Raw genomic sequence first — 144179 nt, forward strand, 5'->3', positions numbered from 1 at the left:
ATTCTAAACTGTAAAAGGATTCCAAATTCCTAAAATAAGTCTGTGTGTATTCACCACACTTTGCTATGAAAGTGATACACTTCAGATTTGACTTGAGAAGAGTTCACTTTAAAAAAAGCAAATGTAAATAAGCAGGGTAATTTTATATTAATGTGATAAGCTGAAAAGAAATGTTCATGTTGTGTAAAATTCAGATCATGGATTTCTAGCGTTCATGAGCTCTGGTTCTGAGGACATACCAGTCATTGGAACCATTTTAAGACTGGAATTGGACTAACAAGGTTAAATCTGAATTTTTTTAAAAATGTGTTATTACTTTGTATTATGATAGCATTTATAGACCCCCAACTAAGATTAGTGATCCATTATACAAACAAACACATAGTAACAGGCAGTTCATGCCCCAAAGATTTTAATATTTAAATAAGACAGAAGGTAAGAGAAAGGAGGTATTACTATTCTCATTTTACAGATAGGGAATGGAGGGGGAAAAAAGTTTAAGTGACTTGCCCAAGGTGACACAAAAATTTGTGGCAGATCCCAGAGTCCCAATCCAGTGTCTTAGTCACAAGATCACCCTTCTGATTATAAAATTTTTATATTCCATAGGATTTAAAAAAATCTTTAGAAAACCACAAAGTTTGATTAAGAAAATCTCCAGTGGATTTCCATAGTGATTGTAACACAGATAAGCATCTGAATTTTTGGGAGTTCAGAGAAACATCACCTTTGGAAGTTCATCCATCAGTTGTAAATATGAGATTTTTTTAAAAAAAATGACGATTATAAATAATAATTTGTCCTGCATTTGGAAGGAGAAAGGTTAACCTGTCTGTCATGAAGGTCATCTGCAGAGACTGGTGTGAAGCAACAAGCCATGTTTCATCTAACTTGTCATCCAGAGAATAAATGTAGTTAGGTAAGGAAAACCTGTCTTCCTGATTCGGAGAAAAGCAATCAGGTAACATATAACTGACTCTCTTCAAGAGCCAGAAAAAAATCCAGAGACCTGGAAAGTTTGGACACAGATCCAAGAAATACCCCAAATTCTGGTAAAAGGGAACTGAACTGTTCCTTTTACTCCTGGCCTAGAGGGCACTGAATTGTTAGTGTTTTCCTTGCTAGAGGACTGAGCTGCTTCCATTTCCCTGGATCTGAGACGCATTTTGAGGTCTAAGGTCATGTCTACACTAGCACTTATGTCAGCAAAACTTTTGTCACACAAATAGCATGACAGACAGGAATGGCGGAGCCTTGTTTCTGCCCTAAGTGATATCAGACAATGAGTAAAGGATTCTGAATCACAATTGCACCGAAGGAGCTACTAGTCTCTCTCTTTTCAGGAGCATTTACCCACCGCCCATCTGCAAACACTTGGAAGGTGGTAAGGTGATAGGGAATAGCCAGCATGGATTTGTAAAGAACAAATCGTGTCAAACCAATCTGATAGCTTTCTTTGATAGGATAACGAGTCTTGTGGATAAGGGAGAAGTGGTGGATGTGGTATACCTAGACTTTAGTAAGGCATTTGATACGGTCTCACATGATATTCTTATCTATAAACTAGGCAAATACAATTTAGATGGGGCTACTATAAGGTGGGTGCATAACTAGCTGGATAACCGTACTCAGAGAGTAGTTATTAATGGTTCCCAATCCGGCTGAGAAGGTATAACAAGTGGGGTTCCGCAGGGGTCTGTTTTGGGACCGGCTCTGTTCAATATCTTCATCAATGACTTAGATGTTGGCATAGAAAGTATGATTATTAAGTTTGCAGATGATACCAAACTGGGAGGGATTGCAACTGCTTTGGAGGACAAGGTCATAATTCAAAATGATCTGGACAAATTGGAGAAATGGTCTGAGGTAAACTGGATGAAGTTTAACAAAGATAAATGCAAAGTGCTCCACTTAGGAAGGAACAATCAGTTTCACACATACAGAATGGGAAGAGACTGTCTAGGAAGGAGTAGGGCAGAAAGGGATTTAGGGGTTATAGTGGACCACAAGCTAAATATGAGTCAACAGTGTGATGCTGTTGCAAAAAAAAGCAAACGTGATTCTGGGATGCATTAACAGGTGTGTTGTGAGCAAGACACGAGAAGTCATTCTTCCGCTCTACTCTGCGCTGGTTAGGCCTCAACTGGAGTATTGTGTCCAGTTCTGGGCACCGCATTTCAAGAAAGATGTGGAGAAATTGGAGATGGTCCAGAGAAGAGCAACAAGGATGATTAAAGGTCTTGAGAACATGACCTATGAAGGAAGGCTGAAAGAATTGGGTTTGTTTAGTTTGGAAAAGAGAAGACTGAGAGGGGACATGATAGCAGTTTTCAGGTATCTAAAAGGGTGTCATCTGGAGGAGGGAGAAAACTTGTTCACCTTAGCCTCTAAGGATAGAGCAAGAAGCAATGGGCTTAAACTGCAGCAAGGGAGATTTAGGTTGGACATTAGGAAAAAGTTCTTAACTGTCAGGGTGGTTAAACACTGGAATAAATTGCCTAGGGAGGTTGTGGAATCTCCATCTCTGGAGATATTTAAGAGTAGGTTAGATAAATGTCTATCAGGGATGGTCTAGACAGTATTTGGTCCTGCCATGAGGGCAGGGGACTGGACTTGATGACCTCTCGAGTTCCCTTCCAGTCCTAGAGTCTATAAAACTTTTGAGGGAGCGAAAATATGTATATATTCAGGAAGGCAAACCCAGTCTTCAATGTAATTTTTAATATCAATTACAACAGATGCAACACAGACGAAAAATGTCAGCAAAATCAAGAGTGTGACTTGTACTGTATTCAGTCTTTAACTTCTGTGTGAGATGTACCTTAGTACTCCCTACCCATTTACACTCTTCCTCCCAGCAACAGTATTAGGCCCCAATTCTGCAAAGACTTATGCATGTTCCATTGACTCCTCATGGTAGTAAAGCAAAGCACATGTGTAAGTGTTTGCAGGGTCAGGAACTAATACTGAAGTGCAAAGCTTACATCTTAATTTCGTAGTTTCCATCAGTTTGTTTATCATTTATTTTTTCAGTAAAATATTCCAGAAACATTACTGGAATTAAAATTATGATTAAAAATATGCAAATAACTGAATAACTGAGGGAAAAACACATTGAAATATAGGTTTGTCTACATGATGTTATAATGTACTCCAGCTGGGATGTAAATTCTAGCGCCCATCAGTATGTCACACACTAACTGACCGATATGGATCCTGCTAGCATGCACTAAAGGTTCCCTACTTCCTGTAAACGTAGTACTGTTTGAAATGGGGACTAGGGAACTTTTAGTGTGCACCAGCCGGGACCCACATGGACCAGTTAGTGCTGGTGCACACTATCACACCATGTAGACCAGCCCACATTAAAACAAGCAGAGAAGGGGAACTAATTCCACAGCATGGCATAGACCAGGGGTCGGCAACCTTTCAGAAGTGGTGTGCCGAGTCTTCATTTATTCACTCTAATTTAAGGTTTTCCGTGCCAGTAATACCTTCTAAAAATGTTAAAATGTCTCTTTCTACAAGTCTAAACTATTGTTGTATGTAAAGTAAATAAGATTTTTAAAATGTTTAAGAAGTTTCATTTAAAATTAAATTAAAATGCAGAGCCCCGCAGACCAGTGGCCAGGACCCGGGCAGTGTGAGTGCCACTGAAAATCAGCTCATGTGCCGCCTTTAGCACACGTGCCATAGGTTGCCTACCCCTGGTATAGACATTTTTACTCAAAGCTGTAGAATATTTTACGTACCTAATCAAAAGACTTCATTTGTTTATGGGAACAAAACAGTCAAATTAAGGGGTAAGTATAAATGACTCATTCAAAACATATTACAATTTCAAAATGTTTTATTAGAATTGTCAGATAAAATATTTAACAAGATTATTTCTTAATGTGTGAGAGATTTACAGCTAATGGTACTTTTTCAGTGATACTTTCTGTAAGGAAGATGATAAGACAAGAGTATTTTAAGAACCTTTTGTTTTCCTGATTAATGCTTCCATCATATCCCACTGCTCATTGGTAACCTACATAATATAAGAAGAAATAGCATTTCACTTGGGTCTATATACAATTTTATATAAAATTTAAAGTATGTTTGTATGTAAATAGTATGCATGTAACTTACTACCTTTTTCAGGTCATTGAACTGTCCAGCCATAGAAACATATTCTCCACCATCCATTCTAATAACCTAGGGGAAAAGGAAGCAATGCACTTAAGGTTGGTGCTTTTTTTTAAATTAAGCTCGTGTATCATTAGCATTCTTATATCAGGGTTCGGAAACACCAACCTCAACCTTGTACAAATTCAGATTTAAAAAATACACTCAAAATAAATGAATGCAACACTTCTTATAAGAGGCTCTGTGCTTTAAAACCATGCAGGGGTCTCAAACACGCAGTGTGCGGGCCAAGTTATTTCCTGCGGCCCGCCATAGCTCCCCTCACCTCCAGTTCCCCCCCCACCCCCTTGCCTCGGCCCCCCTGAGCATGCCGCATCCCTGCTCCCCCTCCCGCCCCCCGGAAAGTCCTAAGCGCCACCAAACAGCTGGAGTTTCCAGGAGGGAGGGGGTGCGGAGCGGGGATGTGGCGCACTCATGGGAGGAGGCGGAGAAGAGGTGGGGCCGGGGCGGGGATTGGGGAAGGGGTTGGAATAGAGACAGGGAGGGGGCAGAGTTGGGGCAAGGACTTTGGGGAAGGGGTTGGAATTGGGGTGGGGCAGGGGCAGAGCCTCATGGAAGGGGTGGAGTGGGGTGGGGCCGGAGGCGGGCTTTTGTATCTTTGTATGAAAAGGTGTCAGTGATGCGGCCCCCCGGCCAATGTACTAGTCCTCATGGTGATTTGAGTTTGAGATCCCTCAGCTAGAGTGAAGAATAATTAAGGCTAAGAGTTTGTCATGGATATTTTTAGTAAAAGTCATGGAGACGTCATGAGCAATAAAGAAAAATTCACGTAAGCTGTGACTTTTACTAAAAATATCTCTGACAAAATGGGGATCTGTGGGTCCCCACACCACTTGCAACGGGGCAGCTGTGCAGCAGCTAGGAGCTCTGGGAGCCCCTACCGCAGGTTGGGTGTTAGAGCTCCAGGATCCCCCACACCCCATGGCTGGGAGCTGCGGGGGCCGAGCTGCCTGCAGCTTCGGGGGTCCCCACCGCCTGCTGTGGGCCAGGAGCTGCAGGATGCTCCCACTGCCAGCAGCTCCAGGGGCCTCTACCACCCACGGCGGCCGGCAACTCGGGGGCTCCCCTGACACCCGCCATGGTCTGGAGCTCGGGGGTTTCCCTGCTGTCAGGGGCGACTGGGAGCTGCAGGGTACCCCCGCCACATGGGGCAGCTTGGAGCTCCGGGGACCCTGCAGCTCCCGAGTGCCACAGGCTGAAGTCACAGAGGTCACTGGAAGTTACGGATTCTGTGACATCACTGGACATCACAGTCACTGATGACTTCACAACCTCCATTACTAAATCGTAGCCTTAAATATAATCGACTAGGTTAAAAATGAACCTAAGGTTTTCAAATTAGCAATTTCTTTTGCTTAAGCTCTCAAATACTCTACAGCACTTAAAGCTTCTTTAAAAATTCTCAACATCACTAAGAACATCATCTATAAGCTTAATACTGCTGACAGCATGAACTAGAATAATGAAAACTTACTGCTCCAGTAACCCAACTAGCATATTCACTACAGAGGTATGTGGCAAGATTTGCAATTTCTTCTACAGTTCCCAGACGGCCACAGGGAATCCTTCCAATCATTCCTTTCTCAAATTCACCTGTTGGGTCAAGACGGGTAAAAGCACCCTACAGAATTTAAAAACAAACAAACAAAAAAACCATTCAGCAAAATGTTATGAGTAACTAGAAAATAAATTCAAACTAAGATTTGATTCCTGGTTTCAGACTTAATACATAATCTAACAGTTAGCAGGAGTGTTGTGACAATCACATGCTTATTAGTGGGGTGGGTTAAGAGAGAACAGGAGACAAAGGTCAAATTCTGGTGCAAATTCAGTCAACCAAGTTATACCAGAATTTAACAAAGCAGTTCATGGTGTTCAGCAGTGACCCTTCTAAACTATTATTTCGCAGTAAAGAAAGGCTTCTAGTGAGCGTTTTTTTACACTTTTTCTGAAAACTTGCAGGATAAAGAAAAATGAGAATGCCTCAGGGCTACTATAGAAATGTAGAGGAAACTTAAAAATAAACCAAAATCATACGTAGCACAGAATAACCAAACTGAAAAGCAAGTATTCTTTAATCTGGCTGAATAGGAACAATGAACAGAATAAATCTAGATAGCTTTGGGCTTTAAAGTGCATTTGAATATCTGGGAACAGTGCAAGACATGGGTGAGCCTGGGGAGAAAAACCTCACTCAAATGGACTCTTTTACTAACAAGAATAAACTTTACTGAGCAAAATCACATATGTTTTCTTAGATTTCTGAAGTTAAGCAAGCATAGTGCTATTTAGTAAAACATATCAATAAAATAGTACTATAACTGCTTAATGATCTTATTTTTTAAAATACTAGGTTGTATATCTAATAACTTTGCACTGATAAAGGGCTTTTCTTTTCCTCCTACAGTTACTTAAAAGAAGTGTTTCCCAAAGTGTGGGGCCTTCCCCCAGGGCAGGTGGGGGGAGAATATAGATAGGCCTCTCAATTGTTCTCCAGCATATCAGCTTTCATTAAAAAAGTAAGTCTCCAGCTATTACAGTTGAAGAGAACCTTGAAAACATGACTCACTAGCACCTCATGCAGCAATGCCTGCCTTCGTTCATAGAGAGCCTGAACAATAGCTCTGAAGCATGAACTGTCCCACTAACTCAGATACAATGACGACAGTTAATGTAAAGTATTTAATTATTCAAGGTTTATTATGAAGATCTCCACAATCTGCTCTAAGTGACGACGGGGTGGGTTTATTCCCCCTCTCCCCTCCACTTCTGCTTGAGAAGCAAAGCCCAAATTGCCCATGAGGGCATCTATGCCCACCTGAGAGGAAGCCAAGGCCAAGAACTGTGATTAACATAGTTAATGAGTGTGAAACTGTTTTAGAGAAAAAAATTAATGTCACCACTTAGCACATGCAATTAGAACTAAAAATCGCTGTGAAGTGATACTGTAAACTTGAAAATAAATGTTTTATTTCAGTTTCAAATAATAAAGTAACTTGTATTCAATCATCTAGCATTCAGTATTGACTAGGGAGTTGCACGCTTTGTTGTATCTGTTGGCCAAGCACACTGTTTCCCCCTGGGGCTCCTTGCATTGCTCTATTACCCCTACAAGCTCCCTGTTTGTCAGCCTCCCGTTCCCCTCTAGTTCAGGGACTCCCTGCAAATCCCCCACTCCATCATTCATGCCAGGGGCTCCCTTCGCCCATACCACTGTCTTTCATGCCAGGGGCTCTATGTCTCCCCTATTCTCTCTCCCTTCTCCCATGCTTTCCCTTTCTCCCTTTTCCATACCAGGGACCCCTTGTTCTCCTCCCTGCCACCCAACCACCAGGACTTCTGTGAACCTCCCCATTTTCCACACCACTCATTTCTTTTCTTTCTGTCTGGGACATAAGTCATTCATGATGTCAACATTTTTAAACTGTCCTGGGAGGATCAGCAGAGCTGAGATGGTGGGTATTATTATACTGGAAGGCATTAAGGTTGTCATCAACCAGTTCTTTGATGTATACACAATTGCAGAGGAGGTTGAAGCTGCTGGTTCTGCTAACCAGATGCCAGAGGCCCAAGTGTCCTCCAGTTTCCTCCTTCCAGTTCTCCTATTTTCACCAAAATCAATAGGGTTCTACTCACTGATGCCTACAACATTCCCTGAAATTTTGGAATTGATTGGATGTGGCACTCAAAAGAATTACAAACAAACAAATGCCACAGAATTTAATGTAAAGCCTTGCTTTCCTCAAACAAATATATGTGTCATTTCTTAAAATAAAAATTGAAAGACCTGTTTAAAAATACAATTTAATTTAATTTAACTTAAATTCTAAAATGAGGGTAAACCTTAAATAACCCTCAGAGGAGCTGAAGGGAGGCATGAAGTTCCATTTTCCTTTATTGGGAGAAGGGAGGCTCAGCTTTTAAAAGTTTGGGAAAATACTATCCTAAAGCATTTTACAATTACTCTCATTTCACAGATGGGGAGAATAAACCACTGTGAGTATAACCGACTTGCTCGATGTTGCACAACACCGTTGGATCACTGGAGAAACCAAGTTTGGTCTTATCTATACTGAAAGGATTATAGTAAGGGTTACACTACCTTAAAGCAAGTTTGCATGGCATAGCATATGTAGACTTGGAATTATTAGATTTTTATTGGTAAATGTCGATATATGTCTGTGATGGGGTGAGACCCCCACACCAGCTCTGCAAGAGTGGAATTGAGCCAGGTAGGCCCAATCAGCTAATTACGCTTCAAACGGGGGAGCTTTTGGCTGCAGGCAGCTAATTAGGAACAGGCTCACCTGTGTAGGAACACTTGGGCCCTATAAAGCCAGGAAGCTGGCAAGAGATAGGGACAGCTGCTGAGAAAGGGTAGTCACTCCCTGGGAAAAGGTTTTTTGGAGCTGGTACACCCAGAGAGAAAAGGGGAACCAGAGAGTAGGAAGCAGTAGGGAAGGAACAGTAAGGGCAGAGAGAGGAAGGCCAGAACTGCCGAGCTAAGGGTCCCTGGACTGAGGAGTAGAGAGCAGGCCTGGTTCCCCTACCAGCTACTGAGGGAGTGGCACCGGGGCAGTGAATGAGAAGACTGTCTAGGACGGTTGATGGTCTGAACCCCAGAATGGGGAACACTGAATGATCTAGCTGGAGGGGTAAGTCACAAAGAGAATGCTGTGGGTCCTAGAATGAGAGGAGCTGCAGGCCAGAGTCAGAGTGATGGCATGCAAACTGTGGACAGGAGCACTAGCCTTCAGAGTTAAGCCCCAGAGTGACCAGGAGGAGGCGCTAGATCAGGGATGAGTGGCACACTCCATGACAACATCAATTTCACTGTACATACACAAACAGAATAAAATATATTTCCATCAATTAACAAAATTTACAGATAGGCAAAGTAAAAAAAATGCTGTTTGAGAACTCTCTGGAGTTTGATTTAAGACTATTTATTTTGTATATTTTGATATGGTGACAACTTGTGTTAACAGTTATAAAACTAACTTTTTAAATCTCAACATCTAATGTAATTAAATAATTATTGTACATCTGCCATAAGTTCCCACAAATTTGAAAATTTAAGAGAAAAAAATAAGAAAAGCTGAAAAAAACAATTTTGTGCAACTGTGAAAATATCAATAAAAATATATAAAATGCTTTAAATAAACATTAATATTTCCATCAAAATTATTACAAAAATAAAAATCAATTTCTACCAGGCCTAAGCACATGTAAGGTCAAGTCTCACTTTTTAATGACAGAAATGTACCTTTGTTCTTATTGGACCTGGTTGGATCACATTGAATCTCATGCCATATCTACCCCATTCAGCTGCAAGAGACCTAAAAATTCATTAATAGAATGAATAAATATTTCAAACAGCATGTTGCCTAATGTTATTCAAGATGTAATTCAGAATCAAAACTGGGAAGTATATGTGTCGAATTTATAAACACTTTAACATTTGAATCCTGACCTACGTACTGGTAGATTTTTTTTTAAATATTTTCCTTTTTTTGTTATTGAATTTTAATCTTCTCACACATGGATCTGATGTTATATGAATTAGCGAACTGACAAATACAGTAACACCCATTTGAAGTATATATTGCATATAAAGCATACGTTCATGACAATCATTGAGAGTTAGGTACCTAGCTCCCTTAGGCACTTTAGAAAATCCCACCAGTATACACTTGTGGCAGATCTTCAATATAATTCTCAAACCAAGTGTTTTCGGAAACATAAGATAACCAAATCCCAACTTCTAAAATGTTTTACAAAGCAGAGTAAGCAGTGCAGTTTTCCTTTTATGAACAATATTATCTTTGCATATGCTGTTTCTTTAAAGGTGCTAAAACATCTGGTGTGGTAAACGAATAAGGTGGCTAGTCTCTGAAATACACACTTAAGTCACACTCAACTTGTATGAAAAAAGTGTACACAGAACAAAGCAGAAGTATCCCTTATTTGCTTTCTGTTTTTCTGGAGAAATAAATCACACCTGACCTACTTATATTTTCAAACATTTCCATTTGATTATCTCTACTGAAGTGTAGCGGCTGCACTGTCTGTTAGTATCATCTCTATTCCCCTATAGCCGCTAATCACAGATGTCTTTGTTTGGGGAATGAATGTGGATATCTGTTTAATGCTATTAAAGGAATTATTGCAGGTAGTCCTGATGAAAATCTAAGCAGCAGAATCCATGGAATTGAGTAAACTATTTATTGATTTCTTTTTGCCCTAGTAAGATGGCAAAAGTAATAAAACTTACATACTTCTTTCCATGAGAAGCTGTGATAGTAGCAACTGCTTTCTTGTTACGTAAAATGGAAGCTAAGGCGTTCATTCATGATCCAGTCAACTAGCTTCATTTTGTCAGACTGACAGGATGTGGATAAAGAACCAATCAGCCCAGCCTGGGAAATGTGAAGATAAAGCATTGGTATGCTCAACTACTCACTTGCACATTGCATCTACCCCAGCTTTGGCAGAGGCACTTGGTGACACAAATCCAGACCCACTCTCTGCATAGGTTGTTGTAATAGCCAAGAATGCTGCCCCTGTAAGATGCAAGAAGATAACATTTTTAAAAACGCAGGATGAGCTACAAATCTTAAAATTAACAACAACAAGTATTAGAACAGTACTGGTGTTTGCATCATCTCTGTTTTCAGAGATTTAACTTTCAGCTGTAAAAAAGAACTCAAACAAGTTTGGCTCCAGCTGTTCTTTTCACGTTTGGTTCCTCCTGTCCCTGAAATGAAAGAGTTATTCCATATATACAAATGCTTTTTCTTGATGGTACTATAAATCCCAGTACTGTATTTGGAATTGTGCAAGTAGGCCCTTGCACCCATAGAGTCCCACTGACACTGAAATTATACCAGTAAACCCCTTGTAGTGTACACAAGGCATGAGCCAGGTTACTATACTCATGATACTTCTTGCTGCCCAGGCCTTTAGGCTATATCCATACTGCAATTTGAGGTGTAATTTCCAGCTTGGGTAGATGTACACATGCTAGCTTTTCTTGTGCTAGTGTTCTACAACCAGTGGCATAGATGCAATGGCACAGGCAACTGCTTGGGCTGGCTGCCTGAGTACAATCCCATCTGAGATCCTAGATATGTACTCTGGCGGATAGCCCGAGCCACTGCTCATGCTGCTGTGGCTGCACTGCTATTTTTAGCTTGATGAAAGCTAGGGAGGGTGTCTTCCTAAGCTGGGAATTACACCTCCATCTGCAGCGCAGGCATACCATCAGTTCTCAGGCAGCTATTTTTGCTACAGCTTCCAACAGTTCCCCACACTTCCTGGCTGAAAGGGCAGGACATAAAACATCAGTGTGAACAATTATTAATTTCAGCACAGTTTTAAATTATTACCAATTACAGTAGGGGGTCTTGAGGCTGAAACTGAAGTTTATTCTAGTGCCCAGAGATCTTTCTTCTTAGCCGATTACAGTAACTCATACTACAGCAGAAAATATACCCAAGTTAATCTTGACAATTGTACTAATCTTGCTATTAGTGCCATAATGAGGTCTCACAACAAAGACTGTTATTTTTATAAAATACATTAACAGACATTCAGGTAGAATAGCAATTATCAACATAAATGAATGATGTAATATATTTTGTTTGTTCATTCATTCATTTCTTTTGTAATATTCAAAAATAGCTTGCCCAAACTTTAGTTGAGAAAGGGAACAAAACATTAGCCATAAGTCCCTGGTAAAGAGACCACTAGTTCCTTATGCTAGTGAATGTAAAACTAAAATATTTTAAAAAATACTATAGGTAGAATAATGATTTTAATTATGATTGTTGCTCAATGGACATCACTAACATTTTACGTCTTGGGGATAGCCCATATACAAAGACAAAGTAAAATAACTCAGTTAAATATTTATGGTGAGAAAAATTCACAGGAGAATTAAAATAAAAACCAACAACATAAGCTAAATGGGCATTAACAGATATGCCTGAGGATATCCTGCAACAATTAGCCTTAGAGAAATGAAATTCTTCATACAGAGACTTTGAACAGAAAAAGAGACAACCTCCCCCCCAATTAACTTTAAAATCTATTTTGATGTGGATATAAATTATGCAGTTAGTAGACTTACAAGGGATAGGTTTATTAAATGCACATTAAGTAAAACCAGGTGCCCCCAGATTAGAAGCCGCAAGACTGATATTTACCGGGTATTGTTAAGGCTCAATGTTTTATTTATATGTATTTCACTTCACTCTTACAAGGTGTGTGTGTAAATGTATCAGTTCAATAAAAGGCCGTTATCTAATTGTTTTTGCTATCTCATGTGTTAAAATTTAAAATAATGTTTAAATAAAGAGGCAATGGACATTTGTATTACAGTAACACTTATATGCCCCAACAGAGATTGGGACCCCACTGTGCGAGATAGCATACAAATGCACAGTAAGACACTTCCTGCAACAAAGAGCTTAAAACTAAATAAAGTGTGTACTATTTACAAAAATAGTTTTAATGTAAATCACATTTTGGACCTAAAATACATGTCAGTGTCCCTATAACAGCTGAGATGTATGCCAGCATACTATTATTAAATATCTGTTTACAGTAGCACTCACAATGTCCTCTGTGCATCCCAAACATTCAAGAAAGAATGGTCCCTGCTCCAAGGAGCTCATAGTGTAAGGACAGGCAAGTAGACACAGGTTAGGGGAAGGGAAACAACAAATAGGGAATTTTTTAAAATATAAAATATGAGATTCACTGAAGGTAGCATGGCAGAAGTGGGTCTCTTAAAAGAGCCTTAAATGCGAACAGGCCTTGCATGCAGGGGCCACGAAGAAGAAAGCAAAACTGTGAAAGACGATGACTAACTGGTGGCCAAGGGTGTGGACACTATTAGAATAGAGAGGGAAGGTAGAAGGATGCCATGAAACTTAATAAGGATATATAGAGATGGAAAGAAGTACATGGAGCTTTGAAGGAGGCAAGAAGCTTAAATTTAATGGGATATGAGATGGGGAGCCAGGGAAGGTAACTGAAGAGGACATTAACAAATTCCTGTTGTGAGACACGGAAGCTGACTTTAATGGCTGCAATGTGTATTGACTAAAGGGAAGCAAGGTATATCTTTGGAAGGCCAGAAAAGAAGCTACTGAAGTAAAATAGGCAGGACATTAAGAAGTCCCAACAGAAATTTGTCTGTGAGAATGGATCTTGGAGATGCTGAGTAGGAAGAAGATATTAGTACCTAAGTGTTACTGGACTAACTGTACACTTCTAGAATGCACTGCATGCAGCACATGAAAATACTATTTGACCAGAGACCGTAACATACTCTAAAGAGCGTATACACAGCTTTGTAACTTAAAACTGTAGTCATCAATATACAGCAATGGCACAGAAAATTCAAGGCACTGTGGATACTTTTTGGAGTAAAGTTGTACTACGCTATCATAAAGACTGTAATCTCAATAAATCTGACCAGATTCGCATTTTTTGTAATTATGATTGTAGTAACGGATTTTTGTTCAGGTAAAATACAGGAACAGGTCTTTATGCATGCTATTAATTTTCATGCTCTAGATGTGGCTTCTTCCAGAATGCTTTTCCTATATCCTTCTGGAATAAATGTATATTTTGGGTAATGGAGGAATAGAAATAGTCAAAAGATGAGGTGGCTCACATATGTAAAGTGAACTACTCAATATTCATGGACAGTGAAGAGACTATGAATTTTATAATTATCACAAAAACAAAGGAAGATGATGTACCTCATTCTTGAATTAAGTCTATATTCTACTGGTAATTTACTATTTTAAATGTTCCCTAGGAAAAATCCGAAAGAAATTAAAATACCTTATTCTCAAGGATTCCCTGAAGCACAAAGAAGAGGCAGTTATAGGCAGATACATTAAAAAGATCATAATGAAGATCATAATGATATACAGCAAAATATATGAAGAGATGATTTTGGCTATTTAAAGACTAATTTTAAAACTACAATCTAATGAGCAGTAAATATGGTTTCAGGTACGAAAGACAGAGCCTGACACAGTGATTGCACAATAATTAAGAATGTATTTTGGAAAGTTTCTTGTTAGAAAGGAAACACTTTTCTTCTGCTTTTACATAATTGCAGACTGTGTTAAAGCAACAAAAATCTGAAATTTTAGAATGAACAAGTCCATCTGATCAGGCAGCTAGAGAAATGCAATACAAATAGGCTTTGCAGAATTCAATTTTTATTGTTTATATTTGACAGATAATATCAATGTTTATTTTTAAGCATTTTTTATTTTTATCAATTGAAATTGTCACCACTGTGTGAAATTATGGGCTTTAAGCAATTTTTTTTTCAATTTTTATTAATTTAAAGTTTCACAGTTGTGGGAAATTATGGGTTGTGGTCAGACGATTTTTTAGTGACAGTAGATAATGAGACTCAAAAAGTTAAAGCTTCATATAACTCTTAAAACACAAATTAGTCACATGTCACATGTCAAAATATACAAAGTAAAAGTAATTAAATCAAACTCTTAAGTTCTCAATCAGCACTCTTCTTACTTTGCTTATATGTACAGTTCTATCATCATTGATGGAAATACTTTTTGTTGGTTTGTGTGCATACAGTGAAATCGACATTTACCAACATTTACCTATAAAAAACTAATTTTTCTAAATTTAAATACAAGTCAGGACAATTCTAGGCTTTTATCTAGTGTGAACTATTGACTCAATGTGTGACCTTGTGCCTTAATACATCTGGAAAAGTGGTAATAAAAATGGGACCATATGGTAAACCATACCCAGGAACTTGCACCACTACTAGCCAAAACACATCACAGCCTGGAACTTGAAAAATGACTGGAAAGTGACTAAAAAGAAGACTGAAACCAATATGTCTACTTTTATTGGTTAAGTAGAGGGAAATCCATAAAGTCTTCAAATATAGTGAAAAGCAAGTTAGATGTTTGCAGTTCTTTTACTTTAAATAAATCTCAGGTGCTTATAGTAACTCTAATGGTATTTTTTTGGGGGTCGGGGGAGAATAACCGACCGCGGCTTTTAACCTAACTGAATCCAGTTAAATGAATGCCACATAGTTCATTGCTTAATTAAAGGAAAATGGAGAAAGGACAGAGGAGATGAGTAATAGCACTATTTGTAATTTAAAAGAAATTAATAATTTACAGATAAGGTCCAAAACCTGCAATCAGATTTGTGTAGGCAGCATCATTCACTTTGGATCTGATTGCAGGATCAGGTCCTAAAATAAAATTATGGATTCCGCAAGGTAGTGCTGTGTTGTATAGATGTTTGCACTATACAAAAGTTTCTTCTTGCAAACCTGTACTGCATTAAAACTCATTTATCAAAATGTTTATTTAAAGCATCAAAACTTGCTATTGTACATAAGTGTTAAAGCAAGGACAGTAAATGGTAATAAGATGTCACAATCCTTAGGCATTGTTTAGCTTTAAGTATAACTTACCTTTTTGTACTTTAATTAGTTCCTTTCCAATTTCTAGAGTTACAAAGGCAGTACCATTAAGAACAATATCAACTATTGTTTTCCATGCATTAGCAGAAAGACGTTCAGTAGGGGAAACAAAGTTTCCAGCTGCATTGTTTATCACAACCTAAAACAAGAGAAGACAAGCCTAAAATGTTACATGGAAATTAGTTCACCATAGCACTTAAGAAGTATAAGAAAACTTTTGGCATTGCTAGAGATAGAAGTAAAAATGTTCCTATCAAATGAAGTACAGTTTAGACAGACACAGGAAATAATATATCATAAACTGAAGAGGAGGGCCACCATATAGATTCATAGAATAGCAAGGTTGGAAGGGATCTCAGGAGGTCATCTAGTCCAACCCCCTGTTCAAAACAGGACCAATCACCAACTAAATCATCCAGGCTAGGGCTTTGTCAAGCTTGACCTTAAAAACCTCTAAGGAAGGAGATTCCACCACCTCCATAGGTGACCCATTTCAGTGCCTCACCACCCTCTTAGTGAAAAAGTTTTTCCTAATATCCAACCTCAATTTCCCCCACTACAACTTGAGACCATTCCTCCTTGTTCTTCCGTCCTAAGCGCAGTACTCTGCACTTGTCCTTGTTGAACCTCATTAGATTTCTTTTGGCCCAATCCTCTAATTTGTCTAGGTCCCCCTATATCCTATCCCTACCCTCCAGCGTATCTACCACTTCTCCCAGTTTAGTGTCATCTGCAAACTTGTTGAGGGTGCAATCCATGCCATCCTCCAGATGATTAATGAACATATTGAACAAAGCCAGCCCCAGGAGTGACCCTTGGGAAACTCCCCTTGATACTGGCTGCCAACTAGATCCATTGATCACTACCCATTGAGCCCAACGATCTAGCCAGCTTTCTATCCACCTTATAGTCCATTCATCCAGCCCATACTACTTTAATTTGCTGGCAAGAATACTGTGGGAGACCATATCAAAAGCTTTGCTAAAGTCAAGGAATAACACATTCACTGCTTTCCCTTCATCCACAGAGCCAGTTATCTCATCGTAGAAGGCAATCAGGTTAGTCAGACATGACTTGCCCTTGGTGAATCCATGCTGACTGTTCCAGATTGCTTTCCTCTCCTTGAAGTGCTTCAAAATTGATTCTTTGAGGACCCGCTCCATGATTTTTCCAGGGACTGAGGTGAGGCTGACCGGCCTGTAGTTCCCTGGATCCTCCTCCTTCACTTTTTTAAAGATGGGCACTACATTAGCCTTTTTCCAGCCATCTGGGACCTCCCACAATCACCATGAGTTTTCAAAGATAATGGCCAATGGCTCTGCAATCACATCAGCCAACTTCCTCAGCACCCTTGGATTCAGTGCATCTGGCCGCATGGACTTGTGCTTGTCCAGATTTTCTAAATAGTACTGAACCACTTTCTTCACAGAGAGTGGGTCACCTCCTCCCCATACTGTGCTGCCCAGTGCAATAGTCTGGGAGCTGAGCTTGTTTGTGAAGATAGAGGCAAAAAAAGCATTGAGTACATTAGCTTTTTCCACATCCTCTGTCACTAGTTTGCTTCCCCCTTCAGTAACGGTCCCACACTTTCCATGACCACCTTCTTGTTGCTAATATACCTGTAGAAACCCTTCTTGTTACTTGTAACATCACTTGCTAGCTGCAACTCCAATTGTGATTTGGCCCTCCTGACTTCACTCCTGCATGCCTGAGCAATATTTTTGTACTCCTCCCTGGTCATTTGTCCAAGCTTCCACTTCTTGTCAGCTTCTTTTTTGTGTTTAAGACAAGCAAGGATTTCACTGTTAAGCCACGCTGGTCGCCTGCCATATTTACTATTCTTTCTACACATCGGGATGAGTTGTTCCTGCAACTTTAATAAGGATTCTTTAAAATACAGCCAGCTCTCTTGGACTCCTTTCCCCCTCATGTTTTTCTCCCGGGGATCCTGCCTATCAGTTCCCTGAGGGAGTCAAAGTCTGCTTTTCTGAAGTCCAGGGCCCATATTTTGCTGCTCTCCTTTCTTCCCTTTGTCAGGATCCTGAACTCTACCATCTCATGGTCACTGCTGTCCAGGTTCCCATCCATTTTTGCTTCCCCTATTAATTCTTCCCTGTTTGTGAGCAGCAGGTCAAGAAGCGCTCTGCCCCTAGTTGGTTCCTTCAATCCTTGCACCAGGAAATTGTCCCCTACATTTTCCAAAAACTTCCTGGATTGTCTGTATACAGCTGTTCTGCTCTCCCAGCAGATATCGGGGTGATGGAAGTCCCCCATGAGAACCAGGGTCTGTGATCTAGTAACTTCTGCTAGTTGCCGGAAGGAAGCCTCATCCACCTCATCCCCCTAGTCTGGTGGTCTATAGCAGACTTCCACCATGACATCACTCTTGTTGCTCACACTGGCCACTAGGCTATGCAGCCCTGACTGAGGAGGCAGCCATATTGACTCTGGCCACTAGGCCCGGCAGAGGAGGGCCAACATATTGACTCTGGCCAGTAGCTCCCGCAGAGGAGGGCTGCCATATTATCACTGGCCATTAGGCTACGCAGCCCTGACTAAGGGGGTAGCCATATTGACCCTGGCCACTAGGCCATGCAGTCCTGCAGAAGAGGGCAACCATTTTGACTCCAGCCATTAGGCCATACTGCCCGAGGCTAGAGTGGTCATTTGAACTCAGGCACAGGGCTATAACACCCTTCTCCACTCCCCAATGGATGACGGGGTGTCCCATCCCCAGGACATTCTCTCATAGTGAATACTGGAATGAAAGCTATTCTGGACTGGTAACTTAGTAGAATTTTAGGTGGTCAAACTCAGAGATCTTTACTAATAGTTCAAACAACCACCCACAGACCTAATATTCCCTAAGTTGCTAATATCAGTGTTCACTGATCCTGACTCTTATAACCCATTGAGGACAAGTGGGTATAAAAGAATAAATGTTGTAAACAGACTCACTGTCAAGTGGTTTTGTAACATACAGTACTGAAGCAGGATACAGAACTCCAAGAAAGTGAAAAAAAGTATCTATTTTCTTTTTCTCATGGGATTTTTTTTACTGACTTCTGACCCATGCTGTCTCCCTCCTCTGCTTTATTTCATTTTTGTCCTGACCACCTCCTTTACATCCCCTACTCTATTCTCTTGCCAAGTTATTTCCTTCTTTCATTTCTTGTGGTTTTAGTATCTCTCTCCTCCAAGTTCTGCCCTCTGATGGCCCTACAACTCCGCATTAAGCTAAAAAGCACAGTTTTGCCAGTTTAAGCTGTGTCCACACTTGGAGTGCTTTGATATGGAATACCACTACAGCTATACTGGCAAAGCCCTTCCAAGTGCCAGCCTGACCCTAAGTTTTTAAAAGATATGCCCTGTCTCCCAAAACTGAACAGGCTAGTTCTCCTACAACTCTAACCAGCTTGGGACCTGTCTACTTGAGACACTGCCTATCTCCCTTTTCCATAATGCAACAGCGGATACTCTGGACTTAACAGAGAGGGACTGGGGATAAAGAAGCCCTTCGCTTTGGAACCAGTCCCTTAGCTTTGGTCCAAGATAGCCTTATTTGTTCATCTTCTGGGCACAGTGAAAGGCTTATCTTTTTTACTCAGGCTTTATGGAAGGTGACATTTTGAGAGTAGAGTTCTGATTTGTTTAGCTGACAGTGAGTTGCTGAGGGCTGTGTGCAGGTTATTGGAGAGCGTTTACCTGCTAGGTTTAGTTGATAATTTCTTTACATGTTCGTTTTCAAAATAGGTACTTTTTTGTATATTTTGTATACACCACAAAAAAAAAAAAGGCAAGGAAAGATGAAAGAGAGACAATGTTACTGTTATTTCTGCTTTTAATTTGGAAGACACTCTGATAGCTGACAGGTGTCATAAGTACTGGGATAAATAAAATCATTCTTGTATGGCTACATTCTGCTCACTTCACTCACACAAGGAATTCCACTTTTATAGCAATGGAACTATATGAATGAGTAAGGGGACAGGATTTGGTCCATTTGGCTACTGAATCATTCAATAGCTACACAAAACCGAGTAGATCCTCTGTGCATAGGCACTGTCAAAAACTAAGATAAACAGATAAAACATTAGTTTTGTGCTGCACTACTGCTGTATTAGTAGCTGTCTTTTTCCTGCTGGGTCTCTGTATGCAGAGCTGCTTTTCTACGATATATCACTTTTGTTCCCACATACTATTCAGGGTATTTTCACCACTGAAGATTGAATCCTTGCATCATAACTATCATACTTACATCAGGATGTCCTGCCACCTTGATTAATTCAGCAACAGCATTCTTAACTGAAGTTGGGTCTCTCACATCACACTGGATTGCATAAACCTATATATTAAATGGAGAAAAAGGCAATTGTAAGACTTTATAAAAATATTACTCATGAGACAAAGAATTTTAAAAAATTCTTTAAAATGCAGTAAAAACTAATAAAAATACAAACTTATCTAAAAATATACCTTGTTTCCTGTTTTAGAAGAAATTTCTTCTGCAGTTTGTTTCAAAACATCGATCTTCCTAAAAATAAATTATAAATTTTAGCATGACTTTTGAGTTTCCACTAAATGCATCTATGTTACAAATCATTACACTTTGAAACATTAAAATCTTTCTATGAATTCCATTTGTGTGTTGGTGATGTTAGTGCAAAATTTACCTTTGAAATAAAAATAATTTAGGGCCTTGGTGTTTCAATTTAGCTTCTGAAAAAACCTCTCTCAAGTAAAATGGAGCTTTAAAGAAATTCCAAGTTATGTCCAACAAAGTAATCTTCTCTCATATTATCAGCTAAAAGCAACTTAGATGGGACTTAAAAAAGAGATACTTTTGATAGTAAAACACAGCAGGTGATGTTTAACAAAAAATGCCTTCATCCTGGGCACAATGAAATTTAGAAAAGACAAATGTAAGGTGCTACCCTTAGGGAAGAAAAACCAAATTCAAAAATACAGAACAGGGGATAATTGGCTTGGTAGCAGCACTGCTGAGAAGGATCTGGGAGTTGTGGTGGATCACAAGCTCAACATGATTCAACAATGCAATGCTGCTGCAAAAAAGCAAATACAGTTTTAGGTTCCATTAACAGAGGCATAGCATGCAAACTTCATTTAGAAATAAGAGTAAATGACAGTAATGCTCTACTCAGCAGTGGTTAGGCCTCAGCTGGAGTACTGTGTCCAATTTTGATCACCAATGGATAGAAAGGATGTAGAAAAACTGTAAAGTAACCAAAGGCAAATGACAAAGATGATTAAAGGGATGGAATGTATATCATATGAGCAAAGGCTGAAAGAACTGGGTATGTTTAGTTTGGAAAAGATGAGATTAAGGGGGGGAAACATGACAGTGGTCTTCAAATACTTGAAAGGCTGCCATAAAAATGATTGGAAAAGTTATTCTCTTGCCACAGAGTGCAGGACTAGAGGAAATAGGTTCAAACTAAAGCATGGAAGATTTAGATTAAATCTCTGGAAAAATTTCCTAACCGTAAGAACAGTAGGACAATGGAACAGACTTCCTAGGGAGGTTGTGGATGCTCCTTCACTAGACTTTTCAAAAGGAGGCTGGATAGCCATCTGTCTTGGACAACACAAATCCTGCATAACACATTTGGCACCTAAACGACATGTTGGCAGGGGGTTAGAGTAGATGGTTCTATGATTCTAAGTATTTTATTTAGGGCTGTCAATTAATCGCGGTTAACGCCTGCGATTAACTGAAGACACGTTAATTGCGTACCTTTAGGCAGGGAGGGAGGCATCATTGGTGACTCCAGCTCAAAGTGTCGGGTGGGCTGGAGGGGAGTGGGTTCCAGCCCGGAGCTCTGGAGGTGGGGAGGCATGGCAGTTGGGCCAGAGCCCCACGCCCTGAGAGCAGCTGAAGCCCGGTGCCCTCATGGGGGCTGGAACCTGGAGCCCCCATGCCTATTTTTGAAAATACAGAAAACCTAAAAAATATTTAAATAAATGGTATTCTATTATTGTTTAGCAGTGCGATTAAAACCGCAAATGCAATTAATTTTTTTAATCTCGCAATTAGTCACGTTTGTGTTAACTTGAAGGATGAGATTATTTGCTCCTATTATGCTAGAAATCTTAGAAAGATCATTTTTAATAATGAGAATTATGCTAGGGCTGCTGTAAAATCCTTATGTTTAAAAGAAATACTAGCTATAGGAAATGATAAAAAAAACTTGATCAGAAAGATAATTCTAATGATGAAAATCACAATGGCCATTGCTGTCCATTTAAAAAGAAATGTGTTGACTTGTTTTGTAAGCATCTAGAGGATCATAGCCAACATGAATTTATCAAGAACAAATCATGCCAAACCAACTTCACTTCCTTTTTTGACAGGGTTATTGGCCTAGTGGATAAGGGGGAAGCTGCAATGTGATATATCGTTATTTTAATAAGGGTTTTGACAGTCCCACATGACATCATCATAAAGAAACTATGGAAATGTAGTCTAAATGAAATAAATATAAGGTGGATGCACAACTGGTTAAAAGACTGTATTCAAAGCAGGGTGGATAAAAATCAATGATTTTTTTTTAAATAAAAAAACCCAGACTTATGATTTAAATCGGATTTTTTGATAAAATGCTTTTTGAGGAAAAAACTGAAGACCGACAAGAACGTACTTTTATGCAGAAATCCATGATTAAATCGAATCTTCCTGACTAATGATTTAAGTCAAATCCACCCTGATTCAAAGAGTAGTAATCAATAGTTCTCTGTCACACTGGAGTGGACATATTGAGTGGAGGTCTGGAAGAGGTCTGTCCTGGGTCTGGTACTAGTCAATGTTTTTATTAAAGACTTGGATAATGGAGTAAAGAGTATGTTTATAAAATATGCAGATGATACCAGGTTGGGAGCATTGCTAGCAGTTTAGAGGACAGGATTAGAATTCAAAATGACCTTGGCAAATTGGAGACCTGGTCTCAAAGCAACAAGAAGAAATTCAATAAAGACAACTGCAAAGTACTACACTTAGGAAAGACAAATCAAGTGCATAACTATAAAATGGGGAATAACTGGCTAGGCAGTAGTATAGATGTAAAAGATCTGGCATTTATAGTAGAACACAAATTTAATGAGAGTCAGTGTGATGCAGTTGCAAATAAGGCCAATATCATCCAAAGGAGAGCAACAAAACTAATAAAGGTTTAGAAAACCTGACCTACGAGAAAAGGTTAAAAAAACTGAGCATGTTTAGTCTAGAGATAAGACGACTGAGTGGGGACCTGATAACAGTTTTCAAGTATGCTAAGGGCTGTTTTAAAGAGGATGATAATCAATTATTCTCCATGCCCACTGAAGGAATGGGCATAATCTGCAGCAAGAGAGATTTATATTAGATATTAGGAAAAACTTTCTAACCATAAGGATACTTAAGCACTGGAGAAGGTTTCCAGGGGAAGATATGGAATCCACGTCATTGGAAATATTTAAGTACAGGCTGGACAAACACCTGTCAGGGATGGTCTAGGTATACTTGGTCCTGCCATAGGGCAGGAGGCTGGACTAGATGACCTCCTGAGGTCCCTTCCTGTCTACATTTCTATTATTCTATTTTTTGTCTCTCTTGGATTTGCAATAGAGGTGAAGTGTACCTGGCTTTTTTTGTTTTATTATACTTTCTGATTGTGGACTATCATTATGACTTTAATTTGTATTTCTTCTCATTGAAGGTTATGCAGCAGTCAAGCACAAGACATTACAGGTCGTACATAAATACTAACAATTTTAAATATAATATTTATACTCTGCATCGTGTTTGTGTATATTTCAGAGCAGCTTTTTAAAATTTAGCACATCAGATTATAATTAAAATGGTACTGCAGGTTAAGAGACAGACCTAAATTACATGTCTGTAGCTATGAATAAAAAAATGTATCTTTACGTATTGTTTATGAAGGAACAGGGAAGCAGATCAATGCAGCTTTCAATACTAAATTTAAAAAGATATTTTAGGTTTGATTATTAGTATTTACCTGCTTGATATAACACATTCAGCACCTAAACTGGACAGAGCTGTTGTCATTCCTTTGCCAAGCCCAGTACCTCCACCAGTAATAAAAGCCACTTTTCCTTGAAAGGCATTTGGTGGTAACATCAGGTTTTGAAGAGGTGGAAAGAAGCTAGCTTGAGGTACATTGCTACTTTGACTTAATACATTTGATCCATGACTGAAAAACTGAAACAAAAAAATAAAATTATTTATTACTGCTTATATACAAAGATTCCCACAACTATCATAAGAAAATTACGTTTTAAATTTTGGAATTATTATAATAAATATTTTCACAATTGACACATTCACTGTGAGCAATAATTTTATATTTATTGCATCACAATACATGTGAATACTTTTAAACAAATATGAATATTAAAGTAATTTTAATTTTTAGGGTAAGTTAATAAACTGCAGTAATTTCCACTACATTTTCAAATTAAATAAATAACACATGTTTTTCAACAGTTAAGTGATTTTTGTTCTTTTGAACATTGTGCCCAGTCCTGCAATGATGACTCACATAGGCCCCAATCCTACACTGGGATTCATCAGCTGTTTGTAGATCCCAAAGCAGGATTGAAGCCTTAGACCCTGATCCTGCAAAGACTTCTGTATGTGCTTAACTATATGCATTGTGAGTAGCTTCAGTAAGCCAGCAGGACTACTCATGGTATGTAAAGATAAGCAGATGTATAAGTCTTTGCAAAATTGGGGCCTGCAGTAGTAGCTACCCAAGGCCTTGATCCTGCACCATTGAAGTAAATGGAATTCTCATTATTGGCTTCAATTAGAACATGATCAAGCCAAGCCCCATACAACTAATCCCATTGGTTAATGGACTACTTGTATGAGTAAGGCTTTTATGACTAGAACCTTTATTATAGGTGGAGCAGGTATCACTGCCTATTATTAAAGTTGTGTTTGATGAAGTGGGTATTCACCCATGAAAGCTTATGCTCCAATACGTCTGTTAGTCTATAAGGTGCCACAGGACTCCTTGTCGCTTTTTAGTCATCATTTATGTAGATTTCCACAGTTTTCTAGCTGAAAATTAAAGAAATTAAATTCTTGTTCTTGTATAAATATCATTTTTCATTAAATTACATTAAAACTGATTAGTTTTAATAAATGCATATTTTAAACCCCTCAAATACTCAGTTTTTTAAAATATGAAAATTAAAACAGTTTAAACTAGAAAATTGATTCTTGTGCTGAATCTCATGTTATCCATGGCAATGCTTAATGTTTCAGTAACCAACACCAATTAAAATGAACTATGATTATAACTGCGCTTCAGTAATATGAATCCACTTTACAGTGCCTCTTAGAAGTCCCAAATCAGGACTGGGGACCCATTATGCTAGACCCTATACTACGCCTAATAATCTCCTAAATCTAAAGTCTCTCTTATCTACTCCAATGCAGAAACATGCCCAGGGTTATGCCAGTTTTATGTAACCCAGATGGCAGGAAGGCTATCAATGAAAGGTTGAAGTGGTGTAAGTTGCCTGTTATCTCCCTATCACAGGCGAGCATGAAGAATGTTAATAGGGGCTCAGGCTAGCCTCAAAATTGGGTGGGGCTGGCCACATTGGCTGCTCCTGAACTTACCAATGGAAACTAAAATTGCCATCCTGACTAGTCCATGTCAGAGATTAGATGACAGCTGTAACCTGCCTCAGCAGCAATGCTTTTAAGACTTTCTGTAAGACTGGTTCTGACCAGGCTGGATAAAAATCAATGACTTAAAACAAAACAATTAAAAATCGGATTTTTTTTTATTTAAATTGGATTTTTTTGATAAAATGCTTTTTGAGGAAAAAAACTATCTAAAGATAGTTTTAATTAAGATACATTATAGCTTAAAGACATCTCATCATGGAATAGGGATTATAAAATCTTATTCTATAGTATGAGACAATATATTCATGTAATGTTTAAGAAAAAAGTTTTGTAAATGAGTTCCAGTAGTTCATGGATTAGGGACCCAATCTTATGGGGTTCCAGGGGCTTCTGTATATATTATTTAGGTTAATCTTTCTATCTACCCAATGGGACTCAGTGCTCAGTCTAGATAAGATACCATCAGAGATGCTTAGTTTTGCAGTTTTCAAACACTGGATTTGTGTCTCCAGAGTTAACATGCTTGTTAACAGCAAAAATGTTTTTAAATAAATAATATATAGAGGTGAGAAATAGACTCGTAGACTTTAAGGTCAGAAGGGACCATTATGATCATCTAGTCTGACCTCCTGCACAATGCAGGCCACAGAATCTCACCCATCCACTTCTATAACAAACCCCTAACCTATGTCTGAGTTATTGAAGTCCTCAAATTGTGGTTTGAAGACCTCAAGCTGCAGAGAATCCTCCAGCAAGTGACCCATGCCCCATGCTGCAGAGGAAGGCAAAAAACCTCCAGGGCCTCTGCCAATCTGCCCTGGAGGAAAATTCCTTCTTGACCCCAAATATGGCGATCAGTTAAACCCTGAGCAGGTGGGCAAGACTCACCAGCCAGCACCCAGGAAAGAATTCTCTATAGTAATTCAGATCCCAACCCATCTAACATCCCATCACAGACCACTGGGCATACTTACCTGCTGATAATCAAAGATCAATTGCTAAATTAAATGCCAAAATTAGGCTATCCCATCATACCATCCCCTCCATAAACTTATCAAGCTTAGTCTTAAAGCCAGATATGTCTTTTGCCCCCACTACTCCCCTTGGAAGGCTGTTCCAGAACTTCACTCCTCTAATGGTTAGAAACCTTCGTCTAATTTCAAGTCTAAACTTCCTAATGTCCAGTTTATATCCATTTGTTCTTGTGTCCACATTGGTACTAAGCTTAAATAATTCCTCTCCCTCCCTGATATTAATCCCTCTGATATATTTATAAAGAGCAATCATATCCCCACCTCAACCTTCTTTTGGTTAGGCTAAACAAGCCAAGCTCTTTGAGTTCCAGTTTGAATTCATCCTTCTTAAACATGGGAGACCAGAACTGCACACAGTATTCCAGATGAGGTCTCACCAGTGCCTTGTACAATGGTACTAATACCTCCTTATCTTTGCTGGAAATACCTCGCCTGATGCATCCTAAAACTGAATTCGCTTTTTTAATGGCCATATCACATTGGCGGCTCATAGTCATCCTGTGATCAACCAATACTCCGAGGTCCTTCTCCTCCTCTGTTACTTCCAACTGATGTGTCCCCAATTTACAACTAAAATTCTTGTTATTAATCCGTAAATGCATGAGCTTGCACTTTTCACTATTAAATTTCATCCTATTACTATTACTCCAGTTTACAAGGTCATCCAGATCTTCCTGTATGATATTCCGGTCCTTCTCTGTGTTAGCAATACCTCCCAGCTTTGTGTCATCCGCAAACTTTATTAGCACATTCCCACTTTTTGTGCCAAGGTCAGTAATAAAAAGGTTAAATAAGATTGGTCCCAAAACTGATCCCTGAGGAACTCCACTAGTAACCTCCTTCCAGCCTGACAGTTCACCTTTCAGTACAACCCATTGTAGTCTCTCCTTTAACCAGTTCCTTATCCACCTTTCAATTTTCATATTGATCCCCATCTTTTCCAATTTAACTAATAATTCCCCATGTGGAACCGTGTCAAATGCCTTACTGAAATCGAGGTAAATTAGATCCACTGAGTTTCCTTTGTCTAAAAAATCTGTTACCTTCTCAAAGAAGGAGATCAGGTTGGTTTGGCACGATCTACCTTTTGTAAAACCATGTTGTATTTTGTCCCAATTACCATTGACCTCAATGTCCTTAACTACTTTCTCCTTCAAAATTTTTTCCAAGACTTTACATACTACAGATGTCAAACTAACAGGCCTATAGTTACTCGGATCACTTTTTTTCCCTTTCTTAAAAATAGGAACTAGGTTAGCAATTCTCCAGTCGTAAGGTACAACCCCTGAGTTTACTGATTCATTAAAAATTCTTGCTAATGGGCTTGCAATTTCATGTGCCAGTTCCTTTAATAGTCTTGGATGAAGATTACCTGGGCCCTCCGATTTTGTCCCATTAAGCTGTTCAAGTTTGGCTACTACCTCGGATGTGGTAATATCTACCTCCATATCCTCATTCCCATTTGTCATCCTTCCATTATCCCTAAACTCCTCATTAGCCTCATTAAAGACTGAGGCAAAGTATTTATTTAGATATTGGGCCATGCGTAGATTATCCTTAACCTCCATTCCATCCTCAGTGTTTAGCAGTCCCACTTCTTCTATATTTGTTTTCTTCTTATTTATATGGCTATAGAACCTTTTACTATTGGTTTTAACTCCCTTTGCAAGGTCCAACTCTACATGGCTTTTAACCTTTCTCACTTCATCCCTACATGTTCTGACCTCAATAAGGTAGCATTCCTTGCTAATCCCACCCATCTTCCACTCCTTGTAGGCTTTCTGCTTTTTCTTAATCACCTCTCTGAGATGCTTGCTCATCCAGCTTGGTCTACAACTCCTGCCTATGATTTTTTCCCCCTTTCTTGGGATGCAGGCTTCTGATAGTTTCTGCAACTTTGACTTGAAGTAATTCCAGGCCTCCTCCGCCTTTAGATCCACAAGTTCTTCAGTCCAATCCACTTCCCTAACTAATTTCCTTAATTCTTTAAAGTTAGCCCTTTTGAAATAAAAAACCGTAGTCCCAGATCTATTTTTGTTTATCCTTCCATCTAGTTTGAACTGAATTAGCTCATGATCACTCGAACCAAGGTTGTCCCCTACAACCATTTCTTCTATGAGGTCCTCACTAGTCACCAAAACCAAATCTAAAATGGCATCTCCTCTTGTTGGTTCTTCAACTACTTGATGAAGAAATCCATCAGCTATCACATCCAGAAAAATCTGAGCCCTATTATTGTTACTAGCACTTGTCCTCCAGTCTATATCTCGGAAGTTAAAGTCTCGCATGATCACACAATTCCCATTAGTATTTACTTCATTAAAAACATTAAAGAGGTCTCTATCCATATCCAATTCAGATCCCGGCGGTCTGTAGCACACCCCAAGCACTATCTCAGGGGAAGCTCTAGTAGCTTTCTTTCCCAATGTGATTTTTGCCCAGACAGACTCTGTCTTATCCATTCCATCACTTCTTATTTCTTTACAGATAACCTCATCATTGATATACAATGCTACTCTACCACCTTTGCCTTTATTTCTGTCTTTCCTAAACAGCACATAGCCTTCAATACCTGTACTCCAGTCATGACAACTATTCCACCATGTTTCTGTTATCCCTATAATATCCGGTTTCACTTCCTGCACCAGTAGCTCTAGTTCCTCCATTTTGTTACCTAGGCTCCTCGCATTAGTGTACAGACATCTTAGTTTTTGCCGTTTGGCTTCACTGACATTCTTTACCTGGTTAGGCACAGACATTCTACTACCAGTATCACCTATTAGACTGGTATCTACACTACCCTTCCTCCTTATGTCCATTCTTCTGCCCATGGCTGTATCCTCTCTTTCTTTGTTTTCTTCCCTCTCAATGTTAAATTCCGGCGTGGAGATTACCTGGACTTCTCCCAACCATCCCCCCAAATTCCTAGTTTAAAGCTCTCCTAATCAGTTGTGCCAGCCTCCATCCTAGAAGTCTATTTCCCTCCTTACTCAGGTGAAGTCCATCCCAAGAGAACAGTCCTCTGTCCATGAATGCTTCCCAGTGGCCGTACATCCCAAAGCCCTCCTTATAGCACCACTGCCTGAGCCATCTGTTGATCGCCATAATCTTGTCACACCTTTGTTGCCCTTCTCTAGGAACAGGCAGAATCCCACTGAAGATCACCTGAGCCTCGATTTCCTTAAGCGTCTTCCCCAGATCTCAACCCTATTGTCCCTCTGCAAATTTGTGTATACAAAGTCAATCCCTTACCTCTCGCTAAAAGTGCAAAGTTTCAAAAAGGTCAATGAATAGAAGATTGTTGGGGGCGGAATAGATCTGGACGAGAAGAAGTCTGGAGATAAATGTGAGAAGGGAGGGACAGGCAGTAGAAACAAAAGTGAAACTTTGAGCAGCATATTCCAGAAGTCTTGAGTTCTTTTTGAGTGTAGCCTTCACTGATTTGAGATCTATCATACCATTCTCTCACTAGAAAGGAAAGCCTATAATGGCAGCAGGCCATAAAAGAGACACAGTTTGGGAATATTTTAATGAAGTTCCTTTACCTGCGGGTCAGACAGGCATGCGTGCAAAATGCAAACAGTGCAACAAAGAAATGCAAGGCCTGGTTGCCCAAATCAAACAACATCATGAGAAGTGTTCCTTCTCAGGAGGAAGCTGCGTTGAAGAAAGGAACATGTGTGAATATGCAGGCTCTTTAGGTTGGTTTACTTTTTCATTTCATATTTCTTTCTTAAGGACTGCTGTCTTCCTTCTGGACTATTCTCGAATTCTCATGTTTGAGCAAAAAATATAATTGTTACTCTATGGTACTATCATTTTAGACGCAGTTGTGATAAAAAATAAATAGGTGAAATAAGCAGATCTTCCTTTTACAATTTCACCTTTAAAGTAGTACTGAATGTCAGTGAATGCAATGAGTAATACTAAATGGACAATATGGTAATAATAATTAAATAACTGCATTGACTTATTTTGTTTAGGAGAATCCACTCTCAACATACAGGATTCTGAAGACTATCCACCTTCAAGATCACCATCATCATTTTCTATAGTTTCAGAGTTATCTGCCAAGTTATCTGTTTCAGTCACATCATGTATATCACATAGCCACAGTATATCACCTGTAGCAAACAGAAAAAAAAATCTCCATCATCCAGAAAGCACCATAGATAAGTGTTTGTTAAGAACCAGCAGATACAGAAAGAGGTAACTGATGAAAAAATTCCCTGGTTTGTTTATGCAACAAACTCTCCTTTCTGTATGACTGAGAACCCACACTTCATTAACATGGTTCAGTCATTAAGATCAGGATACAGTTCACCCAATAGAGCAGATGTCGCGGGCAAATTGCTTGATAAAGTGTATGAAATAGAAATTGAGCAGTGTGCAAAAGGTCTAGAGGGTGAAATTGTTAACCTGAGTCTTGATGGGTGGAGCAATGTCCACAATGATCCTTTTGCATGTGCTTGTGTGACAACAGAAAAAGAGAATGTCTTCCTTTCAGAAACAATTGATACATCAGGAAATGCACACACAGTAGAATACTTACAAGTAGCAGCAGTAAAGGCTATAACAAACGGTGGGAAAAAAATTCAAATGTCTAGTACGTGGTTTGATCACACACAATGCCACAAATGTGTCTGAGATGAGAAGAAATTATTTAGAAGAGAGTCCCAAGTTAAGAACATATGGTTGCAGTGCTCATTTGATGCACCTCCCAGCCAAAGACTTCAGTGTTCCAGAAATAAAGGCTAATGTTGAAATTGCAAAATACTTCTGTAACAACCACTTCACAGCAGCTCCTCTGAAAAAAGTGGGAGGAACCAAGCTAACTCTCCCAGAATATGTGCGATGGAACTCAGTCGTGGACTGTTTTGAGCATTATATCAAGAACTGTCCTAATCTGATGACAGTTTGTGAGCAAAATTGTGAAAAAACAGATGGCACTGTCACAGCCAAAGTTATCAACATTGGGCTTAAGAGAAATGTTAAACACATGCTGAGTATCCTGAAGCCTATTTCTGTAGCCTTGAACAAAATGCAGGGAAATAGCTGTTTTATTGCTGATGCTGTTGAAATTCGGAACGAACTGAGTGAGATCTTAAAAAGAGAAATATATAGACACAGAGTTAAATTATAAGCATTAAAAAAAAAAAGGATGGGACAAGCACTATTGCCAGCTCATCTTCTTGCTAATATTCTCATAACTTAGTACCAGGGCCAAACCTTTAGTGCTGAAGAAGAGGAGTTGGCTATGACATGGACATCCAGCAATCATCCCTCCATTATGCCAGCGATAATAAACTTCAGAGCTAAGGGTGAACCATTCAAGAAATATGTTTGCTGATGATGTTTTAAAGAAAGTCACACCAGTGAATTGGTGGAAGTCACTCAAACACGTGGATTCAGAGACTGCTGAAGTGATAACCTCACTTTTAACAGCAGTTGCTTCTTCTGTCAGTGTAGAAAGAATATTTTCTTCCTTTGAACTAGTTCATTCCAAATTGAGAAATCGTTTGGGACCTGAAAAAGCAGGAAAGCTTGTTTTTCTTTTCCAGATTATGAACAAACAGGAAAATTAAGGTGAAGATGATGGAGTTAGCTGCAGAAGCCAATATTTTAAGTTTCTCATGTTGACCTGGCTGACATGGTCAATTTTTTTTTTAAATATTTCATTTAACTATTTTAGTTAAAAACAATTTTAACAAAAACAAACCTGATTTTAAAAAACCTGAACGTTTAACTAAATTAAAAAAGTAATATCCTTGTTTTGTTAAAATATTGTATGTTTGCTGTTGAAGAAAAATTCCAGAATATATAACGTTGTTTTAGTTAAATAAAACAATTTAAATGTCTGTCTGGTGACGTTCTCCTCCTAATACAGCATGGCAAGAAAATCCTCCAAATATTAACGATTAACCTGTTGAACTGGAGATAGTTCACCTGCCAATTACTTCATAAATATCTGCTTCATTTACCTTTAGTAAATGAAATAACCAAACAATCATTCATTTTTTGATATAAGCTGTAAAACTAATCTGAAAAGTTTTCAAAATAAATCACTTAAAAAATATATAGTGTGTACCCTCTAAAAATGAAACCTACATCTATTTCTGAGTTGTGAAGAATATGTATTAAGGTTATAACAACCAACAAGAATGCACTTTTATGTAGAAATCCATGATTAAATCAAGTCTTCCTGACTAGTAATTTAAATCAATTTCATTTTGATTTAATCAAATCCACCCTGGTTCTGACCAGAAGAAAAAGTGTCTTTACTTGGTTATAAGTTTGTTTTGAAGAAAAAGAAATCTTGTATTCCTGAAGTGAATCTGGTGTTCGAAGTAACAAGTAAAAAAGAACACAGTGAGGCAAAGAAAAGAATTCAATACTATAAAGAAAGTCTGTGGCAGAAAATGTCTGCACACTTATCACCATGAAAATCTAGATTACATAGTAAAGTAAATATTCTGGGGCAGTTTGCAGTCTGCCTGATAAATAATATCAAAGTTTAGAACTCCTCCACAGCAGATCTTGTGGAAATGTTTTTGTAATCATATAAGTTAATGTTTTGCTTTTTCAGTTAGCTATTTACTAGTCATTTCATTTTGGCAAAGTATTTTTCTCTTTTTTTCCCCATACACAATGAATTGACCAAACTACAATAATCTTTTTCCATATCAAAGACAGTTTTACTATCTGACTGCCATCCACATCCAGAACTTTTACATGAAGATAATAAAAGTCGAATGCTTTTGCATAGGATGACATTTACACCACACACTTCTCAATCCTAAGGGTCTGCAACCTGCATCAGAGACAAACACCAAAAAAACTATCATCTTACCTCGTTGGAAAGATCACGCACATTCAGGAAGCCTTCTCAAACAACATGGATCCACTCCACCTATCACCACCAGTCCACCCGCATTCCTAGAGTTCAGTACATTCACTCAGCAAGACATTGTATGAGTGTCAACCTGAAACTTGTGAACCAACCCATGATCTTCCTGGCTTGTGAAAGAGTCAAGAGCAATTTCTCATTCAGAAAAGGAATCTTTCCTTCCTACTTCAAACATGGAACAATCCAACCTACACTGAAGAAACCTACCCTGGACACATCAGTTCTAGCCAACTACTGCCCAGCATTAAATCTCGCATCCCTCCAAGCAAATTCAGAGAAGCTAGCTAAAGGCCAACTACAACCTCATCTAATTGAAGCTAATATTCTAGACACAGCACAGTCTGGATTCAGGCCAGACCATGGAAATGAAATTGTTTTAGTGGCACTGATCTCTTGTCAATGGATAGGACAGACATCTATTCTCATCCTATAGGAACTCTCTGCAGAATTCAACATTGTTGACAGTAAGATGTTCCTGTCCCACCTGAGAGAGGTGACAGAAATCCAGGGTAATGCACTAAAATAGTTTAAATCCTTCTTGGAGGGACACATCCAATGAGTTGGGATAGGAAACTGCAACTCCATCACTCAATCCCCTCACTTGTCAAGTCTCACAAGGATTAATTTTCAGTCTGGTCCTTTTCAGCATCTACCTGCAGCCACTAAGTGAACTATTCAGAAAACACAGACTTAAGTGCCAGCAATATGCTCATGACACACAGATACACATGGTGTCAAGTATCAGAGGGGTAGCCGTGTTAGTCTGGTTCTGTAGAAGCAGCAAAGAATCCTGTGGCACCTTATAGACTAACAGACGTTTTGCAGCATGAGCTTTCGTGGGTGAATACCCACTTCTTCGGATGCAAGTAGTGGAAATTTCCAGGGGCAGGTTTATATATGCAAGCAAGAAGCAAGAAGCAAGAAAACTAGAAACAAATTAGAGTCGAAAGAGTAAAAGACTGAACACAGCAGCAAAAAATATGTATTAGTAAAAGACAAACATACAGCTGATTTCTAGGAGCAGGAGAACAGAACAGTCTTTATAGGACAAGAGCAGCGAAGTTGTTCAGAGGAGTCAGAGTAATGAGAATTATCACAAACCACAATGGTTTTAGGCTGAAAAAAATCTAATACTCAGTTCTATATTGGGACACGGGTGCCAGCCACTAGTGTAGATATCCTGCAATTGTATAAACCATAATTTGCATGCAGATAGCCCAGTTTCAAACTAAGTCACATTTTACACGGGTGAATGCAATGTTGTCTACATTAAGCAATTTCCACCAGTGTGCAACTACATCAGTCAGCTACACCAGTACAAAACAACCTACATGTAAACGTGGGTTAAAAACCAAACTAAACTGAAAACAAGCCCAGGAACAAGCTAGGTAACTGAAGGAGGAGGGCAGAGAAATCATGACATTACCCCCACCTGTAGGAATAACACAGCAAGTCTTTTCTGAACAGTAAGTGCTGTGTCCAGACAAAACTCTTCCAAAATATGGTCTGCAAAGGTACCATAAGTAAACAGACCAATCTATTTTGTTGCTCTGACTGTAAAATGTAAGCTATTTTAGTTAAACTGTATTGAATAGTACTACTCCCAAGACCAAAGGTTGGTAAAAAGCTTGCTGTGCACCAGAAATATTTACCCAGCTAGAGAATGGAAGGTTCCACTGAATGCTTGGGAGGAGGAGGATGAAAATTACACCATGTATGTATGGTGAGGTAAAGGTGACTTGGCCTAACGAAGCTATACTGGGTGGGTAGAGGGGGAGATGGAGAGCTTTCACTATGTTCCTGGAGGAGAGAGGAGAGAAATGGAGTGGGTTTCCAGTATTGTCAACTCTCACAATTTTATCACAAGTCCCATGATATCTGTTGGCATTTTTTCTAAAGCCCTAGCTACTGAAATCAAGACATTACATGAGAATCCCAACTTTAATTAAAAGGCAAATTTCTAGCCCTCAAGGTGGCAGAGAAAAACATGAAACAATTAAGCAAGTGTATCCTAAAGGCTAAGAAACCAAGAGGCAAATAAAAAGAAACCACAACTTATTTTTTTAAATTTCATTATTATAAGCCAATCTCATGATTATTTTAAACACTTGGTGGGACTGGCAATGCTGGATGTCACTGTGTTTTAATGGGGGTGGGGGGAATGGAGCAAGGGTTAGAATTGCATCCAGAGAGAAGGGAGATGAGTTCGGTTATGCTGGTTCCTGGGATACAGTTAACAGTGTGCCCTGTGGGGAAGAAGACAGTGTGCCCTGGGGGGGGGGGGGGAGTGACACGCTGTGCCCTGGCCAGGGGGGCAGCCTGAGGGTGCGGGTCAGGAAGTGACACGCTGTGACCTGGCCGGGGGGCAGCCTGGGGATGCGGGGCTCGTGTGACACGCTATGCCCAGGCCATAGCGGCAGTCTGCGGGTGCGGGGGGGGGGAGTGAAACGCTGTGCCCTGGACACAGGGGCAGCCTGCGGGTGCGGGGCTGGTGTGACACGCTGTGCCCTGGCCGGGGGGGCAGCCTGAGGGTGCGGGGCTGGTGTGACACGCTGTGCCCTGGCCGGGGGGGGCAGCCTGAGGGTGCGGGGCTGGTGTGACACGCTGTGCCCTGGCCGGGGGGGGCAGCCTGAGGGTGCGGGGCTGGTGTGACACGCTGTGCCCTGGCTGGGGGGGGGCAGCCTGAGGGTGCGGGGCTGGTGTGACACGCTATGCCCAGGCCATAGGGGCAGCCTAAGGGTGCAGGGGGGAGTGACACGCTGTGCCCTGGCCGGGGGGGCAGCCTGTGGGTGCAGGGGGCAAGTGACACGCTGTGCCCTGGCCGGGGGGGCAGCCTGTGGGTGCGGGGGGGCTGACACGCGGCGCCCGGGCCGGGGGGGCAGCCTGGGGGGGCGGGGGGGATGACACGCTGCGCCCGGGCCGGGGGGGCAGCCTGTGGGTGCGGGGGGGATGACACGCTGCGCCCGGGCCGGCGGGGCAGCCTGTGGGTGCGGGGGGGATGACACGCTGCGCCCTGGCCAGGGGGGGCAGCCTGAGGGTGCGGGGCTGGTGTGACACGCTATGCCCAGGCCATAGGAGCAGCCTGAGGGTGCAGGGGGGAGTGACACGCTGTGCCCTGGCCGGGGGAGCAGCCTGTGGGTGCGGGGGGGAGTGACACGCTGTGCCCGGGCCCTAGGAGGCAGCCTGAGGGTGCGGGGGAGGGGGGGAGTGACACGCTGTGCCCGGGCCAACGGAGGCAGCCTGAGGGTGCTGGGGGGGAAGTGACACGCTGTGCCTGGGCCATAGGGGGCAGCCTGAGGGTGTGGGTCGGGAAGTGACATGCTGTGCCCTGGCCAGGGGGGCAGCCTGAGTGTGTGGGTCGGGAAGTGACACGCTGTGCCCTGGCCGGGGGGGGCAGCCTGAGGGTGCAGGGCTGGTGTGACACACAGTGCCCGGGCCATAGGGGCAGCCTGAGAGTGCGGGTTGGGAAGTGACACGCTGTGCCCTGGCCAGGGGGGGCAGCCTGAGGGTGCGGGGCTGGTGTGACACGCTGTGCCCAGGCCATAGGGGCAGCCTCGGGGTGCGGGGGGAAGTGACATGCTGTGCCCTGGACATAGGGGCAGCCTGTGGGTGCGGGGAAGGGGGGGGGGAGGGGAAGTGACACACTGTGCTCGGGCCAGGGGGGCAGCCTGAGGGTACGAGTTGGGAACTGACACGATGTGCCCTGGCCAGGGGGGCAGCCTGGGGGTGCGGGGGGGAAGTGACACGCTGTGCCCTGGCCAGGGGGGCAGCCTGGGAGTGCAGGGGGGGAAGTGACACGCTGTGCCCTGGCCGGGGGACAGCCTAAGGGTGCGGGGGGGGGGGGAAGTGATACGATGTGCCCTGGCCAGGGGGGCAGCCTGAGGGTGCGGGTCAGGAAGTGACACGCTGTGACCTGGCCGGGGGGCAGTCTGGGGGTGCGGGGCTCGTGTGACACGCTATGCCCAGGCCATAGCGGCAGCCTGCGGGTGCGGGGGGGGTGTGAAACGCTGTGCCCTGGACATAGGGGCAGCCTGCGGGTGCGGGGCTGATGTGACACGCTGTGCCCTGGCCGGGGGGCAGCCTGTGGGTGCGGGGCTCGTGTGACACGCTATGCCCAGGCCATAGCGGCAGCGTGCGGGGGGGAGTTACATGCTGTGCCCTGGCCAGGGGGGCAGCCTGCGGGTGCGGGGGGGGGGGGGGAACATGGGGGCCCCTGGACATAGGGGCAGCCTGCGGGGGGGGAGTGACATGCTGTGCCCTGGACACAGGGGCAGCCTGCGGGTGCGGGGTGGGGGAGTGACATGCTGTGCCCTGGCCGGGGGGGGCAGCCTGCGGGTGCGGGGCTGGTGTGACACGCTGTGCCCGGGCCATAGGGGCAGCCTGAGGGTGCAGGGGGTAAGTGACACGCTGTGCCCTGGCTGGGGGGGCAGCCTGTGGGTGTGGGGGGGAGTGACATGCTGTGCCCGGGCCATAGGAGGCAGCCTAAGGGTGCGGGGGGAGGGGGAGTGACACGCTGTGCCTGGGCCATAGGGGGCAGCCTGAGGGTGCTGGGGGGGAAGTGACACGCTGTGCCCTGGCCAGGGGCAGCCTGAGGGTGCGGGGCTGGTTTGACACACTGTGCCCAGGCCATAGGGGCAGCCTGTGGGTGCAGGGGGTAAGTGACACGCTGTGCCCTGGCTGGGGGGGCAGCCTGTGGGTGTGGGGGGGAGTGACATGCTGTGCCCGGGCCATAGGAGGCAGCCTAAGGGTGCGGGGGGAGGGGGAGTGACATGCTGTGCCCGGGCCATAGGGGCAGCCTGCGGGGGGGGAGTGACATGCTGTGCCCTGGACACAGGGGCAGCCTGCGGGTGCGGGGTGGGGGAGTGACATGCTGTGCCCTGGCCGGGGGGGGCAGCCTGCGGGTGCGGGGCTGGTGTGACACGCTGTGCCCGGGCCATAGGGGCAGCCTGAGGGTGCAGGGGGTAAGTGACACGCTGTGCCCTGGCTGGGGGGGCAGCCTGTGGGTGTGGGGGGGAGTGACATGCTGTGCCCGGGCCATAGGAGGCAGCCTAAGGGTGCGGGGGGGGGGAGAGACATGCTGTGCCCTGGACATAGGGGCAGCCTGCGGGGGGGGGAGTGACATGCTGTGCCCAGGACACAGGGGCAGCCTGCGGGTGCGGGGTGGGGAGTGACATGCATGCTGTGCCCTGGACGGGGGGGCAGCCTGCGGGTGCGGGGCTGGTGTGACACGCTGTGCCCGGGCCATAGGGGCAGCCTGAGGGTGCAGGGGGTAAGTGACACGCTGTGCCCAGGCTGGGGGGGCAGCCTGTGGGTGGGGGGGGGGGAGTGACATGCTGTGCCCGGGCCATAGGAGGCAGCCTCTGGGTGCGGGGGAGGGGGAGTGACACGCTGTGCCTGGGCCATAGGGGGCAGCCTGAGGGTGCTGGGGGGGAAGTGACACGCTGTGCCCTGGCCAGGGGCAGCCTGAGGGTGCGGGGCTGGTTTGACACACTGTGCCCAGGCCATAGGGGCAGCCTGTGGGTGCAGGGGGTAAGTGACACGCTGTGCCCTGGCTGGGGGGGCAGCCTGTGGGTGTGGGGGGGAGTGACATGCTGTGCCCGGGCCATAGGAGGCAGCCTAAGGGTGCGGGGGGAGGGGGAGTGACATGCTGTGCCCGGGCCATAGGGGGCAGCCTGAGGGTGCGGGGGGGGAGTGACACGCTGTGCCCGGGCCATAGGGGGCAGCCTAAGGGTGCGGGGGGGGAGGGGGGAGTGACACGCTGTGCCTGGGCCATAGGGGGCAGCCTGATGGTGCTGGGGGGGAAGTGACACGCTGTGCCCTGGCCGGGGGCAGCCTGAGGGTGCGGGGCTGGTGTGACACGCTGTGCCCGGCCCAGAGGGGCAGCCGGAGGGTGCGGTGGGGGAAGTGACACGCTGTGGCCGGGCCATAGGGGGCAGCCTGAGGGTGCGGGGGGGAAGTGACGCGCTGTGCCCTGGACATAGGGGGCAGCCTGAGGGTGCGGGGGGGGGGAAGTGACACGCTGTGCCCTGGACATAGGGGGCAGCCTGAGGGTGCCGGGGGGGAAGTGACACGCTGTGGCCGGGCCATAGGGGGCAGCCTGAGGGTGCTGGGGGGGGAAGTGACACGCTGTGCCCTGGCCAGGGGCAGCCTGAGGGTGCGGGGGGGAGTGACACGCTGTGCCTGGGCCATAGGGGGCAGCCTAAGGGTGCGGGGGGGGGGGGAGTGACACGCTGTGCCCTGGCCAGGGGGGCAGTCTGTGGGTGTGGGGGGGGGAGTGACATGCTGTGCCCGGGCCATAGGGGGCAGCCTGAGGGTGCGGGGGGGAGTGACATGCTGTGCCCTGGCCGGGGGCAGCCTGAGGGTGCGGGGCTGGTGTGACACGCTGTGCCCGGGCCACAGGGGAAGCCTGTGGGTGCAGGGGGCAAGTGACACGCTGCGCCCTGGCCATCGGAGGCAGCCTGAGGGTGCGGGGTTGGGGTGACACGCTGCGCCCGGGCCACCGGGGGCAGCCGGGGGGGGCGGGGGGGAAGTGACACGCTGTGCCCTGGCCGGGGGGGCAGCCTGGGGGTGCGGGGGGGAAGTGATACGATGTGCCCTGGCCAGGGGGGCAGCCTGAGGGTGCGGGGGGGGGGAAGTGACACGCTGTGCCCTGGCCGGGGGGGCAGCCTAAGGGTGCGGGGGGGGGGGAGTGATACGATGTGCCCTGGACATAGGGGGCAGCCTGGGGGTGCGGGGGGGAAGTGACACGCTGTGCCCTGGACATAGGGGGCAGCCTGGGGGTGCCGGGGGGAAGTGACACGCTGTGCCCTGGACATAGGGGGCAGCCTGGGGGTGCCGGGGGGAAGTGACACGCTGTGCCCTGGACATAGGGGGCAGCCTGGGGGTGCCGGGGGGGAAGTGACACGCTGTGCCCTGGACATAGGGGCAGCCTGGGGGTGCCGGGGGGGAAGTGACACGCTGTGCCCTGGACATAGGGGCAGCCTGGGGGTGCCGGGGGGGAAGTGACACGCTGTGCTCGGACGGAGACGCGGGGGTAACACGGGACGGCTGCGTCGACGCGGGAGGGAAGCAGCGACTCCTCAGCCGGCCGGGAGCTCCGCAGGGGCGGGGAGGGGGGCGCCTTACCCGCGACGTGGGAGGGAAACGCGCGGCCGCAGCAGCCCACTGGCCGCAGCACCACCCCGCCCGGACCGCCATGGCCACGACCCTGCCGCTCCCTCGGCCTCCGCCGGACTACTGGAGTTCAGCCTCCTCGCCGGGACCTTGGGCGCAGGCGGAAGGGGCGGGGCTTGAGTTCAGTCCTGGCCCCGCCCCCTCCGGTCTCCTGCGCGGGGGCGGGGTGGGGGGAAAGGTAGGAGAGCCGCGAGCTCGCTCCAGGGCGGAGCTTCCCTTCGCTGAGGCTGCGCGTCTCAGTCACCTGCAGCTCCCCCAGCGGCCTAGCGGAGAGGGGTCAGGCTCGGGCCTGTGCGAGGGCGGCAGGGATTGGGGGAGGCACTGGGCCGTGCCCGCCCTTTTTCACCCCTCACCGATCATTATTATTTATTGGTGAAATGTTGTTACCCATTTAAGCACCAGCGGAGCCCAAGTAGCTGGCTGGAGCCTGCCGCAGACTGGCTCAGCCTCGTGTCCGCCTGTCTGGCCACTCCCAACCCCGTCTACACACAGACACAAGTTCTCTGATATAGGCACAGGCTGAGGCTCAGCCTGCGGTGACCTTTTCTCCTTCCACCACCACAGCAGTGGATATTTTGGTGGGGCAGCCAAACAGGCCTCCCATGCCTCCTTTCCCTCTCAGTAGCTGATTTCTAGAGCCCAACACAGATACAAAATCTATATCCGTATCTGATCCAAGATCCGCAAACATGGTACATGGCTATAAAGCAGATATCCGCAGATTTGCAGGGCTCTACTGATTTTACCCAGACAGACTTAGTACAGTCTCTTGCTCCCATCCATTGTAAGGGGAAGAATTTGCTGACAAGAAAGCTAATTGATTGTCCTGCAGGACTCGTGTGCAGTGTTGTAGCAGCCTTGTTGGTTCAAGGATATGAGAGAGAAGATTCATAGACTCTAGGACTGGGAAGGGACCTCGAGAGGTCATCGAGGACCAGATGGGAGAGGTAATATCAAGGCCGCCTGGGGGGGCAAGTGGGGCAATTTGCCCTGGGCCCCACAAGGGCCCCAAGAGCCTTGGCCCAGTGGTGGTCCGGGTCTTCAGCCGGCATTTCGGCGGCAGGGGGCCCTTCAATGCTGCCGAAGACGTGGAGTGACTCAAGGGCCCCCCCGCCGCTGATATACCACCGAAGACCAAGACTGCCACTGGGTGAGCACAAGCACAGCAGCTTCCCTGCTTTGCCCGAGGCCCCCTGAATCCTCTGGGCGACCCTGGGTAATATCTTTTATTGGACCAACTTCTGTTGGTGAGAGAGACAAGCTTTTGAGCTTACACAGAGCTCGTCGTCTTCTAGTAAAAATATATTATCTCATCTATTTTGTATCTCTCATATTAAACTTGAGTAGGCAATAAGAAAACATTGGGTCAGTTCTCATAGGAGACTATCAGTGCTCCCTGAGGGCATGCAAGTTGTCAGGGGTACTCAATCTTGCCAACTTTTTACCTGTGTCACATCAGTTATTGAGAAAGATAACTGGGAATGTTGTGGCAATTAATTTTTTTTAGAATCTGGGATTCTCAAATCTCCTTGACCCTATTCAGTCTGGGTATGTTGAAGAAAGTGCATTTGCTGATCTAATCAGAGAAGAAGATAAGGTATCCACACTTGTTCTTTTAAATATGTCACCTATATTTGATATTGACTACGGGCTGGTCTACACTAGAAAATTAGATCAACCCAACTACATAACTCGGGTGTGAAAAATACACTGCCCTGAACAATGTAGTTAAGCCAGCCTAAATCCCTGTGTAGACAGCACTAGATTGATGGAAAAATTCTTCCATTGACCTGGTTACTGCACCTTAGAGAGATGGATTACCTATGCCGATGGCAGAATGTCAGCATAGGTAGTGTCTAAACTGAAGTGCTACAGTGCCACTGCAGGGTTTCAAGGGTAGACAAGCCCTATATGTTGGAATAAGGGTTAACTGAATCATTCTTCAGTGGCTCTACTTTCTTTCAAGTCAAACACAGTAAATGTACTTGCAAGGATCAAGAAGGAGTCCCACCCTGTTGAAGTATAGGTGAACTAGAATGCATTGCAATGGACAAAGACCTTGATATAATAAGCATTATGGAAACTTGGTGGCAAGACAAAAAATAACAGGATACTGTAATACTTGGTTACAAACTATACATGAATGCCAGGCTAGGCCAAAGATGTTTGGGAGGAGTGTTGTAGCTAAAGGATTCCATAAAATCTAGAGAATTAAAAAGAGAGGGACACTCACTATGTATCCATTCTATAGGGTACAAATCCCGGTATAAACATATTAGTATAACTATACTACCAGCCTCTAGATCAAGAAAAGGAACTTGAACATACCTGTTATGAGAGACCAGATAGGCAACAAAATCAAACAGTGATAATGAGGTATTTCAACTACCCACATATCAACTGGTCAAATGACAGAAGACAAAGCCTAGAGAAACAATTTCTTGACACTTCAGTGATTAGTTTTTGGAGCAGCTAGTTATAGAGTTAATTCAAGAAGTGACAGTAGCTGAGCCACACAATAATTAGATCCAACATCCAAGGCGCAAATAAGGTACCCAAAAGTGACACAGTGACATCAAACTTTAGAAAGGAGATTTCAATAAAATGAAGTCAGTCAAAAAAGACCCTGAAGTTAAAATTAAAGAAAGTAAAATACTTAAAAAACAAACAAACAAAGAAACAAAAATAGAGTCTCAGTAGGCCTGGAGTAAACCAATATTACTAAATGGGAATGTTCAAGAGGCTATTCAAGCCAAACATCCTTCTAAATTTGGAAATCTGAACCCAGTGAAGCCAATAAACAGCAACATAAATCACAGCAAGCCACAAGTAAGAGGACAATAAGAAGGATTTTGAGGAGTAACCAGCAAAAGGTGTAAAAACAAACAACAAAAATTATTTAAGTACTGTATAGCAAAAATAGGAAGCCTGTGAAAGTGGATCACAATGGCTTAAAGCGAGCCATTGAGGAAGATAAGGACACTGCTGAGAAGCTAAATGATTTCTTTGCATCAGTTCACCGAAGAGAATGTTGGAGAGCTTTGAATCCTGAACCTGCTCTTTTCTGGTAAAAGGTGAGTTACTCTCTGAGAATGATGTGTCAGAAGAGGAGGTGCTGAAATAAAAGCATATTTTAAAAATTAATAAATCATCAGGGCCAGATGAGTTACATCCAAGAGTTCTGAAAGAGTTAAATGTGAAGAAAATGAGCTAACACAAATATGCATATTCTCATTTAAAACACCCACTGTTCTAGAGGATTGGAGGGTGGCAAATGCACTAGGGGAATTGTAGACCAGTATGTCCTACATCTGCATCTGAAAAATTGATTGAAATAATAATTAAAAATACCCCCTCCCCCAAAGAGCATGATATGACAGGGTCTAACCAGTATTATTTTTGCAAAGAAAAATTATGTCTCACTAGTCTGTTAGAATTCTTTGACTGAGTCAAAGTGGTGTATAGAGAACCAGTCAACATAATTTATTTACACTTACAAAAGGATTTTGATAAGGTCTCATACAAGAGTCAACTAAAAAAGTAGTAAGAGAGGCAACATTTTAATGGATCAAAAACTGTCTAGGAGACAAAAAGCATGGAGTAGATGGTTAATTTTCATCATGACAAGAAGATTAACAGTGGAGTGCCTCAAGGTTCTGTACTCAATCCTGCTTAATATGTTTATTAATTTCCTGGCAAGGGAAATGGGTAGCGAGGCAGCAAAAGTACTCCACTTTCATGTACTGAAGTTGCTGAGATTTCAGGTAAGAACTATATTTCCATATTTCTCTCTTTATGTTATTTAATCCCCATGTGTAATGGCTTTAAATGTGGTACAGTGTTTTTTGGCCATGAAATTTTAATTGTTTATTTAAAGCAAATACTATAAAAAGAGTATTTTTACAAGATAAAAAGCAGTAAGATAAGTAGAAACAATATTACAAAAGAAAAAAAGTGAATTTTATTGCTGGTGAAATATGTTACAATTCTTAAGTTTTCCTTTTATTAACAGAAAAGATACAACTGACTGACAAGCTGAGTGTGTTTTTTCCCTGACCTGAAGGATCTAGAGGTAAGAGGTCACACTATGCCTATTTAATCCTGGGTCTCTGCTGAGGCTGCCAAAAAGGTTGCCAAGTCAACAATGCACAGTATAGGCTGGTGGTGAGCACGAGGATGAACGGGGTGTCATAGATCTCACCCCCACTTGGAGCTGTTGGGTTCCAATGTGGGGACCTGCCTTAGTTTCCCTCTAAACTAAAATCCTAGTTTAGATCTGGTTCTCGCTGCCACCAGTCAGGTTAAAGTGTCTGACACACTGCCTGTCCCCCCAACTTTCTTTGGGGAACACAGATTCAATGTCCCTGAATCTCTACACACAGGGAAGCAGCCCACTTCCCCCCTCCCTCTCTCCTAGCCACTCTGGAGAGATATACACCGAGTCAAATCCTTGACTCAACACAAAGAGGGACTCACTTCCCCCTCCCCTTCCCTTGAATCTTCACAAGAGAAGAAATTAACCATTCCCCCTGCTTCCTCCCCCCTCCCTTTTCCTAGGAGAGATACCGGGATCTAACTACAGAGGGATACCTCCCCCTTCTCTTTCCCTGAGAATCCACCCAAGGAAAGACCAAACAAGTCCTTAATAGAAAAGAATTTATTAAAGAATAAAAAGAAAGTAATTTGTCTCTGTAATCCAAGATAGAACCATACAGGGTCTAAACTTATCAATCTCTGGAGAGTATTCCCCCCTCCCCCTTTCTTTCTCTGTGAAAGCAAAGTAACAGCAAACAGGAATAAAGAATTTCCTTTAGCAAAACACACAATTGCAAATGTAGAAATCAAATTATAAGACTAATTCGCCTTTCTAATTAATACTCACTATTAAATAGTAGAAACTACTCCAGGAGAACTTGGAGACATGACTGACCTCTCTTAGATCCAAAGAGAGCTCTCACAAAGAACACAGACAAAGGCTTCCCTCCACAGAGATTTGAAAAAATCTTGTCTCTGATTGGTCCTCTGGTCAGGTGGTCATCAGGTACTGCATGTTAACCCTTTACTTACCTTTACAGGTAAAAGAGACCTTAACCCTGATCTGTTTATTTATGACATGGGGCATGTTCCTTTCCCCAACTTTTTTACTACAGTGCATTCCATTTATCAGAATCACGGATATAAGAATCAACCATGTAAAGCAAGGATCGGCAACCTTTGGCACGCAGCCCGTCAGGGAAATCTGCTGGCAGGCTAGCACATCCCTCGGCCCACGCAGCTTCCCACAGCCCCCATTGGCCTGGAATGGTGAACCGCGGCCAGTGGGAGCTGCGATCGGCCGAACCTGTGGACGCTGCAGGTAAACAAACCGTCCCAGCCTGCCAATGGATTTCCCTGATGGGCTGTGTGCCAAAGGTTGCTGATCCCTGATATATCGTGATCAAAACCACTGGGATAAAATCATTCCTATACTAACTGAGGGCTTGGCTACACTTACAAATTTGCAGCGCTGCAGCAGGGTGTGAAAACACACCCTCTGCAGCGCTGCAAATTGCGGCGCTACAAAGCGCCAGTGTAGTCAAAGCCCCAGCGCTGGGAGCCGCGCTCCCAGCGCTGTCCGTTATTCCCCACAGGGAGGTGAAGTACGGACAGCGCTGGGAGAGTTTTCTCCCAGCGCTGGCGCTTTGACTACACTTAGCGCTTCAAAGCGCTGCCACGGCAGCGCTTTGAAATGCAAGTGTAGCCAAAGCCCTATACTCCGCTTGTAAGAATTAAATCATCCGGGACAGATGTGATTCTTATAAAAGGAGTGCACTGACTGTACCTTTTGATATTCCCTTGTAATGGTTGTCAGTCTGTCCTACCCCCAATTTCCTTCGTAACTACCGGGTACATGTCTGTGCTTAGTAATGACAATTGGCAGGATGTTCTTCACTAGGACTCAGACCTGTGGAAACCACTTCCACTCCAGATCCCTGATAGTTGAGTTCGTTACTCAGAATGTGCTGCAAGGCTTACCTTTTCCCCCTGTAATGTTGCCTGTTATGTGTTGGGTACAGCTGGTAGGTATGGGACTCTGAGGATAGTCTCTATGTGTGTTTGTGCATATGCAGGCTGGGGGTTATTAATTTCTATTATACGTATTTATGTATATATTGGGTTGATTTGGTTTGGGAAAACTAACTATATATATATAAAGGATTATCAAGACTGCCCAATGCATTGGATGGGAGCTCTGGTATTGTTTGTAAACATTCACATTAAAAAAAAAAGTTAGGCTGGTATTGTGATAAGGATGCCTGATTGCTAGGAACTAGACAACAACTCCAACCTCATTTCATATGTGCTATCAGAGACCCAGTCAGACACTAGCTAATGGATTCAGTTCAAATTAGTGTCACAGAGCAGAAGAGAAAGGATCCATTCCCAGACCTCTGAGCCCCTCTCATAAGTCTTTTAATAGTAATAATCATATTCTAAATTTCAATACTTAATTCAAAGAATCATTTATAGCAAGTCTCTTCATAAACCTGCATAAGGTAGGTGAGCTGGCAGCAGTGCAGCTCCCCTTCTTCCCCCCCATGACCTGACCTTGGGCTGGCAACAGTGCAGTTGCTGATTGATGAGATTACCTTATGTTAGTGTACCTCCAACCACGCCCGGGCTCTGGACTAGCAACAGTGGAGTGTCCCCTGCTCCCACCCGTACTCCAGCTAGCAGCAGTGCCACCTCTTCTCTTCCCTCCCCTCCTGCGTCCGTCCAGTCGTCGCGCCTGCGCGCAGTCAGCAGGCGGAAGTAGCTGTTATTCCCCTCCCAGGCGACAAGTGGCGCTGCAGGCCCCGTGCCTCAGCGAGACTTAGTTCTCGCCGCGCGGGAGCGCGCACAGGGACACGCCCGCGGATTGCGGAGCGGGCGGCGCCGGCTGAGGCGGTCGGAGGTTCCCCCTCCCTCCCCGGGATGTGGAAGCTGGTGTCAGCGGCAGGGCCCGCGCCTGCCCCAGGTGAGGGCTGGCAGCAATGCGGCGTCCCCTGCCCCCAGCCCCTTGGCTCCTGCCCGGCCCCGCTGCCCGGCGGGATCCGCCCGGGGTACTAGGACCGAGCCTGGCGGGCACGTCGCGCTGAGGGTGGGGCAATAGGGTGGGGCAATGGGGCGGGGCGGGGCGGACTCAGGGGTCCTGGGGCGGAGGGCAGTGCTGGGAAACCCCCCCCCCGTCACAGGTGTTGGAACTAGGGGCGCTGCTGCTGCTGCACCCCTTGGGTTGAAGTGGTTTCTATACAGGCTTTTCCATTTCGTTCAGTGGCTTTCAGCACCCCCACTATGCACATTGTTTCTACCCCCAGAGTGTGTGAGTGCAGCAGGTGAGGGGCCCGCGGGGCTTCCAGATCTGCTGGCTTGGGGGGTGCAGTGCAGCGTCTGTGTCCCCTCTAAATAAGGATTTTAAATTGAGTCTAATCTGGATGGTCTCCTAACCATACCAGTGCCTGATTTAGTCACCTGAATGATAGATAGCATGTGGCCCTGAGTTCCACAGGCTAAAAACGCCTCCTTTAAAAATGTATTTTACTCATTTTAATGTGATTGTCTTTTCAGTTTTGTTCAGTGCCCCCTTTATTTATGTGAGGGTGTGTATAGGAGTGAATGTAGAAACATACCTTTTACTTCCATTTGCTTTCTCTTTGCCATTTATTTTATGTTCCTCTGTCGTGACCCCTCTTATGTCTCATCTTTAAATATGCAGTGTTGTTCTTATTACCTCTCACTCCTTGTCTCTCTCATCCCTATATAGTTACTCTTGAGGTTTTTTAATACAAAATTCTTTCTGTGCTTTTGATCATTTTAATCACTTCTTTGAAGCCCCCCCTTTTTTTTAGATCATGTGACCAGAACTGATCACAGTATTCTAGATGGGGTTGTGCTATTGATTTATGTAATATTTCTGGTTATTATTTTCTGTTATTCTTTATGCAGGTTAGTAGTTTGTATTTTTGACTGCTGCTGCACATTTGGGGGAGGTTTTCCTTGAGTTGTCTACAACGCATCTTTTTGTTTGAGTGTTTAAAGTTAATTTAGAACCCCATATTTTGTATGAGTGGTTCAGATGTATTCCTTCCAATATGCATTACTTTTGTAGGTGTCAACAATTAACTTTCTCTGCTATCCAGCTTTGTCAGGGCCCTCCAGACTTTCTTAATCATCTATATACTTGCCTATCCAAAATAACTTATTTACTTTGACGATCCTAAATTTTGCCACCTTGCACTTCATCCACCTTTCCACTTCATTAATAAGTATATTAAATAACATCAGCAACATATAGCTAGTGTATGCCAACTGCCAGAATTTTTTTTTTAACCACTCTGTCATTTGAGCCTGCTCTGTGCAGGAACTTTACCTGGGCTACAATGACAGTGCACAAATTTGATTAAAACTTTTGTGGAACACAGTCTTGTGGCCTTAGTTATACTGCTTAGTTAGCTGATTGTTTGTTTAACTGAGAACAGCGATTGTATTTACAAGAAAGGCTGGGTAAATTTCTTCAGTTGAATTAAAATGTGACAGGGTTTTGGGGAGAAAAAATACTTTACATTTTAAAATAAATTCTTGAGGAAAATAGTCCATCCTCTTTCCTCACTATGATCTGAATGTTATAGCTTGAAAAAGATATCAAATAGATGGAGGCATGTAGGCTCCAGAAATGTGAAGTTGTAGAATACGTCCCTTGGCCTGTGCCACTTCCAACAGCTCCCATTGGCCTAGAGCAGCAAACTGTGGCCAGTGGGAGCCGTGATCGGCTGAACCTGCGGACACGGCAGGTACACAAACTGGCCCGGCCCACCAGGGGCTTTCCCTACACAAGCGGCGTCCCAAGTTTGGGAAACACTGTCTTATAGGATTGATCCTTGAAACTATATGGCCTTGAGGTCAGGCATGTTCTTTAACTCTATCAATTGAGTCCTGAGCAGCTCAGATCTTACATTTCATTGCACTGAAGGATTTTGGATGTGAGATGCTCTGCAATCTTCCAGAAACTAATAAAATACATTTATAAGGTACTATATTTTCCAAATTGGCAGTCTTAAAAGTATCTAGGGAATAAATACAGGGGTGGAAGTCGAACTGCTGGGGGTCTCATTTTCTCAGTTGCATCTGTGCAACTTCAATATGAATTGCATACATGCAAGTGTTGGACTGATCGGGTGCAGTTTTGGCACTGGCAAGTCACTTCTCTTCTTTTCCTTAGTTTCATTATCTGTATAATTTCGACTTCATCTTTTCTGTCAATCTCCAGTGGCAAGGTGACTGACAGGATGGAGATTCTTCCTTCAAGAATGAGGACCTCCATTTTCTTGGCTACTAGCACATATAGAAGGGAGTATTTCTACTCTCTCAATCTTTTTTTTGGGTCCTCCTCCCCTACAAACAATGTCAGTGCCTACAAGTGCTGCTGCTTTTAGTTTCCCAAACCAACCCAGAGTAAGTGTGTTTGGGTTAATTGTAATACTGGCAACAGGATTCTAAGTAGTGCAGTGAAACTGAGTAGAATCTTTTTAGTAATTCTAGTGCTGCTTAGGGAAGTGATGAGCAGCATCAGAGGCACTGTTACTGTCTGCATAGTCAGGAAGACAGCACTGCACAGCTATCATATTTGAAAGTTACCTGCTAAGAGCTATAAAGTGACTCTTTCCTTAAATGAAAGCTTGTGTTCTGTAGAAATTGGTGCTTTACCCCTTTATTTACCCACTTTGATCAGGAAAAGTTTCTTTTTACTGGCAAATAGGTGAACATGTTTTTCAAGTTCACTCAAAATGTATGCGATTGTGCCATCATGTCTAGATCAGTGGTTCTCAAACTTGGGCTGCCACTTGTTCAGGGAAAGCCCCTGGCAGGCCAGGCCGGTTTGTTTACCTGCCATGTCTGCAGGTTCGGTCGATCACGGGTCCCACTGGCTGCGGTTCGCCGGTCCAGGCCAAGGGGGGCTGCAGGAAGTGGCATGGGCCACGGGACGTGCTGGCCACCCTTCCTGAATAAGCGGCAGCCCAAGGTTGAGAACCACTGGTCTAGATGACAAATGCCAAGAGCGGAATAGAACAGTCAGTCAAAGTGGAGTGCATATTTATCAACTATGGTTTGATTTCTCTTGTAGATCATCCAGCATTCAATTAAAAAGTTGTAGGATCTTTTCATCTGAATCTCTTTTGTTAGTTGTCTTTCTGAATAGTATTCTGGAATAGCAGTATGATATACTTTTTCCCTTCACATAAAACTTAATGGTTCCCAAAAGTGGTACTGTACATTTCCTGTAAGTAGTACTGCAAGTTGGTTTTTTGTTAGCACTGTGATGCACTTTATTCTCTGGAAGATTGCCGCAGAACTATGAACTACTGTTTTTGTCACAAGTGAGTCCAGCTCAAGTGTGCAGGAGCCAGTGAGAGAGAAAAAATGCAGCTGTAAAATAAAACTGCACTTCCGATCCTGCCCAGTACATCTAGGATTACAGGGCTGAGTTTGTTATATCTTGACAAAAGCTTTTAAATGGCTCACAGGTACTTATGTTTTTCTGCTGTTAAATATTTGTTAATTTTGTTGTTCCCAGGAGAGCCATATCGACTTTTGGTTGGTACTGAGTATGTTGTTGGACGCAAGAACTGTGCAATTTTAATTCAGGATGATCAGTCAATCAGTCGAAGTCATGCAATTCTGACTGTCACCCACCCTGAAACTAACCTTGTAAGTTTCCACTTTACTGCATTATGGCTATATGACCTAAAACTGACTGGGTTTAGGGATACTCCCCCACCTTTAATATATGTGCTTCAATCTGAAATCAATTCCAGTCCTATTCCAACAAACCTACATCTTATGGTGGCAGTAGACTCATGCTATCTTTTTCTTGAATATTTCGATGGGCTTGTCTACACAGGGAAATTGACTGACAAAATTATAGCCCTGTAAGAATATCGATATAATCCCCCCTGTGGATACTCTTATGCCCACTCGGGGAGTTATACTGGTGTAACTATATCAGTAAATTTCCCCATATAGACAGGCCCTGTAAGGTTTCGTATTGAATTGACTCACTTCGCTTTCTGTGTTCTAAGCTTGTGTCTTTGGTATGTCTACACAGCAACTAGACACCTGTGGCTGGCCCATGGGGCTTGTTTCATTGCTGTGTAGACTTCCAGGCTTGAGCTGGAGCCTGAGCTCTGGGACTGTGCAAAGTGCAACATGGGAGCCCAAGCCTATAAGTGTACACAGCAAAGAAACAGCCCTGCAGCCTGAGCGCCAAAAGCCCGAGTCAGTTGGGACAGGCCAGCCATAGGTTTTTCTTTGCTATATAGACATACCCTTTAAGGCCACACAGGTTTAACTCCCACTGACTTCTTGAGGTAGGTGACAGGTTTCAGAGTAGCAGCCGTGTTAGTCTGTATCAGTAAAAAGAACTTGAGTACTTGTGATATCTTAGAGACTAACGCATTTATTTGAGCATAAGCTTTTGTGGGCTAAAACCCACTTCATTGGATGCATGCAGTGGAAGATACAGTAGGAAGATATATACATGCATACATACATATATATGTATATATATACACACACACAGAGAGAACATGAAACAATGGGTGTTACCATACACACTATAACAAAAGCTATCTGTTAAGGTGAGATATTACCAGCAGGAGAGGAAAAAAAATACTTTTTGTAGTGGTAATGAAAATGGCCCATTTCTCATTTATGTAACTGAGCAAAATTTGATACGGTTTGTCCCACACAAACATTTTTCTTGTTATTTCCCATGATTAATATAACCTTTATGTAAGTTACATACTAACATTACAGGGGGGGAGGGATTGTAAAGAGTAAATATGATCAATTAAGGTATTTGAATGTGAATATTCAATTACCTTTATGGTTTGTGTATTTAATGATTATCACATATGTAAAAAGTCACCTGAAACATTGCACAGCAACCTTAGAATGGAGTTCTGTAATTTGATGCACAATAGTGAACCCTAGCTGTAGCACAGAGGCCCATTAAAGTCAATAGGGCTCTGTATGTGTGCAGGGTCCACCTGCATGCATTGAGTTGCACAACTAGGGCTTTAATTCTGACCCACAACAAATACTTATGAATATCTACAAACTCGAAAGGTAATAGAATAGCTATTTAAATTTCTCCATAGCTTCTAGACTGGTCACAGAGAAAGCAAAAAATGAGCAATGTTTCACAAAGATTTATTAAAAAGGAAATCTGTTGTGGTAGGAAATGCACCCCAACATCACTCTGAGCTATAATAGCACATCCTTATCTTGGTACATGGATACAGATGCATTGGTATCATGAGTACCATATAACAAAAGATAGAGGTAGTGAATTATAGCAAAACAAAGTTGAATGCAAAAAATACTACTTCTCTTAAGTAGTTATGGGGAATTTTTTTCTCAATTGTTTGTTGTGGAAAGCAGGTGGTAAACTTTGAACTGCAGAGCTAACATGTTTGTCCCAATATACTGTATATTTTTAGGACAGTAATATGAATATCTCATAATATGTGCTTTCATTTTATACATTTGCTGCTGCTTGTTCTGTAACAATATACAATATTTTGAGTACCTAATAAGACTTTACTAATTTATATTCCTTTTCAGAGTCAAGCTCTCTCAGTCCCTGAATTGATAATACAAGACACCTCTAAGTATGGTACCTTTGTTAATGGAGAAAAAGTTTTGAATGGTACTTCCAGAACTCTGAAGTCTGGTGATAGAGTCAATTTTGGAGTCTTTGAAAGCAAATTCAGGTGAGAACTAGTTGGATTGATTCTGAAATGCTGAAATAAAATTGCAGCTGCCGGTTGTAATTTTTTAAAATAGTATCACAGGGTGTATTTAAGGAGGTAAAAGCCAGATATGCTAAACATTCGTATGCCCCTTCATGCTTTGGCCACCATTCCAGAGGACATGCTTCCATGCTGATGATACTCGTTTTAAAAAAAAATAAAAAATAAAAAAAGTTTTAGTTAAATTTGGGACTGAACTCCTTGGGGGAGAATTATGTTTCCTGCTCTGTTTTACCAGCATTCTGCCATATATTTCATGTTACAGCAGTCTTGGATGATCGAGCACGTGTTTGTTTTAAGAACAGTTTTATTGCAGATTTGACAAAACGCAAAGAAGGTACCTATGTGAGCTTTCTAAAGATAGCTACAGCACTGGACCCCAGGTTTACGAATCTGAAGTGCCTTCCAAAATCTGAGAGGGACGATGTGTGGCACATGCATTTAGAAGTCTTAAAAGAGCAACACTTCTTTACGGAAACTACCGAACCACCAAAAAAGAAAATCAACCTTCTGCAGGTGGCATCTGACTCAGATGATGAAAATGAACATGCGTGAGTCTGCACTATTTTGGATCGTTATCGAGTAGAACCTGTTATCAGCATGGACGCATGTCCTCTGGTATGGTGGTTTGAAGCATGAAGGGACATAGGAATCTCTAGCACATCTGGCACCTAAATATCTTGTAACGCTTGCTACAACAGTATGCCTGTTCTCACTTTCAGGTCACATTGTAAACAAGATGCAGGCAGCATTATCTCCTACAAATATAAACAAATTTGTTTGAGTGATTGGCTGACCAAGAAGTAGCACTGAGTGGACTTGTAGACTGTAAAGATTTGTGTTTTATTTTTGAATGCAGTTATTTTTTTGTATATAATTCTATATTTGTAAGTTCAACTTTCATGATAGAGATTGCACTACTGTACTTGTAATGAGGGAATTGAAAAATACTATTTCTTTTGTTTTTTACAGTGCAAATATTTGTAATAATATATATATAAAGTGATCACTGTACACTTTGTATTGTGTTGTAGTTGAAATCAATATATTTGAAAATATAGAAAACATCCAAAAAGATTTAAATAAATGGTATTCTATTGTTTAACAGCATGATTAATCATGATTTACTTTTTTAATCGCACAATTAATTGCAATTTTTGTAATCACTTGACAGCCCTAATTTAGACAATTCTCTTCTGTATCTTGTTCCTTGCAGAGTAGAATATGAACCTTTGATTGTCTGCTCCTCGTGTTTAGAGGTTTCTGGGAAAACTGCTTTAAATCAAGCTATTCTGCAGCTTGGAGGCCTTGTTGTGAATGATTGGTCAGAAGAATGTACTCATCTTGTCATGTTATCAGTGAAAGTTACTGTTAAGGTAGGTTAAGTTTATGTGTGTTAATAGATTTTTGTGACTTCAACATGAAAATGTATGGGGTGAAACCGTCGCGCCCTGTTGACTTCAGTTAGTCCAGGTTTTCACCTAGGAAAATGATTGTTTTCAAGTAAAGAGTCCTTAAAAACAAACTTAATATGAATATTTAACTAAAATCAGAAGAGTCTGAACAGTTTATAGCAGATAAAATATTTTGCAATTGTCATCCACTTTTGTGCATGATGTATTTTTCTGGGCTTCATTTTTTCTCTTCGCTGTGGTATTTGAAAATGCAAAAGAAGCAGACCACTTAAGTGAGAATCAGAGGAACCTAGGAGTTACTATACCATACTCTTAGGGGTGCAGTCCATAATATTAATTATCGTTTTGTCTGACAGAGGCCAGAACTGGATACTTTAGAGGAAGTGCAAGACACCCTGTAGCGAATGATTATGGAATAATATGGCCTTGCGGGGTGGGAGTTTCCTCCTAACTTGTAGTTAGAGGTTAGTTTCTACCCTCAAACATGAGAATTTAGGTCCTTTCTAGGTTGTATGAAAATCCTATGTAATGTCACTCTGGATGCTTTCATTAGACATTTATATGGATAAGACCATCTCTACGCTACAAAGTTTGGCTGACTCAAGTTACTTCGACATAAAGCTATTGTATATTGTATAGGCTCATATGTGTGCATATTTGGCTCTTTGTCTGTACTGTGTGTACTCATAAGGAGTGTGTGTGTTGATGCATAGTGCGGTGCATCATGGTTATGTATCCCAGGGTGCAACCTGCCACTGTCCAGCACACTGTCTTTTGGCATGTTTTGGCAATGCATGATGGGGCAGAAACGAGTTGTGCAGAGGTGACTGGAAACAAAGGGTGAAGTTCCCAGCATGCAACTGTCTCCATCTCAGAATGTCATCCATATACCGTAATTTTAGAGCCTTTAAAAATCCTGCAAACCCGTGCATCCCGTCTCGCTCTCCACCATCTCTGACAGAAGATGCACTGCTCTGCACAGTTGTCATGAGTGTTGCAAACACAGGATGCACAGTCTTCTGCTAGTGTATTTGCAGAGCTTCAAGAAGAACTGCATCAGTGGGGAACATGATGATTTCATGAAGGACAGATTGCTGTGGGAAATAGCGAGAACCAATTGAGGGTTATTGGTAGCATTCACAGAGCAGCTGCAAATGGTGAAGCACTCTGGGTCTGAGAAATGAGCACTGACTGGTGGCATTGCCTCATAATGCAGGTTTGGGATGAGAACAGTGACTGCAGAACTTTCGGATGTACAAGGCCACATTCCTGGATCTCTATGCCAACCTTACCCCAACCCTCCAGCTCATAGACACCAGAATGACAGCTGCACTGACCGTGGGGGAAATGAGTGGTGACTGCACTGTGGAAACTTGCAACACCATATTGATTTCACACTCACTGGTAGCATTTTGGAGTTGGAAAATCCACTGGGCTATTGTCAGACAAATGTGGAGAGCCATTAATTGTCTCCTGTTATGCAGAACCATTACTCTTGGCAACATGCGTGACATAGTGGATGGATTTTCAGCAGTGGAGTTCCCAAACTGCAATGGAGTGATAATTAGTATGAATATCCCTATTTTGGCACCAGCCTGCCTTGCCCCAGAGTATTTCAGCAGAAAGGGCTACTTTTTCCATGGTTATGCAAGTGTTGGTGGATTACTGGGGGCGCTTCACTGACATCAATCTCGGCTGGTAAAGGAAGGGCATGATGCTTGTCTCCTTAAGAACACAGGACTGTTCCGAAAGCTGCAAGCAGGGACTTTCTTTCATGGCTGGCGGATTACCATGGGTGATGTTGATGAGTAGTGATCCTGGGGGGTCTCAGCCTACTCCTTGCTCCCATGGCTCATGAAGCAATGTACCAGCCACCTCACAGCAACAAGACAAAGATTCAGCTACATTTATAACTATTACACTGTGTTTCTGTGTTTGTTACACTATGAGTTCTGTCACTATACAAGAACTAGTGGGTATTTTCAGTACTGCTAGACATTCTGCAGCATATATTATGAATTAATAAAAATGAACTATTTCTTGAGGAATAGAATTTTGAGTAACAGAACCAGCGCATAGAAAAATTTCTGCATTTTAAAAACAAATACATTAAAAACTTAATAAAATAATGGAACCGATCTAAACAAGGGGAAAGAACATTTATGTCCATTTTAGTTACACGTACAGGAATTGTGGCTCTCACAGGTCAGTGTATGTGAAGCTGTGGTTGTACTTACGGTCCCCTGGTATGGAGTGGTAGTGGTAGCCACTGCTGCCATATGGAATGTTGAGGTGGATATACGGAGTTGCTGTACTGGAGTTCTCCATGGACTGCAAAGGGAGGCAAGCCTGTGACTGTTGAAGCTCTAGACCCACAAATGTCTGCAGCATCTTTATTTCCTGAAAGTGAAGCCCCATTATGTCCTGGTGCAACTCCCTCTGCTTTTCCTGGTGGACCTCCTGAGTCTGTCTCTTGTCTGCTCTTTCCTTCTCCAGTCTGAAATACTCACCCTCCAGCCCAGCGCAGCACTGCTTTGCAGGATCTCGCTGAACATGTTATCTGGAGTCGTCCTATTTTTTCTCCTTGTCTGGCTCAGGTGTTTCACAGGTGTGGAGGGGGAACTCCTCATAGCCATAACAGCAGCAGCTACAGATAAAACAGAGGTACCATTGTTAGTATAGTAACAATGAATAGCAAAAGTTAAGATTCAGAACTCCCTTCCTTTGCTTTTCTAAAATTTTACATAAGACATGCTTGTTGACACTTCTGCTTCAGAGAGCTTTTGTGCTGTACCGCTCACAACACCACCCAGGGTGAGGATGGCCTTCAAGGGATGAGGAAAATGAGGAAGGTGTTTCTCAGTTGCATGAAATTGAGTATAGGGCTATAGTACTGAATGCTGGCACCATTTCCTACAAATGGTGGTGATTTTTAACTGTTATCCTGAGGGTAACAAAGGCAGAGAGATCACAGCTGCCCAGGTCTGTATGCTGCTAGCCTGTTAACTTTGGCAGGCACCATTGCAGTAATTGCTGACTGGCTTGGGGATGTGTCTTCATGTGTAGGAAGAAATAAGGCCGTCATCTCTAGAAACCTTGGGGAGAGGATTGCAGAGTACCTCCACGAACGTTTCAACCAATCCTCTCAGGAGGATTCAAAGGACATCCCTGTGTACATAAATAAACTGCTCCTCATCTAACTCTACCGGGGAATGAAAAGCAGATAACAATGCTGCCTCTTCGTTGTACCATTACTTCTAGTATGAGTAAATTAATGAAAAAGTTGATAACTGTGTATCAGTGTAATGGGAAATACATTTATACACTTACCTGAGGTTCCTTCCCCTGCATCAGGTTTGCCCATGATTGACTGCCAGGACTGACTCTCCAGTGGAGTCTCAAACAGGTCCTGGCTTGCAGCATAGCTGGACCCCCTGGTCAAATGACCCCTATCCTCATCCTTGCTGTTTGCACTGGGGTCTGTGGCTCAGGCTCCTCGGAAGTATCCATGGTGGTGGAGACTCCACCAAATATGGCATGCAGTTCTTTGTCAAAGTGGCAGGTCTGTGGCTTGGCATTGAATTGACCATTGGGTTCCCTGGCTGTCTTATATACCTGTCAGAGTTCCTTCACTTTGCAGCAGTGCTAATGATTTTTGTTGTATCCCTTCTCCTGCATCCCCATGCAATCTATTCATAGATGTACACATTTCTGTGGCTGGCCTGTAACTGTGCCTGCATAGCCTCTTCTCCCCACTGATCCAATATCTCCCGTCTGCTATAGGCCAGAGCATGTCTGGAGCATGTAGCTGTCATGGTTGGTTGGGCAGCTGCATACAACAGAGCTGCTAAGTGTACTTGAAAAGGCATTTAAAAAATTTGTCGGGTTTTAAATGAGGGAAGGGATCCAGTTGTCATCCCCCTGCGCAATGGCATTCACAATTGTGGCCAGAGCAGTCGGTGCTGGGAATTGTGGGACAGTTGCTGGAGGACTGTTAGGGTTGACTTAGGTAATTCCATGTCTACACTCACACTATGTCAACCTCAGAACATCAACCATGGCTCTCTGTCATTCGGGAAGGTGGTTTTATTGGATCACAACAGGATAAGTACATTGATGGGAGACAAATTTAAATGTAGACACATGCACAGCTAGGTCAATGCAAGGCAGCTTACATCGACCTAACTTCATAGTGTAATTCTTTTTCTGAAACTCAACAAGTCCTTGGCCTTGATAACCCGTGATTACAGTCAATTGCATAGGCTACTTATTAGAGCTGGTTAAACATTCACTATATTGTTTTTCCAGTTTAAATTGTTTCTAAATTTGCAAAGTTTAGAGTGAAACAATTGTTTTTCAATTTTGAATGAAATATTTTATTTCAAATATTCAAATTTAAAATTTAAAATATTCATTTTTCCACCATTTGTTGGCCTTATAGCCAGTAAGTGCGCTAGAATGAATGATTTCCAGGATCTGTATGGCGTGGTTATCTGGTTTTTGTTTGGTTTGGTTTTTGTTTTCGAATCTCAACTTTTCAAAACTTCCCCAATTGTGGAAAATAAAGTTATTCTTCTGTTTTCATTGTACAAATTTCTAACCATACAGAAACAAATATTTGGTAAAACTGGCCATGAAATTGATCGAAATTGACATGAATTTGGTATGACCCTATCCATGAGCTTTATCATCGCTCCTGACCCTCTATTACCTGCTCCTGTCTGTCTCCTTTTTGGCTATCCATTTCTAGTTTTTCATTTGTCTCTCTCCTAGCTGTGTTCTTGTTATCTGCCTGATCTGACGATTGCAGCACTTCACAAACATGTCCTCCTTTCTCCTTCTTGTTTGCCTTCTTATCTGCTGAAGGCACTCTGCTTGTGTGTAGAAGCTGGCCCTCAAGGGCAGATCTGCAGAAGCAAAAGAAACAATACACAGTCATTATTGTGTGTGCACTCAGGGTCTTAAATTATAAATGTTACATATACCTTTCTCGCTTTCCCTTGGCAGGCATGCAGCACAGCCAAGCATTAAACATGGGGAGTTCGGCCCGGGGTGGGGGGTGCAAGATGGGACAAGGGGTCTGCGTGGTTTCAGAAGGGGATCAGTACAAGTGCCTAAGGCAATATTATGAATACTGACAACGTTTTCCACAGGCAAGGGTAATCAAAACTGAAATCACACTATTGAGGGTAACCGAAGATACAAGGGTGCATCTCCAGCATGCATGTGGCTTCAGACCAGGTCCGTATGCTGCTTGCCTTTGTGCTGCTTTGCTTACTTCAGAAGTAATTGCAGATTGGTGCAGCAAAGTTTCCTATAACATGGGAAGAAATAAAGCAGCTCTGCCAATGAACCATTGGCAGAGGATTGGAGAGTATCTGTAGGAGTTTCCTAGAGATCTCTACGGAGGATTCCTTGGAGATATCAGTGTGCATTAACCACCTTTTCTGCAGAGCCCCACTGCATAGCCGCACAAGGGAATGCGAAGCAGATGCAAACAGTATCTAGTGTTGTTAATTTTGATCCCTTCTTCCATGTGCACCATGTAACAAAATAAAGGACATCTCTACCTCATGTGACTGTGCACTATCAAAAAACAAAGAGTATTTACCACTTCAGGCATGCCACTGCTGGGATAGGCTACGCCCTTCTGGATCCAAAAAGAGGTATTGGCTCACCATGCCAACGGACGAGCCTGTTGCCTGTCTAACCTCCTCATCCACTACTTTGTCCTTGGGGTTGACTCCGCTGGCCACTGCCTCCATTCCCCCTAAAGTATCCATGGGGCTCTTGGAGATAGAGGAGGGGTTGCTGCCAAGGGTGACGAGCAGTTCCTTGTAGAAATAGCATGTTTTCAGCGCCGCAACCTTGCCTTTTCGGCTTCCCTTACCTTCTGGTACGCCTGCCTCAGTTCCTTGATTTTAGCATGGCATTGCTGTGTGTCCCTTTTATCTCATCCATGCCACGAGCAATCTGCTTGTAGGCATCAAAGTTACTACAGCTGGATTGGAGCTGTGACTGCACAGCCTTCTCTCCCAACAGATCCAGCAACTTTGGTATACTCCAGGTGGGAGCGCGTTTGCTGCAGAAAGCCATCGTCATCAGCTGGAAAGATGCAATGTGATCTGTCGGTGCTGAGCAAACAGGAAGTGGAATTTCAAATACTCTCAGAGTTTTAAAGGCGGTGGGGTGCATGCCTGTGTACCTGACTGCAGGGCAGCAGAGTAGAAAATGCTTACCAGAGTGATCATGATGGGCATTGTGGGACACCTCCTGCAGGCCACTTAGAATGACGTAAGCAAGTGCAGTGTCTACACTGACACTGTGTGGCTCTAACTTTGTTGCAAAAAGCTCTATGCTGCTTGTCGAGGTGGTTTTATTATATCGGCATAGCAGGAGAGTTAAATCGGTGCGAGGAGCATTGTTGTGTTTACACCTCCGCTGCTTTCTCAGTGAAACCTGGTTTCTGTCGACAAAACTGTGTAATGTAGACAAGGCCTTAGAAACTTCAAACTACTACAAAGAAAGGAGATGTTAGCAGTCATTTTACCTGCCATTTGATAGCTAAATATTCAATTTTGTAAATTTGCATGTATGGCTCTTTTGTGGTGAAATAAGACTGTTTGTATAGCATCACTGATTTTCCTTTTTCTAATTTTTTTTAAAGATTGCTCGCTGGTAGATTAGTAATAAAAAGGGTTATTCCGTTTAATGGCTTTTGTCAACATAATTCCAATTATAAAGAATAAGTGGTGGGTGTAAGAACAAAACTATTTGATTTTTTGTTTATTTACGTTAGCCTGAGTAGTATGATCATGCACTTATGTAACACACGCCACATTTGAGACCTTACATAAATATTAGATTTCAATACTATTTTTTAGATGACAGCATATTCTGCTTGAATTGTTAAGTATGGTAATGAATCTTTCCTTCTTTTCAGACTATATGTGCTTTGATTTGCAATCGACCAATTATAAAGCCAGAGTACTTTGTGGAATGTATCAGAGCCATTCAATCCAAGCAGCAGTTGCCAAAACTGGAAAGGTAAATGGCATGTTTTCAGAACCACAAAGTTGCATTTAATAGGGCTTATATGTAATTTAATACTTACATTTCTTGAGTGCTAGATTAATAATCTTTTCACATTTTTAGCACCTATTTTCTGAAGTTATACCATTATATTACATATAAATACTTATTTACACCTAAACGAGAAACCCCGTAAGCTTGACCTGTTTAGATGCAACTGCCATGTCTTATTCCATATGTAATAGTCTGTATTATTCAGCACCATAGGATATTCTGGCATCTACTTGTCGTAACAGATGTATTTATATGGCATATAACTACCCGATAAAAGAGCTAAACTAATTTATAATAGCATTGTTCTACTTATGTCTTCCAGAGTATAGAGAGGTTTTTATGTTTTTTTTCTTAAAAGTCCTAATTCCAACTAATGTAAAGATGCTGTGATCAATTCAGTATTTTCTTGTAATTCACCTTCTTGCCCTGTACAAAGTGGAAAGAAGTAAAGTGTAGCACCGAAAAAAGTTTTGATTGCAATAATTTGAGTTGCAGCAAACTGCTTAATTTGAAACATTTTACATTCTGGTAATTTTCTTGCCTTGGTCCCTGTGGAGTTAAAAACCTTAATGTATAAATGTGAGTTCTTAGTGTTCATTGGATGCTTAGAGATGCTACTAGCTCTACCTAGGCTTCATTTTCAGAGGTTGCCATAGAGATCTCTATGGTAATATAGTCAAAGCAGCATGTATACTCTTTTGGGAATAGATACATTAAAAATCTAATTTTCTTGTTTTAAAATAATTATATAAAGCTTATCTCAATATGAAAACTTATTCTTCCACTATTTTTTCAATTTGTAAGATTAGGTTCATTTTAAGCTTTGGTAATCAACAGAAATAACCCAAATATGTTCAGCTGCCTTTAATATCAAATTTTTGTGCTTTTGTCTGAAGTTAAAATAAGATTAATATGCCACTAGATAATGAGGGCTAGGTCATGATCTTATGTGGAAGAATCACTTTTTATCTTGTGTAACCAGATGATGTGCCTGTGGAGTAACTCATTTTACAAGATAAACAGGGTGCGTACTGTGGCTGTATCACATGAATACACAATGCAAATTGCACTTAGTTCATGCCTGTGCATCTAAGATTGTCATTTGGTCTTGTATATTTCACGTTGTTAGAAATTTAAGAACAGACAGTGTCAGACTAGAAAAGACTAATGGTCCATTTTAGTCTGCTCTCCTACCTCTCCCTTCAGCTAATATCAGATGCTTCAGATAAAAAGGATTATGCACTTGACAGCTTGTTTACACAAATTTTTCTGGAATAAAGTACGGTATGAATTTAAAGTGCTGTGGTTATTCTAGAACAGTTCCATATATGAATGCTCTTATAAACTTTTTCCTTGTTTAGCTTAATCTTAAAGTGAATGGGCAATAACTCTGAGTCATGAAGATGGATAGATCTTGTAATTTTATGCTAGATAGTGTAACTATAGGTGCTGTTCTTCTATTACTAATTTTTTAACTAAGATGTTTGCCGCATTAATAGTCTGTGACATTAAACATCATAAGTGGAAGGGGTGTTAGTTACCTTTGATATGCTCTGAAATTAAAGACAATATAAAATAAAGTCAAAACAATACATGGAAGTGGTTAGGATTTATGATATAAGAAAAATAAGGCATGCTGAGTTTTAACATACTTATTGGAAGAAGATCCTTGAGAAGCCATCTTTCATTTTCTATAGTTAAGCCATCCTGTTTTTCCCTCGTATATTCTTTTAAATTTGTGAGTAGTGGACCCAAGATACCATCACTGGGAGGGCAGGGTGGGGGGGAGAGAAGGGTTGGGGGTTTTCTTTGGTTGTCTAAAATAAATGGAGACTGTTTTAGATGTTGAAGGGCTGCTGGAAAGCCAGGACAAGAGATTTAATTTTTGTCTTAATATGTTTGAAGCTAATCATTAATGTAATGTTTTAAAGAAAAATTGCTGTTAAATCAAACAAGTCTCAATGGCGTATAGCATCATTGAAGAAGGATTACAGTAAGCTTATGTGAACTTGCAGTTTGTATGTAAGAACCGTATGTGTTGAAAATTGCTAAATACTTTGTCAGAGTAATACAAGTATTTCTGGAGCAGTAAACTTTTCAAAGTATTAATTCTGGACTGGTGGCCAGAGAAGAATTTATCACAGTAGTTACTGGCCATCGCTATCTTTTTAAAATTTAATGGCACATCAAGCCCAGTCATTATTCAGAATAATTAATTCATTTCCTTTTAAGTTACAAAAGATTTAAAAACAAAGATACTTGATACTTGATAATTTTCCTTCTCACGCCTAGAGCTGAATAGCTATGAAAGCTTAAGAGAGCTAAATTATGACCAAGATACTGTAGTACCCTGACCTAGAGCAGAACTTTTCTTCTTTTTAAAAACAGTGGTGACAGACCTGCATGCTACAGAACTTCTAGGAGATCTGGTTGTGTCCAAGATCACTTAGGCCATGGCTGCACTTGCAGATGTAGAGCACTGTGAGTTAAACCAGCCTTTGGAGACCACAGCAGGAAAAGCACTGCAGTGTGTTCACACTGTCAGCTGCAAGCGCACTGGTGTGGCCACATTTGTGGCACTTGCAGCAGCATTGGGAGCGGTGCATTATGGGTAGCTATCCCCCAGAGCACCTCTTCCCATTCTGGCGCTGTAGCTTGTGGTAAGGGGGTGTGGGGCATTCTGGGTCCTGTCCCAAAGCCCCGTGATGCATCACTTCACATCCCAGCCATCCCTGTGTTTCCGTCCACATTTGGCACCATCTTTCAATGTTTTTTGTAGTATGCGCTCTGTCTTCTCTTTCGGTCTGTGGGAATGGATCCCAAAATGCTGAGGAATATGCTGATGGGTCTCGCCAGCATGTCACGAATGGCAGTCGAGTTACTCCTTAAGCTACAAATTGACAGCGAGGGGTCCGACGTTGATGTCGACTCCCATTACGCTTGCAACATTAGATTGCTTGTAGCATTCACGGAAATCCTCACCACAGTGGAACGCTACTTTTGGACTTGGGAAACAAGCACTGACTGGTGGGATCACCTCATCATGCAAGTCTGGGACGATGAGCAGTGGCTGCAGAACTTTCGCATGAGAAAAAACACTTTCATGGGAATGTGTGCTGAGCTTGCCCCCACACTGCGGTGCAAGGACACAAGATTGAGAGCTGCCTTGATGGTGGAGAAGCAGGTGGCTATTGCAGTCTGGAAGCTGGCAACTCCAGACAGCTACCAATCGGTTGCTAACCAGTTTGGAGTGGGAAAGTCGACTGTTGAAATTGTGTTGATGCAGGTTTGCAGGGTCATTAATTGCATCCTGCTCAGAAGAACCGTGACTCTGGGTAAGGTGCATGACATTGTGGCTTGCTTTGCAGAAATGGGTTTCCCTAACTGTGGAGGGACGATAGATGGGATGCATATTCTAATTCTGGCACCAGCCCACTTAGCCTCCAAGTACATAAATCGGAAGGGGTATTTCTCTATGGTTCTCCAGGCGCTTGTGGATCACCGTGGGTGTTTCATTGACATTAATGCAGGCTGGCCTGGAAAGGTGCATGACGCATACTTCTTTCAGAACACAGGCCTGTTCAGGAAGCTTCAAGCCGGGACTTTCTTCCCAGACCAGAAGATCACAATAGGGGAAGTCGAAATGCCCATTGTGATCCTTGGAGACCCCGCTTGCCCTTTAATGCCATGGCTCATGAAACCCTACACAGGGAGCCATGACAGCAGCAAGGAGTGGTTCAACAACACGCTGAGTCATAGAATCATAGAATCTCAGAGTTGGAAGGGACCTCAGAAGGTCATCTAGTCCAACCCCCTGCTCAAAGCAGGACCAAACCCAACTAAATTATCCCAGCCAGGGCTTTGTCAAGCCTGACCTTAAAAACCTCTAAGGAAGGAGATTCCATTACCTCCCTAGGTAACCCATTCCAGTTCTTCACCACCCTACTAGTGAAAAAGTTTTTCCTAATGTCCAACCTAAACCTCCCCCTCTGCAACTTGAGACCATTACTCCTTGTTCTGTCATCTTCTACCACTGAGAACAGTCAAGATCCATCCTCTTTGGAACCCCGTTTCAGGTAGTTGAAAGCAGCTATCAAATCCCCCCTCATTCTTCTCTTCTGCAGACTAAACAATCCCAGTTCCCTAAGCCTCTCCTCATAAGTCATGTGCTCCAGAACCCTAATCATTTTTGTTGCCCTCCGCTGGACTCTCTCCAATTTATCCACATCCTTCTTGTAGTGTGGGGCCCAAAACTGGACACAGTACTCCAAATGAGGCCTCACCAGTGCTGAGTAGAGGGGAATGATCACATCCCTCGATCTGCTGGAAATGCCCCTACTTATACAACCCAAAATGCCATTAGCCTTCTTGGCAAGAAGGGCACACTGTTGACTCATATTCAGCTTTTCGTCCACCGTAACCCCTAGGTCCTTTTCGGCAGAACTGCAGCCCAGCCATTCGGTCCCTAGTTTGTAACAGTGCATGGGATTCTTCCGTCCTAAGTGCAGGACTCTGCACTTGTCCTTGTTGAACCTCATCATATTTCTTTTGGCCCAATCCTCTAATTTGTCTAGGTCCCTCTGTATCCTGTCCCTACCCTCCAGCGTATCAACCACTCCTCCCAGTTTAGTGTCATCTGCAAACTTGCTAAGGGTGCAGTCCACACCATCCTCCAGATCATTAATGAAGATATTGAATAAAACCGGCCCCAGCACCGACCCTTGGGGCACTCCACTTGATACTGGCTGCCAACTAGACATGGAACCATTGATCACTACCCGTTGAGCCCGACCATCTAGCCAGTTTTCTATCCACCTTACCATCCATTCATCCAGCCCAGACTTCTTTAACTTGCTGGCAAGAATACTGTGGGAGACTGTATCAAAAGCTTTGCTAAAGTCCAGAAATAGCACATCCACTGCTTTCCCCTCATCCACAGAGCCAGTTATCTCATCATAGAAGGCAATTAGGTTAGTCAGGCATGACTTGCCCTTGGTGAATCCATGCTGACTGTTCCTGATTGCTTTCCCCTCCTTTAAGTGGTTCAGGATTGATTCCTTGAGGACCTGTTCCATGATTTTTCCAGGGACTGAGGTGAGACTGACTGGCCTGTAGTTCCCTGGATCTTCCTTCTTCCCTTTTTTAAAGATGGGCACTACATTAGCTTTTTTCCAGTCGTCCGGGACCTCCCCCGATCGCCATGATTTTTCAAAGATAATGGCCAATGGCTCTGCAATCTCATCGGCCAACTCCTTTAGCACCCTCGGATGCAGCGCATCCGGCCCCATGGACTTGTGCTCGTCCAGTTTTCCTAAATAGTCCCGAACTACTTCTTTCTCCACAGAGAGCTGGTCACCTCCTCCCCATACCTTGCTGCAGAGTGTAGCTGTCTGGGAGCTGACCTTGTCTGTGAAGACAGAGGCAAAAAAAGCATTGAGTACACTAGCTTTCTCCACATCCTCTGTCACTAGGTTCCCTCCCTCATTCAGCAAGGGGCCCACATTTTCCTTGACTTTCTTCCTGTTGCTAACATACCTAAAGAAACCCTTCTTGTTACTCCTAACATCTCCGGCTAGCTGCAACTCCAAGTATGATTTGTCCTTCCTAATTTCACACCTGCATGTCTGAGCAATACTTTTATACTCCTCCCTGGTTATTTGTCCAATCTTCCACTTCTTGTAAGCTGTTTTTTTGTGTTTAAGACGAGCAAGGATTTCGCCTGCCATATTTACTTTTCTTCCTACACATCGGGATGGTTTGTTCCTGCAACCTCAATAAGGTTTCTTTAAAATACAGCCAGCTTTCCTCGACTCCTTTCCCCGTCATGTTATTCTCCCAGAGGACCTTGCCCATCAGTTCCCTGAGGGAGTCGAAGTCTGCTTTTTGAAGTCCAGGGTCTCTGTTCTACTGCTTTCCTTTTTTCCTTGTGTCAGGATCCTGAACTCGACCATCTCATGGTCACTGCCTCCCAGGTTCCCATCCACTATTGCTTCCTCTACTATTTCTTCCCTGTTTGTGAGCAGCAGGTCAAGAAGAGCTGTTCCCCTAGTTGGTTCCTCCAGCACTTGCACCAGTTGGTGCAGAATAACTGTGTATAGGAATCTGGGCCTGGCCCATGACAACATCCCCACGGTTATATCGCGTGCTGTACTCTGCATAACATTTGTGAAGGGAAGGGTGAAAGATTCACTCAGGCATGGACCTTGGAGGTTCAACACCTGGAGGCTGAATTTGAACAGAAAGAGAGCAGGGCTATTAGAGGGGCCCAGCGCGGCGCTGCAAGGATTAGGGATGCTTTGACGGAGCAATTTGAGGCTGAAAGCCACCAGTGGTGCCCTGAACAGGAGTGAAGTGCAGTGGTTCCAATGTTAGTAGGAATCTGTTTGCTACATACGATACTCTGACTTGCGGTGCCTGTTTCTTTCCTGGGCTAAGATATCTTTTACTTAATGCAATAATAAAGAATGTTTTCAAAACCAAAAAATTCATTTATTGAAAAGAAACACAACTGCTTGGGAAACAGAAAGGGCAAGGGGGTGGGGAGAGGAATGGGAGAATCACAGGTTTGCGTATGTCCTGTTGTTCACACTGAGCCTTCCTGGCTAGAGTGCTGTGCAATGAGTGCTGCACTTCAAGCTGGCTAAAATGCACGGTGATGGGGGTTCAGTGCAGTGGGTATGGGTCATAGTTTGCAGGGTTGAGTGGTGAAGCTACAGGTGTTGGAGGCAGCTGGTGGCGATAAGAACCCGGATGTTGGGGGAAGTGGGTTGGAGGTGACATGGGGGCACAAGGGAAAGAGTTTTGGGACAAGGGCGGTGGGGCCGAAGTGCTTTGCCTGCATTGCTACAAGCACCTGAATTGCGTCTGCTTGGTGCTCCATGATGCTTAGCAGCCGCTCTGTGCTTTGGTGCCGGTGATCTGCATTCTGCTGGCAGACCCTCCTTTCATTCTTCTGCCACTCCTGTGCTTTTTGATTTTCATTAAGGGATTGCTGCATTACTTCATGCAGCATGTCCTCTTTGCTTCTACGTGGCCGCTTCCTGATTCTTTGGAGTCTTTTGGCTGTTGATAACAAGGATGCCTGGGATCTCAAGGTTGCATCTGTAAAGCCAAAATGCAACACTTAACAGAGGCAGCATTGTTCACACCAGACAGAGCAATGATTCGTCTGTACTAAAAGACAAACACAGTCTACACAATAGCAGAAATTGCCTGTCCCAAAGCGAGCGCACATAATCCCCAGGAGCTCCAAAATGGTGAGTAAGCGCAGGGGCAAGGGGAACTGATTGTTTCAGGGCTGTACTGTCCTCTGGGTTTCTGTGCCTTGGGGAGAGCCAACAGCTGCAGGGGGCCCCTGTACTGATCACTGTCGCCACATTTTCCACAGGATGAGTTTGTCCTGGAAGATACCTTGCTGCTGAGGGTGACCTGGGAAACGAGGGGAGGGTCTCCTCCTACAATGCGGCTTCCATCCTGGCCCATATGCAGCTTGCCTGTGTGCAGCTATGGTCCCCCCCGCCCGTCACAGCACAGTGGCGCTGACATGTTAGCCTTACTGGGACAAGGAGCACATTAGCTCTGCCAAGGAGCCTGCACAAGTGGATTGCCCAGCTTCTGCATGAGACCTTTGAAGAGATCAGTGAGGCACCGCAATGTGAGAGAGCACATCAACACCCTATTCCGCATCTAGGCATGCATGCAGCCCTAACCCTCCTTGCCACAAGAGCCTGCACAAAACAACTTCCTTTCCAAAATAAAAGCCGCTTACCGGGCACCTCCTCTGGTGTTTGGGGAAGAACAAGCACCGTCCGCTGTGACTGGCTACCTTCCTCCTGGCTTGAAAAGAGCTCCTGGCTGCATGCATCTAGGGATGCCGGGCTGTCTCCCTCCTCCTCAGCACCCTCACTCCTACTTACCTCTTCCTTCTCCTCCTGCCTTGTTGAACTGAGCTCTGCACTGTCAATGGTGGTCTTTGGAGTGGCGGTTGGGTTGCCCCAGGTATTGCATTCAGCTTTTTGTAGAAACAGCAGGTTGTGGGGGCAGCACCGGAGTGGCTGTTTGCCTCGCGGGCTTTGTCATAGGCATTCTGCAGCTCCTTCACTTTGACCCTGCACTGCAGTGCGTCCCTGTCATGGCCCCTTTGCATCGTGTCCCTTGATATCTGCCCAAAGGTATTGTAATTCCTATGGCTGGAGCGCAGCTGGGACTGGACAGCTTCCTCCCTCCAAACACTGATGAGGTCCAGCACCTCGCCATTGCTCCATACTGGGGATCGCCTGGCGCGTGGAGGCATGGAAAGATTCACGGAGAGCACTCCACGCCTTGCTGAGCAAACAGGAGGGGATTTTCAAGATTTCCAAGAGAATTTAAAGGGCGGGTCTGATGCTTGGTTACCTGAGGACAGGGCAGTAGAGTTCAAAGTGATGACCAGAGTGGCTAGAACAGGCATTGTGGGACACTTCTGGAGGCCCATCAGAGCGCATTAATAGACCAGGGTGTCCACACTGGCACCACGGCGCTCCAGTCGGAGCGCAGCAAGCTTTATGCTTCTTGTTGAGGTGGATTAACAGGAGTGCTCTAGCCATGGAGTCCAGGCACTCTACGTCCCTTGCCAGTGTGGACGTGTCATGAGTTAGAGCGCCCGGGGATGCTTTAATGCGCTCTAACTCACAAGTGTAGCCAAGCCCTTGGTTACTACGTGAGAGTAAGTCCATTGATAGTGTAAACTGTGATTAGTGTACGTTAATGGTACTCCATTATCTAGCTGTAAAGCTACTGTTAATGTGTGTTGCCAGTGCATATGCGTCTGAAAATCAGAGTGCATAATGACCAGTCTAAATACAGATGTGCTAAAAGGTGACAATATAATTGAACGTTAAGTGCTCCCTAAAATAGAATTTGACGGATATTTTCTCTTCCTAACATTTTTGTTAACTGTTAAAGCCCCCCAGTGGAATTGAACTTCACTAAACATGATTGACACTGCAGTGTATCATTTAACTTTCAAAGAGATACCTATGCATCAAGCAGGATGAGACAGCTCATATAATAACCAGATCTATATTTAAAATAATTACAGTATCTGAGAATGAATGATCCTTAAGATGTAATTTTCGGGGAGCTATTATAAACTTACTTAGCAACTGCTTGTGTTAAATCTCCAAAAACTCCTTTTAATTTTCACAAATATCATATCTGTTTCCTTCCTACGCCTCAAAAAAGGTGGAGGAGGGGGATTTGGCTGTATATTTTAACTAATATTCTTAGGCAATGCCAAAGACCCTGTGGGAGAAACACTTTTCCATTGATCATTAGGAAAAATCATAATGTTCAGAAGCTTGAGTCTATCAGAAAGCCAGCATGAGTGAAATTACATCAGGTACTCCTGAGGGAATTCTGCTCTAAAAAATTAAAAATTCTGTGCACAATATTTTAAAATTCTGCAAACTTTATTTGTCAACAAATGTGGAGGCTCTGGGGGAGCACCTTGGAGTCATTTCCCCCTCCCCCCCCCAGGGACATGGATTTGGTGTTGAGACTAAACTCTGCCCTGACACAGTGCAAAGGCTGGGTCTTTCCCAGAAACACCCCGGGGCACTGCCCCTCTGTACCAGGTGTGGGCAGGCAGGCTCAGCCTGGCAGGAACCAAATGTGGAGGGACCCAGGTGGGAGTGAGAGGGTTCTGTGTGGGGCAATCTGGGTGTGGGTGGCTCAGTCAGGGGTCTGGGTGTATGGGGGATCTGGATGCAGCAGCAATGGGACTCAGCAGGGGGGGTCCACGTGAAGCTGGTTGGGGCTCAGCAGGGGAGGTCTGGGGGGAAATCAGCGGGGAGGGTCTGGGTGCTGGGGGAGTGGGGCATGCTGGATTGGTGGGTCCGGGTGCAGTTGGTTCGGGCTCTGTGGCATGGGGGCTCAGGTGAAGGGGGCTCATTGGGGTAGTCCTGATGCAGTGGGATGGGGCTCGTTGGGGTGGGGGTTCAAGTGTGGGGAGCTCAGCGAGGAGTGGTCTGGCTGCAGGGGTGGGGTGTGAGAGGTTCCCCAGTGGTGCCACCTGGAACTGGGGTACCGCTGAGCCCTCTGACCCCCCCCCCAGCCTGGGCTCCCTCTCACACTGCTGTTGTGACAAGTTGTAAAGCCTTCCAAGCTTACACTTCCATCAGCATTCACACAGGTAGGGACACACCCAGCTGCAGTCACATGCAAGCTCTCTAACCACCAGCTTCCCAGCCTAGGACCGCAGGGCAGTACTGGCTTTCCTTGGTCATATCTGGCCAATATATGGGTTTAACACCCGATCTGCCACTCCCTCAATGTGAAGAGGACTGTGCACACTTGTGGTAACCAAGCTGAGATTTTCCCCAGACACCTTAGTCAAACGCACTCTGGTTTGGATTAGAACATAAAATGAGTTTATTAACTACAAAAGGATAGATTTTTAAGTGATTATAAGTGATAGCAAACAGATCAAAGCAGATTACCTAGTAATTAACAAAACCGCAAACTGAGCTTAACATACTAGATAGGTAGGATATGAAACAGGCTAGCAGATTCTTAAGGCACAAGCTGCCTTGGCTTTGCAGCTTGGGTTTCCCAGGTTGTCATACACCGCTTAGAAATACCTTTAGCCTGGGACCATCACTTCCCCCTCAGGTGTTTCCAGGTGTGGCGTTGTAGGGAGAGTGAGGTCCCATCGTGATGTCATTTCCCCCTTTTATATTTTCTTCCGACTTGCTGGAAAGCTCTTTTGCTGTGACCTGGGTCAAACCATTCCCATTGTGTGGTGCTATCTCTGAGAGAACAAGGAGTCCTTTTAGCATCTTCGAGACTAACAAATTTATTTGGGCATAAGCTTTCATGGGCTAGAACCCACTTCATCAGTTTTAGTCTCTAAGGTGCCACAAGGACTCCTCGTTGTTTTTGCTGATATAGACTAACACGGCTACCACTCTGAAACCGATCTCTGAGAGGTTTCTATTCTACACAGTTCCTGGGGTAATCCTTGTGCTTCTGTGCATTTCTGCAATAAGCCATTAACATGGTTTGGCCTTTTTACTGTTGTACCTGAAAGGCTACTTGTGGGTGTTTTCAACCTCACAACAGGTTTCAGTAACACATACATAGTGTGATAGAGCAAGGCCGGATGGCTACAGGAAAGTACTGAGGAACAGTTATGTTAGCCCCAGGCTAAGCAAATCCCTAGTACCATGGGAACCAAAATGGCAGTTGCTCCAAGGTAATCAAGGCACCTGGGGCCAATTAAGAACTTTCTAGAAGGCACTGGAGAGAGCTACATTGATTGGAGCACCTGCAGCCAATCAGGGCAGGCTAATCAAGGCACCTGGTATAAAAAGGGGAGTTCACTCCAGTCAAGAGAGGAGGAGCCAGAGGAAGGAAATGCGTATGAGGAGCTGGGAGTCAGAGACACAAGGAACTAAGAACTGAGAGGGTGTACTACTGGAGGATTGAGGAAACACCATACAATCAAGCAGTATCAGACACCAGGAGGATCCTATGGTGAGGATAAAGAAAGTGTTTGAAGGAGGCTATGGGGAAGTAGCCCAGGGAGCTGTAGCGGTCAAGCAGCGGTTACAAGTAGCACTATAAAGATTGCTGCAATTCACAGGGCCCTGGGCTGGAACCCAGAGTAGAGGGCGGGCCCGGGTTCCCCCCAAGCCTTGCTACTCCTAATCAGACATAGGAGGAGTTGATCCAGACTGTGGGTTTCATCCAAGGGGAAGACCACTGAGGGGAGGAAATCCGCCAATAAGCGCAGGACCTACTAGAGGAGAGGAGGAACTTTACCACAGTAGCCAAACTTCATAACTTCACATATGATGATAGCACATACAATCCAATGAGAGATTACTGTCTAGCAGATCAAGACTTTTAGAATGATACCTAACAAGGCTTACTTTGTATAAAACATATCCTAATTACATAACTGTGCTGAATATTGGGGTGCCAGGGTGTCACATGGGGGTCCAGAGGCATGGGGAGTCGGTGGGGGAGCAGCTCCCATACAATAACCCCTTCCCCTATGGCTGAGGAGCGATGGGGGCAGGAAGTATGGGGATGTCTGCAGAGCTTTCTGCATCCAGCGGAGGTTTCTGAGAGTGGATCTGATCTGACCTTGGCTGCTCCTTTCAGGGGAAGAGCAAGTCCCATCTTCCCCAGCCAAGCTGGGACTAGCCGCTGAGCCTGGTAGGAGCCACCAGCCGGGGCATAGTCCCCCCACCCACCCAGCAGTGATTTTCCTCTTCACCAGCTGCTCTGGGCGCTCAAAGCAACACCCTTGCAGTGCTGGGGAGGGGCATGTGACCACCCTTGCAGCGTCCCTTTGCTTCCCTGCCAGACAGTTATTTTTCTGTGGGGAAGCAAAGAAATCTTCAGGGAACATGGATTCTGCATGTGTGCTGTGGTGCAGAATTCCCCAGGAGTAATTCCGGCTAAAAGGGAAGGGGAAAACCCCAAAACTGACTTGTAATTAAAAATCCCAGTTCATTAGTCAACTCGTGTCTTACCTGAAGATGAAAATGAAAATTCGGCACCCACCTCACTTCCTTTGTAAATTCCAGTGACAGGAAAACTGAATAATACCCCCACCAAGTCCATTTTACTCTACTAAATTCTCTCTCTGTTCAGTTAGTTGTGTTCTATGCTACACTTGGCTAATATGTTCTGCAAACCTACTACTCCTGATTCATATCAATTCTAAACTCTCTCTTCTAATATGGGGCTCTCAAGAAGTGACATTTGAGTAGAATATAAGCCCAAATCTACTTCACCATGCTGTGCACATGCATGTGTGGAATAACTTATTGATTACTCTGTGCTTTGTTCTGTCATTCTCTGATATGAGGCTCTGATGCTGCAAATACCTATGTTTTGGTGCTTAAACTGTGAGCATGTGAGTACTCATACTGAAGACAATGGACCACTTGTGCTTAAAGTTGAGCACAAGCTAAAATGTTTTCAGGATTAGGGCCTAAATTGTAAATTTTTGGGGGCAGTGTCTATCTGTACTAATATTCCACTCGACTCTGTAAAATAAATATTCTGAATCCGGTTTATCCATTAGGCCATTAGAAAATTGTTTTTCTGCTCTACGTGTTAGTGTGAGAAGCATCTTTTATCACCAACCAGAACAAGGGAAATGAGTAGTTCTTTGAGAAGTGTCCCTGTGGGTGCTCCGCTTTAGGTGAATCTGTGCCCCTGCGCTTGTAATCTGAGATTTTCAGTAGCAGTGCCTGGTTGCATCACACATGTGCTGTCCTGTGCCAACTCTGGCAGTTACATAGTGTTTTGCGACCTCTAAGCCCCCCTCGCCCAGTTCCTTCTCTACCACCCTCTGCTTGACATGGAGCATTTGGCAGCACCCTTGAGATTTATCTTAAGCCTAGCTTAATTTTGAATACAGATGCTTCCCGGGTTATGCAAACCCGATTTACGGAAATCCGCATTTACGGAAAAAGTTCCGTAAACTTTTTTGGGGGGGAGGCATAATTGTCAGAGATACGTTCCCGACTTATGCAAAATTTGACTTATGCAAGATGTTCCAGAAAGGAACGCTTACGTAAGTCGGGGAGCGTCTGTACTAGTTAGTTAATTAGTAGTTTAGTTTACTACCCTACCTCTTCCCTGTTTATTCTTAACATTTCTCGTAACTTAGGAATTTAAGTTTCAGTTATTAGGAGATCCCTTAGTATAGTATGTTACCGTCCCTTTTGGGAGAAACACTATTCTAAGGGGCATTCCCAGCTCCCTGGGTTTTAAACATTGCCGGTCCACAATCCTGGTGTCTGACGGGCACTCACAGTGTGTCCACTGTCTTGACAGTACACACATACCACAAAAGTGCTCCCACTGCCACAATCTCAAGGCCCATGCCAGGAAAGCAAAACAAAGAGAAGGTTATGTGTAGTAACTGAGGTTCTTTGAGATGGGTGTCTACATGGGTGCTCCACTTTAGGTGAATCTGCGCCCCTGCCCTTTTAATCAGATAGCATACAGATAGCATAATCAGAACCAGCAAATCATAACCTTTTCATAGACACCTTACTTGACCTCCTTTGTACATGATTTGGTGCAACTATAGGACCTTGGTTGCAACAATGATCTATATGGTCACAGTTCATGTCAATAATGTCACACCAACAAAAGTCAACATTCAGACCTGTGCAGAGATTGAAGTTCAGCGGGTTCTACCTCGACTCTCTGGAATCTATAGCCTGTCTGCCCCGGCACAGATTTACCACTAGTCAACCTAATTGCTATAATGCAAGCCATCACATAGATATTGGCCTGGACCTGCCTCTGACTATGAGGCCGTATGTCAGCAAACACATTTGTTGTCAAGCATGCCAGACTACACATGATGCCTGCCAGGCTGGCTCAGGACAGTATATACCCCCCCACACACACAAAAAACTGTCTACATTGGTGGCCTCAATCACACAATATCTGTACAGGAGTTCCCTTTGCATGTCCCCACCCCTCCCTCGATGATACTTGCAACAGATGCCGCTCTGCTAGGTTGGGGGGCACACTTGAGCAGTCATATGATCAAAGGGTGTTGGCCTCCATTGGAAGCAACATTACACATAAATCTACTTGAGCTGCGGGTAGTATGCAATGCATGCTCACGCTTCCTACCCAGGATCAGAGACAAAGCCATAAAGGTGCTGATGGACAGCCACACTTGTATGTTTTATATAAAGTGCCAATGAAGGTCATGGTGTCACTTCCTATGCACAGAAGCAATGCAATGTATTGGTGCATCTGCCATAACATCAACATCTCAGCCTCCTACCTACCAGAATGCCAAAACACCATAGCAGATATGCTGAGCAGAACCTTTTCTCAAGACCATGAGAGGGAAATGAACACCAAGGTACTGCTGAACATATTCAGATGCTGGGGGTTCCCAACTATAGACCTCTTTGCAACAAACCAAAACTCCAAGAGCCCATATTTCTGCTCCAGAGCAGGACTGGGACTTGTTCTCTTGGTGATGCCTGCCTTCGCACATGGGATACACATCTACTGTATGCATTTCTCCCGATCCTTCTAGCCAGGATCATACACATGGTAAGGACCGACAACTCCAGAGTCATCTTGATAGCTCCCACATAGTCCAGACACGTGGTTTCCTTACCTCCTGAAGATCACTTTGTGCCCACCACGCACTCCACTTCTACCTCATCTCCTGTCTCAGGATGCAGGCAGGTCTACCACCCGAACCTAGCAAGACTCCACCTGAAGGCATGGCTACTCCATGGTTCCAAGACTGTGAAATGACCTAATCAGAGGAGGTAAGGGACTTTCTTTTAAATAGCAGAAGATCTACTACACAATATACCTACCTTCACAAATGGAAAAGATTTCATACATGGTGTCAGAATAGTCGAACAATGGCAACTACCTTTCCTCTACTTATGGTATTGGATTACATGTTGGAATTCAAGAAATCAGGTCTTTCATTGAGTTGGGTCAGCGTATACCTTGTGGCAATCACGGCATTCCACCACCAAGAAGACAAGTTCTCGATCTTCACCCACGCTACCACCAAAGGTTTCCTCAATGGTCTCTGCCACCTCTACCCTGAAGTACGAGCCCCCCACTCCATCATGGAACCTCACTCTGGTGCTGCGATGCCTTATGGGGCCCCCTTTTGAACCACTGGTGATAGGCTCACTTCTTCACCTCTCCATGCCTTCCTTGTCATTATCACATCTGCCTGAAGAGTGGGAGAACTGGGACCCTCATACACAATATTTTTCACAAATTTACCCTATGACCACACCCCAAGTTTCTGCCTAAAATAGTTTAGTCATTCCATTTGAATCAACCTATCCATCTCCCATCGTTCTTCCCAAAACCTCATGGGAACAAACAAGAAGCAATGCTTCATACCCTGGATGTCCAAAGGACTCTAGCATTTTACATTGAAAGGACAGAGTCTTTTAGAAAGTCACCAAAGTTCTCTCTTTCCATCATGGAACTATCTAAGGGAGACACCATATCCAAAGGCTGTCAAAATGGATCTCTGGCTGCACTGGCTTTTGCTATCGCCATCTTTTTAATAATTGGAGATATACCAATCTCCTAGAACTGGAAGGGACCTCGAAAGGTCATCGAGTCCAGCCCCCTGCCTTCACTAGCAGAACCAATTTTTGCCCCAGATTCCTAAGTGGCCTCCTCAAGGATTGAACTCATCAACCCTGGGTTTAGTAGGCCAATGCTCAAACCACTGAGCTATCTCTCCCCCCTAAATACAAACTCCAGTGCAGACCCACACACATTCCACCAGAGCTTTCTCTACATTGATAGCCTTCCTCAACAATGTGCCCATTATGGACATCTGCAGAGTAGCAACTTGGGCCTCTGCCCATACATTCACACAGTACTATGTGGTATAGCTGGATGTGACATCAGACGCTATACTGGGACTTGTGATTTTATCATCCGCCCAGACTGCAACTCCAAAGCCCCTCCATTCCAGAGAGGGGCACTGCTCTACAGTTACCTAAAGTGGAGCACCCACATGGACACTCTTTGAAAAAGAGACGGTTACTCACTCTGTGCAGTAACTGAGGTTCTTTGAGATGGTTGTCCCTGTGGGTGCTCTACTACCCACCTTTCTCCCCTCTACTTCAGAGTTTTTATGCTAGAAACTGTGGTAGAGAAGTGAGGGTTCGTCGCACAATGCTATGTAACTGCCAGAGGTGGCACGAGATGGAGACCCAACCAGGCGCTGCTACTAAAAATCTCCCATTACAAGGGCAGGGGCGCAGGTTCACCTAGAGTGGAGCACCCACGTGGACACCCATCTCAAAGAACCTCAGTTACTACACAGGGTGAATAACTTTCTCTTTGTTTTGCTTAATGAAAAAGTGTGTGTGTGTGTGTGCGCGCATGCACATATTGCTATTAAAGATATGTAGCACACTCAGTTTTAGTACATGTTTTTCATCTCTTCTAATACATGTACCTTATCCCTGTTTAGAAGGACCACTTGTAGTAGTGAGTAGGTTGTGCAGGGATCCTTGAGACATGGGCTTCTGCTGAGATTGCCAATAAGGTATCTGTCATGATGATGGTTTTTATGATGTGGTTATCATTTTTGTGGAACTGGCACTTAGACCACCAAGACATTACTGATGGTAATGACTCTGGGTCACACTTGACCTGTGCCAGATTTAGGTAAGGATTATCAAAGGAGCCTGAGAGAGAGAAAGATGCCCAACTCCATTGAATTTGAAAATCTCTGCCTCAAATCACTGATCCAGAAATGAGGCTCCATATACTGTTATAAATCCCTTGAAAGATCCAGTCCCTCCTTTCCCCATTTTATAAGTAGTTATAACAGCAGTAAAGAATTACAATATGTTTTGATGCCCAGCCTTCAAAGATTTCTTTTGAAATAAACAAAGTAGAAATAAATTGCAGTAAAAGCTGCATACAACATAAATCTGAATTTTATAACTTTGTTTCCCCCCTCATTGTAGTTTTTATCCTCCAGTTGATGAGCCTGCTATTGGCCCTGAAAAATTGGATCTGTCTATGCGTCATGAAAGAAAAATTATCTTCAGAGGCAAAACCTTTCTGTTCCTAAGTGCTAAACAGGTAACTGGTCTCTGGGTTGCAAAGATGTAAAGACAATGTTGATCAAAGTATTTAAAAGATACTTTGAAACAGAAACCATATGAAATTAGTTTTGTTTGTAAAAATGCACCAATTAGAATTCAAAAGTAACACCTTGTATGTTGATAGTGTATTGAAACTGCACTCGTACAGAAGGTAAGTAATAGGGAGTGAAACTTTTGTGGGGGCCTGCCACAGATGTTCAAGCATCTGTGGAATCTGATCTTGATTTGGAGACATTGTCTTAACCCATCAACAGAAATTGGACCTCAGCCCTTCAATCTGTCTTTTTTACTCACTTTCATTTAAAACATTGTCATCTCCCTTCACCTACGGAAACTGTCCACGAATGTCTGATTCCAACTGACATGCTCTGAAAGTCCACAATCCTCTGAGTATAGAAAAACAATTGTGCTCATGCAGTTTTATATCAAGCTTATCGGCTGTGAACTATCCTAAAACTATAGCAACTTTGCCCATATAAACTCCTGGACAGTCTCTGTTTAAAGAAAGGGATCTCTGCTTGCAGAAGCCTGGATAAAACCCTACATTTTGTAACAGTTTTAGTTGAATACACACACAGCTGAAATCTGTAAATGAAGAGTAGGGTTAACCTATTCCATTTAGGTTGGTCACTAAAAATGCCTTCTGTTGGGTGCGAAAAACTAATTTTTTGGTCTTGGATCACAAAACTGGGCGAATGGGTTTAAAGGCTATCTTAGTTGCTCCCAGATGTTGCCTATCTGTGCTATTGTATATGTGTGCCTCTTACTTTTTTATACAAATGAGAAATATAAATGTTCATGGCACTTTACAGACATAAGACCCTGCCTCTTTCCTCAGGATCTTCGAGTCAGAGGCCCAAGTCCTGCAAAGGAATCTGCAAGTGCAGATCATTATCCCATGTGGATTCCCACTGAAATAACTGAATTCTGCACAGGAAAGAAAAGTCTGCATTTTCAGAACTCTTTACAGGATCAGGGCCCAGTTTGAGACAAGGTCTAATGAGAGAAATACTGATGAATACATGATGGCAACTGGAGGGGAGGTGGGGAGGAATCAGAAAACTTGCAATGGTCTCTTTTGATATTGTCTTTCTGATGCCAAACATACTTAATGGAGATTTGAATAATCATTTGCACTGGTAGCATAAGCTGGTGTACGTAAGCACATTACTCCTGGGGGAATTCTGCGCTACTCGCAATGCAGAATTTTGCAGAAATTAACATGCATGCAGAATTTCTTTCCCCCCACAGAAATGGGCTGCAGTGTTGCTGGCCGCCATTAGGGGCTGCTGGACCCAGCAGAGCCCAGCTCGCACACAGAAGACATGCCGAGGGAAGGGGAAGGGAGCTAAAGAGTTCCTGGCAGCTGCAGTTCCCAGCATGCCCTAAGGGAAGGAGACGGCAGTGTGCAGGAAACAGCATCAGGCTGTTTCTCCCTCTGGATCCCTGGGATGGGAGGGCAACAGCTGGGCTCGGGGTGGGGGTGGGGGGGGCGTTTGGGTGTATTGGTTGGAGGGGGCACCGTGGCTGCGCTCTGTGGGGAAGGGGTTGTGGGTGTCTGGGCTCCCGGCTGGGCTCAGAGAGACGGGTGGGGTGTGGGGGTGGGCGGGGCAGAGAAATAGGAACTGTGTTGTCATAGGGGTTTCTTTAACTCTCTACTCCTGGGGAAAATGTTGTATGTGTCTGTTTATTATTACAGACATACTTGCTGACAGGTATTTTGAAATAAATTACCAAAATAATAGAAACTGGAGTTATTATGTAGTGACAATTTACAGAATTTTGCAGAATTTTAAAATGTGTGCAGAATTTTTAATTTTTTGATACAGAATACCCCCAGGAGTAGCATACGTGCATTTTACTTAGAGCTGGCTGAAACTCAGGATTTCCAATTTGCGAGAAATTGCAAACTTTGAAATTTGGTTTTGTTCTCTCACTAACAGAAGATCCAGAAGAAAATTAATTTTGGGAACGCTGTCACATGGTGTTTCTGAAACATAGTATGTTCCCTAGGATCTGGCAGCTGCCGACTGAAAGGTTCTTGACAGTTGCAACACTGCTGTTGGGTACTATTCCTAGCAGTGGTGAAACTGACAGGAGTGTCCATTTCAGTCAGTAGCTGCCAGGTCTCCCAGAGTATGTCTACAGGGGGATAAAAAACTTGCAGCTGACCTGGGTCAGCTGGCTTGGGCTTGGGCTCTGGGGCTAAAAAATTGCTGTGTAGATGTTGGCAGCCCAAACCTAAATGTTTACACATCAATTTTTAGCCCCATGAGCCTGAGTCAGATGACCTGGGCAGCTTCAGCTGTGCCATGGGTATCTTATCCCTGTGTAGACGTACCCTCAGGGTCTGCAGCTCCAGGGAAGACTGGCCATGCCCACTACCTCAGGACTGGGAACCCTGGTGCTTCAGAGTTCCCAGGCCAGCTGGCGCCAGGGGTGATTGTTTGTCAAACTGACCCATTTTCTCAAGACAATTTGGCTTTGATGAACAGGCATTTTCCAACAAAATTCATCATCAGAAAATTTCCAACTGTGTCTAGATTTCCTCAAATTAATATAGTTCTGATTCTAGAATAGGTTCTCATATTATTCAATATTGTTGTTGTTTCAGTAAAAAGAAAACTAATAGGTCTGACTAAATTTAATTTATTCATCAAATTGCATTTTCTTTCTTGATTTTTAGCATAAGAAACTGAGTCCAGCAATTATTCTTGGAGGGGGAGAAGCAAAACTGTTGCCAGAGAGAATAAAAGAAACTTCTTTACTGGTAGCTCCTGAAGTTTGTGTCATTGATGCAGGATTAACTAACTCGCAGGTCCCAGTGTCTGACTCAGTGCGAAATTGGATTGATTCCATTATCACCCTGTTACAAAGGTGAAATAGATTATTTTACTTTAATAGACATTTCAGAAAATTTTAGCAGTAATATGGGTTAGTTCTTTGTGTACGAATTAAAGATGGGATTTTTTTTTAGAGAGGGTGTCTATTTATATTGCTTGAGAAACTTACAATAATTTAATGAAATATTGACTAAAACTTTTGGGGGAGGGAAGGATTGTTGTCGTCTTAGATAATTTTGTGTAACACTATCCAAATGAAGCACAATTAATTGGACTTTGTTCAATTAAAGTGTCAGTTTACTTTTTTCCTTGACCAACTGTTGCTTTCTACAATATAAAAGGGAAAGTTAAGTCCTTTCTTGGTTCTACCATTAAAAAAATAAGCTATGAATAAAAGGTTGTGAAAAATAGGAGAGAGAATCTATTGGTGAAATAGACACAAGTGCATTTCTCAACAGATGAATAGGTACTACACTGCTACCTCGATATAATGCCACCCAATATAACACGAATTTGGATATAACACGGTAAAGCAGTGCTCCGGCGGGGCGGGGTTGCACACTCCGGTGGATCAAAGCAAGTTCAATATAACACGGTTTCACCTATAATGCGGTAAGATTTTTTGGCTCCCAAGGACAGCATTATATCAAGGTAGAGGTGTACTTTCAAAATAAACTCTTACTGAATACTAATAAGATCCAGGGGCTGTCCTTTGTTTTTATAGAGGATAACATTAGTAGTAATGTTAAAAAAAATGTTAAAAATAATGTTAAAAAAAAGAACTTTAACAAACCTAAAATAGGTTAATAGTATTTAGGCCCACAGATCACCCACGTAGGAAAGAAAACCAGAGAACCTGTCTTGTTTCACGGGAGGCTGTGTGCATGGAAGAGAGATGTCTCCATAGAAGTCAGATCGTGTCAGAAGAACTTTGTTTTTCATATAATTTTTCTACTCTCCTCCTCCCCAGTGAATTAGAGCACACTTTATGGGAAGCACCGTAGTTTGGCTAAGTGTCCAGGTCTGAACTGATTGAGGTCAGGAAGGGAACGGGGCACTGTCAAGATTACTAGGACTAAAAATGGACCTGCAGTGGCCATGGGACATTGAAGTTTTCACCTGCAAGGCTCATACGTTAACATTTTTTCCCTTAAGCCTGCTGTTGGTGCATGAAGCATTTTGTACCATATGATGGGATTGCTGCCATTTGCTACTCTGTCTTGAATGTGTTTTTGAGAAGCACATGTTTGGATAAAAAAAACAGAGTATTTGGATATAAAAGCTGCTGCTGTTTGGTACTTAATTTTCTAAAACTGTTTTTTATTTTTAATAGCAAGAATCTCAGAGCCATTCCAGAAGCAGAAATTGGATTAGCAGTTATCTTCATGTCTATGGAAAGATATTGCAACCCTCAAAACCAGCCTGGCATAGGTAATTTTATAAACCTTGATACTTTGCGGGGGAGGGGGAGGAGAGGCGTGTGTGTATATATATATATATAGAGAGAGAGAGAGAGAGAGTAGTAGTATTTATTATTTGTATTACCATAGAACCTAGGAGTCCTAGTCATGGCTGATTATCTTAGTTTAAGCAAAGGAGGCAACATATGTCTTTGTATACAAAGATGTCAAGTAATAGCTAGTGGCCATTCTCTTTTCAGGCCTATATATGTTTTTTAAATAAATGTTATTTTCTTTTTTCCATATAGTATTTTTTGCTTTAATGTTTTTGTAATTCTTGCACCAAAGATGATCATATTTATAGATGTAAAGCAAAAAGCAGACACTGACTTAAAATCAGATGTATTGTGCAGTGAATATACAGAAACATATTAAAAGAATGTTTTGAATTCCACACAGGAACAATATATATGTAATCTGCTTATTCCATGCTATCCTGCACCCTTGGAATGAGAACAGTAGTGCAAAGCAGATGAAGGATGAATAATAGAAAGTAAAAAGAATAAAAAGAATAAGAAATGAATGGGTTTATAATGCAGTTCCTTATTTGCACTTAAAGGCATCAATCTTTTTAAAAAACTAAAATAAAAATTCAGACCAGTAATAGTTCAGTTGGCCTGAAAATGTAATGGGGAAAGATCTAGATTTCACAGGTTTGGTTTTCGGTGTTTTGTTCCAAGCATTGGCATAAGAACAGCCATGCTGGGTCAGATCAATGGTCCATTTAACCCAGTATCCTGTCTCTGACAGTTGCCAGTGCCACATGCTTTTGGCAATTAGAGGTTTAGGGACACCCAGAGTGTGAAGTTGCATCTCTGACCATCTTAGCTAATAGCCACTGAGGGACGTATTCTCCGTGAATTTACCTAATTATTTTTTGAACCAATGTATACTCTAGTACTACTCTAGTAGTACTCTAGTGCAATAAGAATCTAAATCTATGCAAACGGATCTTAGGTTTTCCCTGTGTTCCAAACATGGGGTTTTTTTTAGAGGGGTGGGAGGGCATGGCGTCAACGTGGTTTAAGGGATTAAAATACTATGTGCTTTGTATTATATTAATAACCTAAGCTATATTTACAGGTTTAAATTACATGCTATTCTATGTAGTTTTTAAATTAAGCAAGAAGTCCTAAAATGATAGGTATTTCTGGGTCACTGGTGTATGTTTTGAGTGCATTCAGGCAACGAGACTGAAGGGTGAGGGTGAAATCCTGTCCCCACTCAAATCAGTGTGATTTTTGTCATTTGCTTCAATGACGCCAAAGATTTCATCCCACGTGCCTAGCACCACATAGTGCATCAGTAATCCCTCCTGATGAGGCTTGTTGATTCTTACATGTGTTGAAAAATGCACAAAAGACAGTTTCAAGAAATAAGCTAGTTTTGAAAAAGCAAACAAACAAACCAATATTCCTTGACGATGAAACAGGAAGTTCATGAGGGAAAGTGGGGCACACAGAACTAGCACAGCCCAATAGAATTTGACAGTTGATGATGATGTTTCTTTAAAAACAACAACCACCTGTCTCTGGACATATGTGCATAAATTATATTAAAAACAATACGAAATAAGTTGACTGGTATAAAAAAACCCTAATGAGACTTGTCCCACAGTCAGTTATATACGTAGAGAGAAAGAAAGACAGTCTTCATCCCATCAGGCAAAAATGGACTTTGTTCCAGAGTTCAAAGGTCACTAAAAACTGTCTTACCCAAACATTCAGTATCAAGTACTGTCAGTAAGCCTGAGTCAACTTGTCTTTCATAGCAGTGCAAAGCAAAACAATTAAAGTGTAACCACTCACTAAAGAGACTTGCACACGATTATAGACAGCTCAGTGTGCAATGGCAGAAATCCCCATTCTACCTTCCACCTCCCCACCCCCCCACACACAAAAAGAGGGTATAGAAGAAAAAATACTGAAAATATAATACCATTATATAACATTGAAGATGTACTCCCACTTTGAGTACTGTGTTCAATTCTGGTTATCTCATCAGAAAAAAGGTACAGCAGAAATGGAAGGGAGCCAGCTGTGGGCAACAAAAATGATTTAGAGACTTGGAAGACTGCATATGTGAAAAGATTATAAAGATTAATTATACCATTCAGCGAAGAGGTGATTAATTGAGGGACATGATAGAGTGAAATAACAAATGAGAGTCACTATGTAAACTGTGTGCTCCTTATTACTGTCCCATATGAAACAATAAAGGGACATCTGATCAAAATGAGAAGCAAAAAATTTAAAACTGAATACAGGAAATAATTTCCTAGCTTGCAGCACTTGTTGCCATTAAAGGCAAACAATTAGTAGGATTCAAAAAAGGATTTAATATTTATACGGATAATGAAACATCCACATTTACATTAGGATAAAAATGCCTAAGGGATATAAACCATCCTGCTTCATGGCGTAAGTCAATCATTGACCAACAGGGGTCAGGAATAAACTTTTCCTTTAGCCGGTGTATTCCATCATAGGATTCCTTCTTGCACTTTAGATGCAAGTTAAATAATCGTAATCCTGAGGAGCCATAAATAACCTGAAAAAATAACTACCACATAATCAGTTTAGATTCTTGTTTTTTGAATGTTGTGTTTTATGATATGTACAGCTGGGTCTTGTACAGCATGGCCCCTACATGGTTCCTCCAGCACTTGCACCAGGAAATTATCCCCAACACTCTCCAAAAACTTCCTGGATTGTCTGTGCACTGCTGTATTGCTCTCCCAACAGATGTCAGGGTAATTGAAGTCCCCCATGAGAACCAGGGCCTGTGATCTGGAAACTTCTGTTAGTTGTCTGAAGAAAGCCTCTTCTACCTCATCGTCCTGGTCTCGTGGACTATAGCAGACGCCCACCACGACATCACTCTTGTTGCTCTCACCTCTAAATTTAATCCAAAGAGACTCAGCAGACTTTTCTCTAGTTTCATACTGGAGCTCTGAGCAATCATACTGCTCTCTTACATACAGTTCAGCTCCTCCATCTTTTCTCCCCCACACCTATCCTTCCTGAACATTTTATACCCATCCATGACAGTGCTCCAGTCATGTGAGTTACACCACTAAGTCGCTGTTATTTCTATCACATCATATTTCCTTGACTGTGCAGGACTTCCAGTTCTTCCTACTTGTTTCCCAGGCTTCTTGTGTTTGTGTACAGGCACCTAAGATAACTAGCCAATTGTTCTGCTTTCTCAGTGTGAATCAGGAGACCTACCCTGTTGCATCCTCCTCCTTGTGTTTCCTCCTGGTATCTCACTTCCCCACTTACCTCTGGGCTTAGGTCACCATCCCCTGGTGAACCTAGTTTAAAGCCCTCCTCACTATGTTAGCAAGCCTGCCTGCGAAGATGCTCTTCCGTCTCTTTGTTAGGTGAATCTCATCTCTTCCTAGCACTCCTTCCTGGAACAACATCCCAGGGTTGAAGAATCCAAAGCCCTCTCTCCAACGCCACCTGCGTAACCACGCATTTACTTCCACAATTCAGTGGTCCCTACCTGGGCCTTTTCCTTCCACAGGGAGGATGGATGAGAACACGACTTGTACCTCAAACTCCTTTATCCTTCTTCCCAGAGCCACGTAATCTGCAGTGACCTGCTGAAGGTCACTTTTGGCAGTATCATTGGTGCCCACGAGGAGAAATAGGAAGGAGTAGCGGTCCGAGGGCTTGATCAGTCTCCGCAGACACTCCATCACATCCTGAATTCTGGCTCCAGGCAAGCAGCATGCTGCTTGGAGTTGTATGTTAACTATTGAATCTGTGTGGATTTATAATTAAAATCAGTTAACAGTAATAGTACTGTAATAATGGCTTATAAATACACAGAGCCACAGGAAGAATGCTAACTTTTTAATTGTTCGATATGTTCAACTTGCAGCTAAACAGCCAGTTAGTCCAGGATCAGCTATTCTGCATCCAACCCTTTCTCAGAGTTCGACTGTACATGAGACCATAATGCCTGTTACTACAAGTGATAACAGAGCATATGTAGCTGACACAGAACCAGAAGAACTGATGGACACGTGGTAAAGTACACATTGAAATAGTTTCCTAAGTTGATGACTATAAATAAAGCTATTACCATGTCAGAAGAAATTTGACTTTCCAGTTCTAGACTTGCCATAGTCAGTGGAGCTCAGCATTTGATGGGGCACTCCCTAACTTGCAAAAGTAAACTGTGGCCACTATCCACAGGGGTCCATCTTCTGCCTTGAAGTGATAGGGTACAGCAAGAAAGCCAGCTGGGGCATCAGGTTTGACACTAGAAGATGCAATTGGTGGTGCAGCAGATCTGATTGGCTCTTTTAACCATGTTCAGAATTCTAAAGCAATTTCATATTTATCTAGATCATTTAGTCATAGCAGGTATTAATTTATATAGCTTCCATAAGTGTTCATTGTATACCACAGGTACAGCTGCATTACTGTGGTCCTCTGTAATGTGTATGCTGCTTCTACAACGATTGCCTGTATGTTTACTTAGAGTTTTTTCTCCCTTTTGTGTAGTATGGAGATAAGCGGAGAGGAGAGAGAGAAAACTCCCAAAATGGATCGAAGAGACAAAATGTATTCACAGAATATAACTACTGTAAAGGAGACTCCCAGCACTAGTGGCAGTGTAAATACAGGGACGGTATTACCCAGGATGCATAGAACGCTTGGGGTTGACCAAAAGAGTCAACCCCTCTCACCCTCTAAAATTTTAGGAGTTAATAGAAATAGAGAGAGAGCTTCACAGCAAGAGTCTAACTCCATTAAAAATTATTTCCAGGCAGCTCCAAAGAAAAGGTATGTTCACGGAAATTCTTTTTTTGGGGGGTGGGGGGGTATTTTTCATATTTTTCAGATGGTGCTTTTTTTGTTTTAGAAAGTAATTTGTTTTAGTTCAATGGGCATACATTTTATTCCCAATGTAGATTTTACTACCTGACTAAGAGATTGAATTCCTCTATTCATTTTTTAGTTTAAACTGGCCATTTGTAGGTATCTGTTTCCCCAAACAGAAAAGTGTATGCTAAGACTGCTGAGATTCAAATCCCAACACAATCATGAAAAAATGCAGAAAATCGTCAATTGAGGCATATAAATAAAGATTATGCCTTAACTCGTATTATGCAATGTTCATGCAGGTGGTTCATCTCTGTAACAAACTCCCATGGACACCCAACATATAGCTAAGCACAGTGCACACAGCCAAGTACTCTAAACACGTAAGCAACATTACAAAATCAAAATGAAGAAAATCATCACTTGTGGATTTTTGGATTCATATTCAGTCATTGTGCGTTGTTCACTTACTGAGTTTATCATGTTGAAAAATTCTTTGTTTCTTTCTGGCTAAGGGAAAGGATTGAAGAGGGAGAAACATCTGTACCTAAACTGGCAAAGATGGAGGAAAAGTCATCTCAGCTTTCCAGTCAAACCCAACCCATAACTTCCTTGATGTGGAAAAGTAAAGTGGAACAGACTCAAAAGGAACAATATACCTTGGACCTGAAAACAAACCTTTTGCCTGTAGATACAAGACTAAAGCTTGCAATAGAAACTAGCAAATCAGAGAAAGATAAAACTGTTACTAAAAATGTTTCCAGTGAAAAGCCTGCATCAAAGAAGAGAAAAGAGTTAGGTGATTTAGTTGAGGATGCGGCTACACTAGAGCTTGTGTTTGGGAGCAAAGAGCTGGATTGGGAAGCTGACATGGGGGATCGCGGTGAGGAGCCTGGAACCAATATGCAGAAAAAAAGACGTTTGGAAACCAAGGGGGAAAGGATTGAAGAAGAAAATGTAATTCAAGAAGAAGCCAATAGGATATTGGTAAGTAATGTTCTTTATTAATCACTTGTTATGGACCTGATCCTGCAAGTTACAGCGTCATTGGAGGAGCCTGTGCAGCAGCATCTTGCAAGTTTAGACTCTTAGCACAAAGACAAATGCAGTTTAAGAACAGATACCAGCTTTGAGCAGTTTGAATGCAATGTATTAGCTCTCATGCCGTTATAAATGAGCAGTAGGTATAGTCTGGGGATTTTATGTAAACATTGTGATGAATGAGTTAAAATATAGACTTCCTTGCTCTCCAGAAGTCACTATCCTGTAGCGTTTTTAGAGTTTATTTCCCCAGATGGAGGCACTTTGTAACTTTAAACCGGCATCAGTTATTTACGCTTCATACTTTCTTCCTGAAGCTGTCAATTTGCTCTTGTTAAAGAAATACAGCCTTTGTAAGCAGAACAGCCAAACCTTTTCCTGTCCTGAAGAGAAGTTTTTTTAGTACAGTGTGCAGTTATTGTTATTAATTGTTATGCTTCTGAATTCCCAGGAGAAACTGTGTCAAGCTCCTTTCCAGTCAGAGAGTCTCTGTACCTGTGTGTTGGGTGTCAGCAAGATGATATATTGTCAGATCATTATGCATCCTTAGCGTTCTCACCTAAGAGCTCTCAAATAGCTACGCCCCATATGTGAAACAGAGACACTAAGCTGCATAGACAGATGTCTGATCTGATATGGGGTTAATTTCTTTACTATTTTTCTTATCTTCAGATTGCAGAAAGAAACCAGAGTTTTAAATGTTCTTATTTCACGTTTATATAGCACCATAAATTTACACAAAACTTGTAGAAATGTAAAACTGTCTTACTTGGGTGACCAGATAGCAAGTGTGAAAAATTGTGACACTTTTTTTCCCTCCAGGAGGAAGGAGGAGGAAATATAGTTGCATATACAAGACAGCCCCTAATATTAGGAATCTGGTCACCCTAGTTCTTACCCCAAAGAGTGTATAATCAAAGTTAGACAATGTGAGTGGTGACAGCAGGCAAACGGAGGAATAAGGGTTATAACAAATAAGGACTCATGTGATTGATTGTATGGTTATGAGCTTGTGATTACTGACTCTTAAATTTGAGAACAAAGTAAAGTCCTAGAGGAAGAATAGAAGGCACTGGATGTTTGGTCTAATTAAAAATAAGTTATTTGGAGGAGGACAAGAGAAGATGCTTGGGAGAAGGATATTATTAAAAGCGTAGGGGACAAGTGTGTGTATGTGGAGGTGTTAAGGGAGCAAGGATTAGGTTTAATTGACATAGTGGTAAAAACACCACAAGTTGCTGAAGCTTAATCTACGCTGGTGGGGAAATGACCTAGTGTAGACATGGCCTAAGTGCTGTAATAATAATGGAATTTTTTCTTAGCATCGAATAACTCTCCACATTATACAGTAAAGAATCCCCCCACTTCACCAATATTGTGGAAGGTCAGCACCGAAAATAACTTGTTTGTTGAAATTAAGGAAGCTGATGACATTCACCTGGAAGAGAGCACTTCTAAAGATTCTTTAGACATAGTAACTACAGAATTTATTATAAGGTTAATTCTTCATGTGGTAGACAATGTCTTGCCTCATAACTGTGGCCTGGGATCCTTCTTTGTTTGTGTCCCTTTTCAGAGGTCAGATAAGTGTTTTTGGACACTCTGGAATCTGAGGGTGCAAAGTCTGATTTGTACTGAGATTCTGGTCATGTGGCTGAGATAAAAGTGTAGACAAGGCTTTAGTTTTCTAGTGTGAAAGAATATGTTTGGTATTGAGCCAAAAATGACAGGGGACTTTTTATAAAAGGCAAAATTTTAATCTAATCTGACCACTTGGGCCACTGCAAGTAAACACTTTAGGAAACGTTGTGTTGATACTAGCACCTTTCCCACCTGATTTTTTTCATAACAAACACCATTTGTGACATCAGCACACCTTTATAGCAGAAATAGAAAAGTCTTAGAGGAAGTTATTAGATACTGAGCAAAATTGTGATGTGTAGTATTATGCTTTCCCTTCTTTAACTACAGGCTGTGAGGAGACTAGCCTTGATCCTAATCACGATTGCTCCCAAATTGACACTTACATTTAGTTATTTCCTGACCGTGAACTCTGGGATATAATTTAAAATAGAAAACTAATACTTTGATTCATACCTGAAAACTTAGTGATTTTCATAATCCTTACTGGTAGGATTTTAGGAATTATGAATTCTTAAGGAAAAACACGTTTTCTTGTACTAAAAAAAAGTAATCCGAACAAACCAGGGGCAGTGGTTTTATTAGAACAATTCATTGTTAAAGTATATGTCCAGGGTGTATTAGTTTTTTTTGTAAATATGCAATCATAATTTACATTTACAATGATTGCTCTTTAAAATTGTTTGGTCAAACAGCAAGAAAATGAACTTGGTGCTGTTCCAACTACAAAGAAGAAAATTGACATTAAGCAAGAATCATCAGTTTTGGTAAGAAACTAGTCAAATGCAAGGAATACCTAGCATTAGTTAATACTCAGAAATGTGAAGGAAATGTACCACAGTTTTTTGCTTTTAAAACTAAATTCATATGTGTGCAGTGGACATAGGAGGGTTTGATGAATGAGGGCTTATTTAAACATAAAAGTTGTACTGCTTTAACTATATCAGTATATAGTCAAAGATGTACAGGTACACCACCAACTTCTCTTATGTGGATGCGGTTACATTGGTATAAAAGTGCTTATCCTGTGTAGATTATTATCATAGGGGAAGGGAGATAAATACACCGGTAGAAGTAATCTTTTATGTTGGTGTAACTGTGTCAGTAATCAGAGGGGTAGCCGTGTTAGTCTGGATCTGTAAAAGCAGCAAAGAGTCTTGTGGCACCTTATAGACTAACAGACGTTTTGGAGCATGAAGTGGGTATTCACCCACAAAAGCTCATTCTCCAAAACATCTGTTAGTCTATAAGGTGCCACAAGACTCTTTGTGCTTGTGTCAATAATAGGGCTTTCAGTGGCATAAAATTATTACAGTAGAATAAATCACACCCTTAACCAAAATATTATTATTAACCGTGTTTATTATGGTAGTCATATGCCAAGAATAGGCCCTCCTTGTGCTAGGTGCTGTACAAATAGTAGTAGAGTTCCTGTCCCAAAGAGTTTATAATCTGAATAGACCAGACAGACACAGGGTGGGTGAAAGGGTATAGCACACAAGCAAAGTAAAAATATGATGGCAGCAAATGTCATATTGATTCCATTATTTTGAGGGGTTGGAAGATCAGCTAATTAGGGGGGAAATGAAGGAAGAAGGGGCACTGAAAGAAAGGAGGTGTGTGGGGGACAGGGCAGGGGAGAAGAAGTTAAGAGAGCAGGTGTTGGAGTGAAGATGACATGAAGAGATTGTGAGGGGGAGAGGGTTGAAGCAAACAGCCAATCAGCACAGGGCAGAGAAAGTCCAGTCAGAACCGTAGGAAGTTGTCTCAATGTCCAAAGGTCCCTGATTTGGCTGCTTCTGCAGCTGCTCCTATGGGCTGGAGCCTCTGGGTACATCTACACTGCAGCTGGAGATGTAATTTCCAGCTCGGGTAGATGTACACATGATAGCTGTGATCAAGCTGGTTTGCTAAAAATAGCAGCGTAGCCATGGTGGTGCAGGCAGCATCACAAGCTAGGGGCTGGAATACAGTCCCATCTGATACGCCAGGTATGTACTCAGTTGACTAGTCCAGTGGTGTGCAAACTTTTCCAGTCACGCCCACCCCCTTACCATTAAAGGAATCTGTTCGTTGTTTCCAAACACACATGCACACACACACCCCACACATACACACGCTACTGCACAGCCAAGGCCTCCTCTGCACCGGGCTTATTCTACCTTCCAGCCAGTCTTTCACTGCTAGGGCAGGGCCAATACCTTCTCCTCTGCCCCTCCCCCCTCTGGTTTTCAGGGTGGGGGAAGCCGCATGTGATGGTCTCTGGGGGCGGAGCCAGAACTGGGCATGGAGCCTGCTGGGGGTGGAACTTGGCGCGGCACACTGATCCACAGGCTGGGTGGCCCACTGAGGTGAGTCGGGGTGGAAGTGACGCTCTCTCCCCACCTCCCCTATTGGGGGCTGGCCCAGGCCCTACTGCACGGAGCTGGCACGAGCTGCCTTGCATCGCCACTTGCCCCCGAATGTTCCTCTGGGTGTGCCCCACAGTTTGCACACCACTGGACCTAGCTCATGATGTCCACACGGCAGTGATTATACTGCTATTTTTAGCATGCTAGCTTGATCAAAGCTAGTGCTTGTACATCTGTCTGAGCTGGGAACTGCATCTCCAGCTGCAGTGTAGATCCAAGCCCAAAGCTGGTTCCTCCCTGCAGTTTTCCCCCCAAAGCCACATGGCAAGGGGAGGAACCACCTGGGTCCGAGTTTCCCCAGAGTGGGGGTAACACTTAAGCTTAGCCTTAGTTTACTAGAAATCTAGTTTTAAATTTTAAGCTTTATCTAGACTGTTATGTTCTGAGCTAATATCTGCCTTCCATTTCTAACCCGTCAAGTGTACGTTCTCTGAGCTCTTAAAAATAGGCTCTTAGTTTACTGAACAGCTTGAAGTTTTCCTTTCCCCTTTTTCCTCTCACAAGAACACTGACGGACTTCAAGATGTCTCCAGCAATCTGCCCAGCAGACTCTTGTTGACTGAATTTAGATCACTGGTTGTTAGCCATCCAAGGCCAAATAGTCTTGTTGCTCCACAAATCAATTATAAGCAACTGAACAACTTTAAGAAATTCAAAAAGGTGAGTGCATATTTTAAACTGCCACAAGATGGCACTGTTTGAAATAGCTATGTAAGTGCTGCTAATACAATAGACACGTTATTAGATGAAAGGCATTAGAGATTCTACTTCCACTTATATTTTATTAACTTACTGTCACCATTGTGGTAAAGAGCAAAATACTGTGGCTATTTTTGTATTAATTTATCAGATAGATACCAGAGAAGGTTACCTCCCACCCAGAGGCAACCCATGGGGGGGCATGCGGAGTCACGTGCCCCCCAGATTTGCTCCTTGCCTTGTACTGAGCATGTTCACATGGACCGAGCATGCCCTCACCCACGTCCACCTCCCCCCATCAGCAGGCACGGGTCATCTCTGCTCCCACCAGATGATTACCTAGAGACCTGTGTTCTTTTTGGAGGCTTGTGCAGTTCTTACTCAAGCTGACTCATTAAATGATACTGTGATCTTGAACAGTATTATAACTTCAGGTGGTATCTCTTCTTAGGCTTACTGTGTCACTTTCAAATAACCTACTGAGAACACATATTGGCTTGAAGTTTTCGTTTTGACTATGAAAATTTGGATTTCTAAACATACTACTAAAATGCGTCTTATAAAACTAAGATCAATTGGGTTCTGAGAGTGACTTTTACAAAACTCCATGTTCATTGTAGGAATATAGCTTCAGCCCAGAATTTAAAGAGAGAGTGCAGTGTAATCTAAGATTTGCAATACACTACATTTAAGTAAAAAATTTAAATGCCTTTGAATGGACATGGTCAACTTGAAAATCACATTTGTATGAAAATATTGTACCTACCATAGTTCCAAGTAGCATTTTAAAATTGTTTAATAGAACATGCAATATCTTTGAATGTATCATCCTTTCCGTTCTGCATTACAAGTTCTTCTCTACATCAGACTGGATTAGAAACTTAAAATATCAGTTTCTGTTGTTTTCAAATGCATTTTAAATGTATTAGTTTATTAATTTAACAAATTAAAAATATAACTAGTCACAGGTCTTTCTTTTGGTGGAGAGTATGCAGGTGGTGTGCTATTTAAGTAGAACTAGTCATTACATAGATACTGTTAGACAAATTGGATGAAAGGTATTCTGCCACTGTGAATTTACTAGAGGTGACTGCTCTTGTTATGCACGGTTGTCAGCCTGCACTATAACAGCAAACGTTTCTTGTCCAACAGGTACCTTATCCTGGAGCAGGACAACTTCCACACATTATTGGAGGATCAGATCTGATAGGTCACCATGCCAAAAAGAATTCACAGTTGGAAGAATGGTTAAGGCAGGAAATGGAGGTAAGGAATTCTTTCCAAGCAACAAAACAACCGCGGGCCTTCCCAAGAACAGGGCAGCTCTGTACTAAAAGTTGAGCCTATGTGCTGAACAAATCTGCCACTTAACACATCCAAAAAGATGTTAGGGGTGTGACCTAAATAAACAAAAGGGGTTCAGTGATAAGGCTGACACTCTACTGATTCTTTTGGATAAATCTGATATGTAATATTAATACAAAAATTAATAAAATGTTTAAATCTTCCATACTGTTGGTACAGAGGAGGCTGCTGTAAAGCAAAAGGCACTGACCTAGGAGAAAGTGATTTTAATGACTGAGTAAAATAAACATTTTATTGAAGCTTAGCCCTGCATGAATTCTGAGTGTGGCAGTGAATGTTTTTACATTAACAAGCTCAGCAACCTCAGCGTTCAAGGTGCTCAGTGAAGCATTGCTGATGGTCTGCTCACAGACGAGAATGTAGTTGATATTCAGATGAAAAATATATATGAGATGTGCATGTTGTAATTAGGAGACTGAATATTGTGTTTTTCACTAGAGAACATATTTCCATTTGTATGTAATTTATATCTTGCTGTAGCAGTTCTCAACTTTTTCATTTTGTGTGCTGCTTCTTTAAAAAAGCTCCTCTCATGGGCCACATTCCATCCCAGTTGCCCACTCCAGGTTTCATATCTTTCCTGTGATATCAGTATTACTTGGTTATTTGGAAAGGTAATAAGACAGTATTAAGGAGAAAATGTGATAGGTGGGACTTCTCGAGTTTTTTACTCCATCCCCACTTCTGTATTTGCTGTTTATTTCCTCTCTCTGATTTTAATAGTTGATTTCAGTGCTAGATTTTACCTTGCAGTAAAGCACTGCATAATCTCTCCCGGACACGCTGAAATTTGTCATCTTGTGTGCTTGTTATCCTAATTTGGCATCCACCACAAATTTACTCATTGTTGAATTTATATGAGGCACACCTATGAAGGACACGAGCAGTGGAGCAGAGTGGTTCTGACTCCTTTTTCCTTCTCACCCTCCAGCTCAGGTAGCTAAAAAAGCCTTTGGAAGCCCTAAAATTAATCATAACCCGGATTCCAATTAATACAGTATCCACTCTTGAAAACAGGCATAGATGCTTTACTCTCATGACAGAAGCAACTCTGGTTAGAAGAGGTCAGCAGACCACAGTTTGAGAGTATGCTGTTACCCAGTTTTTTTAAAGTAGTTTAGAATATAGTTTGCATAAAAAGGTACCATGCAGGATGTTGGCCTAACCCTGAGAAATGCTAAAGCTCTGCGGCTTGAATTGTCTTCAGTTGTGGATGTTCAGCATTTCTCTGGCTCATCTCTTAAAAATATTATAGCAACACAAGGGATCAAACTCAGAGGACAGTTTAAAATGGTGACATTTGCAGCTCCTTTTGCCCCTTCCCTTTTTGCCACCAAAGTATACATGTTACACTTAGACAGCATAGATTTTAACTTAGACCCTCAACATACCACTTACACACCCCTATAACTCATCACTTGTGTTAGACTAGTCTTAATTACTCAAATTCAAAGTTGGTGCAGTGTAGACTCAGTTGCTGAAAGATGATAGCACTGAATGAAAAAACTCTGTAGCAGGAAGCTTTAGGTAGTTGTAAACTAAAGCAGGTCATCCATTACTTTAACTTGCATCTCCTTGGCATAAGTTACGTTAACTTACAGCTACTTGACACCGTGTAAAGGAGCCTTCACACCACCACTGAACTAGTTTCAGAGTTTAAACTAATTGGGACAAAACTCAAAATTTTGACCAACTAATAGATTTCCACTTGTTGCAGTTTTAGTCCGACATTCCTGCTTTTGAAAGTTCCGTCATGACAAGTAATGTAAAGCCCTGGGTATTTTTCTGTCCCCTTCAGTTTTGTCTGACACAGGACAGCTACACTGTGCAGTTAGCCCAGGTAATTGGCACCTGGGTTTGAGCATTTGAGTTAGCCTAGCCTGAGTATGAGCATTCCCACAACAAAGCTGTCCCTCTGTTACTGTGTCCTCATTATTACTGCCCTCATCCATGAATGTCTGGGGGCATAGCCTATGGTTTTTTTGTGCAGTAACTCTCTAATAATCTCTCACAATTTACTGGGAAAGTACTTCTCGGTCCTTTGGAGGAAATTGTGGGAAAGGGTTTTGTAGGACTTTCAGCACTCGAGTGATCTTGCCTGCATGTTCACTGCAAAGTAGGCAAGTTCTAGCCTGAGCTAAACCACAGTTCTGGCTTTAATCTGTACTCCTACCCATGCAAGCAAGCATAAATTCGAAGTCCAAATAAGCACATGCTTGAGGGTTTTGTGTGTGGATGAGAGTGGTTTGGGCAAAAACATGTAAGAGCATGGGCTAAGACTAACTACAGTGAAGACATTCCCACAAGTGTCTGATCGTTTTTCAGATTGGTTTCTGTAACTGTGGCCTACTTTAAAAATTGAAAACCATAATCTGACATTCTTGTAAAACACATTGTATGTGAGGTATTCACAGTAAGATGTCTCAGTACAGGACTGTTGTGTTAGTATGAACAATAGTGAAGAGATTTACTTTATTTTGTCAGGAACAGAATCGGCATGCAAGAGAGGAGTCACTCGCTGATGATCTCTTTAGGTAAGGGATTTTTTTGTTAGTGCTTTTAAAAGGTCTGATATGTTATACACCACCTCACTTATTTTCTGGACAAATTTCAGTTTTCTAATTAAACCATGATGGCTACAGCTCCATTGGCTGCCTCCTTTCTTGATACCACATCTGAGTAGCATGTGGCATCCTCTTCTGCTCTTTCCTAACTTTCTTTATACCTTAAACTTCATCAGTTCCTGGGCCATACATGACTCCTTTTAATGTAACATTCAAAACTACTAGTCTTACTGGTAATTAGAGCCTTTTCAGATAGAATTGTTGCTGCTTCATCTCCGACCTATAAACTCCACTTTAGCCCCCAATTCCAGGAACCTGGGCATTAAGTTTGAATCAAGAATCACTTTCCTACTTGTGAGGATGCGGCTTTCCTTCCTGCTAGCAGAGTTTGCCAGTGCCTGTCTCCCTATTGGTTGGAAGGTTTTGCTCTGGCTGAACCAGAGATTCCCCTTTCCAGCATAAACAAAACTAGTCCAAAATAAAAACAGATTGCTTGGGTTATAGTGCTGTAATCAGTCTGGGGGGACCCTCTCCACTTTTCACAAGGGGGCTCATACCTTTTCATACAGGGATCCTAAATGGGCCTTTGCCCGATTCATTTCCAGGCTTCTGCCCAGGCTGCTGCTTCGGCCCTTTCTCCATGAAAAGATCAGTACTGCGCTTTCCTTGTTTCCTCTTTTTGATAGAGAGACTCAGCAGGTCTTGCCATCTTCCTGATCTCTCTCTCCAGAATAAAGCAAGCCTTTTTATACCCAGCATGCTGTTAGAAGCCTACAGTTCCCCTGGTTCTGTGGCTCCTGATTGGACTACAAGTCACAGAATCCCTCTGTTTGAGGCAGGGCCCATGTCACAGGAGCGAGGTGAGGTCTCTTATCCTGGCTCAAGACATTGTTATGCTGCTGTATCTTGTACATCTGTAAATCTACCCTGTGTAAAGCACCTTCTCTTCCATAAACCCTCTTTACCAGTTTTCTGCTGATATCCTCATTTTACTTCTACTCCTCCTCCCCTATCTGCCCTCTTTGAAGAGGACATTAGATTCTTCTTCCACACTATTCCTTGGCCAGTTCATTCTCTGTCTCTCTACAGCCTCTTTTCCTAGGCATGAGTCCTAACCCAATCTCTAATAATAAACAAAAATCGGAGCCCACTGCTAGGCAGTCTGCTTCTGTTTATTCAGTTCTTCTCTTTAAAAGTCACTGTATTGTTCAGCACTGTTCCAACATATGCAAATTGTATGATATGTATTGTAAACTATATAGTTTACTTGTTATGTGTATGTATAGATTGTAACCTGGAGTGAAGTATTTTGTGAATATTGCTAGAGCTCTTTTTTTTCCTTTTTTCAATAATCACAAGAGTGACTCCCAGTTCACACACATTCACTTAGTTAAATCCTTATTTGCAACTTCACCAACAATATGATTGTTTAGAAAGAATTAATTTTTCATTGCTCGTTAAACCTGCTACTGTTGGAACTTTTAACTAGGGGTGGAAGAACCCAGAAAAATTGCAGCTCTGATTTTTTAATTTTACAGTTGACAAAATTATGCAAAAATCCAATTTGCAGAATCCAAACTCCTCTGTAAAAAAGGATAGAAATGCCTGGGCAGTAGAATATGATATGGGTAGGGCCCTAACAAATTCACAGCCATGCAAGACGCGTCATGGACTGTGAAATCTGGTCTTCTGTGTGCTTTTACCCTATACTATACAGATTTCATGGGGGAAACCAGTGTTTCTCAAATTGGAGGTCCTGACCCAAAAGGGAGTTGCAGGAGGGGTCACAAGATTATTTTAGGGGGATTGCGGTATTGCTACCCTTACTTCTGCACTGCCTTCAGAGTTGGACGGCCAGGGAGCGGGGGGCTGTTGGACAGACACCCAGCTCTGAAGGCAGAGCCTCACCAGGAGCAGCGCAGAAGTAAGGGTGGCAATACATCATATTGCGTTTTTTAGGTCAGAGAGAGCTCTCCTGTCAGCTTTACTACTCCGGCCCCTGCGAGCGGTGGTAGCTATTTCAGCGGGAGAAGCTCTTCCATCAACATAGCATTGTCCACACTGGCGCTTATGTCAGTGTAACTTACGTTGTTCAGGGGGGTGATTTATTCACCCCCTTGAGCGGCGTAAATTATGCCAACGTTAGCTGTAGTGTAGATATAGCCCCATAGACTCATAGACTTTAAGGTCAGAAGGGACCATTATGATCATCTAGTCTGACCTCCTGCACAATGCAGGCCACAGAATCTCACCCACCCACTCCTGTAACAAACCCCCTAACCTATGTCTGAGTTATTGAAGTCCTCAAATTGTGGTTTAAAGACCTCAAGGTGCAGAGAATCCTCCAGCAAATGACCCATGACCCACACTGCAGAGGAAGGCAAAAAACCTCCAGATTCCCCTCGGGGCGGCAGCAACACAACAATCTTTGCTCACTGTTGCTATTAAGGTGCACATTAAGTTTCTTTTCCCTGCTGGGGTGTAGCCACAGTGTCTCTTCTCCCCACTTGTTAGTTTGATAGCTTTGTTTATCTGATATGTAAATGAATTCTCATTGTCTTTCAAAGTACTTTGGAATTAACTACCAGGTAGAGAAACCACATTCCTTCCTTGAGGGTGGGGTAACTCCTGTTTGACTGGAAATATGAAAAAAAAAACCTGACATTTGAGAGTTCTATTGAGAGATCATATGGTGAGGCTTAATTTTACTCAGAAATCATGACTCTCACGCTCACTTTATGAGAGTTGGCATGTCTGACTAGGTGGGTGAAGCCAGACAATAGTTATGCTCTCGACAGCTCTCACAGGAAAATGATAAAAGACAAAAACACCGTCACCTCTGAGAGAATGATCACTTAGCAAAAAGTGTTCAATCTCTGACCTATCAGTTCTCATCCTCCAAAGGAAACCTGCACCACTTTTTCAAAAGACGAGCCTTGGAACTTAAATTCATAATTTTGCTAGACACTAAAAATCATGGACTGAACAGAAAGAGTGGAATTTATGGCTTATTACAACACTCTGTAGCCCACAAACTGCCTGCCCAGCTGCTCCCCACCAAACTGGAGGGGTAACAAGCCACTTCACCTTAAATCATAGGCACTGACTTACTCAGATGCTGGGGGATGCTTGACCCTCGCTCTCCCCCAGGCCCTACCCCTTCCCCCACTCTTGCCTGCCTCTTCCTGCCCCACTCCTCCCCCTCCCTCCCAGTGCCTCCTGCATACTGCAGAACAGCTGATGGAAGCAGGTGGGAGGTGCTGGGAGGGAGGGGGAGGCACTGATTTTCGGAGCTGCCAGTGGGTACTTGAGCACCTGCTATTATTTTTTCCTATGGGTGCTTCAGCCCTGGAGCACTCATGGAGTCAGTGCCTATGCCTTGAATGATCCCTTGAAATATGTGTACACCTTGTATTTAGCTGTTACACAGAGCATGTTTCCCAGACCTGAAGAGCTTTATGTATTTCAAAAATTTTGTCAAGAAGTTGGTCCAATACAAGATACTAGGTCACCTACTTTGTGTCTCTAATATCCTGGGACCAACACAGCTCAACACTGCTGCAGACTGCGTTCTAGCCAGACAGACAAGTGGAGAAATGGCAAGTTGAGTGTAGGGCTATGTCTACACTGGCAACTGAGGCCTTGGCTACACTTGCAAATTTGCAGCGCTGCAGCAGGGTGTGAAAACACACCCTCTCCAGCGCTGCAAATTGCGGCGCTGCAAAGTGCGCGCTGTCCGTTATTCCCCACAGGGAGGTGGAGTACGGACAGCGCTGGGAGAGCTCTCTCCCAGCGCTGGCGCTTTGACTACACTTTGAAGTGCAAGTGTAGCCATAGCCTAAATGATGACAAAACTTTTCTCTTTCAGAAGTGTTAACCCCCCTACCAAAAGACAAACGTTTTGTCGACAAGTGCTGGTGTGAACAGCTCTTTGGCGGCAGGAGAGCCGATGAAGAGTAGCTACACTGCGCGCCTTTTAGCGACACAGCTGTAGCTACACAACCCTGTTGCTAAAAGCTGCATAGTGCAGAAATAGCCAAACATCCTGCTTCACTCAGCCAAAAAGTGTATGCTATATCTTTAGTTTCCCTATCTGAGGGAACTAGTAGCTGTGGGACTTGTCTAATTTAAACAAAATGTGATTTCTTAAAAAAAAAAAAAAAAATCCTGTATGCTTTTACAGAACACATTTGTTAATTCACCAGCTGAACTAGTGATTTGAGGTATAAAGTATTATAGCATATTCAAACGTGTAAGGAGCCTTTCCAAATTCTGAGTGTATTACCAGCATGCAGCCTGTGATAGTTAGTCACAGTTCATTTCTTTTTCCCCAAAAAGGATAAATGAGTTGCCTAGGAACAGCAATGACCTGTAATACATTTCTAGTTAAGCGGTGATGTAAATTGGCTCACAAGTTGAGACATTTTCCTGCCTCAGAGAGAGAAAAGAAAGCTTAGTAAATGGAATCAGATTTAGGGGAAGTAAAACTGCCTGATCATTTGGTTGTGGCTGTAACCTATTCATCTGTGAAAACAAAGCAGGTTCGAAGCAAAGAAGGGTTTTTTGTTTGTGTTTTGGGGTGGGAGGCAGGCCTGGAGAGAGAAAAAAGGACAAGGTTTGAATTCAAAGTATAAACACGTTCCTGGGCACTAGTTAATCATTTTGTACCCTATCAAAAAAGTTCATTAAAAGATCAAGTGGTAGGCAGGAGCTGGAGAAGAATCAAGTGTGGGAGGAGAAGTGGAAGGGATTGGTAAATGCTTCTCTGAACTGAGCTGTAGCATATGATATGGTCGCTATCGGTACCTTCATTGTTATTGAGAGGAAGGACTCTAAATATTAGCCTATGAAAATTCTTGCAGCAAGAAATAGCAGCTTTCATAGTGAAATGTCTACAGATTTTCATTTGATTGCAATATTAAAGCATCTAAAAATCCCAGAAGGTAGTAAGTTACCAAGTTACCTTTAACTCAGAAACCACTCACAAATTCTAGAAATGGCACATGGTCCAGGTGTAGCTCTTTTTATTTTACTGGCAATAAAAAACACAGTGCTGCAAGAGGCTGAACACCCTGAACATTTATTGACTTAGTTGGGAGTAGAGTGTGCTCCTGCCCCCATCTGAAAAGGAAATGTCAACTTTTAACTGTTTAAATCAAACATTTAGCTTTGAATATCTGAAATAAATAGTTGGTATCTGTTTACTTATAACATTTTTTCCTTCTTACTGCAGATATGATCCTAATGTGAAAAGGAGAAGATAAATTCTCTTGAATTTACAATGAACCTACAGCAAAATCATCTTGACATCATGGTTGCGGGTTCCAGTGTACAATATATATGGGAGGTTTAAATTCTCTTGTAACAATTGTTTTAAGTCCTGCTTTTATTAAAGGAAAACAAAATCAGTTTTACGTTGTTTGGAATGTATAGAGTCCACATTTCTGGTTTTGAGTCTTTAAACTCCTTTGCTTCAAAGCAGTGCTATAGTACAACATTCTGGATAGTTAAGGCTTCACTTCAAGCTTTCTTGTGTCTGTCTGAGAGACACTTCTGCTATTACTCTGTTGTTCTGGAAAAAGACCCAGTTAATTTCTTTAGCTCTTTGTGTAACAGTAATAATTTGTGCTTTGAGCCCTATTGTACAGCAAACACTTTAAACTACATAAAACACATGGTGGGGGCAGCAATCTCTCTTATTGGACCAACTTCTGTTGGTGAAAGATTACCTCACCCGCACCCCTCTTATGGCTCCAATAACACTGTAAACTACCTACACTGGTTTAAAACAACCCTTTAACCTTAAGGTGACTTAACTTCAGCTCCTGTTTGCATTTCTGCAACAGAACTGGCTCTGTTATTTAAAGTGAAACTTTATAAGCCTCTTCTAATGTGATATAGGTAACATCTAAAATAAAACCCTGCGACTCTGCCCTTACTAGGTTTGAAATAGTAGCCACGGCAGTAAGTATGGTTGTGGATGGCAGAATTCTAAAACTTTCCTGCCCACTAGAGACAGGGGTTTTATTCTGACAACTATGTTTTCCAACTGGTAAACAGCATTGTTGTTAGTGTGCTAAGAATAAAATCTCTCTCTGCACCAAGTGACTGAAAGCCGGTCTAGAACCTGCTAGCCATGATTTGACTTGTGGTTAACAGGTCTGGTTAACTTTTTATTCACATGGTGCACAGAATTAGATGTAGTCGAAGAAACTTAGGTCTGTGGATGGCGGCAGTATTCACACTTGTGATTTCTTTTTTGATTACTGTTAAAGAAGATTGTGCCCAACTTAGAGTCAGAAAATGAGGTTCCATGTGTTAGCAAGATGGTTACTGCCACTTTGAAATGATCAGTGTAGGTTACAGCTGTCATATGTAGCCAGCCATCAAACATACATTTATTTTTACATGCCAAGGATTCAGAGTTTTTTTAAACACCCAGATACTACTTTTTCATAACAGGCTCGATCTAGATTCCAATATATAACTTTAAGTCAGCAATAGTCAACTGCCACTCTTGTGAGAGTACTGGCTGAGCCATTATGAATGCATTATACCCTAAGTGTCTGGCTCTTAGGCCTTTGCCCCAACCAGTGAATGGAAGATCTAACATAAACCCTTGATGTCTCCTTAAATTGTTAAACAAGATAATCAGTGTGCTGCTGTTTCCAAAGCTACTTAGAATTTTCAAAGTTAGTGTCTTCAAAGCTGAGGAGAACCTGAGCTTTTCAGTATTGTCATGTACCAAATTCATGAGTGAAGTTACTGTACTGTTTCATAACAAAAATACTCATTTTAAACAAAACTTCAATTAAATCATTTTATCCATTTTTAAATTTTCATCATTTGTTCTGTTCCAGTAGGAATGAGTTTGAAACAATACAAAGAATCAAAACCTGCTTACCTAGTTATTGGGACTAATTGTGTTAAAAGTCATCACAGACACTAGGAATCTTTTCAAAATCCACTTCACCGCTATTTCTATAGTCTCAGTAAGCACTACTAACACAAATTAAAAGTATATAATGTATAGGCCCTAGTCAAACACCTCTGCGGATGCTTCAGGTTAAAGCACATGTCAAGGGAACTATTCCCAAGTGTAAATGTACTCATGTGTGGCTGCAGTATTTGGTTTATAAAGAAGACTGTTCTTTCACATTGTGTGGAAAAAGAAGGCACAAGATGAAACTGAGGTTTTTTGTTTTTTTTTTACTTCATCATCATTCACAAATGGCTTGCCCATTTCTTCCTCAGGCCAGATACAGCTCAAGCACCTTGAAGAGAATGCTAAGAATTGCTCAACCTGCCAGTAGCTCTGCAGGTGCAGGGAGCCAGATTTTATTTATTTATGTTTGTGGCTGGAATGAGCATTTATCCCTTTTTCTATTCCTCTTCTGGGAAAGTTTCCTTCTGCACAGGTTACTTGTCTTCCAATGAGGAGAAATGCCATTTCTTATTTTGACTCCTTGGGCAAACAGAAAGGGGCTCTGTCCAAGAAAAATAAGCAGAAGGCATCCACAAGCCACAAGATGACTCCTTCATTCTCTATAGGGGAAGGGGGATGCTGGTGAACCAAGGAAGAGAGAATAATTATGGACAAAGTTTAGGCCATGAAGAAAAGGTTAACAGTGGAGCAGGGGTAGTCAGGAGATCTTAGCTCTGCTCCTGACGTGCTAGGGGACCTTGGTCAAGTTCATTCATTGCTCTGTGCTTCAGTTTCCCTACCTGTGAAACAAGGCTAATAGCCCAGATTCACAAAGGCATTTAGATACCCAAGTCCAACATTTTAGGCACCACTGGTATCTTGCAAAGCCCCCAGTCAGCCGCCATCTAACCTAGTAGGAGCCTAGGGGACTCACGTGCCTAAATGCTGACACCACATTGTGGATTGGACCCCTAACTCAAGTTGAGCCCCAGAGCAGGATTCTCAAACCTATCTTGCCACCAGGGCCTGATCCCATAGGCTCTGAGCACACCTAAAACCCTCTGAGCACATTTAAGACCTGATACCTGTCACAGAAGACAACTGGAAGCATGCAAGATTCAGAGCAGGAACTTGAAGCCAGGTGAATGCCCTAACCACCAGGCTATAGGGCAGGGGTTGGCAACCTTTCAGAAGTGGTGTGCCAAGTCTTCATTTATTCACTCTAATTTAAGGTTTTGCGTGCCAGTAATACATTTTAATGTTTTTAGAAGGGCTCTTTCTATAAGTCTATAATATGACAACTATTGTATGTAAAGTAAATAAGGTTTTTAAAATGCTTAAGAAGCTTCATTTAAGCCAGGACCCAGGCACTGTAAGTGCCACTGAAAATTAGCTTGTGTGCTGCCTTTGGCATGCGTTCCATAGGTTGCCTACCCCTGCTATAGGGTATTCTGAAATGAGTCTCAATGTCAAGAGCTGTTCTTGTATAAATAAATATTCATTAGGTCACAGAGAGAGACTGACTAGAGCCCATTGGTTAGGGCACTCACCTGGGATGTGGGAGACTCAGATTCAAGTCCCTGCTCCAATTAATATTTAATTACTTATACAGCAGAACTCCTCCAATAGGAGAGAGTGAGAGTCCCAGCCCAGAAGTTACTCACCTGGGAAGTGGGATGTGCTCTGGAGCAAGTACTTGAACCCAGTTCTCCCACATCCCAGGTGAGCGCTTTGACAACCAGCAGACAGTGCGTCATCAAAAAATGTCAACGCTGTTTGTGCTCTCCCCCGTCCCTCCTCGGGCAGTCTTTAGAGCTTTTGCTGTGCTTCCCCTTCACCTCTCCATGGGGGCTGACAGGTATCAGGTCTTAGACACAATCACCAGCAGGGCCTTGTCACTCACTCGCTAACACTCAGGTTTCTTGGCTGTTTTCTAGCCCTCTCATCTGCTCCCAGGGCTCCATCCCATTCCACTGCTCACCCCCTTTGGCTCCATTCTCACTTTTCTTCCCCTCACAATATAAGCATCCTTTAGTCTCCCTCATCTTAAATACCCCAACCTTGACCTCACTTGCCTTTTCAATCATTGCCTGAAATACCGATCTTCTACCCTCTTCATCCCACTGTCCTCTTCCTGGACAAAGCTGAGGGCTTCTGCTCAGTCTTCACTCTCCTTTTGAGGGCTTATGGCACTTTATGACCATATAGTACTTGAAATCCTGTCCACCATTGGCTTTCATGACTCCATCCTCCCATGGCTCTCCTTTGCCACTATGTTTATTCCCTTCAGCATGTCATTTGCTGGGTCTTTCTTCCCATTCCCTTCTCTTTCCCACATATGTCTTTTGTGCTCCACAGCCTGTACAAAATGTCTAGGCAGTCTTCCCCACTTTCATAGGCTCTGACCAACTTTGTAATTATGACTCAAATACATGCCTCACTACTCAGGACTTATTCCACACCTTGGCTCAGTGGTTCTCAACCAGTGGTATGTGTACCCCTGGGGATCCTCAGAGGTCTTCCAGGAGATACATCCACTCATTTAGACATGTGCTTAGTTTTACAACAGGCTATATAAAAAGTATTAGTGAAGTCAGTACAAACTAATATTTCATAGACAATTATTTGTTTATACTGCTCTGTACACTATATACTAATGTTAGTACAATATTTATGTTCCAATTTTGTAATTGTATGGTAAAAATGAGAAAGTAAGCAATTTTTCAGTAATAGTGTGCTGTGACACTTTGTATTTTTATGTCTGATTTTGTTAGCAAGTAGTTTTTAAGTGAGGTGAAACTTGGGGGTATGCAAGACAAACCAGACTCTTGAAAGGGGTAAAGTAGTCTGGAAAGATTGAGAACCACTGTCTTGGCTGATCTAGCAACTTAAATTGAACATGGCAAACACTGGGCTCCATTGTTCCTGCCAAAACCTCTTTTCTCTGTCACTGTTGATGGCCACCAACATCCAAGACTCCATATGGATTTTCAACACTTCCCTCTCTGAACCCTTGTAACCAAGCTATATTCAAATCTTGCAATTTCTCCATTTCAATATCTTCAGGAACCAACCTTTTCCTTGTCCAGATTGTCAAACCTTTTGTTTGATCTCATATGACTTGACTATTTGAACCACCTCCTCTCTAACCTTAATTACAAGCACCTTGGGTCCATTCAAAACACTGCCGCCAAGCTGTTTCCTCGTTGATCCTGTCACTATGCTTCAAATCCTTCCTCTGGTTCCCCCTTTTCCACTATATCGAAGACAAACATTTGGTCCTTACCTTCAAAGCCCTTCACAATTTAGCTCTTATCTACTTGTGTGCTTTTGAAAATTTTACCCCTAGTCTTTCATCTCGGCCCTTAGCCGCTCTCAAGCAATATCAACACAAACCGGCTCCACAGGCAATCAATATGCCAAACGGAATGGGTCTTCTACTCCAGACAGATCTAGGGCAACCCCAGGCAGACCTGTCTGCAAGCTGACAAAAAACTAAAGGGATTAATATTTTTCCAGGGAGAACTCAGATTCCTCTGGGATGCATATTTGGTCACATCAGTGGCCACAATCTTTGCTATGCATTTTCCACATTCCTCCAAGACACAACACAGTACAAAAATAAAGTGGGGTGGGACAGTGATTCTAGTAGCATATATCAGCTATGATAGCTCTCCTTTTTGGTCTCACCCCTTCCTCTCTGACCTGGACTTAATATTTCTCCCTCTGTTTCTAAACTGTTATCTGATTTGAGATATTCTGGACAAATTATCTTTACATTGCACTCATCCAGAAAGAAGTCTATGACCCAAGCACATTCTTGGCACTGTAAGAAATTTTTCTAAGGGGAAAAATAAAAAATAACCCCAGGGATGCTGGCTACTATTCAACTGTTGCACGAGGATGTGTCCATAGGTCTCAGCTTTAATTCCTCAAAGGTGAAACTTTCTGCCCTCAGTGTTTTAAATCCAGATCTTCCTTGGCCTCTATCACCCTCAAACTTGCCAAACCTCTTAAAGCCATTCTCACAATTTCCCCTCCAAGGACCAGAATGGCATCTTGAACACCCTTACTTGGACTCCATTTGAATGCGAATGTCAACAAAACCTTGCTTTCTCTGTCAAAACATATTTCCGTTGCCATCACTTTAGAGCCCCAGATAGTATAGCTCTTTGAAGCAAGACACTTCTTTCCTCTTTCAGGAAGGCAAAACAGTTCTTAAACCGTCTCCCAGTTTTATTAAACATAAATGCTCCTTCTCCCCCCAGTTGAGGTAATGTGCTCCCATTTGTCAGCTCAGTTCAAAAACAGCCACTAGGGTGGAAACAGCACACCATACATGTCAGCAAGACTCTTAAAAATATATCTAAATCAAGTAGTACTGAGAAACTCTTCCACAGTGAAAAACAAAGTTTAACAAGTCTTCTGCAGCTTCAGGAACTAGATGCATTCACTGTTACATAATAGACAATGCAAGGCTTCCTGAAATGCAGTATCCAAAGACATCTAGGCTTATTTGTCATGGAGCATGGCAACATGCTGGTCAACTTCAGCCTGAGTAGGGAGAGAGATATAAAGCTGCAGTATGGTCTTCTCTCCACTTTTGCCAGATCTACAAACTCAGTTTGCAAGCATCTGCAGAGACTTCCTTCAGGAGGGTGATACTCCAGTCTCTGGTCCCAATTTAAACCCTCCAGGGTCAGAGGGGAATCTTTCCTACTTTCTCTCCCTATTGTTCCTCACTGCTCACCATCAGTGAAGATTATCCAGAAGAATGCCCATTTTTTTTCTTCCAGTTATGATTACACTAAATCATCCTATCCAGCTGTATTCAGTTTACTTATCCGACAGCAGGTTACCAGTAAATCAATTCAATTCCCCTCCACCCAGCCCCTTTAAGGTGACAGGCCTAAAAAAAAACATTCTAATCTCAAAACTGGGTTGAATGATTACATTTAGGATTTAAATTTTCTACAACTTCAAATGAACTCTTCTGGTGGGTTGCCAGGTGAGTAGGTCCAGCATTCCCTTCAAAGCACATGAACTGCTTCTGGTCTGTAGAGAAAGAGGGTGCAGTTCAGTCAGGATTAGCGGGCACAACATTTATAATGTAAAATACCAACCTGTGGAAATCAGTGCCTTAGGTGAACACCTTGGTAAAATTCAAGAGAAGTTTAGATGATGTATCTGAATCAAGAATTCTGCAGTTACTCAGTAGTATAAAAGCTTTAGCCACCTGTCAGACCTCAGGTTTCAAGTTATAAGCCAATCTGCTAGACCCCAAAAGAAACTCTCCCCATAGTTTATTATTACACAAGTGCCTTTCTTTAAACAATTACCACTGTTAAACAGTCACATACTAAGTGCACCATTAGTGAGGTCTGGTATGCCAATTCTGAGGTTTAGCTCCAAGACACTTGCAGAGATCAAATTATTTTAAAAACCTCATAGCTATAATTTAGCCAAGATATATCCAGTATTGCTTTGGATTAGAACCTATTTCTGAACCAAAGGCAACTATACAAATATAAATTGCATTGTTACACAATTCAGGTTAGTGCTATCCTAGTTAACTGCAATTTAATTATCAATTTGTAAAATAAGTCCAGGTCTTCTGAAAACACCAAAAATTAGTCTGCATAATTGAGAGTTAAGTTTTTTCATTGGGTGAATAAAAGCCAGTTGCAAATATAAAACTAGCAGCTCCTAGCATAAAAGGAAGATTTCTCAGTACTGCTTCAATCAGTAAAAAGGCTTATTTACGTACTGGCTAGCTAACATTTATTCTTCAAATTCTAGAAACACATACTGAAAACTACTGCTCTGTCCAGCCCACTGACCTACACTCAAAACTTAGTTGAATGCCTAGGAACACTGTCAGAAATTGAAGAGATCACTGTTAACTCTTTGGGAGGTGCTGCAAAACTAGAGCAATGGACAACAATATAAGACCCTCAGTAAAAAGCTCTGCAATTAACTCTTGTCATCATGTTGTGTGTTTATAATACATAAGTAGCTGCTGCAGTTAAAGATGGGACTAGTCTTTGTCTTCTACATTTTTTTGCTTTTGTGACTAAGTCAGTCCCTTTGTCCCATTTAATTATTAAACTAGAAGAACGTGAAAAATCAAATTTGTGCATGAAAGATGGAAATGCTTTTTATAATCGGTAATATTATTTTGTGAGTTATCTACCATAAATGTCTGAAACACCTCCAATTTTGGATATGCCTCGCCACCCGGAAAAAATATTACAAGTTTGTTACATACGCAATTAGGTTCTTTAATAAAATCTTTAGCACATACCTAATATATGCGACTTATGTAATAAAATCAAAATCACTTAGTTAGATAACTATGAATTGTGTATACTGTAGTTTAAAATTTATACTTAAGTCCTGCTAAAATGATGGGGGAAGATTATACTTGTCTACTCCATGTTTGGTTATGCAAAAAAAATAAAAAAAATTGAAACCAATTACTCACATACTCTTTGTTTTCCATATACAAAAGTAGTTAATAGTTTACGTAAATAATAATGAAACAAGAAATGGCTAAATTTAAATTATGGGGGCATGACTGGGAACAAAAGCAATTATTTTAAAATTTTGCATTTATTCACATCATTTATGCTATTGAACTGATTTTATAAATTGCTTAAATTTGTAATCTACAGTAACTCCTCACTTAACGTTGTAGTTATGTTCCTGAAAAATGTGACTTTAAGCAAAACGATGTTAAGCGAATCCAATTTCCCCATAAGAATTAATGTAAGCAGGGAGTATTAGATTCCAGGGACATTTTTTTCACCAGACAAAAGACTATATATATATTACACACACACACACACACACACACACAGTTTTAAACAAACAATTTAATACTGTACACGGCAATGATGATTGTGATGCTTGGTTGAGGTGATGAAGTCAGAGGATGGGATATTTTCCAGGGAATGCCTTACTGCTAAATGATGAACTAGCACTCAGTTGAGCCCTCAAGGGTTAACACGTTGTTAATGTTGCCTCACAGTCTACAAGGCAGCACAAATGGAGGGAGGGGAGACAGCATGGCAGACAGAGACAGAGACACACACCATGTGTGTGAGAGATGCACATTGCCCTTTCAAGTACATTGCCTTTTTAATTAGGCCAGCAAGTTGAGACAGCAGCTGCTGCCAGCAAGCTCCCTCTGTCCTGAGCCCTGTCATGTCTGTCCGTCCCCCACTAGAGATGGGGTAAGCGGGGGGCAGGAGCAGTGGGGAGGGGGCACCCTGACATCAGCCCCCTTCTTCCCTGCCCCCTGCACAGCAAGAGGAGGCTCCCAGGAGCAGCACATGGCAGTGGGGGAAGGGACAGCTGGACTGCCAGCAATTGATAGCCTGCTGGGCGGCTGCCACACAGGGAACTTAGGGGAGCAGGGGGCTGCTGGTCCACCCTGGTTCCAAACCCCAAACAGGCTGTTCTTTCTGAAAGCAGTGAACAAAGCAGGTGGCTCCCAAACAACATTATAAGGGAGCATTGCACAACTTTAAATGAGCATGTTCCCTAATTGATCAGCAATGTAACAACATTAACCAGGATGACTTTAAATAAGTGAGGAGTTACTGTATACAACTAGGTTTCTAAAATGTAGATTCCTTAGCCTTCAATTGAAAATACTGTGGTTTGAATGCTTGTGCCTCAGTGCTTCCCCCGCTTCCCTTATGCAAAAGTCCAGATCTTACATAGCTATACTAACAAGCCCAAATGTTTGAAGGTTCAAGCCCCAAAATTATTAGTAGGCACAGACAGACTGGGCACTATCCAATCTATTTGTGCCTATTACTGAATTAATACAACTCAAGAGTCACATGGTTGAGATAACACAGGGGTCAGCAACCTTTCAGAAGCGGTGTGCCGAGTCTTCATTTATTCACTCTAATTTAAGGTTCTGCATGCCAGTAATACATTTTAACATTTTTAGGTCTCTTTCTATAAGTCTGTAATATATAACTAAACTATTGTTGTATGCAAAGTAAATAAGGTTTTTATAATGTTTAAGCAGCTTCAGTTAAAATTCAATTAAAATGCAGAGCCCCCCGGACCGCAGTGTGAGTGCCACTGAAAATCAGCTTGCGTGCCGCCTTTGGCACGTGCCATAGGTTGCCTATCCCTGAGATAACAGAATACGTATATCACCAATTATGCACGGTCTCTAAGTATAAGTTATCACGGCTCTTTTCTGTATTTTGTTCAGGTTCTTATATCTTGTCCATCATTGTGATCTTTTGGGGGCTTGAGCTTCATTTTATTAGTGTACCTAAAGGCCTTTTTAATCCACAGCTACCATCATATACTCCACAGTACACTTAAGAGCAGACATTAATGAACTGAATTAGACAACATGTCTTCTACCACATTAGATTTAAGTTAAAGTGCCTGGTAATGGATTGAACTAAAACTGAACATCTATCCAAAGGGGGTACACATGAGTACTTAAAACTAGTTCTGAAAATTATTATTTAAAAACTTTCAATTTATTGTTTACTCCAGCTACAATTAATAAACATTGGGTAGTGTCTACAGTAGTTTATTTATCTAAATACTTGGGCTTGAGACTCTAGGTGTCACCTTAGAGCCCAGAGGTGTGAAATTTAGTATGTGCCAATTTATAATCTTGAGTTTGCATCCTTATCACTCCCATAAGCAGAGAATGATGGTTTTGCAAGAACATTTCTATACAGGGTCAGTCATTTTGAATGGTGACAGTGTTAGACCATAGCTTTTAAAAAAGAAATATGAGTGGTTAGAGACATCCTAGTTGTAATGTTAAGCATTACCTTAGAAAAGAGCAGGAGCCAGTGCTTGGACTTAATAAGGGAAGATGGGAGTGTCTGCTCCCTATCTCCACCAGATAAGAGATCCTATCCAGTCTTCTTTAGTGGTATTGTGAGAAAAATTGTTTACAAGTTTTACAGTTACTTCTCAACAATATTTCCTTTTCAAACAGATTTTTTTTTCAAAAGTACATTAGGTATTCACTATATTGACACTGTCGTAAGAGCACTTACATCAGCACTTTATTATTTTACTGTAAACCAGCATATTCTTGGAAAGTTACATAGCAGTGTAATAGAGAACAAATCTCTATAATATCCCTATATTATGGTCCTTTTGCACTTATGGAAGTGGAGGCATACGCTTGACAAAAACATTAGTGAATTGTCAAATTAGCAGCTACGCTTAAAGGAATGCTGTCCTCTCTTTTATCCCAGTACCAAATTATGATGGATCTGGTTTAACTGTTAAGCCAATCTTTTTCTGCTTATAGAAATTCTCTTTGTTTATTGTAAAGACTGTTTTACTAAGGGCTAAATAAACATTTATACACATGCCAGTATTACTATGGCAAAATAAATATAATCCTTGTTCAAAATACGCACACTTGCTTTGAGACCAAAGATCATCACAAGGAAAGCTTTCTGCTCTGACAACTTAACTTAGATTTATACTTTAAAGATAAGTATATTCTGGGTGGTGAAATACTAAGAATAAAAACCAGCGCTCGGGCAAGACATTCTCTTTCCAGAGAGTAAGTGTGCGCTTTCATTTGAGCAAGAGACCACAGGCAAGTCACTGTAAGTTAGTCTCATTCGCTGTCTGCCTGGAAGAAATTCCAGTTGTGGGACAGAGCACTTAAAACAGCAGACCACACTTCTGTCTTTTGAAAAGTGTCCGCATCCTCTACCAGGCAATACAAGCGTAACTTGTATGCATGACAAAGAAGAGGCTACTAATTAATTTAGCTGTCAATGAGTTGCTTGTGAGAGTATGCCTGTAATTCCATATATGAACGTTTATATGACTGCATGTTTTAGGGGACACCATCCCCAACCCCGCCTCTTTCAACAATTAGTTGATGTTTCATCTTTTGTCTTGTAGCCAAACATCGTGCAATGCTCAGTGCACCTCCTTTTAAAAACCGTACAAAATTGTCTCCAACCAGCGGGCCTAACGCAAAAAGATTGGCTTCCTTAGTGCACTCGTAAGTATATGGGTCAATCTCAATAGGATTACCCTTGCATGTGATTGGCTGGTTTGGGTTATGACCTATCCCCTGACCATGGTCCTTTAGAAAGAACAGATTAGGGTGAGAACCTATCAGTACTAAGGCTACGGAGAACTTGAAGATTTTCTTCAATCCAGAGGCACTCTGTAGGACACATTTCATGTCTGGCTTGAAGGAAAGTACATGGTGCTCAGGAAAACTGGTGTAAGCAGAATGCAGATTAGAGTCCACAGCATGTGACTGAGTACACATCATATGATAGACCTTATGGTATTCAGGATAAAGTTTTTTAGGCAGCTGTTTGAAAATTAAACTTGGATCAGTAACCCTTCTACGAAACACATGAATTACAGGGATGTTATTGTTGTAAGCACACAGTACTGCGTCAGCTGCTGAGAGTCCAGCACCCACAATTAAGACAGGGTCTACTTTCCCACGTAGTTTTCCTTTGCTGATGGCAGCTCCAAAGTCAGACATGGAATGAAACACAAAGGGAAATTCTTCTCCTTCAACCTGTAGTCGGCCAGGAGAATCAAAAGTTCCAGTCGCAAGAGCCACATTCTCAGCAAAGAGGCAGAAGGGCACCTGAGAGCCATCTGTTGTTCTCTGATAACCTCTGACTTCCCAGTTTCTCTTGATCAGTGATGTCTGTACATTTTCCTTTTCCATTTGCAAATGCTGTGTTGAAATATCTTCACTCACTTGGCTTTCATCTTCGTCATCCTGTTCTCGGTAAAGTCTTGAAACAGATGTTATGTAAGCATTGTCTCTGAAGTTCTTCTGGAGGCCCATGACTTTAACATACTGTTTATAATAACAAGCTATTTCCTCTGGCATAACTCTGTCGCTCTTTATACTCCTGAAACAAAAACAAAAGGCTTCCAGTTAACATTTATGCTCCAATGGATGGGTCGAACATCACATTTGAAATATTGAATGTACAGATTCAAATTTAAGCAGGGTAGATTCAGCCCTTCACTCTCAACATAACTACACTGAGTTCAATATGTTTTATTGTATGGAGTTTGAAGACAAGACTGTAAACTGCTCTTTTGATGTCTGAGAGACAAGTGGGTGAGGTAATATCTTTTATTAGACTCACTTCTGTTGGTGAGAGAGACAAGCTCTTGAGCTATACTGAGCTCTTCTTCATGTCTAGGAAAGGTACTGAGTGTCACAGCTAAATACAAAGGCTTCTCTACACTGGCATGCTAAATCAGTACTGCTGTGATCAATGCAGCGGCATTGATTTAGCGGGTCTGGTGAAGACACAATAAGTAAATCATACAGCGCTCTCCCTTTGACTTCAGTACTCCAACCTCCCCAACAGGCGGAAGGTAAGTCAGCGGGAGACATAGCACGGTGTAGACACCACGTTAGCTCAATGTAAGCTACGTCATGCAGAGGGGTGATTTTTTCTCACCTCTGAGGGATGTAACTTACATCGACTTAAGCAGACCAGTCCCAAGATTGAACAGAGTTTAGCGTAAGTAGTTAGCACATATTCTAAGGGACTGTTAACACCCCCTTTTTGTCCTATGACTACAGGGAATTAGTGGGTTACATATTGTTGTAAAAAGCCATAAATCCAGTGTCTTTATTGAGACCAGAATTTTTAGTGTGTAGCAAAGTTATGAATTTAACCTCCCAGGATCATCTTTTGAAAGTGTTGTACAGGTTTCCTTTGAGGATGCGGGCTGATAGGTCAGACAGAGTCATCAACTTGTGAAATGTGTTCACCCACAGGTGACAGGGTAGTTTTATCATTTTCCTGTGAGAGTTCATTCGAGAGTGTAGTGATTGTCTGGTTTCACCCATATGGTGGTTACTGAGGTATTTACTGCACTGGATGATGTACACCACCCGTGATATGCATGTGTAGGACCCATGGGTCTTGAAAGGTGTGTTGTGGGGGATGTTGATCATTGTAGCTGTGGAAATAGTTCTTCCTCACCCACCTTCTCTCTCTAATATCCTGGGACCGACATGGCTACAACAACACTGCATACAACTTTTGATTTCTGGTATACAAAACAAGTCAAGTTTGAAGAAAATTAGCTCTTTAATTTTAAAGATGGACAGCAACTTGAAATTTTCATGGCTTTTTTTGAGTAATTCAACATTAGTCATTAGATCATCTGAAACAAGAGGACAACAAACTCAGTTTCTAACTTTTAACATCACTGAAATGATTTTCTTCCAACTTGGTATGTTTTGTAGGTCTCATTGAGACTTCAAATCAAATTTGAAGGCTGTGCTATAAAACTATATAAATTCCAGTTTGTTATAGGTTAAGACAATTTATAACAAGATTACATTTTAAAGCCCAAGTACCAGATGTCAGAGCTAGTTAAGCTTTCAACCTAAACTCTGACTTCTCAACCCTAACTGCATTAAGGGTAGTGTTCTGCATAAAATATATATTGTATAATATATTTTCTACATGTTTATTTAAATTGAGAGATTTTGATTTAACTAAGAACGTAATGGCTCAGGCCAAAAGCTGCATTTTCCTCTGTGCAGTGTTGAGCCCTCAGTCAGTGCAACATAACCCTGCACTTACTCCACTGGTAAAAGTTCTTAAAACTAGAGCACGACAAAAGTGTTAAATTTTATCTCCTCAGAGTGTTGCATAAACACTAACCAATCCTTACAATACCTGAAGTAGGTAGGAAGGCAAGTATTAGCTCAATTTTATGAGGAAATGGACATTGTTACTCAGTGTGGGGCTATGTAAGTCAGTGGCAGCACTGAGGTTAGAACTCAAGAACTGTGGACTCCTAGGCCTACACTTGCACATCCATCTGTCTCAAATTATTTGGTTTCTAGGACTAACTTCTCCCTCATCCAAGAAAAAGTCTTCAGGTATCTTTATGACGGCTCTCTTAGGATCCACGTATATCGTTAATTACAAGAAGAAGGAAAAACCCAAACACCTACATTAGTAGAACTTTAAGGTTGCAATCTCAAGCATACAAAAGTTAGAAATGCCAAAAATAAGGTTTCTCGTGCAACCATAATTTGTCCCCTTCTGCAACTGCATGACAGAATCTTTAATTACATTATCTTATTTTTTCCACACAACCACTACCTCACTCAGTATACAGGATGAATGGTGCTCATTGAATAGCAACTGTTCAATATTTCTTTTTAATCCTCCTCATTCTATGTGTGAACCCAACCTTGCTGCTGTTTTTGTTTTAACAATTAGGACCCTACCAAATTCACAGTCCATTTTGGTCAATTGCAGTGTCATAGGATTTTTAAAACAGCTGAAATAATTAAATTTACTATTTAAATCTGAAATTTCACAGCGTTATAATTATAGGGGTCCCAACCCAAAAAGGAGTTGTCGGTGGGGGAGGAGTCTCAAAGTTATTGTAGGAGGGGTTGTGGTACTGCTACCCTTACCTCTGTGCTTCTGCAGGCAGTGGCGCTGCCTTCAGAGCTGGACGAGTGGTGGCTGCCGGCTGGGAGCTCTGAAGGCAGAGCTGCCGCCAGCAGCAAAACAGAAGGAAGGATGGCCTGGTATGGTAATGCCACCCTTACTGCTATGCTGCTGCTGGTGGGCTGCTGCCTTCAGAAGTAGGCGCCCAGCCATAGGCGCCAACTCTGGGGATGCTCTGGGGCTGGAGCACCTACCGGCAGCCAAGCTCCCCCCTCCTTACCTCCTCCCTCCCCCCCCACGCCACATCCCTGCTCCTCACCCTCCCTCCCAGCACTTCCCACTGCCTAACATCAGTTTGGCAATGCTTACAACTTTCCGGGAGGGAGAGGGAGGAGCGGGGATGCAATGCACTCAGTGGAGAAGGCAGAGAAGAAGTGGGGCAGGGGCGGGGACTTGGTGGAATGGGGGCAGGAAGGGGCGGGGACTTTGGAGAAGGGGGCCAAGCAGCAGGGCCGGGGCGGTGGGAGGGCGAGCACCCATGGGGAAGTTGGCACCTATGCGCCCCGTCAACAGCAGCCACTCTCCGGCCACCCAACAGTAAGGGTGGCAATGCCACGATCCCCCCTAAAATAACCTTGCAACCCTTCTGAAACTCCCTTTTGGGTCAGGACTCGCAATTTGAGAAACTCTGGTCTCTGCTGTGAAACTGGTATAGTATAAGGTAAAAGCATACAAGAGAGCAGATTTCATGGGGGAAGACCAAATTTCATGATCCATGCTGAGTTTTTCATGGCCATGAATTTGGTAGGGCCCTATCTATCTTGCAGTGTATTAAATTCAAGCTCCTTAGCCTCACCTATTAGCCCCCACCACAGTCTTCCCCCCACCTACATATCTGATCTAATTTCTCTTGGTATCCCCTACCATTCCCTCTTCTGTTTCTCATGCACTTTTCAACTCTTACTCCTATGTTCAGTTCTTATTCCCACTCTTTTGTGCTCTTTCATGCTGCCTTCTATAAACGTAAGTCTTCTTTTCCTCATCACTCTCTTCCTTCAAATCTTTCTTTAAAACCTCTTAAAACAGATTTATCATGATAATTAATAATTCTTACACCTTCTATCTAGGAGCCCAAGCCTGCAAACACAACCGTGCAGTGTTTATTCCCATGAGTAATTCCATTGATTTCATGGTAGTAAGCACTTTAACACAGTAGCACTTGTAAGACTGGTTTATAAGCATAGCATGAATTAAATGTGCTAAAAAGTACTCTTTAATTAAAAAACAAGGCTGTAGAAAATAAGATAATACTAAAGGTTCATTTTTTAAGGTGGGGATTTTAATCAGCACAATGTAACTACTCCAAATATTATATGTATCACTTAAGCACTGAGATGATTGATGCTCCAGAAATGTCTACAAAATACAATCCATTTTTTAAATATATCATTTAGCTCATATTTTATAATGGGCACTAGTAACTAATATATTTGTTTTGAATAACCACTGTCAGATCCACTTTAAAATGGCCCTGGAATTCCATTACGTAAACTTCTGAGACAAACAGGTTTAAAAGAAAAAGACAAGAGTGACTAATTTCATTTTTGGCATAATAGCAGGAGAAAACAAGTGAATGACCACATGCACGTGTTAAAACTTTTCAGTCAGAGACCCTGAATAACAAGATTAAATACAAAGCAAGTTAACCAATTTGCTTTTTGTACACATGTTTATAATCAAAAAATTTTTCAGGTGAAACTATAATGACCAGTTTCCACTTGTTAAATAAGTGTACCATTGTCTAAGGCACTCAAGGAACGAGAAGTGCCACTGTAATCATTAAAACTATTATCTAGCCGTTCTCAAATTAAAAAAAAAATTCTATTTACAGCAGTCACGTTTTCTGCAGCTATCACTTTAAGAAACTTAGTGTCTTTACCTGCGTTTACTAGCTGCCCAATCCTTAAACTTCAGTCCTGGTAACTCCATCCAGTCTCCAAAACTGATTGTCAACATAGAATCTTCCATAGTCTATGGAATGGGGGAAAAAAATATCAAACTAAATGGATCAGGTAAATTTTAAAATTATTTTATATGAGTACATTTCTTCTAAATATTGCTAACATGGTTCCACTGCACTTATCCAGAAATAAAAAGGATGATGATGTATCAGTATGTGGACTGCAAATAAAAGAAGATTTCATGTTATAATTAGGAAATAAAGTATGCAGTTTGATCATGGAGTGATAAATTTTGATAAATTTAATGGAGAAAAGCAGAACAATTACAGATGAGGAAAGTACAACTGTAAAGGAAAATAAAAGCAAGATATTGCAAGCATGGAACTAAAAATAAGAACAACATGAAGTGCTGGGAGGCCAATAAAATATGAAATACAAAGTCCTAAATCTTTAGCTAAGTAGTGTCTGGTAGCAATCAAGGAAAGGACAGGTGGAAAACAAAAGGGGGGTGTTACAGAGCACCATTACATTATATCTCATGTTCAAGACTTTAATGAATAAGACAATTAACAGGCTCAATACAGTGGATAAGGTCAGAAGTCTCACAGGTAAGGGGAAGTTTGAGACCCTAAGAATGAGGGAAACAGGATTACAAAAACTGTAAACCTCATCCTGCTCCCATCAAAATCAACGATAAAAAAAACCCTCAATGATTTCAATGGGTGATGATCAGACTCTGTACAAGATGTACATATAGGGAAAAATATTACAGCAAAAAAATCAACAGAAAATAAATGGCCAAGTATAAAAAGGGATCCTTTTACCTAAAAGAGTGGAGCATTAAATGTGTTGAACATGGTAAGATTCAGAAGAAACTGTGGACTGAAATATAAAGGACTAGCAGAGAAGCCCCTTTTTCCCCTCCCACCATTAATCTATCTTGAGTATTGAGGTTGTAAATTCCTTGGGGTAGAGCTTGTCTTTTACTGTGTGTTTGTACAATGCGTAGCACACTGGGGCCCTCAGTATCAGTTGGGGCTTCTAGATGCTATTGTAATACAAATACTAAAAAATAAGAAACCTCTCAGATAAACAGGATGAGATAAAATCAGTTCTAGATGGCAATCTTACAGAATGACATTGGAAGATAGACTCTCTCTTTTGGGTACTCGAGAGAGGTCAGATTCAGGGCATTACTCCATTGGGAAAGTGTTTTACCCATATATTTTTATTTGTCCCATTGAAGAAAGTGCATTGCATGGCTCTGGGAAGCAAAATCATCTTGTTAGTGTCTAACCTGCACAATCTTCAATCAGGAAGTGTGAAAGGACTCAACGTGTTTTAGAACGGAGGAACAGTGAAGAAATATATGCAATGAATTTATGAGACAGATGTGACTTGGCCATTATTATGGATAAATATATGGATACATCAAAACAACGGGGTAGAAACAGCCAGGTTTATAATGTTAGGAAGCGAGAAAGGTGTTGCAAAAATGTTTAAAGATGTCCCTGAAAAAACAAGCACCTTGTCTTCCCTTTCAACAGCACTGCTCTTCCTACAGACACACTATTGCCAAGAGTTACACCTTTTGAGATATCCCATTTTGTAAGGTAGTTTTCAACAGTTATTTCCACTTTATATACAAAAATAAGATAATGAAAGTTGAAATTAATTCAAGTGGTGGTTAATGAAAATGACAAGTGAGTCCACATTTAGTCATAATAATCTTTTGCACTTCTACAGTGCCCTCCATAAAAGGATGAGTACTTTGAGAAACAGATCCCAAATCTCATATAATCAAAGAAGAAATGACGTAAGGCACTACCATCATTATTTTAGAGTTTAGATGATCTAATGGTCCCTTCTGGCCTTAGTCTGACCTGTATACCACAGCTCATTAAATATTGAGCTCAATAACTTGGATTATGAGAAGCATTTCAGTCGTCAGGAGACTAAACTATTGTGTGCTACAGGCACAGAACAGGATAAATTGAGGCACCATCAATGCCCTAGGCCCCTGTAACAGCAGGCAATTGATTAGGTGAGATCTGTACAGATGATCTCTGCAGGCAATCCACACTCCATGCTGCAGAACATGATAGAAACCCATCCAAGATCCCTGCCAGTCTGACCTGAGCAAAAATTCTTTTTCAACCTAAGATCTAGAGATTAGTTTGAGCATGTGAGCAAGACACACCAGCCAACCATCCAAGAAAGAGGATTCTCTGTACCACCTCAAAGCACTGGTTCACACCATTTGATGTCCTGTCCCAGCTTGAGCGAATCCCTGACATTTAAGAGGGGGGCAAACAAAAAAAACTAGCCCCAACCAGAATACTTAATTTGGCTAATTGTTCACTGGGGGGTGGGGGAGAAGAATTCCCTCCTGATTCCTGCAGATGAATGACTGAAGCGGGGACTAGATTATACTCAGTCTTAATACAGAGCTGTAAATATTATGAGCACATTAAGGGCAATGCAGAGCTCCCGTTCTCCCTATGGCCCATGAAGGGAGAATGAAGAGGGGGATTCAGACTCCAATACCAGAAGGAACCACCACAACCATCTAGCCAGACCTCCTGCATACTTAGGCCATAGAATTTCTCCCAGAAGATGGATTAAAGCATATATTTTAGAAAAAGATATCTAATCTTAAAGACTTCAAGCAATCCTGAGTCCACCAGCTTTCCGGTAAACTGTCTTGATAGTCAAACACTCTTACTGCCAGGAAAATGCATCTTATTTCAACACTGAATTTCTCTAATTACAACTTCCAGCCATTAGATCTTTGCTATGCCTTAGTCAGCGGGTTTGAAAAGCCTCCCACATTATTAGATACATTTTCCACACGTCAGTACCTAGACAGAGTGAGATCAAATGAATAGATTGAACACGTTTAACTTTATATCCTAAATCTTGCTTTCTAGTCTCTGGATTATTTTTGTGGCCCTTCTTTGAACTCTTTCCAATATTTCCACATCCTTCTTGAAGGGCGGACATCAGAATTAACCAACGCTGTGCACAGAGGCAAGAACACTTCCCTTTTTCTACTTGATAACCCCCTTTTTATACGTCCAAAGATCACATTAGTCCTTTTCACCAGAGCATTGTACTGAGATCTCATATTGAGGCGGTTATCTACAATGACCTCCTAAATGCTTTTCCAAGTCACTGTTTTCCAAGACACTGTCTCCCACCCTGTACGCACAGCCTGCATTCTTTGTTCCCAGATGCAGTACCTTACATTTGACCATATTAAAATATATTATACTGGATTGTGACCATTTAACCAGGCAATTCAGTAACCTGTCCTCCTCATTATTTAGTACTCCACTAATCCGTGTGTCTTCTGCAAACCTAACTCCCAAAGATTTTACATCATTGTTTAGATCACTGATAAAATATTAGATAGCTCTGAACCAAGAACAGTTCCCTGGAGAACCCTGTTAGAAACAGTCCATCACTGATGACTCCAATAACAGCTACATGTTGAGATTTATCAGTGAACCAGTTTGTAATCCATCTAATTTGTGTCCTGTTAGTTTCATATCATGCATATTTTAAAATCAAAATGTCACATGGTATTAAGTCAAATGCCTTGGAGAAATCGTATAACATATCAACACATTTGCCTTTATCAACCAGAACAGTAATCTTGTTTAAAAAAAAAAAAGAGAGAGAGAGACACAGACAATAGGTTTGTTTGGCAAGATCTACCTTCCATGAAACGATGCTGACCGGCATGAATTATATTTTTAACTTCAAATTCTCTGTTAACCATTTTAGCTGTGATCACAAGATCACCTGGGGTGGGGAGAGTACTGAATTGATGGTTGGTGGTGTGTACACATGCATGAACTTTTAAATTTTGCTTAGACATCAGAAAACCACTGCATCCCTGAATTTAAACAATAGATTAATTAGTTAATGGGTTCCACAGTATCCTAAAAGAACATGAGGTGAGATATGGAAAAGAGTCTTAATAAAAGAAAAGTTATTCAGCCATATTTACTAGCAGAATAATATAGCCAGCAGGCAAGTTCCCTGTTGAACTAAGTTGAGCATTTCTTGTTCCTCTTCTGTTAAAATTTGCTTCCTGGCACAGAATTTAGAGTAAACAGAGTGTTGCAATCTGACAAAGAACAGGTTACCACAATCAATGATAACAAAATATCAGCCCATCAATTTTATCTGCCCTGAGCAATTAGGCTGCTGCTAACAGTAGTTCCCAAATAAGTGGTCTGGAGCTACCGCTTGTGGTTTATGAAGAGCTGGCTGACTCTCTTGCTTGTTTCTAGCTGCTAAACTGTATTACAGAGATAGCAAAAATAATAATATATATAAATATATATATGAAATACATGTAAAAGTAATATTAGTAAAATAAGCAATTGCTATAGCTGACATAGGAATGTTAGCAATTGCTAGCAGAAGAGGAAGTGGAACATATGACAGCACATGAGCAGGGAAGTGGTCAGCAAGACATTTACGCTATCTAAGTTATAAAAAGGTTTGGCGATCCGTTTAACAGATATGACAAACACAGGCATGTGTTTGAGACTACTGTATCAAATGTATAAATGTTTTCTATACCTCTGTGAGCCAGGGAATGCATGCTGGATGGCTGGGGAGGGTTACCAAGCTCTATCTAGGAGAGGGGTGGGCAAACTATGGCCCATGAGCTGTGTCCGGCTCACCAGCTGTTTTAAACCAGCCGTTGAGCTCCCATTGGGGAGCGGGGTCTGGGGCTTGCCCCGCTCCAGCGCGTCAGCCGGGGAGCAGGGTCAGGGGCCGCTCCGTGCAGCTCCTGGAAGCAGCAGCATGTCCCCCTCCAGCTCCTATGCTCCCAGGGGGCCTCCACTCAGCATGCTGCCCCCGCCCAAGCACCGCTCCTGCAGCTCCCATTGGCCAAGAATCAATGGAAGCTGCAGGGGCAGCGCCTGCGGACAGGACAGCATGCAGCAGAGCTGCCTGGCCACGCCTCTGTGTAGGAGTCAGAGGGGAGACATCCCCTGCCTCAGCCCAGAACCCCCTCTCGCACCCTGAACTCCTCATTTCTGGCCCCCATCCCAGAGCCCATACCTCCTTCCACACCTGGAGCCCCCTCCCATGCTCTCCACCCCCAGCCTAGAGCACTCTCCTGTACCCCAAACCCCTCATCCCTGGCCCTACCCCAGAGCCTGCACCCCCAGCTGGAACCCTCACCCTCTCTTCCATTCCAACCCACTGCCTGGAGCCCCCTCCCACACCCTGAACTCTTCATTTCTGGCCCCGGCGCCCACACCCCCAGACAGAGCCCTCACCCACCCCCCCACCAATTTTGTGAGCATTCATGGCCCGCCATACAATTTCCAGACCCAGATGTGGACCTCGGGCCAAAAAGTTTGCCCACTCCAATCTAGGAACTAGAATCAAGGTGGGGGAATTACTGCAGATGCTGAGACAGGTAAATAAATCGAGAGAAGTACCACCCTTTGGGGTGAATTGCATATACTGATACAGACCAGGTTCAAGAGACCCAGGAAACAAAGAAAGAGCTTGTGGTATAAAGAGCCAGCATGAACTGACTGGGGGGAGAGGCTCATTTTGATCCAGCAAACTGACGTGACTTTTTAACCAAGAGGGGAAAAAACTCTGCTGAAGGGTTTGAAGAACTGGAACCTGATAAGGTCTCTATAGAAAAGATGACTGATAGCTAGTAAGCTTAAGCACGCATTTAGACTTTTTATTGCTGAGGATATGTTTTCTCTGTAATGCTTCTACCCTAAAAATAAACATACCGTGCTCTGCGTAAGGCTGTTTGGTCACTGGTGAACCAGTGTATTCGCCCTTGATAGAGCAAGTGTGAAACTGCAGATGCTGAGCTAGGTCAGACCTGCTGTGATAATCAATAAATTGCCAGGGGCTTCAACCTAAAGCCCTGGTCTGGAGGGAGAGGGATGCTGGAACAAGCAACAGTCACAGCCTTGTCTTCTGGTAGCCTATGCTGCTTCTTCCATCTGCTGCAGCCCTTGTCACCTACTGATGACTAAGGCTGCAACTTTGTCATGGAGGTCACAGATTCCTTGACTTTCCGTGACCTCTGTGACTTCTGAAGCAGCCAGGGCTGCCCGAGCAGCTCAGGCAGCTCCTGGGCCAATCTCAGGCCACACCACCCCCACAGCAGTACCAGGAGAAGTGTAGGTGTGGGAGGGGGTTCAGGCTTGGGATTGGAGTGCAGGAGGGGGTGAGGGCTCTGGGCAGAGCTTACCTTGGGGGGGGCTCCCCGGAAGTAGCAACATGCTCCTCCCTCAACTCACAGCTCTGCGCACTGCCTCAGCCCGCAGGCACCGCCCCCGCAGCTCCCATTGGCCGCGGTTCCTGGCCAATGGGAACTGCAGAGCTGGCAGCGTGTGGAGCTAGGAAAGGACATGTCGCCACTTTCGAGAAGCTGGGTAGGGAGCCTGCCAGCCCTGCCAACCCCCTCCCCGCCCCTCAGCACGAATGAGGGTCCTGGGCTGCTCCCACCCGAAAACCCGCAGCACCCCCCTGATTGTCCCCCGAGCATCTGCCCCCCCCATGCACTTGTGGTGCCCCACACTACTGTCTGTTCCCGCCCCCCCAAAGCGCTCTCCGGGCTGCCCCCACGCCGAAGACCTGTGGCCCCCCTCCAGTCCACCTTCCCCACCCCCCAAAGCATCCACGACCTCCCACATGCACCCGCAGCACTCCCAAGATTTAGTCAGGGGTATAGTCCACGTCATGGGCAGGTCACAGGCTGTGAATTTTTGTTTACTGCCCATGACCTGTCCATGACTTTTACTAAAAATACCCGTTGACTAAAACATAGCGTTACTGATGACACAGAAAGCATCTTCCGTAAAAGATAGGGCTTCCCTTTACAGTAGGGGTTTTCAAAGATCCTCAGAACAGTTTTTTTTTTAAAACTTTTAAACATAAAAAAAATTAAAAAGTCTAAGACTAATCTACTGTGCTATGGATATGAAGTATAGTGAATCAAAACTGAAGTCCAGTAATGCCTAAAAGGGATTCTGTCAAGACTGAAAACTGAAAGGACAGTTTCACTTTCTAATTCCAATGTATTAGTACCATGCTGTTTGGGTTCACAAAGCTACAAGGATATAGATAATTTTAAATCCATTTGATACATTTATAATATGAAAAAACAAAACAAACAAAAACCCAACCCTTGCCTTTTCTAACAGTTAAAAATAACCTGCAACCACCAAACATGGGATTTAACCTAAAAGGATTATATCCTTTTAAAATTACAGATTTTTTTTGTAAATTACTCATCTATTACAAGATGCAGACAAACTACAGAATCCCAGGATATCAGTATTAAAATTCTGAATCAGACTTGCAGCAGTTAGGTCAGCAATGTAGCTGGTTTTTATTAATCAAAATTCTGTGTGTAATCTGGCAGTGGAGCATAAAAATATGCAAACATACCAGGAACACTTCCATTTTAATAAATTCACATGCAGGAGTAACAGGGCCTGTGGAGCTGCTTTGTACCTGCAACAAAACCTCTCAAATGTTCTCTCATTTCAGTCCCAAAGTTATCTATGTTCCACACAAATGTAGTGTCCCCTAACTTTTACTGCTGAACAGTCTTTATTTTTTGGTGTAAATAATCATGATATTGAAGTAACAGAGTTATTTACGCTAGCAAATGAATCCCGCAGCATTTTAAATTTCCTGTATATATTTTAGGCTCTCATTTTGGGTCTTGTCAAACACTTAGGCTTTGGTACGTCAGAAGGCTGAAGCTGCAATTCTCATTAACATTTATAAATCAGACCCATACTAAGAAAACCCTCAAATACAAACCCATCAAGTTAGAGGAATATAAATGAAAAGTATCAGATGGGTAGCCATGTTAAACTGTATCCACAAAAACAACGAGGAGCCAATGGCACCTTAAAGACTAACAGATTTCTTTGGGCATAAGCTTTCATGGGTAAAACACCCATTTCTTCAAATAGATGGCTGATGCATCTGAAGAAGTGGGCTTTTTCCTACGAAAACTTATGCCTGTATAAATGAAAAGTTTACTCACATGCCAAGCTCCACCAGGTGGTCCTTTGCCAAGCACTATATGTGGGATATAATTATGCTGTTCTAGCTTCCAGTGAAGAACAGGTGGGTAATCATAGCCAAAGTCAGCATCTGGATGAAGCAGTGTATCAAAAAGTACTGCAACTGGATTGGAAGAACGTCCTTCAAGACCTTCAGACAAGTATTCTAAATTCTATATTAAGAAGAGAGATTTCCTTGTTGATGCAACTGTTACCATACAGTATAGTTTTAAAGTGCAGAAAGAATTTCACCTGGAAATCACTATTGCAAAATCAAACAAAGGAAAACTTCAGTAATTAGTTATAGTTTAGTTAAAATATTTACTATAATGGTATATTCAAAGCAATTTTAGATAAAGTACCTGTCACTGTTTCAGTATCGCCATAACTATGAAAGGTGTTTCTGTCCCTCTCAATAGGAGCTCGCTTTTTAATACATAGTTGCCAATATTTGAAAACTATCAATAGAGACATTTGAGAAAGAAAAACAGGGGGACACACCTTTTAACTCAACTGAAATACATTTCACTAGGAAAACCTTTTAGCGGGACAGAGTAAATTGATATTTTTAAAAAAAGATAAAGGACAGTTCCTCTTAATTAAGGATGGTTTGCATTCCCAGGAAGAGTCGACTCTAATAACATAAATTAGGATTGTACTCATTGTTTGAACATAAAGAAAATTTACAACAACTTTTAAAGTTACCAGTTAAGTCCTATTAGTAAAAGGACAAGTCAGCCATAGTTTTAAATAATAGAGGTTACCATAAAACGAACAGGTTCCCTAAATCACACTCTCCATCATTGTGTGGTTATACTTACTCCCCTACTGCGGAGGGGTTGGACTAAATGACTTTTATCATGTCAAGAGGTCAGCCCCCTGTATGAATGGCTATTCCCGAATTTATTTCAATACTATTTATTCTTTTTTACTAGTCTTTTTAGGTGAATTAGAAACTATTTTACAATGTAGTTTTCCTTTAACAGACATTTTATAAAACTTCCTAACGGGGTAAAAGTGGGTACCGGTAAGAAGTGGGCGCCGACGGGGGGAGGGAAGGGGGCAAAGACGTTAAAGCGCTGCCGCGGCAAAGGACCATCCTTAAAGCACTGCCGCAGCAGCGCTTTAATGTCATTGCCCCTTTTGCCCACCCCGGGCCGCCGACCGGGGAGGTGCGGGGGCACAGGTGCCCCGGGGCTGGTGATTTAAAAGGACCCGGGGCTCCCAGCTGCCACTGCTGCTACTGTGGCAGTGGCCGGAGCCCCGAACTCTTTAAATCACCGCTGGAGCCTCAGGCTGACACCCAGCCCTGCCCCTTCTGCCCGAGGCCCCACCCCTTCCGGGGACCCAGAGCTGGGCCCCCGTACCTGTAAGTATTTAATGTTACTTTCACTCCTGCAGCCTACAAATATTTATATTCTTTTTTCAGCATCCACCTAACTGCTATGTCTTCAAAGCCAGAAACATCAGCTTAGCAAAGGACTTTGCAACTAACCAAAAGAAAAACTAAGACTTTAGACACCATTTTGTTGACAAGGCATGGAGACGTTTTAGTCTCCAAAATCAGACCGAAGCCCTGTGGGTGCAAAGTCACAGACGCATACACAGCAGTTATAGCCAGCAGCAAAGACACATTGCTTTTCTGCCAAAATCAAACCTGGATTCATTGAGGCCTACAAAGTTGGCACCTGAGTGATGTTAAAAACAAACAAACTACTTCATAGTTCAAATCTTCCTATTTTCTTTCCTCTACCCAGTTATTTCTCCCTCCCTATATCAGATGAATTAATACACTGTTACAGTGAAATATACATACCAGTACATGACTAACTGCCCAGTCACTTACTTACTGATGGACATAGTGCTTATCATCATTAAATTAAATTCAGACTATAAGCAGATGTAAACAGCACTTACTTTGAGATGAATAATTTTACAGCATAACTGAAATTAGCCCAGTAAATTCAGTGTTATTTTTGTGCAAGTGAAGATGCTGAATGTTGATTAACAACTTGTTAAATATTTTAACTGTGACTAGATAAAGTATGCTGGATCCCCATAAAGTAGCTTTCTTTAATTTCTGGATTAATAATTATCACTTATTTAGCACTTTACACATTCAAACCCCTTTACAAATATGATCTTAATTTTACAGGTGAGAAAAATGAAGGGAGAGAGATCAGGTGACTTGCTCAAGGCCACAGTGGGAGTTGCTGGCTCCCCCTACTATGCTTATACCATGCCTCCCTCAAGGAGTAACAGTGTAGGTCTTGAAGAATTCTTTGCAGGTTAAGAGCATGCCAATTGCATTACATATCTTAAATGACTATAAAGTATCTTAAGAAGCTCATAAAAGGAAACTAAAAGTGTTTACTAGTTTGGTTTGTTAAAGGAAAACATTTGGATGAAGTGTTAGTGAAAACTTACTTGGTCAACAATAGAGAGATGTCTAGCTTCTTCTAATTTACTATGCAAAATGGGATTTGGATGTACAGCTTCAGGAGACAAGTATGGCCTATACCCAGACAGCATGTAAGAAAGGCAAATTCCTGAAGGTCCATTCCCTATTAAAAACAAAAGTTAAAACAAACATTTTAAGAAGTCTTTATTACAACAGCTAAGGTATGTATATTACCACAAAAGTAGCAAAATAACTACACTGTAGCAATATCCCCAAATGTGCTATGCATACAGCATACTATCTCTACTCAGAAAAGCTTACAGTCTAAAATCTTCACATTACAATAAATCCTAGCACTGGGGACCTTTTCAAAAACCCTGCAGAATGCTTTTTGGGTGGTGGGGGAGAACAGTTGGTTAAAAAGAGAAGAATAGGAGAACAAACATGATATTTAAGCCAGTCTCAAACGTAAGTATGTCAGTGTAGGTCAATGTAGGACTGATTAAAATAAAAACTCGGTCACTCAAAGTATAACACAATATACATCCAATATGGCAATGAAATTTGATAGATAGTGAGTTTTGTCTACTTGCCGTTCTTTCTGGTTAGCAAAGCCATTTAGTGATGACAAATATGAACTGGTTTGAAAAATAGTAGAAAAGGAGCTCACCACAAAAGGTGACAAAATCAAAACAAAGGTGTCATTTGCAAATTCAATTGCATCACCTTTCAAGCTGATTTATTAGACATTTCTGCCCTGTCAATACTATAACTAGTAGAATCAGTAGAACTGATTACAACGGAGTTGTTTGAGAATTGGTTACAATAGGAGGGAAAATTGCAAAGTGGATGGGATTTAAGTGTCTCTGTAATCAAGTTAAACATCAGAACCAGTCATCTACTACATGCATCGCCAGTGCCTAGCACTATAGGACCTTGATTTGGTTGTCACCTAAACATTAGCATAATACACATATACAAATAAAAATATTATGTTAAAAGAACATTACTAAGTTTGCAAAGTCAACCCTCAAAAGTTATGAGAAGCCAGGATTACGGTTGCCTATGCAACCTTAATTTGGTCCCCTATGCATTTGATATAGTCTCTAATTACATGATTACATATTATTTTTTCCACAGCATCCCTGCCTCATCTAGTATACAGGATGGATGGTACTCATTTAATGAGCAACTATTCAATATTTTGTTTTATCCTCATTGTTCAATATTGGCCTTATTTACTGCACACTACGGAAACTTTACTCTGAAGACAGTATTATTAGTTTCCTCATGGGCATTTATATGGCACTCATTATAATATCCAAGTGCTGCACATTTAGATCCACTGCACAAACCTCTGCCACTTAAGCTAATGGATTAACTGACAGCAATAGAAGATTATTAGTACCAGTGTATAATTAAATAATAAACCTAGTTACGGAGACACTCTGAGGTTTCATCTACGTTACAAGAATGTCCCCACAACTGGGTCAAAGATTTAACCAATTACAGGGAAAACAAAGTCCTGTGCACAACATAACACAACTGGGCCCCCTGACTTTATTAACATTGTAATGTAGATGGGCCTCAGATGATTTTCTGATCAAATGGTTTTAAATAAAATATATATTTTAGATGGTAAGCTCTTCAGGGCAGGAATCACATTTTTCTACAGTGCCCATCATAATGGGGCCCTGATCCTCATTGGGGCATCTAGGTATTACTGCAGTATAAATAAATAATATATATTTTAATTTTAAACTCCAACCACCCCTTTGTCTAGTTATATAAATATTGGCTGACTGCATAATGGTAGAACTGGGTCTTGGTCAACAGTAATCTATGATAAAAGAACCCTCACTATCATAAATTAAGACACTGTAGTGCAAATAGCCATCTTTGTGAATCAATGAATGTAAAAATGGTTTATTGCAAACATTGTTTTTTGGATGAGAACTTAAGGGAACTTGTGTTTACAGGAGAATGAACTGCATTCTGGGCAAAATAGACTGAGTTCAAAAGCTAAGGTGTTTGTTTAGCACAGGACATATCTAAGATTTAGGGGGAAGGGAGGATTATCCTGAACTTTGACATTTGCAGAAACTTGTTAAAATAAATCAAATTCAAAAGTGTTCTGTTCCCTCCCAATCTCTTGGGGATCAGGAACAGGATGGAGTACAGATATCGGCTTCTCCGTGAGTGGAGAGCCATCTCTATTGTCCCAATCTGAAGGAGAAGAAATATTGCCTCGCTTATATTTATATTTGCTTTTAGAGATGTGTATGTTAAATTCAATGATAAAATAAGGTAAAACATACCCCTACCTGTTCTGATTAATTCTATTTAGTATTTGTCTTGGACTTTGTCCATCACTCAGCAGTAGTAATATTTGATGCTACTTTTAATGAAAGTAGGTGCAAAGTTTTCAGACAGAAGTATGATTTTCAAATTGATAGTGTTCCTTTAGTAATATTTTAGAAACATTTATTGAAAGATTTTTCCCCAGTAAAACACTTTTTACAACAAGAGGGAGTTTGTTAAATGAAGATTTGTTTCATCTTCTAAGTTTTCCCTTCTCTTTACCTTTTTTTTACTTAATAAATGCCAAATCAAATTTTTTATTTCGCAACACACTAGGAAAACCAAGTCCTGGCTACAAAACTGTGAACACAAAGCACTGCTAATACTGTGGCAGCAAAGAATAAAAAATTAGTAACTTAAAAGTAAGTTACCCTAAAAAAAAAATCTCTCCAAGTCCCAACAGCACTATTTATCTGAGTAAGGACTATCTGCATGAATAAGGATTTGCAGGATCAAGTCCTAAATTACACATAAAATAGGGAAAGATGACAGACAAAGGTCAGGGGAGATTAAGGGAAGGACAAAATAAGGTCAAAATAATTGCGTAATGAATACATCATGTTAGTCGTTTTATTACTACATTTGTGCAGTGGGAAGACACTAAGGCTATGTCTACACTTGCAGAGTTTTTGCGCTATCAGTTTCACTGGTGATAGGGAACCAGTAAAAGAAAGGCGCTGGTTTGTGTTCTCACTTACTTCCACAGGCATCAGATCATGTTCACATCTGCAGCACTTCCATCGTGGATGAGAGCAGCGCACTGAGGGCAGCTATCCCACAGTGCAGCTCTCTCCATTTTGAGGATAGGTCTTGAGGGAAGGGGGGTGATCACGGGGCATCCTGGGTCCCTGCACAGCCTGCTCGCCCCAAACACTGATCAGCTGCTGTAGATCAGCATTGCTCCAAGCAGGGGATCATTTGCCACGGGCAGCATCCATTGTCACCTGGCCAGATAATTGAGCACTTGCCAAGAAAACAGGAAGGGGAGTTTCAAAGTTCCCAGGGCTTTACAGGGGGAGCAGCGGAGGTCTGTTTACCTGGCGTCAGAGCAGCAGAGCTGCTGACCAGTGGTCACCTAGGCACTGTGGGATATCCTCCGGAGACTAAAAGCTGTGTAAACAGAAAGAACGTTTCTTCACTTACACATCACCACAAAAGTATCACCGGTAAGAACTGTATGCCTTCTGAGTTTCACAGCAAAAAGTCACTGGCAAGTGTAGATGTTCCCATGTTTTTTGCGCAAAAAAAGGGACTTTTTGCACTTTAAATGGCAGGTGTAGACATACCCTAACATTGGGAAAGTAAAAGAAAGATGGGCAATGAATGAGGGATGGGAAGGAAGACTGGGAGATTACATGGCATACATGATGAGGGAGATCATTTCAGTCACAAGAGGCAGCACAGGAGAAAGCACAGAGGCACTTGGAGAAAGATCAAGATGAAATACAGTGAACAAACTTGCCATTCTTTCTTACTAAAGTATTATTTCAAATCTTTAATATGCACCTGTTGCAAGTAAGAAGTCTTAGAGATAATAGGCTGTCCACTGAGGGATCAAGTTATAAGATTTCCAGTTCTAAAATATATGTTTAAAAAAAGTGTTCGGACATATTTGGGATAAAAACGTTTATTTTTCACTGGAAGAAGTCATGGCTGCTGCATTTGATGTGGGCAAGTAGAGGAGTTCTGAAGGCAGCAGCAGTACTTAGCACAGGTATTTGCATAATGCACAATTATTGAAAACTAGTGCAAATTTTGAATCAGGAACCATATGGCAGTCCTGGACCATGACTGGCAGAATGCCAGGAAACACTCTCTTCCTGCAGGGTATGAAACTCACCATAGCAATAGATGCCTCGGTCATCTCCAGGTTAACATATTATTATGGGCACTATGTTTGGCTAATAATGATGCACCTTGCTTTGACTACTCAGCAGGTGGGGAGGATCTCAGAACTCAAGCTCCAGCCCAAGCTCGGACGTCTACACTACAACTGTACAGCCCCATAGCCCAAGTCAGTCGACATGGGCCAGTCACCGGTGTTTTATTGCAGTATGGACATATCCACTGGATCCACTCCTGAAGAATTTATTTCTTCTAGCAGTTTGTCATTTGTCAACTTTTGTAGTACAAACCTTTAATAAACTGTTTTATCAAGTCTACAGTTTAACAACTTAAACTGATTATCTTGGTGAAGAATCAGTTTTATGGTGTGATGATTTTAATTGCTAACAGCACCCAGACACTATAGTGATTGCTGTTTCAGAAAAAAAGTTGAATAAATACAGTTCAGGATGGATTAAAAAAAAATCAGTGATTTAAAATAAACACAAATTGAATTTTTAAAATTTAAACTAGATACAAAAAATTAAGCAGTATATGTTTTCTGCCAAAGTTTTGAAGTTTTGAAGAAAGTCAAACCAACAGGTTGAAGTCACTGGCTAAGCACCTAGAACCACAGTCTGCTGAAGTGCTAAAACAGCTTTTGACAGCTGTAGGCTCTTCTGCAGGTGCAGAGAGAATATTTTCTTCATTTAAATTCAGCAAGTTAAGTTCCATGACTAGTTCAAAACTAAAAACCAATAGATGTTGACAAAGCAGGAAAGCTTGTTTTCTTTTCCAATCTAGTAATAAAAACTAGGTGTGAGAGGATGAGTTCTACTAGGTCTGAAGTATCAAAGGACATGATGATAAGAATCAGCTGAATTCACTTACTGCAGATATTACTTCCTTTGTTTAATAAATCAGTTATTTTTAAATGCAAAACATTTTGATAAGCTTTTTGATAAACTTTTTTTCTTATGTATACAGCACATTAAAGTAGTTATGAACTACTTAAAAAAATTTTAAAATGCTGTTTTGGTATTTTTAATTGAATTTAAATTTCCATATCAGAGTGAGACACAAATCACAAGCAAAAAACATTAATCAGCTAGTAAATAAGAAATGAATTATTCACCGTTTTCTAATATAATAAAAAATATAAAAATTAGGAATCAGAATAAATATAAGTTAAGCTATATAATTACTCAAATGTCTATAGATATAGAGTATCTTCCTTGCAAAAAGAAACATCACGTTTAGTGTAGAGGCAATTTTTAGTTGCAAAACCATGTTTTATGATTACCAACCAATGAAAATCAACCTTTGTTTAGGAGAATAAGTAAAAAGTAAAATGCAAAACATGATTAAAAACCAATTTTAATTGATTCCTGCTTACTGATTTAAATGATGATTACAGTGAGTTAAATAATCAATTTTGATTTAAATCAATCCACCCTGATAGACTTATGTCTCAGTAACTGTACTGTACACAAATTGCCTAATTGTAATGTTTGCATCTTCCAGTCTCCATTCAAACAAAGCATTCCCCAAGTCCAGTCTTAATGACATAAGTAGGACTTCATGCAGGCATAAAGGTGTGCTCAAGTATATCAGATTGCAGAATTGAGGCCTAAATCTCTACTGCACTCAAATCTAGTATCTGCCAACAAACTCATCATTCATGCCAAAACACTGCTGCCTCAACATTTTCCAGTAAAATAAACATTTTCAGTTCAAATACATTTAAATGATAACCAGTCATTTGACTTAATCATAGAAGATTAGGGTTGGTAGGGACCTCAGAAGGTCATCTAGTCCAATCCCCTGCTCAAAGCAGGACCAATCCCCAGACAGATTTTTACCCCAGTTCCCTAATTGGCCCCCTCAAGGATTGAACTCACAACCCTGGGTTTAGCAGGCCAATGCTCAAACCCCTGAGCTATCCCTGACAACTTGATAGTAATATTGTTAACTGTACTAATTGTATCAATCTAATAAACACCTTCACCTTGGAGATGGGTTATCATTTTGCAAACACCAACTTATTTAATTATAAATGGATTTGCATTCCTGGTTCTTAAAAAGTAATGGTAGTGCCAGAGAACACAAAATAATCTCTGGAAATAACTCACCTATTATTACTATTGGCACAGTCAGGAGCGGGTCCCCAGTCAGAGTGGTTTCTTCTAGTAAGGGCATTTTTTTATCTTTCCTCCCAAGGTTGTCACCAAAATGCTGCACTAAGGAGCTCAAAAGTTGTCCTTCACTTTCAGAGCCACTGTAATTTCTATTTGAGAAAAAACATCAGTTGAGCATTACAGCACATTCTTCAAAAATTAAGTCACTATTGGATCATTGCCTTAAAACTGTCGAATTGATAAACTCTGATTGCATTACTCAAAAGTAAAACAAACACTAATCAGTTCACATACAGAATTTTATTCTTCAGTATAACTTTTCCCACACCGAATATTGCTTCTTTGCTACAATGGGGAAAAAAACCCTATTTCCTCCAAAAAAGATCACAAAAGGATACAGACGGCAAAAGAAAAGGACCTGCAGAATATAATCTAATGTGTGTCTCATTCAAATTCAGTGTCCGATTATAAATCTAGTGATTTAAACTATTGCTTCCCCACACCCTTTTTATACCTCAAATGTAATAAATATTTGGTTCTTAGCAATAATTGCCTACCAGGCTTTCAGCAATGCCAAAGCTTAGGTCAGACATTTATCAACCTATAAACATGATATTTAATTACAAAGATTTTTTCCCTAAATCGGTCAAAAATTAAATGCAATACTTTCCAAAGTTTTACTAGACATTGATGTAACTGATAAATTACATACATCTGGAGAATCTGGGACAATTTATATTCAAATTGCAACTCCAGTTCCATGCAAAAATACCTTATTAAAAATAATCAACAGACTCTCTAATGAACTCACAGATGTTCTGAATTGAACAAGAACAATTTCAATAGAGTGTTTCTGCTAAATTCACTCCCAATAATATAATCCTTTTAGATTCAAAAATTCACTATTTGTTTTACAGTGGTCAAGTGTGAGATAACTACCTCAAAACAGATCCTTGTCCCAAGAAGTTTATAGACTACTTGGATTTCTGTTAGATTAAACAAATAATTAAGCACTGTACAAACTCCTCTCTTTGAATCATTTTGTGGTGTTAATGGAGCACATTCTTTATTGGTATATCTAAAAGGATACTGGCAGGTTAAAAGTAATCTGAAAATCAAGTTCTTAGCTATTGTAGGGCACTCCAGATTATTTCAGATTTGAAATCATTTAAAAATATAATTCACTTTTTTAGGACTGTGTTTAAGGACAGGGACACCAAAACTCCAGTATTACCCCTTCCCAATCAGGCAGGTACTCCCAGATATTTTAACTGAATAAAGTTGCTGACTAATTAAACCGTATCCATGTCTTCTGTCTTTCTTCTGGCATGGCTGGACAATGCTAGTAAGTGTCTCTCCACCTATTTTCCCCAGAAACTAGAGTAAAGAGGTTCACTGTCTTACTGAGTCTACTAAAATTGACAATTACTGTTATAGTATCACTAGCCTACTGTGATGATAGTTATTTGCTTCCTTAAAAAAAATGCTTTTTTGCATTTCACTCAGCTTGGAAAGTAAAAATAGATTAGTTTCATCCCACCCCTCCTCCAAGAGCATATTTGTTCTCAAATGAACTTGCATAGTGCTGCAAAGTTTGATTTCCAAGCACTGTAGCAGACTCAGTTTAAACAAATAACTTTACATTGGAATATTTAAAAGGAAAATCATGAGAATATTTTTACTAAATTGTGGGCCTAAATCAACTAGCAGTGTCTCTTTAAATCTAACTATCCTTTGTCTCTCCTATTATGTTCTTGGCATCAATAATGTTAAAAATAATAAGGTGTCACTGAGACATGTTTGTGTGCATGTAAAGTGCATAACATGTTCTTTAGTTAGGCAGCAGTATCTTGTATACAGATACTCTTCTCTAAGATTCAAATATATTGCACTGTACCATTTGGTTTGAAGTACTAAGTTCCCACACAAAATTGAAGGACTGTGGTGTCCTTGATAATGTGGATTCTTCTGTAGTAGGATGCAACACCATATATTCACTGTGTTTATCCCATGATAGAAGCTATTTGAGATGAGTTTCTTCTTGGTTCTTTATCAGCCAGGTAACACAGAACAGTACATTAAAATTAAACTAAAAGCAATGTTCTTTAAGTATTTAACTGAATCCAACTTTTAATTTATATCCTACAGAAAAAATCTTTGTTAACTTTGGGTTAAGACTGTAGGACTGCACCAGCACAAACCATGAAAAGAAAAAAAAGGCAGCTAAACAACTTAACACATTACCGACACTCCACTATTCAGTTCCCCTTTCCAACTAACTCCGGAGCCAACCACACTCCATATATCTCCATCCACATCTCGAGCAACCAACATGTAGCCCTAATGCCAACTATACACATAATAAACCTTTACATACACATAATATGCAGATTTCTATTCTAATTCCTACCTAACAAATAAAACCAAATTCAAATCATTCCTGCTAACCTTCTCTCTGCAAAATTTCATTCAATCCCTTAGAATCCCCAAAGCCTTCCTTGCTATGCCTGTCTCCTCACATCCCCACTCACACCCAGCTTCCTCTCTCTACCTTACAGCCCTACCTGGGACATCAGAAGTAGCTGATGGATATGATCAGTCTACAAAGGCTCAAAAGCCTGATTAAAAGAAAATAATTATGAGATTAATTGTGAAATTTCAAAAGTGATTTGTATATGGTCTGTAGTATTATTTGAACATAAAAGACACATTTGGAGTTTGTAGGGACTATGAATGTTTAGCTAAAGGTACCAAAAGAAATGTGAAGAAAACATGATAAATTCAAAAGTGGGCCAATTAAAAATGTATCGTCTACTTAAGTTAGTATATTTTATTAAAATATTACATAGAAAATTACTTTGTTCTCTGAAGAGTTATCGTGTCAGCTCCGGAGACTAAGTTTAATCATTACAATGTGAAACAGCAATTTTAGTCCTACTTTAAGTGAAAATCTCAACAAGGTCTTAACTAAAGAGTTACTAATGCCATCTCCTTTCTAATCTTAAACCAAATATGAAAGCAAAACCCAAAACAATTTTTTTGTAACAAGGATAACATACATCATTATAACCTTGATAGACAACTTTGGGAGTGGGGGGGGGAATTTGCTAACATGACTATGGCTCTTATCTTGAATAACTACAAGTGGGCACAATGGTTTGTCAGTTACAGAGTCAGGGCCAAATAATGTTATCATGGTCATAACAAAGGCATCTAGTAGTATATTTTCTTCAGATAACTAAATTTAAAATTAGCTTACTTATTTATTGCAAGCTAATACTTTCAGGGTTTTTTTGTTTTGATTTTTTAGTTATCTGTGCAGAAAAGTTGTCAGGGAAAAAGTTAGATTATATATAAATAATATAAAATCTAAGTCAAGATTTTCTTTCCAGACCAAATAATATCAAATTCTTCTGTAGCATCTATCATTTAACTGGCCATGGCATGGTTTTGTAGGAAGGATGCCTTACACAACGCTATAAATTTTAAAATACTGAAAACTTAATTTAAGCCACTCTTTCTTCAATAGACAATTTCCAGTTTTAAGTGATTCCTATTCCAGTACAATTTTTAGAAAAATACTTCTGCTAAGCCCACCCTTGGGTGGAGATAAAACACAGGTTTTACTCTTCACTAAAATATAGGCTCAAATTTAAATTTTGTAAAAACAAGCTTTTAAAAACTTTAACACCAATAAAAATGTTTTTAAAACAAATGTCCACTGAAAATAGTTGTTCATTAAAAAAAATCCCATTCAGTGTTTGAAATCCAGACACTGCGGTACTAAGAACCCAGAAATAAAAGGGAGAATCAACAAATGTGAAAACGACTTCACTGATTTTCACTGTCCAAGTTCAAATAGAAGAGAAGTATACAAACAGCATAAGTAGTGACTAGTATAATTTTTTTCCACCTTTCAATTCTTTTACTTTTAATCTAAAGTGCTAAAATAGTAAGTAAACAAATGTTTGTTTATAACAGGATTTCTAAGTTGACTGTGTCTCAGTCCATTCAAAGTTTAAGACTACAAGAATACCGTACATTAATTTTTCCAATACCCATAGTAATTATTATAATCCCTACTTTACAGTTGAGTAAATGCACCAAAACCTTGTGCACATTGAGCCAAAGGCTTGTCTTGTCTAAATTGAGCTTTTTCTTACAATCTCTCACCGTCTAGACATGTTCTTGAACAAGGTTAAATGACAGGGCTGTAGAAACAGCAGCATCCAGTCTACACTAATGCGCTCACCACTGCTAGCACCAGTGAAGTTACAATGGAGAGGGAAGCTTGAAAATAAAGCTCAGTGCAGACAGAGCTAGAGAGTTTAAGTGATTTGTCCAATCACACAATTTCTGTGGCACATTCAGAAACAGAAACTAGATCTCCTGACTCCCAGTCCTATGCTTTAATCACTAGATATATTTTTCCATATATATAAAACAAAATAGGAGTAGGGGTGGACATACAAATAATAGCTCCCTAAAAAAAACCCAGCCACATTTTATGGTTAAAAAACTACAGTGAGCACCAAATATTCAGCAAATACTCTCAATTTGCATTCTTAAAAATAGCATGTCATTATTTTCTGCACACAATCTTAGGCATGCCCATTTTTGTGTACATATATGAGAATGTGTGATTCCACAACCAGAAGAGCCAGAGGATGGAGTCAATACTAACATAGGCTGGCTACTGGAGATCTGGTCTTTTACCCCCATTAATACACACCTGTCTCTGCCCCAACCCCCAACCATACCCAGACACAACCATGTTTCCCAAATTCTCTCCCCCCCAACCTGGTCCCCCCACATCCTTCCATTGCCCATTTCTGTCCCCTCACAGCTGTCTCCTCCCACCCCTATTCGGCTTATACTCCATCCCTGTTCCTTCACCTCCCTACTCCTACCCACATCACAGCCATTCCTGTCACAGCACCATCTCCCTGCTCCCTACCCACAAGATGGTCATTCCCCATGGAACTCTCCCTACACACCCCCAACACAGCCATTCCCTTCGCAACCCCACCTTCCCTGGCCCAGATTACCCCCATCACAGCCATTCTATTTGTGACCCCACCATCCTGGCCCCCCCCACACCACTACTCTCATCACAGCCCTTCTTGACCCCAACATCCCACCCCTCCACCACCATCACAGCCATTCCCCTTGCGACCCCGTCCCCCCCACACCCCACTCCATCACAATCATTGCCCTTGTGACCCCACCTTCCTACCCCCCCACCTTTACCCTATCATGATCATTCTCCTCACCACCTCACTTCCCTGCCCCTCCACACCCCTACCCCAATTACTACCATTTCCCTCGCAACCCCAGCAACCTGCCCCCCCCCCGACATCCATCATGGCCATTCCCTTCACAACCACACCTTAACCCCTGCCCCCCCCCACTATCCTTATCACAGCCCTTCCTGACTCCACCATCGCGCCCCCCACCACAGCCATTCCCCTGGGGACCCCACATCTACCCCCATCACAGACAAACCCTTTGCAACCCCCCCCATCTGGTCCCCCGGATACACCCCTACCCACATCACGGCCATTCCCCTGGGGATCCCAATTCCCCACCCCTATCACGGCCATTGCCCTCGCGACCTCAGCATCTCTCCCCGCGCGTGTCCCCCCCCCCTCACGCTCCCTGCCCCGCGCCCGCCCCCCCGGCCTCTCTCAACCTGCAGCGGGACTCGGCGTGCGGCTTCCGCACGGGGGCGGGCAGGCGCCTTGCCCCACAGACCGGCGGCCCCGCGGCCGGGCCCCCCCGCGGGGATTCACCTGAGGTGGCGGGCCAGGGAGCAGCGGCAGCACCACACCGGCATGGCCGGGCGGGCGGGCGGGCGGCGCGGGGAGCCGGCTGGCGGCTGAGCTGAGCGGCGGCGGGTCCGGGCTGTGCTGCTCCGCCTCCTGCCGCCGCCGCCGCCGCACTGGGGCCCGGCTGGCTCGGTGCCTCCTCCCCGCCCGGCGGCCTCAGGTCACACGGGGGAGGAGCCGGAACCGGCGGGGATGGAGACGCGCCTGGGCGGGGACTGCCGCCGTCTCCGCTGTGGATACGCGGCGGAGGGGGAGGGGAAAGGGGCCGGGCCGCGGGAGGCGAGACAGGGGGGGCTGGGGTCTTCGGCGCGCAAGAGTCTGATCGCGGGCCACAGGCGGGCTTGTGATGGGGCAAGTGATGGAGCCTCGGGAAATGGGTATTGAGCATCCCGGCCTGTGCGGTGAACAGCCCCAGGCCAGCCCCACAGCCCTGGGGGAGCTCGTCCCTACGACCCGTCACAGCCCCAGCCCTTCTCCTGCCCCCCAACAGCAACACCCCCCATAGCCCCTTCTTCCACCCTGCCCCCAAACAGCGACATCCCCATAGCCCCTTCTTCCACCCTGCCCCCAAACAGCGACACCCCCATAGCCCCTTCTTCCACCCTGCCCCCAAACAGCGACACCCCCATAGCCCCTTCTTCCACCCTGCCCCCAAACAGCGACATCCCCATAGCCCCTTCTTCCACCCTGCCCCCAAACAGCGACACCCCCATAGCCCTTTCTACCCTGCCCCCACCCAGCGACATCCCCATAGCCCCTTCTTCCACCCTGCCCCCAAACAGCGACATCCCCATAGCCCTTTCTTCCACCCTGCACCCAAACAGCAACATCCCCATAGCCCCTTCTTCTACCCTGCCCCCAAACAGCAACACCCGATAGCCCCTTCTTCCACCCTGCACCCAAACAGCAAC

At 42.3% G+C, this 144179-nt stretch overlaps 3 protein-coding genes across 6 annotated transcripts; 1 reads left to right on the forward strand and 2 right to left on the reverse strand.

The window, feature by feature from the left end:
* Positions 1 to 3832: 3832 nt before the first annotated feature.
* Positions 3833 to 47116, reverse strand: DECR1 (2,4-dienoyl-CoA reductase 1). 2 transcript variants are annotated; one of them, XM_045003678.1, is made up of 10 exons: positions 47096 to 47116; positions 23707 to 23909; positions 20168 to 20225; positions 19950 to 20036; positions 15683 to 15830; positions 10652 to 10751; positions 9455 to 9527; positions 5663 to 5809; positions 4135 to 4197; positions 3833 to 4030 (listed from the first exon to the last, which is right to left on the reverse strand). In XM_045003678.1, the coding sequence occupies exons 2-10, from the start codon at positions 23826 to 23828 to the stop codon at positions 3971 to 3973; spliced, it is 858 nt and encodes a 285-aa protein (XP_044859613.1). In that variant the 5' UTR covers positions 23829 to 23909; positions 47096 to 47116; the 3' UTR covers positions 3833 to 3970. The 2 variants fall into 2 exon arrangements, with proteins under 2 accessions (XP_044859613.1, XP_044859612.1); XM_045003677.1 differs by lacking the exon at positions 47096 to 47116 and adding an exon at positions 40419 to 40574.
* Positions 47117 to 47272: 156 nt separating this feature from the next.
* On the forward strand, positions 47273 to 103720 carry NBN (nibrin). Its single transcript, XM_045003676.1, has 16 exons — positions 47273 to 47463; positions 51058 to 51191; positions 53109 to 53257; positions 54513 to 54672; positions 61655 to 61758; positions 79305 to 79422; positions 82132 to 82322; positions 83622 to 83719; positions 87640 to 87787; positions 88269 to 88550; positions 89105 to 89576; positions 91967 to 92038; positions 94187 to 94342; positions 95534 to 95647; positions 98231 to 98280; positions 103544 to 103720. The coding sequence occupies exons 1-16, from the start codon at positions 47421 to 47423 to the stop codon at positions 103572 to 103574; spliced, it is 2322 nt and encodes a 773-aa protein (XP_044859611.1). The 5' UTR covers positions 47273 to 47420; the 3' UTR covers positions 103575 to 103720.
* Positions 103721 to 114272: 10552 nt separating this feature from the next.
* On the reverse strand, positions 114273 to 143293 carry OSGIN2 (oxidative stress induced growth inhibitor family member 2). Of its 3 annotated transcripts, none has more exons than XM_045008265.1 (6): positions 143233 to 143293; positions 137435 to 137589; positions 131144 to 131280; positions 128698 to 128889; positions 120611 to 120702; positions 114273 to 116142 (listed from the first exon to the last, which is right to left on the reverse strand). In XM_045008265.1, the coding sequence occupies exons 1-6, from the start codon at positions 143274 to 143276 to the stop codon at positions 115089 to 115091; spliced, it is 1674 nt and encodes a 557-aa protein (XP_044864200.1). In that variant the 5' UTR covers positions 143277 to 143293; the 3' UTR covers positions 114273 to 115088. The 3 variants fall into 3 exon arrangements, with proteins under 3 accessions (XP_044864200.1, XP_044864201.1, XP_044864202.1); XM_045008266.1 differs by lacking the exon at positions 143233 to 143293 and adding an exon at positions 139338 to 139550; XM_045008267.1 differs by lacking the exon at positions 143233 to 143293 and adding an exon at positions 138380 to 138397.
* Positions 143294 to 144179: the final 886 nt, after the last annotated feature.

Source organism: Mauremys mutica, chromosome 2 (assembly GCF_020497125.1).
Source record: "Mauremys mutica isolate MM-2020 ecotype Southern chromosome 2, ASM2049712v1, whole genome shotgun sequence".
NCBI lineage: Eukaryota > Metazoa > Chordata > Testudines > Geoemydidae > Mauremys > Mauremys mutica.

Excerpts from the sequence above, each read along its gene's own strand:
- DECR1 (XM_045003677.1), bottom strand. The coding sequence starts at position 40,490 with ATGGCGGTCCGGGCGGGGTGGTGCTGCGGCCAGTGGGCTGCTGCGGCC. Across the intron at positions 20,037-20,167 it reads CTTCTAAAACAGGAAACAAG|GTTTATGCAATCCAGTGTGA; the intron begins GTATATTTTTAG and ends TTTAATATATAG. Across the intron at positions 9,528-10,651 it reads GGGGTAGATGCAATGTGCAA|GTCTCTTGCAGCTGAATGGG; the intron begins GTGAGTAGTTGA and ends ATGAATTTTTAG.
- NBN (XM_045003676.1), top strand. The coding sequence starts at position 47,421 with ATGTGGAAGCTGGTGTCAGCGGCAGGGCCCGCGCCTGCCCCAG. Across the intron at positions 87,788-88,268 it reads GAAGAACTGATGGACACGTG|TATGGAGATAAGCGGAGAGG; the intron begins GTAAAGTACACA and ends CCTTTTGTGTAG. Across the intron at positions 89,577-91,966 it reads AAGAAGCCAATAGGATATTG|CAAGAAAATGAACTTGGTGC; the intron begins GTAAGTAATGTT and ends TTGGTCAAACAG.
- OSGIN2 (XM_045008265.1), bottom strand. The coding sequence starts at position 143,276 with ATGCCGGTGTGGTGCTGCCGCTGCTCCCTGGCCCGCCACCTCAG. Across the intron at positions 128,890-131,143 it reads ATCTCTCTATTGTTGACCAA|AATTTAGAATACTTGTCTGA; the intron begins GTAAGTTTTCAC and ends TTCTTAATATAG. Across the intron at positions 116,143-120,610 it reads TGGGCAGCTAGTAAACGCAG|GAGTATAAAGAGCGACAGAG; the intron begins GTAAAGACACTA and ends TTTTTGTTTCAG.